The 144,179-nt window shown below is 41.5% G+C and overlaps 1 protein-coding gene across 1 annotated transcript; it reads left to right on the forward strand.

Annotated features, from left to right (window-relative positions):
* Nucleotides 1–1,235: 1,235 nt before the first annotated feature.
* Nucleotides 1,236–112,839, forward strand: zfpm1 (zinc finger protein, FOG family member 1). Its single transcript, XM_056386897.1, has 9 exons — nucleotides 1,236–1,846; nucleotides 48,655–48,801; nucleotides 55,417–55,554; nucleotides 82,198–82,331; nucleotides 102,897–102,999; nucleotides 103,207–103,455; nucleotides 105,105–105,338; nucleotides 105,482–105,724; nucleotides 106,981–112,839. Exons 1-9 carry the CDS (start codon nucleotides 1,807–1,809, stop codon nucleotides 109,671–109,673), a joined length of 3,981 nt encoding a protein of 1,326 aa, XP_056242872.1. The 5' UTR covers nucleotides 1,236–1,806; the 3' UTR covers nucleotides 109,674–112,839.
* The last annotated feature ends 31,340 nt before the right edge of the window (nucleotides 112,840–144,179 follow it).

Here is a 144,179-nt window from a genome sequence, read left to right on the forward strand (position 1 = left end):
GATTTGTTTTTTTTTCACATTCTCAGCTCTCTGTGAGGCGCTCTCATGATTTGACCAATGGCCACTAGGTGGCACCAGTGAATTTAGTTGGTGATAAGCCAAGTCCAGCTCCTCTCTCTGTTCGTGTTGAGGCTAGTAGGATATTTGGAAAAGCAAGTGTATGACCAAGGGGTTGCTGGTTGAATTCCCTGGATGGAATGAGATTCTGCAGGAACCAATGAATTAAACCTGAATTACAGTTCACTGTCCAAGTAGTTTCTTACTGTACAATGAAAATGTGAAATTTTCCGTAGTGTGCTGCTATATCTAAGTGATGGAAATATATAAACATGAAACCAATTTAAAACTGTCTTACCTTGTAAATCTTAGAAATGAAAGGCAAATTCACCCTCAACATGCATCATAATCTAATACTGCTACTGTACTTTGTAATGCAATAATCTCAATCTGAGTCATCCATGCAGGAAACCAAAGCAGCCTGTAGTCAGCCCAAAAGGAAATCCCAGCTAATCTCATGTCTGTATCATTGTTAAAGGATTGAAGTACAGTACAATGAAATCACTCAACAAGACCATGTATTACACACTCATAAAATAAGAATTTTGAACAACATATGATGTCAATTTAATTGAGGGGGGCACACTGCTCAGGTAGGTTGCAAGAGAACAATCGTTTGGTTGAGGCCCAATCTTTTGAGTTTCATTAGTGCCAAGAACTTAATGATTTTATTAGCCTTCCATTAGAGGACCAAATTGTCCCTATTTATTTGGGGTACAACAAAAAACAAAACAAAACAAACAAAAAAAAACAAACAAAAAATTTAGCCTGACTTTTTTTTTTAAGGAAGCAAACTATTGGAAAAATAATTAGCCTACAATACGTTACATATTAAATGTTTCTCCTTTTTGAATTATTTTTTATTATATGTTGTATTTTTTAACATGACAAAATGGTGATTCTTAGGGCAGATATATCATTAAGGAATAAAATAAATCAATGAATACTTATTTGACTCACCAGAGTTTATGTATTATTGATTCACTTATCTATATGTTTTAGACTACTTTTATATAATATTTGCCCAATCACGCAGTTGAAATATGAAGTATAATATGTATTTTTTATTTTTTATTTTGACAGATTAAAAAAATGCTTGCTTTACAAGGGATGGGTGTGAACCAATAGGAGATGAGTCCGGTGTCATACGTCAGACGTACGAGGCGCGTCTGCACCTAGTAAGCAGAGTTGACTGTAGCGCTGGAGCTCCATCGAAAGTGGCTCCCTGGTTCAGAGACAGTGCAGGCGGCCGAGGGGGCGGACCGGCGAGAGGAAACTTGACAGAGAACAACAGCAGTCACTCCGCTGACCTCCACTAAACTGTTGTTAATCATCAGCGTTGATATTTCTGAAGACAGTCAACTGTGCTCGAATACAAACGCGCTAGGGGGAGCGGCGGAGGAGCGCCCGGCGAAGGAATAACGTTAGCAGGAAAACGGAGAGAGAAAAGTGAGGTGAAGGCACGTTTGAGGAGAAGAAGAAGAAGAGGAGGCGGGTAGCGACAAGTAAACGGACTCAGCCACAGATAGGACCCAGCCACAGGTAGACACACGTTAGCTGTCGTGGCAAGAAGAATCAAAGTGCAGGCGGGTCATGCGGATTTCTCCGGTCGCTGCTCGGAGCGCCGCGTCGAAGCAGTAAAAGGTGGGGTGAGAGGAGAAGAAGAAGAAAACAGAAGAACCAGACCGCTTCTCTGCCGCTCCGTCAGTCCGTCCAAAGCGGGCTCCCGACCAGAGGGGAAGAGCCACCATGTCCCGGAGAAAACAGAGCAAACCCCGGCAGATAAAACGTAAGCATGAAACAAGTTCATTACTTGATGTTGTTGTGTTGTTGTGAGCATGTAGCTCGTGTGCGGTGTGCCACGCGCACCCAGAGAAGAAGCCGCACGTTCAGAGCGGCGCTTCTGTTGAATTGTGCGTTCACCATAAAGTTAATAACTAGTATGAAACCTAACCGACTGTTACCACAGTAGTTTTACGACGCCGCTTTTATGTTTAAACATCGTTTAAACACAAGCCAGACCTACACACGAGACTCTGTTGCGCACTTGATAATATCATCCAATTGAACCTCACAAATTAAATAGATTTCAGCTCCAGTATTTTCTCAAAATTAAGCAGTAATGTAGCCTCGGTTTGCACTTTTTCTTTCTTGTTTCAAAATTATTAAAGCGTCACTTTGGCATCCACTCTATCAAGACTGTGCAAGAATATTAGAAAAGTTTTCATTCAGCCTTGTACCCTGCAAAGAATGCTTTTGTCCATTGGCAGCTAAAAACTGTAGCCGTGGCTTCCTGTTTAATTCTGTTGTGGAAACGTCAGTGTTCTCTGAAAAAGCCGATGTGAACAGAGATAAAGCAGCGATCCGATGTGAGCTCAGATAAAGATTAAAATTGGATCCTTTTTATTTGTTTTCTGTCTGAGCCAGCGCCGAGGCCGCCGTTGCATTTTTCCCTCTGGCTTTTCACTTCTCTTTTCCAGAGATGGGGCGTCAGATAGGCCGCCTGGCTGATCTCTTCTGCTGATAGCTGCTTACAATTGGATCTTTTTTTTCATCTATCCTTTTAACTCAATAATGCATCTTAGGAGCCGCTTGACAGGCCTTTTTCTTGGTCTGGCGCTTGGCTGGTCTCCGTGCTTGACGAGTTGTTCCTGTTTATAAAACGTGTGAACGCTTATCGCAGGTGACTGATGTTCAAAGTTTATATAAAAGCATATTAATGATGTTGTGATTAACCCGTGCCTGTGCTTTTGAGGCCTGTTTCACACGCTGATGAGAAGTCTCAGTCTGAATTTAATGTAATTATAGTGGAGATTAGAGATTAAAGAAAAAGTGTGGATGTAGGCCTACAGTATCTGTTTGGAAGCCACAGCTGGAATGGAAACCATGACATCAGCAGAATAGTTTGTTTGGTAAGTTATCACATTGAGCAAATAATAATATCTTGTCATCAGTGATTGTGTCATCGTGTTCCGAGAAACCCAGTGTCTAACAGCAACATTTGGAAATCTAGGCTCTATGGTATCATATTGTTTCAATACAGTTGTATATAATATAAGGATATAATATTAGGTTGATGCTTGAGTTGACATTTCTGAACAAATAACCACATTTAGTGCCTGCTTCTGTTGACAGCAGGTGTGTTTACGCTTTGATTTTTAAATCTCAAAAGATAAACCAAGGAAAGAATCACTTTCTGTGAAATTTTAAAATGAATACATCTAATGGCAGAGATCACCTTTTCTGTCATGGTGGAATGCAAACCTCACCTGTGAGTAGTGTTTATTTGTGTTACGCATCATTAAGTTGCGGTGCTATCTGCAAACTAAGGGTTAAAAACGAATTTTTATCATTTTAAAAATATTTTTTTTCCCTAAGTCAGATTTTGAAGAAGTGAAACTTCACAATAACATTATAAAAAAAAAATCATACATGATCAACAAAGTCTTGATTAAGGCTTTTGGAGGTGACAGACATATAATTAACAATAATTCAGTGAAAATAAAAGTTTTGGTTTATTGTCTGGTTCTCTGTATGCTGGTGTTTGTACTATATGTACAGAAGAAGACACATCACTCTGTAACAGAATGAAGAGTTGTCTCGGCTGTCTCTTTCTGCTTCTCAAAAACTCCATCAGAGTGGTAGATCTCACTTGACATAAATGTTCTCAGTCACTTGTCTCAATTCAGTATCAGGTAGTTAGCTAGCAGGTAGCTCAGTAGATGTTGAGTGTTTTCACACACGTGGTGATTATTGTTGTTTAAGCTCTCAAGTGACACCTCCAGGATCCAGAGCTGTGAAGCAGTCTGTTCTGTCAGTCTGTGAAACTGACATTAATGTTAGCTTAAAAAGCTGAAGTGCAAAACTGTCAACAGTATCATTAGGGTGTGTCAGGCCATTATCAAACATTGTCAGATGTGAGTTAGTTTAGTTTATGTCATAAAACTGCACACACACACACACACGGTGCACTTTATTATTACCATAACTGGTCAACCATTTAGTTGATACTAACATATATAGTGTAAATCCACTTTTAAACATCATGATCATGGAATATTATTGAGTAATGATAAGTATAGTTTATAGTTTTCTATAGAAAAAAAACAAGTTTACTTCGTCTGACACAACCACATACTTGGAGTTTGGTTTTTCAGCCCTGTAATCAGTAATATTAACTAACTAACCTGGACTAACATATGTGCTCTTAGTTGCACTGTTTCAGATGATGATGAGGTGTTGATGCACGACTAGTGAACATAGTTAAAGAATGTTGGCTGCTGACTTCCTTGGTACCACTGTACTCATTGACGGGATGTGTGGTGATCAGGTGTCTCTGCTGGGTTATCATTCATGAAGTTCTCTGGTGTGCTACTACAAGTAGCCTATATACATATGGTTTGTCACTTCCTGTTTTTTCATATCTGTTTCCATAGAGAGGCCTATCAGCTGTGAACTCCCAGCAGGCACCTACAGTAAAGCCAGCAGCGAGGCCTGGAGATGTATTCCAGACCCTGAGGCTGATAAACCCAGACTAGACTTAGCGTGTATGAGAGAGTGTGTGTACATGTGTGCGTCTCAGGGGTGTCATGGCCGTCTTTATCAGTGCTTCTGGTCCACCATGCTTCCCTGTACACCAGGTCCCGGCTGCTGTTGAGGCCAGCCAGGCTCTCAGCCCCGTGACTCTCTTGTGATTTGGCAGACATTTTGATAGGAAAGAGTGAGAGTGATAAGGACTTTGTTTGGCTGGGATGTGTGGAGGTTCAGCAGAGGTGGGGGCTAGTGGTGCTACCACTACCACTGCCACTACTACTACTATAACCACTAATGCAGTGTGTCCACCATGTTGTTTTTAGCGTGCTGCTTGCTGGGTGGGAATCCAGAACCGGTTCCAATTAAGAACCAGTTGAATAACCATTGGAAACATATTCCTCTGAGCTTCCCCCTTTTATTCCTTCTTTTATCGATGCCAGCATTGTTTTCTTAGACGGGCGACCATATACACTCACTACGCAAGTTGTATAGGGTCCCCCAAATGAGACTTCCTGACTCCCCCTCGTGCCAAAGCGGGTATCTGTGTTTACAACTTTGATGAGAAGATGAAGTGGAATGGTCCTTCTGTTCACCAAAAGAGAAAAATATAGTGTGTAGTGTCCTCTCTGAGCTTGATGTCAGCAAATAACAGTAACGTTAAGTTGATGTGCATCTCTCTCTAGTCTCTGTCTGGAAAAGATAACCATGCGTCCATATGCGCATACATACTGTATGACAGACAATATATAGTTTTTAAAATATAAGAATATATGGCTTTGTAAAAGAACAAAATGATCTAGTCTCTCTGTCAAGGTTTAGTTACAGCTCTGGACTGAAAGCAATGGACTGACATTGACTATTGATTAAATACTGAATTTAAAATGTTGATATACAGGTCAATATGGATGCACATCTCTCAGTAAATGAATGGGGCCTGATGCAGCTGATAAAATAAATAGTAAAACTGCAGTCATAGCCTGTAGGCTTATGGTTATGGACAAAGCTCTGTGTTAAATTGTACTATTGTCTTATATTATGATTCTATAGAAAATATTTTATTGAATAAATATTGTTTGTTTACACCCGTTAGTTTTTAAAGAGGACCGTAGTGGGAGCACTGGGGTGTGACTGTGGCAAAAACCTGTGTAGGCTGGCTTTTCTTCCGCACAGAGAATTGATCAGGAATTGGTAAACAAGCAGAATCGATAATGGCATCGGTATCAATAAAATGTCATCAATTCCCATCCTTGATGACAAATTCCAACCAGGTCAGTGTTGTTGGGTTGAGTTTCATTATCACAGCAGGACACCTCTAACGTCCTTTTTGAAAAGGAGTCATGTGATGAAGCTAAAGCCAAGTGATGGATGTTTGTTTATTGTAATAATTAGTTGCTCTCGTCTGTGCTGTGTGTTTGGAGCAGTAACTAAGTCTGTTTTGGGTTGATGCAAACTCAGCTCTTCTTGCAGCTGCATCACAGTTAAAACCTTCCTTTGTACAAACCCCTGTAACACAGTGAACACCTGTGAAGCAGGTGTCAGATTTTATATAATGCTGTGAATCTTAATCTTTTAGCTGTTTGACATGAAAATTGATTTGACATGTTTCATTTGAATATAAGCCACCCAAAATAGTCTGAAACAGAGACTGTATTTTTTCTCTCACTTTATTTGCATACTTGGTGTATGCATGCTTACATTCTGGGTAAGAGCCCATGAGGTTAGAAACAGACAGGTAACTCAGTATTTATTGAAGGCTGTTTATTTTGTTTTGTTTTTGAACTATTTTGGATTCAACACTATAGATCACCAAAGCTGAAATTATGCTTCTGGAGAACAAGCTAGATGAGCTGTCATATTCACCACTAAAATTTCAATAATGTTTTGTGTGAACCTGCGTGTCAAGCAAGCTGATTGGTTGAAGAAAGTGTCAGAATTGCTGTGAGAATAAAAGAAAAAGCTACAGGAAGCATTGGTCTCCGTTAAAGGAGGAGCTGTGAGTAAAATACATGTTAGTTCTCATTTGGATTTTTGAGAACGTGGTAGCTTGTGATAGAGAGGAGGCTACAGGTGCTTCCTTCAATAACCTCCAGTAGGTAAACAAATGATAAGGGCTGCGTGTTTACCAAAACGTGTCTCTGACAAATATCAGCATGGAATGTCTGATCAGAACGGTTTATTCTTTGATCCAAAAGTTACAGACTTCAATAACAATCTAGCTAATTTTAGACAATGTGAGTTTGGCAACATTCTTGTACAGTGTCACGTATCCTTTTAATATTAGTCCAAACTTAGGTATGTCATGAAAAATGAAAAATCTCTACCTTGTGCCCCACCTTCAGTGACGTAGGTTGGTGGTGTGTAGCTTTACCCCTGATCCTCTGAACTGAAATAACTTTTTTTTTTAAAGCCACCAGAAAAGCAACAGTTGATGACAGCAACAACAACAACAACAACAACAACAACAACGATCCCCCCCACAACAGAGCGGTACATTAACACCACACCACAGCATGGATCTTTTTCAACACCCCCTCAGCCCCCACCCCACCCCACACACAGACAACAAATGTGGATTAAGTCCAGGGCTTTCTGGAGGCCCATAGCAGAGGAGGAGAAGGGGGTGTTTGTGTAGCTGATAGATATTTGTCTGTGTCTCTTTGTGCGTCATCCTCCCCAACGGTTGGTGATCTTTCAGCCTGATAAGGCTCCTCTCCTTGATTGGGAGATAGGAGGCAGGCAGGCAGCCCACTGAGGCTGGATCCCTGGGCTTATATTTTGGCGGTTGAGATGGGAGACGTGATAAAACTTGGCGGCGATTGCTCCTGCTGATATCGCAGAAAGCAAGAGAGGGAGAGAGAGAGAGAGAGGGGAGAGGCTGGGCAGATGGAAGGAGAGATGGAGGATGGAGGGCACATTGTAATTACATCTGGCAGTTGCATGCCATTTTGCCAGCGTTGTCATGTTGTTGTTGGTGGTTTTGTTTGCGATTGGCTGGGGGTGGATCTCTAGATAATTAAAAGAAGAGAAAAGCAGAGAGAGAGCAGGAAAAATGTGCTGTGATAAGAGGGAGGAGAAGAGGAGGAGTGGAGGTAGATAGTGGGAAGAAAGAGATAGAGAAAGAGTGAAAAAGTGTGTGGAATACATAACTGGTAGATGAATGTGTTGTGGTGTGTTTTTAATGGCAGCCCAGCCAGCTCTGCTGCTCCCCCACCCCTCTGTGAAAGATGTTAAGGGCTGATAAGGAGGCCTGCTGATGGTTGATAGATAACACCTTGCAGATCGTCACTGCTGATTGTGTATGTATGTGTGTGTGTGTCTGTGTCTGTGTCTGTGTCGTTGTGTGTGTGTGTGTGTGTGTGTCTGTCTGTGTGTGAGTGAGAGTGTGAGAAAGCCTGGTTCCTATGACATCAGTGCTAGAGCTCAGAGGTCAGCATGAATAATACGCTGCCTCCCACAGCTTAAAGCAAACCAGGACGCCTGCAGGGGCCAGACAAGGAAATCACCACACTAACCTCATCCTCCTTTTCTTCTGTGTTTTCTCTTTTTAGAAAACAGTGGTTGAACTTCTTTAAAGCTTACAGAAGAGATGTTTTTAGATTCTTAAACTTGAGATAGGTTTCAGCTGAGTGTGTTGCAGCTGTGTGAAAGGAATGTGTTGCTGTGTTGTTTTTTTATCAGATGTCTGACCAGGCTCGGGTCACGTGATTGTTATATGGACGCGCAGTTGAGAGATTAATTCATTCTTTGTGAGCCAAAGTGAAATAAAACACACAAGCATGTCTAAATTCCAAGGACCCGCACACACAAACACACACCCAGAAGACTCGCACAGCGCCTTGGTGGCTTTCCCTTGTTTTTTTTTTTTTTTTTTTTTTTCTCCTTCTTTGTTCTGCTTTTAGCTTGATGTGAACTTTCGATAAGCCGCGGGGCCTGATCTCCGGTGCAGATAGAGATCGCCAAGTGTGATTAGAGTTCTTATCAGGCTGGAGCAGGCCGGAGCTGAGGCTCCACTGCAATAACAACAGGCCCAGGCAGGAGCAGCCGGGGTTCGGACCCTGGCAATCAGTTACAGCCCTAATGGGATTAATGTTGTTGTATAATTAGATGATAGGTGTGAATGCATTTCTTTTCTCCCTCAATCTTTTTCACACTCATTCAGACCCCTCCTCCTTTCCTCCCCTCATCTCTCCTCTCTCTCTCCTCCCTAACAAGCATTGTCATTGATTAATTTAATTAAAATTAATACCACGTATTACTCATTCCAGATTCTGTGTAAGATAGTGCAGACATGTTGCGAAATTTTGGTGTTCATCGATGATTATCTCCAGGGTGATTTTTAAATTTTTTTTTTTTTTTATATTCTTTTCTGTTAAGGGCGTGAAACTTGAAGAGCGTACTGTAAGTGGGAGGGGAAAAAGAAAGAGGAAAGTAGCAGCATCAGCAGAATGACTCGCACAGGGTTGATTCTACTGAGAGATATTAAACTGGCTAGATGGTGACTGATTTGGTATCGGACGCAAACGATTCTCATGCTCACAATCAGATAGCTTGACGTGAGAGCTGCATATGACTGCAATCAGTCATACCCACATCTGTATGCAAATATTATATCTGCATGGGGTCAAGTTCTATAAGGTGCAGGTGACACAACCTGCACCTTATTGAACTTGACTTCTTGAATTTTTTCACAATTAGCTCATAAAAGCAGCGATTTTTCAAGAAGGTGTTAGTGTCTTTGCATCAGTGTGTGTTTGCAAGGAGAGGGTGTGTGTGTGTGTGCGAAGTCTGATACACCAAAGGGGGAAGCTGGCAGGGTTACAGAGGAAACACTATTTGTGTTCAGTGTGTGGATGAGTTATTACCCTTTCCTGCTATTTACCCAGGGGACAGCCTTGTGGTGAATTATGCCTCCCCAACTCAGCACTGTTGTAAACGGTTTCACCCTTGACCTTGGTGCCGACGGCTTCATAGATGAGGGAGGAGAGAAAACATTACCTCGACCAACAGTAGCGTAATCTACGTCCGAGCTGCTCGCTCTAGCAGTAATTACCACTCTGCCAGCTCTTCCCAGGGAGCTTTGTGAGGGCTTAACTCACGGCTGACGTGCTCTCTATTTGAGGCGGTGGCTGTTTAACCTGAGTGACCAAAGAATTCATGCATTCTCCTCCAGCTGCCGTCCAGCTGAGGCATGGAAACACAGGTTTGATGATGCATGTGATGATCATCTTTCAAGGTTATCATCAATACTTGTCAGTGATGTCCAAATGATTTCAGAAATACATGGGCATGTCAAGCAGACCAAATGGAGGTCAGGTGTTTGGAGTGTGTGTAGTTGCTGGTTGTAGACGTTGCATGTGTGGGATAGCTGTGGGCCACGTGGCTCTGATCTCTGGTCAGAGTGACTCTGGACAATCGAAGGGTGTGTGTGTGTGTGCGTGCGTGTGTGTGCGTGCGTGTGCGTGTGCGTGTGTGTGTTTGCGTGTGTGTGTGTGTGTGTGTGTAAAAATGAGAGAGATGGCCAGTGTTATGACAAGGCCCCCCCAGCGGCAGTGATAAGACAGACCATTTACTCCTACTGTGCTGAGCGCTCTGTTCCAGGGTGTTAAGGCAACCTGGGCAAACAACACCACCTGACCTGCTTTTACAGCCACACACACTCACACTCACACACACGCACACGCACATTTTGCGACTGACAATAAATGCAACTGTAGCTTGGAGCTGCTGAGCTTGTTCACAGATATTAAACTGAACAAACAGTTGGGAGGTCAAGAGTCAAAGGTCATGGCACCCTGACAAGATGGAACAATACTCCAGCGTCCCTAAAGAGATCATGAAGCTTAATACACACACATGCATTCAGATTCATTCACACTGACCTTTGAACCTGTGTGCACCTGCTCCTGTGCAGTCAGCCCTCAAGTGAAGAAAAGCCTCCTGATCTCAAACTGCCGGGTGAAAACCTTTAACTGAGTATGTTTGTAGTGAGAAGTTTGAGAAGCTGAAACCAGCAAATATTTGGCTTTTTGCCTTGAAAAATAATAATTTAATCATCAAAACAGTTGCAGCTTAATTTTCTTTCAGTCGACGAATCGACAAGCTGTTGCAGCTCTACAGGCTTTTATACAGGAGTCTGCAATAATGGATTGTGATATAACCATCTCAGTTATGTTCATGTGCATAGCTACCTGAGGAAATGTAACATATTGTCTAACATAGTGAAAATACAGTAAACATACAGCAAACAAAAATAAAGATACTTGAAATATTGGTAAAAAAAAAAGAAGAAAATATTGGTTAAAAAAAAGTACACCTCTTATTTTGAAAAACTGGACATGAAGTGTTATTTTTTGGTTTGTATGTTTTCATTTACATGCAGGCTGAAAACTGATGTAATTGTATTATTTATGTATGCTGTTTGCATTAATTCACAGTATTAACTTGCTGTGATCTGAAGTTTATCTAAACACCATAATGTTTCTGGGATACAAGTGAAATTATTTGATCAGCTATACTGGAAGCAAGATGTGTCCAGCTAAAGAAAAAAAACTTCATATGATCATATGGTGCAGACATGTTTAGTTAATGTTGTGTTCTCAGAAGCTCAATGCACAAGCAGGAATGTTGTAAGGAAAGGATCAATACAATGAAGACGCAGAGAAAGTAATTCAACTGCTGCTTTCATTTAATCACTAGTGAAGCAAATTTGAAATGAACTTTACCGGCCAAGTATGTTGACACATACAAGGGATTGTACTCTCAGTGTGTTTACATGCAGTGCAGGGAGCAGATGTACAGACAGTGGCAAGAAAAAGTCAGTGAACTGTTGGGAATCATCTGTTATTTTGTATCGATCAGTAATGAAATGTCATCTGATCTTCATCTAAGTCACAAGTAGCTGAAGCTAATAACACACAAACAGTTGGAACACAGCCATTAAACATTCACTGTTCCGGTGGGAAAAGTAAATGAACCCTTGGGTTTAATAACTGGTCGAACTTCCAGTAGCTGCTGATCAGACCTGCTCAAGGTTCAGGATCATTCTTCCTTTTAGAACTGCGTCAGCTCAGACTTATTCTCAGGATGTCTCATGTGAGTGACTCACTGTGACTCAATCCCCAGCATCTCTAATGAATTAAAGTCTGGGCTCTGACTGGACCACTCCAGAAGGTGGATTGTCTTTGTCTGTCATTCTGTAGCAGATTTACTTTGACGTTTAGCGTCAGTGTTCTGCTGCATCACCGGCTTCTCCTCAGCTTCATCTGTCCATATAACATTTTCCCAGCAGCGTTATGGAGAGTCAAGCTGCTCTTTGGTAGACTTCAGGTTTGTGTTCCAGGAAGTGGGTTTAGTGAAAACTTTAACTCTCACTGCTGCTGCTGTGTTTGTGTTTTTTAAAAGATTCTCACACATTAATATTTCCGGCTCCCTGGGGTTAAAATCGAGGCTCTGCTTTATTTACCTGTCACCATGGTGATGGTGTATTGTACCATCAGAGCTCTATTGATGATGGCTTTTTTCCTTTGCTACACATGCACTCAAATCAGAATGAAGATACTCGTAATGACAAAATGAAAACTGAGATTTCAAGTGTCTGAATATTTGTGTCAATGTGATACTTCAGTTTTTCCTTTTTAATGAATTGCGAAAATGTCTAAAGTTCTGTTTTCACTTTATTATGACGTATTGAGAGTAGAATGAGGGAAACATGAACATAACAACATGTGAAAAATGTGCAGGGGTCTGAAGACTTTTTGAATGCCCTGTAGATACAGTTCAGTTTATTACCACAGGAACATATACTGTATACACACAGTATGAACAGATTTTTTTTCATGTGCATATATTGAGAATTTGTATGTACAGACTGTATAGACTTATGTGACAATGAAAGTCAAAAAGAAAAGTCCCGTTATTAAATCAAGAATGATTTTTACCATTATGGACATTCAGCCACAAATACAGTTAATAATATAATAACCATAGTGAGGTATGGGGAAGTGTGGATTGTGGAAATCCAGCTTGTACTAGCATGACACACAAAAGTAAACTGTGCGCACTGTCTCTGGTGATTCAGGACTCAGGAGCTTGTTGGCCTAAAAGTCGGCCATTAGAGTTAGCATCTAATACTGGTTTGAAGCATCTACGTGAGAGGAGTAGTCGACCAGAAGCATGTTCACGTATTGATTGACAGCTGTGAGCTCCCGCCCCTGACTTCTCGTGCTGGTTAGACGGTTGCTCAGAAACTTTAAAAGGGAATATCTCTGCCCTGCTGCCAGGCAGGTGACAGAAGCCTCTGACAGCACCTCTTCACATTAAGATGTTTTTGCAGCATATTTCAAGTAAAAAGGTTCCAAAAAATGACAAACTGTAGCTTAAATTTAATTTAATGCCACAGATAAATGATGTTGTTCCTGTCATGTTTATTTTCAGAGTTTTGTCAGGAGTTGTGTTGTTGCCAGGACAGAAAAGACGTATTTAATTTTTTCAGATGGTTAAGCAACAAGGTTGGATATAATTAAAGGCAGAGAAGACGAGAGAAACAAAGGTGAACGGCCACCATACAGTATGTGCAGTGATGTGCAGGAGATGAGGATGAAGAGAAGAGTACAGTGAGGGGATGAGGAAGCAGACGAGGGCTAGAAGGAGGAAATGGGGGAGGACAGGAGCCGAGGGGGTCGTATGGGTGAGTCGGCGTCCGAGACAATGCAAGGAGAAAGAGGAGATGCTGGAGGAGCCTCCTGGGAGTCACCTTAACAGAGGAGGTCTAGACCAGTGGCTCCTCTCACTGTCTGTGTGAACACACACACACACACACACACACACACACACACACACACACACACACACACACACACACACACAAACAATCTGCTTCCATAAAAACAGCATTGTCCCTTCAGATGAACATGGTCAGGGATCAGGATTCTCAGTGAAAGGTTCTGTGGCATGAAGCGGCCGTCATTAGTCTTCAGCTCGTCGACATCACTGACGACCTGAGCAGGAAAACAAATATCAGGTCTCTGAAACTCACTCCGCTGCATCATGAAACTGCACCTTTTTCTAGAAGCACCTGAGCCAGTTGTTGTTGCAGTTCCTCTTGTTGCCAACAGAGGATGATAAAACTCATCAATAACTTGTTTGTCATCTTAAATTTACTGTTTAAACATTTGATTACATTTAGGAGTGTACTGCCGATTGGGGGCTGTGCTGGTGAGCAACGAGTAACGTATCACTCCTCTTCTCTCTCTCTCTCTCTCTCTCTCTCTGTCTCACTCTCCCTCTCCCTGTCTCTCAGTATCACTCGCTCTCTCACGTCTCACTGTGTACATTATGAGTCATGTGAGCCAGTAGTGTTGCAGTGATCCGGGCCTTTGGATTGCTTTGTGCTTGTGTAAACCGTGGTGCTCTGGCTCCCTGACTGATAAGTGAGCTGCCAATCAAATGACTGTGTGTGTGTGTGTATGGGGGGGTGGGAATTGTGGCAGTTGTGTGTGTGTGTGTGTGTGTGTGTGTGTGTGTGTGTGTGTGTGTGTCCGGCCTATAATATGCTCACAGACTGTATGGTACATGCCCCAGGTGAAAAGAATATTTACAATAAAGATCATCCTCACTATTTTAATTATACCTCATATACCTCCAGCATTGTGTCATCTTTATTTTAAGTGTGAAAGCTTTAGAACCATTTGAAACAGTGAGGGCTTGTGGTTGTGAAACACATAAGCATCAGACAATATCAAACATTGGTTCCCAACTCGGGGGATGTGAACCAATAAGGGGTCACAGGAAATGACAAAAAAAAAAAATCTGCTTTAGAAATTCATTATTTTCAGAATTTTTAGAACTTTTGTTGTTTTAGAATATTTGGTACTTTCTCTCTTTCAGCCTCTAAGACTGCTTGCATCTCAAAGCTTTTTGTTCCATTTAAGTAACTGTATAAATTTCCATTAAACAATGATGAAAATTATGAAAAATGTACATCAGTTCCGAGTGACATAAGTAAATGTAAAGATATTCGCTTTCCATTGATATAAAATAGATAAATGCAGCATCTTCATATTTTTCGAAGCTTGAAAAGGGGAATGTAAACAATTAGTTGATCGTCACAGTTGTTACTGATTTACTAACTTATCGATTATTCATCTTATCATTCCAGTTTTAGTGTACAAGACAAAAAGGGTGGGAACCACTAATGGAGCAACGTCTGCGATGTGGAGATTAAATGTTTTATAGTCGTGTACATGCACATTGCAGTATGTCAGATTTTGATATAGTATATACACATAGTTACCTGCCAATGCTAATAATTAAATGCACATTTTTATTGCAGAATGAAGTGAAATATTTTTAATAAACCCAGTCCTGGGCTCTCTTATTCTGGTGGTCAGTTTACGAGTCATAAGGAGTTCGACTCAGCCTGTGGAACCAGATGTGCACATGTGTTTTTTGATAAAAGAAGAGAGGATCTGACACAAACCTGCTACGTGTTTTATTATGGGAAATGTAGGATCCAGGGTTATTGGAGCCTGGCTTGTACTGGTCTTAACACTGGGATATCTGTGGCTTTGCAGCTTGAAATGTGACCGTTCTCTTGTGAGTCCCCCAACTTTATAGAAGTGCCACATAAAACCCTGCTGGAAACAGATTAATTTTGCAGGCTTAAATGTTGCAGCATAATATGGCCAAATTTAAAAATAGTAGGCTACATTTTACAGTAGCTACAACCAGATTGTTGGTATCTGCAGTGAAAGTCCTTATCAAACTCTTTTCAGAATAAATCAGCACTGCTTAATTTTCATCCTGTCTTTATATGTTTTGGTTCAGACTGTTGGGAAAAACACATTTGTGCAACATCTTGACACAATGGTTTCATCTTCTGTCTCGATGGAGACACAGATAAAGCCTGAGTGATCGATATAACTAACTTTATGTAATCTCTCTGATTAATGAAGCCCTGTTGTAACATCATTTATTATGGGCGTGTTGATCTAATATAACTTAACAGCCCAGAGAGGCAGGAAGTGAGACCGTAAACACTTCTGCAGTGTGTAGACCCAACAGCAGAGCACAACACAATGTCACTGCCACGTTTTTTCAATGTTGTTATAATATTTAGTCCTTTTCCATCTCTCTTTTAAATAATCTTCTCTCCCTTTCCTCTTGACCCTCCACCTCTATCTCTACCCTTCCGCCTCCACTCCTCTATCACCTCTTCTTTTCTTCTACCCATCTATAGCCCCCCCCCCGTCCTCCCCCCGTCCTCCCCCCTGTCTCCAGCCAGACCCCTAGCCTTGGCTAACCAGGTCTTGGCAGTATGATAATGTGGAAAGTTGAACTGGCCCCATTACAGCGAGGCTGATGGTAGGGCTGATAAGGCTGTTGATAATGGGTGCAGATAGCGCTGGCACAGCGGTCCAATAGCCTAGCCCTGCCCCCACCCCCCCAACCCCCCCCCCCCCCCCCCCATTATCATTCCTGCCCACCGATGGGCTCCCAGAACGCTATCTCCTCTCCATTTCCACTCCTGCGACAGATAAGAATGGAAATACTGACTTCATAGCTGACTGATTAAAGTGTCTGCCTTTCTTGATAATACACAGATAAATTATGTTTTTTTTCTTCCTCTTCTTCTTTTTCTCTCCCTCTCTCTATCTAGAAAAGGGTGGGGCGCAGCAGAAAGAAGAAAAACCCTCTCCTCTTTTCATTTCTCTTTTCTTTTGTGGAGGTTTTTTTTTTTTTTTTGGAGGAGGGAGATGATGTGCAGAAAGGAAGGGGGGGGGCATAGAGATTCTGTAGTGGTCATACAATTGGAGGAAGAGTATAGAGATGTGGAAGTGTATTATATTTGCAGATCCTGTTGCCAATATAGATGTGTGAAAATGGCGCGGGCACAAAGATGACTGGAGAATGGCCATCAGCACCAGCCAGAGTGTAAGAAAACTTGTATTACTGGCTTTTCGAGTCATTATAAAGGCAACAAGCGTTGCTGGAGGAGGTGGGGTGGGGGGAGAGGGACACAGAGATGGGGAGATAGAGAGAGAGTAGGGGCAGACAGGCCCATTTGCAGCCCAGTGAACTTCCACTGCAGCTACAGCTGTTTCCAGGTTGACTTTTTATCACTGATCGCTCCAGTTTGATACCAGGAAAGATCCCTGATGGATATGCTCCCTGCATCCAAATCCTCTAACCCATTTGCTTTTTACCCCCTCAACCCCCCCCCAACACACACACACACACACACACACACACACACACACACACACACACAACACACACACACACACACACACACACCACGAGCAACCACTATCTCCCTCCCCTCTCTTATCTTTAGCTCTCCAGCTCTCTGTCTGTCCAACTGAACTTCTTTCCTCCTCCTTCCTCCTCCTCCTCACCTCTGTCTCCATGAGGAGAAATTCCCCATCTGCACTATCACTCCTCAGCCCTTGATCAGGACGGTGGTGGTGATGACGGTGTCTGCCGTCTGTCACTAGCCGGGTTTTCCATTCAAGCTGATGGATGTGAGTTGTGACATATTGCATTGGAAGACATTAAGGTCAATTCAGATTAGGTTTCCATCATGTTGGGGGGGGCGTGGGGGTGTTTAAATCCGGACTGTACACACACTGATGTCATTAAAGAACACTCATTTTAATCAAATGTGGAATCAAATTAAACGAACTGTAATTATTGCTGCAAGATAAATGCTTCACATAAGAAATGACACCCAACAGGTAACAGCAGCAGAAACACTGGTATTATTATTTTTGTTCTGTGCTGCTCACATTTTACATATAAATGAACCCCCCCCCCCCCCCCCCCCCCCCGCGCGCTCCTGCACCACCTTCTGAGACAATGGCAGCCAGATGCAGCTTTGTAGCTGTTTGTGACCTCTGACTTTGATGTGGAGGGCAGGATGGGTTTATGGGAATGAACACAGAAAAATGTAATGTTTCCTGTTGAGTCGCAGGTGGTGAGAGATAGAGGAGTGTGACATGCAACATATGTCCCTCAGTGGAGTAAAACTGCAGTTGTACTTTCAGTTATATGGTACATGTCTCAACCACACTACATACCGTGCTAGGCCACTAGTAGCATTGCAGTATACAGGTTTATTATCATTATTATAATCGTTATACAGTTGTTATAATGATATATTAACTATAATATTTAGCCTCACCTCATTTATAAAGTTGGACCTAACCTAGCACCCCTGCACAGTAGACAGTTACAGTGAAGAGCTGGCTCGATTTTTAAATGACAACTCGCAGTCAATTTCAGTTTTTTCCTTCTGGACCAAGGTTCATACTCCTTTGTTCTAGCAGCCATCACTCATATGAATAAGTTGTAGTAACACTGCATAGAAGCAATGTTTAGTTCATTCATTCATTCATTCATTTTTATTTACCTTGGGCACATGGTGTTGTCTGTGTTAAATGTCTACGTGTAAGATCGGTGACTCTTTTTTACTGCAAACCAACCCTCTTACCTACAGGTACAAATACAGTCACCCAACCTAATATTTACTATAATATTTAGCCTCCCTTCATTCATATAAATGTGTGCACAAAAACTGATTATTATAAGTAAGGTGGGATTTAGTGCAACCTTCAGATGCACTCATTGACATCAGGTGTGAACACAGTGTAAAACTAAAAGCATGTCAGTCAGTAATAGGAGTAAAGGCTGCAATTTACAAAAAAAACCCAATAAAAACAACCTTTATTCATATTCCAGTGAGGTCAAAAACCTCTCTGTGATTCAGGCAAAGATTCAATGACTCTCAAACCTAATGTTCGGACCATGATCCGGTTGGATTGTAGTTAATTTTATTATTTTTGATGCTGCCAAAAAAAAAGCACAACAGCCAATGCCAATTAAAGTGAACCATCTACATGTGTCTTGATTATTAAAACGTACTAAAACATGATCCAGTAAATCAGCTGAGCAGGGACATAAACCTGCCAGTGCAGGTGAACATCACACAGAGCGTTTCAATTAAAAGAAACAATGATTTTTTAAATGTTAGCAATCGAGTTTCCAAAACGTCACATTAATTCATTATGTTACAGCGTTGTCTTTGTTTGTTTATTTTTTTAGTATATTAGAAGTCAGCTTGTCACAGAGTCATCCAGCAGCTGGGTCAGTCAGTCATCCCTGCACTGAGCCAGTCAGATGTTGTGTTCTCCAGCAGGGAGCAGTGGGATGGAACAACATGCTGTTTGTCCAGGCCACACTAGCTGACCTTGATAGATTAGACCCAGAGAGGCTTTTCTGTCTGACACAGAGCAATGATAAGTCTGTGTGTGAAATAGTTTTTCCTCTTCTCAGAAATATGGCTGCAGTGTAGGCTGGGACAAGATTGTGTGTCTACGTGTGTCTGTGTCTGTATGTGTGTGTGTGTGTGTGTGTGTGTGTGTCAGTCTGACTCTACCAACCAATCTTCCTGTCTGTGTCTGTTAATAAGCAACTCCCCTCCCACCTCACCAGATCAGTTATCTAAATATATTTTCTTTTCTAGCCCACAGTCTGCTTTGCTTATACTGTATGTGACCAGTTCTATCTTGTCAACAGCGTGTGCGCTCCTGCTGCTGCATTAATACACATTAACCAGAATAAGGATGCAGAAAATCAGCATGGTTGCGGGGTTAATTTGACACCAAAACCTGACTTTACTTTTTAAGGGCAGTGCTCTATTTTTTTTTTTTTTTTGTCCTTTGAGTCCACAAAGAACAGGGAGTAGAAAGCTGAAAAAGAAAGAAAGAAAGAGAGAGAGAGAGAGAGAGAGAGAGAGAGAAAAAACTGAAACTGTGATAAAAAGCCCAGATAAGAGAATGACTGTGTTGTGTAGGAGTTGATATCAATGTTATCTATCTGTCTTTTTTTCACTCTGTGAGCCCTTCTGTTGTTTTTTAGCCCTTATCTTGCTGCACCAAAATGCCAGGAACAAAAGGGGGAGAGAGAAAGAAATTACAGTGTGGATTATTCATGGGGGTTGGCTGATAAAATGTTGATGCTGAAATTAAGACCAATACATGGAGGCACTTTTTTTGCTCTGCAAGTGTTTTTCATAATGATATTTGTTTGTTTTTTTTCATGTGTGTGTGTAAAGGTTTTTGCATTGTGTACAAGCTGTGCATTGATAAGTTCTTGCTGTTGCTTGCTATTAACAGATTAGACCTCATTTAACTCTTTATGCCCTCCCTGACACCAATTCATTACATGTACACCCTCTGTCTCCGAAAACACACAGACACACACACACACACACAAACACACACACACACGCGCACACACATTCTGGTGGGCCCAGATAAGCTCAGTTCTCAATCTGTCACTAATAGAGAGGCGCAAACCAGCAGCGGACAGGTTTGAGTTTTCACAATGACGGACTGAAACGTCGACAGCGGTGGCGGGAATGGCGGTGGTGATTGGCTGCTTTGTGGCATGGAGCCGTCTGGTGGCGTCCCATCAGAAGACATGGAGACAGGCGGGTCAGCAGCTTGACCCCAATTTACATCTGAATCCCTAATTGCTCCTGTGCTCAATACAATAGCTGTGAATTCCCAGCTGACTGACTCAGTGTGCCTGTGTGTGCGGACTCAGTGGTTCAGTTGTACAGTGGCAGTTGCTACAAGCACATGGATGCAGGTTGTAGTGGAAACTCTTGAGTTGACTTCTGGTGTAGCTTTGGGTATTTGTGTGGGGACCTGTGTTGAAGCTGGGCCAGTAAATCTCCCACAAGGGGCGACTATATAGTCATGGCCTTGGTGTTATAGGCTACGTACACACTAAGATGTTAACATTAATACGTTAATCATTTTGAAATGAAAACAATCTCTGTCTAGACAACTGTTTTAGCGCCGTATCAGAAAAAATTTTCGTCCATGCTAATACATCTGAAAATGTATACATGCATGACCATTCACGTACACTGGACATGCATGAGGCGGTGTAAACAGGAAGCAGATGATCTACTCTGCAGTTGGTTAGTTGCACAATATTCTACGAATGAGGGATATACACAACATGCAAAAAAAGTCATATTGAAATTATTTTGACAGATATTGTGATTTCACTTTGAATAGATATTTTTCTTTTCATTCACTGAAAAAAAATAAATAAAAAAAGAACATGATTCGCAGGCTGGGGCGTCTCTGGGGCACAACAACGCTGATGGTGCTAACAATGCACAACAATATGACACATTAAGCCTTTATCAAAAAGAAATGCAGCTCATGTGATTTGGATATTGCAGTTGGTCATATTGCGATTTTGATTATATTTTGTTTAATTGTGCAGCCCTACTGAAAACACATACATGCACGACCATTCATGTGCACTGGACATGAGTGAGCTGGTGTAAACAGGAAGCAGATTGTATACTCTGCAGTTGATTAGTTGCGCAAAATACCATGAATGCATCCAGGGAAACTGAATATAGCAATATAGCTAGATTAGTCAACAGTTTCCCTCCTGTTTCCACTGTTTGTGCTAAGCTAAGCTAAAGACATCCTAGACTCCTGTGTGTATTGGACCTACAGTGGTGACTGGTCTGATTCAAATGCTGGACTCTTCACAATTCAAACACTGTTTTCATGTGAGCCCACCTGGTGAAGCTTCAATTCCAAACCTCTCTGCTCATTTGTATGAACAGTGCTTGATATTTAATAGTAATTCTATATGATAATGGCTCCCACCCTTTTCTTTTTTTCAGCATGATGGTGTACACCTGTAGAAACAGGCTGGAGAAATCCATAAGTGAAATGATGGAAGACTATAGGAAGATTAACAAAATGAAATAAAGTATGATAAACCTTTAATTTAATGTCTTTGGAAAGACGTTTTATTAGGTTATATTTCTTATTTTTTAAGGTTAGATTTTATTAGGTTATTCCAGCTGAGATTAGGATCTCTTACAGAAAGAGGGATTTTATTAAGCGGTAAACTGTCTGAGCGAGAAAGAGAGAGAGAGAAAAAAATGATCCTTGTGTTTCACTCTTGAACCTGGCTTTAACTAGAGGTCACCTGGCTTTCTAACCTCTGTGCCCTTAATCCTGCTGCTAGCTCAGGTTAGCAGCAAGTAGTGTGTGTGTGTGTATGTAATTAGCATGAATTAGTTTGAACTTGTGCTACACAACCTCACATAACATCAGGTTTCCCAGGTTGCGAGCCTGTGCTCCCACAGAGGACTGCAGAGGTAGGATAAGGACATATTGGACATGGGCTGTAATTTCCTTCAGCTCATCACCGTTTCCTTGCCCTTACCTCTTTGTGCCTCTTGCCCCCCTCCCTCTGCGTTCCCACCACCAGCGAGTCTTCTTGTCTGTGTATTAGTATTAGCAGCAGCAGCAGTGTCCCCTGAAGTAAAACAATCTGCTGTAATCTATCAGCGTGTTATCGGCCCTATCTGAGAGCTGAGAAAGCCGGGGCCGGGGCTGTGGCGCCGCTCTCCAGAGCTGATAAAGTTTCAGAGTTCAGCGATGATGAATGTTAAGAAACTACACCCTCGTTACCGACGATGTGGACTTGGCAAGGCGGAGCGATAGTGAGGGGTGTGTGGAGGTGGAAAACGGAGAAAAGGGGAGGAAGAGGAGGGTGGCAGTGTTGATGGGGAGGGGAGTCAGACAGGAAAAAGAGGTCTTTTGGCATCAGCTGGAGGGTCAGGCCCTGCTGAGTGTTTCTTTCTTTTTTTTTTTTATTCTTCAAACACACAAACCAGGTCTCTTGGTTTCTCTGCTCCTGGATCAGAACTGACTTTCTTCTTTTTTCTTTGTCAGGCATGATGTTTTAACCTTTTCAGCTCTGTCTTCCCTGTTACAGTCACCCCTAGTTTTTCTTCCCTATTTAAAATACCCCATTTATATTGTCTATCTGCCTGTTTCAGAGCTTCACTGAAGATATAGGGTGCATAGATTAAGTAAACTAATTAGATGTATTGTTCATGACATGAAAATATTCTTAGTTTTGTTCATGGTTTTATTGCCTAACTGCCACAAATTCAGCTTGACTTTGGGATCTCCACTTGAATATAGTTAATTTGTGAAGCTTCACACCATGTATTATAGGTGAAATGATTACTCAATTAATTGATTAGTTTATCAACAGAAAATCAATCAGCAACTGATTTGATTATCCATGAATTATTTAAGGCATTTTTCAAGCTAAAAGGTCAGATATGTATCAGTTCTAGCTTCTCAAATGTAATCAGATTTAGGTTTTGGAAATCTTAAAAAATTTTACAGTTTGTTTTATACTTTAGAGATCAAATCCTCAATGGATGAATTATACCTACTTGTAGTGTCTCTAAATTGGTTAAGAACATTAAATGGTTCATTGGATTCTCTACGTTTATTATTCAATTTGAAAAACATTCGAGGCCACAGACATAGTTTTAATATTTTACCCGTAAGTACACACACCAGATGATTCAGTCAAGACTAGGGGTCTAACAATTCTGAAACCGAGAGCGAAACCTCGATTCAGATAGCCATGATCTCGTGTCTCGATAACAGAAGATATGAGATCATTACAAAAGGCTAACGTTGTTGTTATTTGTATACAGGTGGAGGGGCGAGTGAATATTTTTCATACATTCTCCATTGCCATGTAGATGCTGGTCCATATTAATATTACTGTGCTCTGGGATTTTGACAACTTCAATCATCAACAGAATGTAAAATGTAACACCTTTTGTATTATTCAGTACCTTAATTGTCATGGAAGTGTTTTGCAGTATTTCCTTTAATTACTAAAAAGAAATCATAAATTCTCCTAAAAATGGCGGACCCCTGGACCCCCCCCCCCCCCCCCCCAATGCTTCAGGGTTACCTACCTGCTGGCCTGACTGTGTCGTGTTGATATCAAAGTTCTCTCAAACTCTGCGGTCCATCTGTCTCCCTGCAGCCGCCCGACCGTTAGGCCTCAAAGTCCCTCCGATTATGATGCAGGAGATAAGACAGGCGGTTCACAAAGCAATGGTACAAATAACTGATAAAGCATTAGGTAGTTAGTCGACTAATGATTAGTGGGCCAGTTCAAGTGTGCCATATCTTTTACACTCATGCTATTTTTAAATCCATGGGAGGTGTTTTTATTTTTTTTTTTTAAGTGGTGCACATTTGAAGAAACCACGCGCTGTTGGCTTGTGTGACTCAAACCGGATGGTTGCCAGTTTGAGTGGATGCGAGTAGAAGAAGAGTCATCTCGTCTGAAAACAACCTTCTTAATGACTGTATCTTTAATGTCAGGCTGAAGGTCCATCATCAAATGTCACACATGAAAACCAAGAGCTGACAAAGTAACAAAATTCAGTCGATTTCGTTCAAACTTTCTTTAAGTGGACACGATGAATTGTCATACAACATACTTTTCAGTGCAGGGACTCATGTCTAGCACTTACTGAAAGCAAGCAACAGCAACGGACTGCACCAGCTGGACATATGTAAACTGAAGGTTACAAACATCTTAAAGTTATGACTTATGCACCACTTAGACTTAAACCCTGTATATGTTGTGCCTGGGTATAACTTTTACATCTGGTAAAAACCATACTAGTATCCACGGTAATAATAACAGGAAAAATATTGACCACACAACCAGGAGGAAAAACAACGATGGCAGCGCATCTTGTTCACAGAATAAATAACAAAAGGGCATAAAGCTGAGAAAGTGTCATCCATGATCGGACAAACCCACTGTACGTCTGATCAGACAATCAGCTGATGGAGAGGTTTCACTGTAGCAGACAAGCTGTATTTGAGCTAATGGAGGAGCTCTCCCCTCTACAGCACGGGACAGAAACGTCTGCTGTCCTCCGCCCTGCAGCTGCTGATTGCGCTTCACATTATGCAAACGGAGCGTTTCAAAGTACCGTTGGCGATATGATCAATGTACATCGGACACCTGCATGTCGGGCTATTAAAAGAGTAAAATTCATTTTCCTTTTCTTTTTGGGTTTCCTTTTTTTGGTTTGCTGTTCTTTATCCATATCCAGCTTTTTTAGAAGAAGTAGAAGTTAGAGTGAAGTTTGTTGCTTAGCAACAATCACCACTTTGCGTGTATTCATGTGAACACACATCATAAGACCAGGCGCAGCTACAACCGCGGTCAGTCAGGTTTGCTGCAATCGGTGTAAATTCACAAAGTCGGGCGTAGCTAATAAGAGTTGGGATCTACTTTTTTATGCCCAGCTGGTGCACTGTGCTCCAGTGTCAGGAATGCAATGGACATTCGAAACATTAATACTTGATAGACGGATCATTTTATTGTTGGTTTTGGTCTTTTCATTTGGTTTGTTGACAATGAAAAATACAGAATATCACCAGACTTCAAACAGATCATCTTTTCTTGACACCTGATGTTGTTGACACAGTGTAAGACTGCGGTTGTAATGGGCAGTACCCAGTATCAATGAATAGGAAAAAAAACACATGTAGCTTTGTCAGCTTCCCTGTACAAAACACTTTTTTTCTTTTTCTGACAGCAGTCTCTTTTTGTATATATCATCATCTCGTATATCCAATCTTTGACTCTCACACACGCAGACACACAAAGAGAAAGTGATGCGGTTCTCTGGTTCTTAAGTGCACAAAAGGAGACTAAAAATTTGCGAAAGAGAGAATAGGGGGGGAACCATTGTGATTGTGACAAAGTTCATGAGCGTATAATAGCAGTTAATGCGTGGCAGGGCACAGGCAGCTTTGTTCGCCAAAGTGCCAAGCTCTTAATAGAATCTGATAGATAGACGCCTGTCTCCTCAGGCCTGTTACGGGGGTGTTGGGGTGGGTTCCACTCAACAAGCCAACAGTCTCTCTCCCCCTCTCTCTCTCTCACTCCTCTCCTTGTCTTACTGTCATTCTATGAAGGAATAATTTGTCAATAATTGGCCGTGTCATTCTCGTCAAGACGGTTTGATAAAGCGGCGGCTCTTCGGGGGTCGGGCTGGAGAATATCTCAAAAAATGGGGGAAAGCAGGGAGAAGGCAGCATGTGGCAGCAGATCTGAGGCAGCGATAGGGCCATTAACCGCTTTAGAAGTATTTTAGCTGAATTCACACAAAGCAAAAATAGATAAATAAATAATGAAAAAGGAAAAAGTGGAACGTCAACTGTCAGGGAAGTGATACAGACTTTAAGAAATCATTTGGGAGGGTAAAAGATAAAAGATTATCCCTCTTTTCTGCCAACTTATTGCCTCCTCAGCCATTGCTGAAGCTAATTCGCTTACTCAAGCAATCATGCGGACATACTGTGTCCCTGTGTGTGTGTGTGTGTGTGTGCGCGTGTGTGTGCGCGTGTGCACATGTGCGTGCGTGTGTGCGTATATACCAAAGCCACATTGCCTTCAAAGTGCTGCTGGGAAGTGCTTATACCAGCAACAGTATGTTTAAACTTGTGTGTGCGTGTGTGTGTGTGTGTGTGTGTGTGTGTGTGTGTGTGTGTGTGTGTGTGTGTGTGTGTGTGTGTGTGTGTGTGTGTGTGTGGTGTATGTTGCATGTGTGAATCTGATCTTGCCTCCATCCACATCACTCAGCGGTGTATGGCATCCATTATCTGCTCCATTGTAAGGGGCAGGAATTTTCCAGAGATCTCCCAGAATGCTTATTATCTCTAAAATATCTCTGGATGGCTGACACTCATCTGATTGGCTAAATCTTCCTCAGTAGGCACATTCCTCTGAACCCCCCAAACCCCAATGACTGCAATGTCAGGAGACCCGTCCCTATTCTGGAGCTTAGGCCTGTGTGAGAAATAATATGGGAATTGTAACCAAACTAATCCGGTCATCCCCAGAGAAACAAAATGTGGAAAAAGATATTTCATACGCTGCACTATATATATCTATATAGTGTGTGTATGTATATAGATAGATATATCTATATACTATCTATATCTATATAGATATATATATCTGTATAGATATAGATGTATGTGTGTATGTGTATAGTATATGGCATCAGAAAATTAAAGGGGGTAAGTTCACCCACAGTATCACAAAAAACTAATAAAACTAAAACTGCCCGTGCAGATTTGGTTTTACTTATTTGTTTTCACATAAAAATGGAAAGCGGCATTGAAAGTTTTAATATTAAAAATTACATTTAAACAAAAAATTTCAGCAGCAACATTAAACAGCACCATAGTTATGCTGTTTAATCTCCAGAAGATGTTACATACAGACTATGTTTTTCATTGGACTGTAATTCCAATTAAAATAGAACTGACACATTACTCCAGGTATTCAATATTTCATTTCCAAAAGAGAGACGGATAAATATAGAATTGTAAAGGTCAAACTGATGGGTGAAGATGTCCCAATTTGAAGTTCCTAGAATGAGGCAAATTTCAGAAATAATGGGTCCTACATTTCCCATAATGCATCTCTTCAACAGACTCTACCTTCCTGGGAAACACCTACATGCTTTAAACTCCTCACCCCTCGTTTGTAATGCGTCAGGCGTTTTGATATAAATGTGTAGTTTTTAAGACCTGAGCTTCTGACATCACCATGACATCATCAGGGTTCATTTCTCAGCTCCACCAAAGCCACAAAAACTTTATACAACTGTTTTTAAATTCTGAATACGTACTGTTTTTTGGTTAGTTTTTATTAAAAAAAAAAAAAAAAAACTATTTTACATCATTCTATCCATGTGCTGCACTACCACTACCTCGGGACAAAGCACATGCAAGAGAGAAAGAACAAAGCCTTATGGGAAATTTGCTCCAATTTGCCAATGCTCCAAATTCTACAGCTATGTGTTTTCCCTCTTTGTTTACTTGTGCTTTGGTGTTTTGTAGCACTTCTGGATTTACAAAGTTTCCCTGTTTGTGCTTTCTCTTTTGTCAACCCTGTCTCCTGCAAATATTCTATCCCACTGGTTTTATGCAATGGCAACAGTAAATACATTTTGTAAGAAACTTACTCTTTTGCTAAATTATGTTTAGAGGTTTTTGTTTTTTATAAAGCTACATTTATCAAATGCAGCAGAGCCAGAAGGAGCTGGTTGGTGGTTGTGGGTGGACGGCAGGTGTACAACGTGCACGTCTGTCACACCAGACCGTAGTTACGTTTACGGAACAAAAGCCCTTTGGTTAAGGTTAGTGAAAGATTGTGGTTTTTGTTATAAGTAAATAAACTTGCAAAGTCACTTGTAACAGTTTCTGTATTAAACCAGACCTCAGTCTTTTCCTGACTGTAACAAAGTGCTGTGAGAATCTAAACCAAAAACAAGTTTCATAGAGCTGATGTCACTACGAGTGAGTGTTGTTTTACAAGTCACATATTTTGTCTTTTCAGATACGTTCAGTATCAACATATTTGCAACTTAACTTAACATATCCTCATTATGCATATAGAAAACATAATCTAGTTTCAGTTACATTTCCTATATAACAGGTGTTGTTGTATTACACAGAGACAAAGATTGCACCAAGTATTTTAAACCAGCTGCATTTATTGTTGCAGCGTTAAGCACCATGTGGAACAGAACATGGATTTAATGTTGTTCACTATTTTCGTTGTGAAGTCAGTTGATACAGGTGGTGGGTATGTGTTATAGTTAGAACAGATAACAGCTATAATGTCTATAAATAGTTTGGCGTGGAGCTACATAAGGACATCCTGTAGTGCTCTAATCCACCAGTGGAGGGAAAAGGGAGATTTCCCTTTTTAGTATAGGGAAGGAGTGCACCCCCTCTCATCCCTTCCCCTCCAAATGCTATCAGTTACGGGATCTGACCGATAACAGTTGGCCAGGTTCTGCTTAGCTTTTTTTTTTTGGCTGCCTGGCCTCAGCAAACCCACAATGACCTTTCAGTCAACTGGTCCCGCTTTGCATACCTACTCGCCATTTCCCTGGTATGCAAATGGAGGGAGATACAGAGCAGGCTTCCTAGGAGTGGGGAAGGCCTCGCTCTGAGCCCTGAGCACAGTGGACGGTGGAGAAGAGGAAGATATTGACTGAGAGCACTATCAGAAGAGGTGATAATTAACTCGGTTGTGAAACTTGACATTGAAATTTGAGAGGTATGCGGGTTTTAGAGTCACTATATGTATCATTTGCACAAGCAATGATGGAGCTGTATTTTCTCATAACTTAAATACATTAAATAAGGTCACAGTATGCAACCCAGACTGGATTTAAAATCTAAAGTCATGTTTTACATCCTGTCTCTCTTACCAATCGGGAGTGTGTCCTTGAGGCCTAATGAACATGTTCAGTGCATTTCCTCTTTCACAACATTTCCTCCTCCAAGTTGGACGAATTTGACACCTGCATTGTTCACTTCCATTTTTTATATTAGGACCGTGCATCACATCAGCTGTGTAAGAAACATTGTACCTACTCTTAAAAACATTGGTCCGTAGCACAACATGTAAAAAACAGCCATATATAAATGTCAGAGTGGCCTCTGTAGACTGTGGTGTCAGTTCATTTCGATAGTCAGTGTTTCATCATATTCACACCTGAATGTATCTCACACTATCTTCACAGTGACTGTGTGCTTTTCCATTGAGGGGGAATTTGTCAGCGGACATCGATCAAGAACTCACTCAGTTTCTCATTTGCAGTTTCTGTGATCAGGAAGTTCGTCCTCCTGCCCGCCACTCTAAAACCACAGCGCAGTGTTTTAAAGTGAGGAGGAGGTAACCCTGGAATCCAGCATTCATTATTCATCAACAGATAGCGCTTCCACAGCACAGTCCCCCCACAACGTAAAGGGCCATGGTGGGCAAAAGCTGAGTGGGTATGGGAGAGGGTAACGTTAATGTTCCCTCTCCTCAGAGAGGAGGGAGACATCTATCGCTCTCATCCCGACGCTTTTATTTCACTTTCAGCTCATCTTAAATTTCAATTATTCATCACAAAAAGCCAAGCCAAGCCTTTTCACAATGACTGTTTGACACTGACGGGCCCCTCCTCTCAGCACACACACACACACACACACACACACACACACACACACACACACACACACACACACACACACATATACACACACACACACACACACACCTCAGAGGACCATGTGGAGGACTATTATTAATCATGCTGCTATCAGATCCTCACATCTTCGGCACTATTTGCTGTTTAATCACTAAAATAATACCAAGGGGAGGGCGGTGGTGCTGGGTTGGGGGTGTTGGGTTGCCATGGTGACCAAATGGAAAAGGTCAGTCGTAGTTTATCTTATCAGTGATAGGGAATGGTTACTAATTACAGATAGGTACTACCAGAGCTTGGTCCACCGGGCCCTGCCTTAAAACACTATCAGCAATCCACACCGGCCCGATATTAAAATTATCTCTCAAGTCACCCACACACACACACACACACACACACACACACACCACACACACACACACACACACACACAAACACAGGCTAAGCTCCATGACTCTAAAGCCCCAGAAGACAGCAGACCAGTAAGGGCAAGGACAGGCCAGGCTAAGGTGCTGTCATCATGGGTGCCACCTAATGACGAGATACTGAGTCCTTCATGAGTTGATCTAGTTGACAGAGAGACATTCTCCTACTGGATGATGCAGGTTCAACTCTTTAGCAGGTAGAACTGCCTTTGAGCAGCTGTGGATCTCATCCTGTCTGGTAGGAGACGAGGAAGTGTCCTTGTTTTCTCTAATGGTGCGTTCAAGGGTGCTCTGATGTTGAGCTTTCAGAGTCAGTTGCTCAAAAGCATCACAGCAGCTCCACTGTCAGAGATGTTTTCACAATCGTTCCATGTGTGTGACTGGAAACACAGGTGCCTGAAATGTTCACTATGATGATTTAGAGCAAAAACAATTAATGGGTTAATATATTTGTCAATCAACAGAAAATTATTCAATAATAATTTTAATAATGCTTTTATCCAATTCCTGTTTTCCTCGGTTTCATATCATTGTAAAACATTTTATTCTCAGCTCTGAGAAATTCCAAAGGTGCTATACAAATACAAATCTCTGAGGTTCAAAGACTAAGTTATTATTGTAAAAAATAAATAGATAGTGAAACTTATCATTATGTTTTTAGGTCACCACAAGTAGATTTAGCTTAGGCATAAAGAAATAAACACAAACTAATCTTCCTGAAAGGTTGTGTGTTTTTAAACACGTGTGAAACAAAAAAGTTATTGAGTTTGTTTAAGTTTGTCAGTCCTGGTCTCAAATCAGATTAAGTTCTGATAGTTCCCTCCTGTTATAGTGACAGCCTGTGTTTTTTTTCAGTAGCCTGTCTCTATAATAAACCTCTCCCATGAATAATTGCTCTGGTCCAAAGATTGTTTACATGGCAGGTGGGGAAGTTATTTACACAAGCAGCGAGGCATGTATCAGCCATTTATAAATACGACCTCTGTGACCTGCTGACAGGTGTAACTACATTACACACCACATACATTTGTGTGTGTTTCACATTAAAACAAAAGCCAGTGGTGTGGGCTTCTTTGATACCAGCTCACTGCTCATTGAAATCCTACTTCCTGTGGTTTTTGCACAGTTCAGTCCTTTTCTGCTTATTGCTGGTTTTATTTTCTCTTTTGCTGTTTTGTATTTGCATTGTGGTCGTTTAAATGTTTTCACTTCTTGTCACTTCACTTGTGTTTTATTTTATTGTACCAGACGCATCTCCAGACCAATCTGCATTTGTAAATGGATCTTGAACGTTTCAGTTCAGTAAACGCATCGTTCTCATCAACAAACTTCTTTAAAGAAAATGTGCCGTCCAGTTTGTTCAATACTGATGTGATAACAGATTCAACAGGCTTCTCCACATCAGCGGCCGCCATCTTGATTATTACCAATAATGCTTCAGCACCTCAGTCTTCACATTCAACCTGCCCCATTTTAGATAAATGGTTGTGATTGGCCCGACCTGTCTCCGGACGGATGGGGTGGGTCGGGATGGACCCATCTGTGAGAGTCAGTACACATGAGCTCACTGATTGGTCTGATTTCTAGGCTACAAATGGACAAGAGAAAATCATCATGTCATGACTGTAATAAGTTGAAGTGCTCGTACTGCTCTCTGTTGGATATGGTTGAATTCTGGGGTTAATGATCATAAACTGTTTTAAATCCTAAGTCTTTAAGCAGTAATATTTTGGAACAGGATGTTTGCGAATAACTTGAACAACTTTGGCTCCAGTCTGACTATAAAGGAAGAAAACTTTGAATTGAGGTGAGCTCCTGGTGGAAGATGGGACATAGTTGATAAATCTGTGTGAGGATTTGCTGCTTTTTTCTGTTTCATATCATTTTGAACTAAATATCTTTAACATTTGGACTTTTTATCTTCTATTTATCATCAGTCAGATGACCTGATAATGAGAACAATCAGTAGCTGCAGCCTGAAGTGCAGTACAACACCATGTGACCCCTTTTTGAAAAACCTTTCCTTGCTGTCATATTGAACTGAGACATGAAGCAGAGCTGAACTTTTGTACACTGGGCAAAGCAAGACATTTCAGTATTTCAGGAAAGGTGTGTTTTTCAAAGTGTGCTCTCCTGATTACAGATGATTTGAATACTGGATGTCAGCTCTGATAGATTCATCAAATATGGATGTGACAGTTGCAGCTCTGGTGTGTGTGCACGCGTATTTGCATGTGTGCTTTTATGAGTAGAAGTGAGGAAGAGAATATTTCTCTGTGTGTGTGCCTGCCTGTCTGTTTGTTTGTGTGTGTGTGTGTGTGTGTGTGTGTGTGTGTGTGTGTGTGTGTGTGTGTGTGTGTGTGTGTGATCTTGTCTCTGCACCCTTCCATTTATCATCTTTGACATTTGGCTGTACTCCCCCTCTATCTGACCATCATCTGAGGAAAGCACATTTTTCCCATCAGAAATCCCGTTGTGACTTTTTGCGTTGGGGGGGGGGGGGGGGCTGCTGATACTTCCTTTGGCGAGGCAGAGAGATACATAGATGTGAGCGAGCACATCTTTTCTTGGCTCTGCTCCTTCTGTGTGTGTGTGTGTGTGTGTGTGTGTTTTTCTCCATCAGTGTGTAAAAGTAATCGTGTATTTCTGGGATTGCATACTTGTGCGTGCGTTTGTTCGATCAGTAGAGTAATTATGGATATGTCTTTTACACACACGCACACACACACTCTTAACATGGATGTTATCTGGGCAGTGAGGGCTCCAGTGATGCCCTGCCTCTTGAAAATACCCCCTTTCTTTGCTGCTGCCAGCCATGCAGTGGGTTATATTTAACCAGATATCTGCTTTACATCCCCTCTCCATGCTCCACGGGGCTATCGCTGCAACACTGCTGCCACCATCTCACTTTATTTTTATTTTTATTTTAAGCCTTGTGACAGGAGGCGGAGATAACAGATGCAAAGCCAAGTTGTGAGTGGCGTACCCCCCTCTTCTCTATTTGTGCTCTCTCTCCAACAAAAAGACCCTCCGCCCCCTCCGCCCCCCCACCACCATCGTTCCATATCTCTTCCCTTGTTTTTTCTTTTGCTTTGCTTGTCTGTCTCTTTATCTTTATCATTTCTCTGCCCTTTTATCCCCCCCCCCCTTGGTATTTCTCTTTACTTCTCACAGAGGGTTTCCTGGTAGACCCTTCCTCTTCTTGGCAGTGGGAGAGGCAGCTGTTCAGTAGGCAGCCAAAGATCACACAGATGTGGCGTGATCAGTGCCACATCTGTGCTTATTTATACATCCACCTCGTGACAATTTTGGAAACCAGATATGAAGTAGACAAAGTCTCATTGTGATAAAAATATTAGAAAATATAATTGCTGGTAAGCATGTACTAGAGAGAGACCAATAATAAGCTCAGATATTAGCTTCTTTCAGCACTGAAATATCCAGAAAAAGTGTCACTGTTACATAGTTTTACCATCAGTGTCTTTAGTAATTATGATGGAAACAAACGAGGAAGTCAGGTGACACTGTGTAAAGACAAAAGTCCGTGTTGGGTGGAGATCGGGGTGGAGGTAGGTGGCAAGGTTATTATTGTTAATTAAAACTAACCAAATAATGAAAACTAGACATGACAAAACATTTTCGTTAACTGAAAATAAAACTGATGAGAGATCTATTTGCTATATAAACTATTATAACCTTGGTGGACGGGATGACGGAACACAGGATACGTGATGGTCGTCATTGGTTCTTGAAACCGTTGCACAACCTAAACTGCCTGTTTGCTATCGTAACCATGGCGATGAAGGCCCTCTAACCGTAACAAAGGCCTTATTGTTACCAAAACATGATTGTTCGCTAAAGTAGTTTTTGTGCTTAAACCAAACTTTGTTGTTGTTGTTTTAATATTTTATTTGGCGTTTTCCAACAAAACACACAAGAGAATAAGAGAAAAAAGAACAGACACAAAGCCCCTCTGGAAAAAAGGCCAGAATACATAAAGCATATTACAATAATATTAGTAAATTATACATGCATACCAAATAAGCTGAGAAGGAAAAACCCACCGCTACTCAAAATGTCCAGCAGAGAATTCAGGAGCCTGAGAGACACAGAGTCTGTTGGTTGTACAAAGTCAGAGTAAGTGTGGGAGACTCTGTGTTTCTTAGGACATAGACCTGTACAGATACATGTTAGAGACCCTGCCCTCTAATCCAGTCCACAAATGGCCCCTAAATATTCACAAACTTATAGTAACAGTTTGACATAGAGTATCTTATCTCTTCCAAGTATAAACAGGAAATCATATCATTGAGCCATTTTTTTTATAACAAGGAGGGATGAAGAGTCCCCCTCCCTCAAAACTCTCATGTAGTGGTTCAACAGCCCAGTGTAGCTTTAAACTGGCTCTAACCAAGTAGTCTTTGTGCCTAAAGCTAACCAAACCATGCCAGAGCCGTAGGATTAACTGTGTGTTTATTAAAGTAACCATGATGATGAGGGTCCAGTATGCTGCCATTGGTACATACAGTATGGTTGTTCAGGACTTGGTGGGAGTAGGTTCAGTTGGGTTTGGTCATAAAGACTCTGGTGCAGGTTGAGTTCATTTCTCTAACGTGTTAAGTCTGAATTTAATATTAGTATGTGGTTAGCCTAGCTTGACATAAAGGCTGGAAACAAGGGGGAAATGGTCACCTGGTTCTTATCAAATTTCCAAAATACAAATAACACCAGCAGAATTCGACTAATATGATAGATAAAATGTGTTAATAGGTGAACTTTGATTTGACTTTGCTGTAGTTGTTACCACGTCCTGAATCCAGCTCCACAACAAACACACAACTCTTGGAGCTCACTCTTGGAAGGAACACAGATCATTTTATTTCCCAAAATGTCGAACTATTCCTTTAATACAAGGTGATTGTGATGCCTTCTCAAGTATACTGTAATAAACAACCTACAGTTATATATTCATCCTGTTTATGTGTAACTTCTCTCTCTCTCTAATTCTGTGTCTGAGGGTTTCAAGCATCCACAGCAGCTTCTCTACTCAGATGTGTCTTTGCAGTTGTATTATTGTGAATGTAACATTGATCGTACTTGTTAATTGCAACTCACACATGAGATGTAGACAGTAATGATGACGAAGAGAGCAGATTAAGAAACATTTTTAAACCCATGACGGCGGAGACGTTTAGTTTAATACTTAAAGAGCACTCCTGAAATCCATTATGGGAACAATTAGTTATGTTGAGGAAAGAGGAGAGGATAGGTTTTGGCAAATCAGACCTTTAAGATGATTTATATCCTTTAATTAACGGAATAAAATGTAATTACAAAAGATATCTGTGAGGAAAAAGTATATTTAGAATGAATTTTCTCAAAAGTGTTTGTGTGTGAGATAACTTGGTTTGAGTTACAGTGTAGTCAGGCAAATAGCATATGAACTAAGAACATAAACAGCAGTAATGGTCAACTTATCAAACCATTCAGAATCACTGTCTTATTATAAAATCATTGAATGCCCTCGCACTCTGCCACAGTAGTAGCATGTCAGCCATCAGTTTAAACGATTTTGTTATTGTACCATATGATGATACAGTTATTGGAGTCTACAGTAATCTAGAATCATGGGTTCTTGACAGGGGGAAGTCACCTGCAGGTGTCACACAGGCTGTTTGATACATATAAATTTGAGTCTTTTCGTGCAACGAAATGCTTCTCAAACATCATTTGACCCCGGACAGGTCACCTGTCAATCAAAGATCTGACTTACTTTCACACATATGGGCAATCTAGTGTCACCAATGAACCTAAACTGCATGTGTTTGGACTGTGGAGGGGAACTGCAGTACCTGGACAGCACCAAAACACGCAAAAACTCCACACACTGTAAATATAACAATTAAAATTGCATCTTATCTGTAATAATGAAGATGGATGAATCTGTTTTAGGCAGATGCCCCTAATGCATTCCCTCTGTGCATAAAACACATAAGTCGTCTTACGTGAACTCTGGACAGTGGCTGGAGAATCAGGTCCGTTCACATGACTGTGTAGAGTGTGCAGGAGGCAGGACATCAAGCAAAACGTAGACTGGATATCGCAGTGTTTTGTTTACATCACAAATAAACATCCTTGAATTTGTCTGATTTTGGTGTCTGTCTTCAGTGACAGGAGTTTCCGAAGCTTGTTTTCTTAGACATTTTTGTTGGTGCTTTCGTGTAAATGACCCTTCTCCTTCACACTCAGAGGGTTGTATTGTTCCGGTTTCGCACTAGTCACATAATAGAAACGTCATCAACACGCCCACTCTCTCTCTGTGAATTCTCTGGGCAGTGACCAGCTGTATTCACACATGGGCTCCATCGACTGACTTCATAGGGATCTGGTGGGGTGAAGTCCATTCAACGTCCGGTTCGACTGATTTGGACATTTGTGTTCTCACATACAGCTCCTCCAGGAAATGTCTAGATAAGTTCAGGGTTGTGGTGCATGTGTGAAAGCAACGATACAGAATCACACACAGACCATCCCCAGGGCGGTTCTTGTTACATTATTAGTTGTGTTTTTGTCTCTGTTTGCCAGAGCTGTTTTCCCGCCCTCCCTTAGTGTGTTTAGTCTCTGGGACAAGCAGAAACATCTGCGTGTGTGTGTGTGTGTTGGTTCCTGCTGTGTAGCTGTACAGTTTACATGAGGTTTCAGGGTTGACACTTGGATAAAAAGCAAAAGCAAAGGCCACAGAGGGTGATCAGGAGGCGGAGGCGGAGGAGGAGGAGGATGAAGTAGCTAAACAAGACTGGGCCAAAAGTTAGTATGTGGCTCCACCGTGTATTATCATCGTAGTCAAGAACTATAGAATTAGCCAGAGCTGCTGGAAAAGTCACTAAATGTCACCAGATGATGTAATAAGCTAATTAGCTGTTTTTTGCCCTTTATCACATTGCTTCTCTCCTACTCTCTGTGCTCACATATACAGTATTTTTATAACAATCACCTTCAAGCCATTTCCAAGCTGCTGATGTGCACTGAAAGACCAATCCTGCGATCATGGGCCAATTTCTACAGAAAGAAGCTAAGGTTTTGTTCAAAAAATTGCTAAATATGTTGCTAGGGGCTTCTTAGAAAAGGGGCCAATGGGGAAACTCAGAGACTCGGCTGGCCGACCAATGGTATAACTTCAACAGTCAGTCAGTCACTGATGAGAGAGAGAGAGAGAGAGAGAGAGAGAGAGAGAGAGAGAGAGAGTGAGAGAGAGAGAGAGAGAGAGAGAGAGAGAGAGAGAGAGAGAGAGAGAGAGAGAGAGAGAGAGAGAGAGAGAGAGAGAGAGAGAGAGAGAGAAGAGAGAGAGAGAGAGAGAGAGAGAGAGAGAGAGAGAGAGAGAGAGAGAGAGAGAGAGAGAGAGAGAGAGAGAGAGAGAGAGAGAGAGAGAGAGAGAGAGAGAGAGAGAGAGAGAGAGAGAGAGAGAGAGAGAGAGAGAGAGAGAGAGAGAGAGAGAGAGAGAGTATTTGAACAGACAACAAACGGATCAGAAAGCCACGTGGATGCTTGATCAGTTGAAGATCTTAGTTTTCACCAGTGTTATTTTTCTCTTCAGCGTTGCAGTGACATGAACACAGAGCTGGTTCATATCAAAAGATGTGGTGTGAGAGGGTAAGCGAGGGAGGACCACAGCGGAGGGAGTCTCTCTCCTTCCTCCTGCATACCGTTATAATCTCTCATCTGCCTCCCGTCTTTATTCAAGGTTGAGATCAAGGGACAGGGATTGCAATCAGACTTATTATATCACACACACACAACAGGCAAACACTAGTCACACTAAAAGTCAAATGCATGAGAACGGATTCTCCCACATCGTGCAGCTACACACAGAGAAATGTCTCTCATGTTGCTAATTGGGCCGTACGACGTCTCCTGTAGTTTTCATCTCTCTCTGCCTGTTCTCTGTTAGTGTGATGCATTATATCAGCAGATGACATAGTACCTTGTTATTAACCAACCACAGATGCAGTTTAGATCATTTGAGATGTTGGTCTTATTTTGAAAGAGCTGGACATGGCTCTTTATTTACTCACTGTTCTGAGCTACATGGCTAAAAAGAGCAACAACACACAAACAGAAGCAGCCTTGTTTTTAGCTGGACTTTATCTTCCATAAACCCTGAGGCAGGACTGTTTTTTTTACAACCCACAGAGAGGCTTGAAAATCAATCTTGAATATATACAAAGTTAGAGTAAGTGTGTGTTTTTATATGGACGTCACACTTGTGCTGCTGGGCAAGAACCGGAGTGACAGTCGTACTGGTGCCAAAGAGCGTCTGCGGTGCAGACCTTGTGAATGAATCCCATCAATAAATTTCACAGCCAAAACCATGTCGGCAATGACCTCATTTCACCAAACTGTGTGTGTGTGTGTGTGTGTGTGTGTGTGTGTGTGTGTGTGTTTGTCTGTATGTAAAAGTGTGTGAAAATTCTCACCATTTTACCCAAGGCCGAGTCTCTTATATCGAGGGAGAGGAGCAGAGATATGGAAAGAAACACTGTCACTGATGTGATTTGAGGATGGAACGATGATGGGGTAGATTCACATATTTCATGACCTTGTATGTGTGTGTGTGTGTGTGTGTGTGTGTGTGTGTGTGTGCATAAACTGGTTAGCTCTTGGTGACCTTCCCTTGACCTCTCCATGGAAAAAAAGGTTATGTTAACTTTTAAATTCTGCAGTGTGAGATTATGCTGATAATTCTCTGTGTGCGTGCACCATTGTTCTGTGCGTGTGTTGGTTCCCACTGGTTCACGGTCTTTCCACAGTATCACAGGCGTTCACTACAGTTTTTAGAAGAGTCGTAGCATTGTTCAACAGTGGGAACCCTGCTGCTGTGTGTGTGTGTGTGTGTGTGTGTGTGTGTGTGTGTGTGTGTGTGTGTGTGTGTGAGAGAGAGAGTGAGTGTATCAACCGCGTATCCTTTCTCCACTTGCGGCCTTGTTGGGTTCTGGGGGGGGGGGGGGGGTTTGGTGTAGATAGGAAGGGATTCAATAAGTAGTTGAATCCACCCCTCCTCCCCCTGTGGATCTTAGGACGGTGGGAAAGTTCAAATCTGCTGCTATTTTCTATCTTTTATCAGCCGGGCTTATCGGCTGGCTTTCTCGTCTGCATGCCTGGCTTCAATAGTCCAGGGTCTCAGTTTGGGCTGCATGGTAACTGCTCTCTATCTCCCTCCCTATGAAACACCTCCCCTCTTTCTTTCTTTTCTTTCTTTCTTTTTTAACCACCTGTTGTTGCATTAAAAAAACAATATTTAGTATCAGCAGCTCAGCTTTCGTTTGCCAAGAGAGCTAAGAGAGTAACAAATTACATTTCCCTTTATCATATAAACACTTTGCAGGGTGTGAAGCTCATACCATGTCTGAAATTATTTTATCTGTATCCATGGCCTTGAGTTTCTCAGCCCTGAGGTTGGAACCCTTTGTAGAGGGTCACTGGATGTGCAGATGGAGTCATAGATATTGATGTGTGGTATTTGGGGGTGTCCTAGTGGCTGAGGATAGTGTGCTACTGCTGACCATTCCTCTTCTGTCATTTCCTGCCTGACTGAGATATACTGGAGCAGAAATAGATGTCCTGAACTGTCCACTTCCTGGGTGAACCACATGTTCCTGGGCAGATGGTCTTAGTCTAACGAGTTCATTAAACATGCAGGCTAATGTGAATCATGGGGAACTGGTGCCGGGAAACAGGAAAGTGAAGAGTTTGAACAGTTTGAATTTACATCCGCAACATGTAATTCTTTCTTTTGAGAAATATGTGTCTGGAACATACACACTCCGTCTTTGCCGTACTCTCTTATCATAACGCACACATGTTCACTTTTCTGTAGATTTTTCAGAGGAACGCAGCGTTTTCGCCGTATTTAAACTAGTCTGCTGTTCCTCTGTGATGTATGTGGGAGTGAGGCATCCTCGAGGGAAATGAAACAGTCTGTTGGGGTGAGTGCGTCTGAAGTGCTGCCAGAGAAGAAACAGTTGTGAAACAGAATGCCAGAGAGAGACGTGATCAAAGACATCACGAGATGTCTCCGCACCGCGTGTCAAGCAGGAGACGGATGAGACAGTGAAATAATGCTAAGTAAAGTAGTCCTTATCAGCCTATAACAAACATTTCTTTTCTAATATACAGTACTTAACACAGAGTGTGTCATTTTACATCAGCGCACTCTGTTGAACAAACTATTTAACAACGCGTTCTAAATTACTGTAAACTTGTAATTTCTAATACACAGGTGTCCGTACTGTCTAAGATAATGATGCCTTTTGACTCTGATCGCCAACAGTCATTTGTCCATCTACCATTTAAATATACATTAATATTACAGGGCTGGAGTGCAGAATTCAGCCTGCTAAAAAAATAAATACTGACTTCATTAACTGGATTTGGGTATCGGCCATTTTGAGAATCATTGACATTAATTGCAGTTCATAAAATAAAAGTAACAGATTTTATAAACTCTTTAGATTTACTCTAACTCATACATTTGAATTTGTGTTGTATGTGTGTGTGTGTTGTCTAATTATTTTTATTAGAAATTGATTTGATCATTTGATTATTTGTAGAATAACAGAAGTGTTGATCATCAGCCATCACAACTAAACAGAGATCAAGACGTGAAAAACAAAACAACAGAAACACTAGAAAGGTAGAACATCCTCACAGTTTAAGATTTTGAGAATGTTAGGGCTCCAAATGTGTATTCATCCACCACTGAAAGTAGTCCCCTACAAATGCATTTTTTCTTCCTGTTAATCCACGGTGTCCAGCTGTTTTAGGAAATTACTGAACGATTTTTAGAAAATTAGATTATTAATTATTTTTGTTATTGATAATAATAGAAATAAAGACCAACACCAGCCTTATATGCCAAATAAATAACTGATGATATGAACGCTAATTTCAACTAATCAGAGAGTTCTTCATAGGAACCTCTTCCCTCACCTCAGAACGCTTTGACAGAGATGTGTGTATGTGGTCCGGTGTATGTGTGAGTGTGTACAGTGTTCGTCGGGCTGCAGCTACAACATGTCAGAACCGCTATCAGCACCGAAGCAACACGGTGTTCCAACATGGAAAGCAACAGCAGGGAGATTTATTTCAGTGGGCTCGGCCCGGTGAATAGTCCTCCTGAGAGGCGCTGGACTATCAGATAGGCCTGCTGTGAGGAGGCTGCTGATCCTCTCCTCCAGGGCAAATTTTTCTCTCTGGGGGCATGAAGGATACCCCGCTACTGGACCATCCATCATGGCTGGCGCTGATACACAAAGCACTGGGTATCTGGGGCACTATAGGGGGCGGGATTGCTGCTGTTTCTTTACTTGCCCTCCTCATGCCTGAGAAGCAAGTATCTCCTCCTTAGAGGAGGAGGAGGAGGAGGAGGAGGGGGGAACTCATTGTTACCCCTGCATGGTGTCAAGTCTCTCTCATTCTGTTTCGATTACACTCCATCCCTCCATCCAGTGGCCTCCCTCTATCACTTTCTATCTCCCCCACTCTGTCTCCATGTCTCTCTCCGAGGGTTCAGCCAGTGTCCCACCCCACTGTCTCCCCAGGACCTTTATCAGGGAGACGGCTGTGCTCATTAAGGAGTTAATTTTCTCACTCCTATCTTTGATTAGTATAGTCAACCTAAAGTACTGTGAATTCTTTAAATTTTCTTCCTTGTTATCAAAAAGGGAGAGAGAGAAAAAAAGATGGGAATAGGGGGGATATTTAATCGTTTAAGTAGTCTTTCTGGGGAACTAGATTTCTCTCTCTCTGTCTCCCTCTCCCTCTTTTTTTTCTCTTCCCAGCAATGTAAAGAAATCTAGCTGAAAGCCAGCCTAGCTCAGTAATTCAGTTTTTAAAGCGTGAGGATGGAGGGAAGGGGAAGGGGAAGGAGGGAGGAGGTGGTGGTGGTGGTGGTGGTGGTGGCGGCGGGATAGGGAGGGAAGAGAGAAGGAAAGAAAAAAAATGACTTGATGAAATTCCGCTATCAGCTCTGAACCAATATGCAAAATATCTCGCTGGAAATCAAATAGCTATTATGTTTTCATTTCCACGTCGGCGTATTTGCTTAATGAAGAGGAGACAGATCAGACCGGCAGAGAGAGTCTGCAGGAGCCGATAACCGCCAACGGCTCCCAGCTATCCGCACAGAGTGACGCTCCCAGTCACTACGCTTTTTCACCGAAAAAAAAAAGAAAAGAAAAAGGGATGGAGGGGAGGGAGAGAAAGAGAACGAGAGAGGGAGGGAAGGTAATGGACTATAAGGGATAGAGAGAGAGGGAGCGCCAGTGATATTGAAAGGGGATGGAGGAGAAGAAAAGAAGTGGTGGTGGTGGTGGGGATGGGGATAAGAGGGGATGAGGAACGGAGAGATAATGACGGAGAGGAGGAAGCGAGAATATAAAGGAGAGACTGCAGGTTAGAAAGGAGAGAGATGAGGGATGAGAGAAGAGTCGGAGACTGCATTTTTTTTTTATTATTTTGTGGTTGAGAGGTGAACAGAGCTGAAAAAACCGTCTGAAAGTCTCAAAATTCCTCGAATTCTTTTGAAGTTGAGGCCTTTAAACATCTTTAATACAAACAATTCAAGAAATGACTTTTCACAGCTCTGACATGTTGCAGTTTGTTAGTTTAATGCTCAGTGTGTCGAGCCTCAGCTGTGTTCTACATGTAGCCTACACTGTGTTCATGCATTTCAGGTCCTTTGATGTTCGGTGTCCTGTGTTCAAGTGCATCAGCTCAGTGTGATCAGTCACTGTCACCAGTCTTGCAGTTTGTATTTCGCTGCTGGCTGTGATGGACATTTTCTACCTTTTTTTTGTGCTTTTCTTTTTTTCTTTTTTATTTCTGCGTTTTTATTTCTTCACACAGCTGGCGAGCGCTTTTTTATTTCCTGTGGCCAAACCTGCTGTGGCGTGGAATTAAAATGATCCTCTGTGACGCAGAGAATTACCTGGACACTTTTCTGCACAGCTGCAAATAATAAGAAACTATTCATGTAGTCTTTATATATATTTTATATATATAAACGCAGTATTTGTTACAGTATTTGTTGGACACACCTACAGTGAACAGACACATTCATGTATCTATCATTTGTTATGTTTGCAGTATATTATGCTTAATACAGTAGCTTGGGTGCTGGTATATTTTAAAGTGCTGAGTGCAGCGCAATCTTAATTTAACACGTGTAATATATAAAATAGGGCTACAATGAAAGGTTGTTTGTATTATCAGTTAATCTGACTATTATTGCTATTAATCAGTTCATCTTTGCGTCTGTTAAATGTCAGATAAGGGTGCAAAGTCTCCGTCACACTTTGCCACTGCGCAAAGAGATGTCTTCAGATTGTTTGTTCAAACCACCAAGCTTAGCCTGATGAGTAATACGACAAAGAAAAGCAGCAAATGGAACAAGGTAACGTTAGTGATTAATTATTGAAAAAGCTGCTGATTTCTGATTTTCTGTTTTCAACAAATCGATTTATCGATGAATTGTTTCAGTTCTAATATGAAACCAACCGTCAAGCACAGTTATATTTCCTCAAATGATGACACTTAGACATTTATGCAGATGCAAGGTTGATGTCATTGGACGAGCGCCCGGCGGCCAATAACTATTCTAAAATATACGGTCGCTCTACTTTCCTCTTATGAAAGCTCTCAGCCTTTAAATGTGAGAAGCTGCTGCTTTTTTCTGGCTTCTATTGCTGTGAATAAAATATGGTTTGAGTTTTCAACTGTTACAGGACAAAGTAAGTCGTTTGAAGACGTCACCTCTGGCTCCGGGAACTGAAATAAGATTTAAGCCCAGATATTTTAATGAATTCTGACAGTTGCTGCTCAGTGTAGTTAAGCACGTTACGTTCATCTGACATTTGATTTGGTGAGAAAATGAGTATCTTATATGAACCAAGGCCACATTTTGAAACCGATGCATCAGACAAATGAGTTTGAGAACATGTCAGAGACGTTGCAGAGGACTGACGGAGGTTGATACGGATCTTAACCATCAGGCCCCACCCTCACTACCAAACACCACTATGTGTCAACCCCCACTGCTCTGCGACTACTTTATCATCATCATATTAGATGTGAAGATGTGCAGGATGGTCAATAAGTCCCAGGGATTTCAGATGTGTCGAAAAAAAAAAAAATCTATTTCTTTACTTGAGTTTGTCATCCCCGGACTAATCAATGGGCGGCCGTTAGCAGCTCAGATCCCAAAGGCTGAGGAGAAAAAGCTGATTTTTATTGAAGCTGAATATAATGGGTCGATATCATGGGCTGTGTGGATGGTTCCTCTTGTAGGGAACGGTGGCCATGGAGCTGTGATAAGAGCCCATGCAGCGTCGAGCGAGATGTTGTTTAAAGTGCAAAGTTGATTAAAAGTATTTCCTCAGTGGTGGGTAATTCTCTTCACTCTGATCAATAAGTGGCTCCTCTCCAGTGCATGACTCTGTGTCAGGTACCTCAGCTTCTCTCTCTCTCTCCGCCTCACACGTTCTCTTCTCCTTCCCATTCTCTCCTCCTTTCTTTCTCTAAATATCCTCTTTTTATGTTTCTCTTCACAAGTCTGTGATTTTCTGATACAAGTACTCCTCTCTCTCCCTCCCCTCTCTCTCCCCCTCTCCTTCTCTTGCTTTCAGGTCTAATGTATTTTTTGTGCGGCGGGTTATTAGCGTGAGAGCGGCGAGGCTTGCGTGTGTTTAATCAGGCTTGTTGAGCATGCAGGTTTGATGTGTGTTGTCTCTGTGTTTAATCAGCGAGCTGCTCGCTGCAGGTTTGATGTGGACGGAGAGTTAATAAAGCAGTATCTTTGGTGCCTTCATCAGCTGCAGCACTTTGTTCTGCCTCTCCTCACACCTCCAAGACAGACAGCTGCAGTCTCTGCGCTGGAGCGTCAGCAGCGCTGTGCTAACACATCTGTCTTGCTCTCATCTTGGTGGTGGGCAGGATTTTTCCTCAGTCGTTTTATTTTAAGATCAGGCCTCTTTTTTTCAAAATTGTGTTTGTGTAAAACACCTCCTGTTTCTTTAAAACGTTAACAGACTGTGTAACAGCAAAGGTCAAGTCCTTGAGATGGACACCTTCACATCCTGGCCTTGCTCCTCAGTTTGGTCACTCCTAGGTCTGAGTGTTCACTCTTCATCCATTTTGAAAACGAACAGAAATATGTCAGTGAAAACCACTCACAACCTCACAACTGTGACGTTTGAACCAGAGAAATATTAAAAATATAACCTCAAGAATTTATTGATTATTCAAATAGTTATTGCTTATTTTTCTGTGGCTGGATTCATTCATTATTCATCTGTTCATTTTTGCTTCTTCTGACATAAAATAAAGCAGTTTACACTGTCACTTCATTGTAGAAATATCAATGACAGCGGCTGGTTATTGTTAACAAAATTACATTTGAACATTCATACTTTTGATGTGTGATCAGATTTATATTCCTGGAATCCAAATTTATATCTAAACTAAATCAGGAATACTATCAAGAATATTATAATATCTGTTTTATTAAGGCCCATATTTGAAACATCAGGGGCCTTTTGTTGAAAAAAGATGTTTCGGTTCTTTAAATTGTGATCAACATGTTTTGTGTTGGCTGTTACTTCAAATGACACCAGCCCTGGTTTTATATAAACTGAATGCATGAATGTTAACAAAACAGTCAAGCTGATGACTCCACCCTGGTTTATATAAACTTCAGATGTGCATTTATCCTTCATTGTTAAATTTCATACAGAAGACCTATATTAAGTGATCAATAAAAAATCACTTTATATATTGAAAATTGTTATTTGTTGCTGCTTTATTCTGGAGTCACACTTGATTAAGCTTTTTTTTTATTTTTTGTGGCATGAATAAAACTCGACAAACCGCGCTTTTCAGCATAAGAGTCTTTGTCCAGTTGAGCTTCGCTCTTTACTTCACTACAGCGTCTTTTGTTTCGTCAGATCTCCTGTTAACCTCGAATCATTTGTGTCCACGTACATCGTCAGTGTAGCTACTGGTGAAGGCAAGACGAGTTCTCCACAGAGGCATGGAAATACATTACAAATAGAACATTAAGATGACATTAAAATAGCATTTAAATTGAAGGAGCAGTTTGTTCTGGAAACATTGAATTATCAGGTTGATGCTGTTTGCTTGCTCTCCGTCTGGAAATCGCTCTGTGAAGGTTTTTACACCGTAGAGAAAATTCATCAAGTTCCTCTGTGTCCAGGAATGGCTCTGAAATATTTCCTGAATCTCATTTTTCAACGTTTCACTTAAACTTTTATATTTGCCCGAGAACCATTTAGGAAAAATAAATAAATGTGAGCTTCAGGCTCTGCTCATGAACAGTTTAGATCCTCCTTTAGTTCAGCGCTGCTTTTGGATAAGTCTCAACTTAATTCATGTCCCTCCTACAGAGATACACATGTGGGCCATGTCTTTTATTATTGCTCCATCTCTTGAATGAGTTCAGTCCAATTTTCCTGTGGATATCACACTGTAACAATTAATAAGGCTTTAACTTTTAAAACTGGCAAATGAAGTAGAATGTGCTGCACTTATCACACAGGCCCAGCTATCCTTTCTGCCAACTATCCGAGACAGGACGAGGAGGGGAACGAGAGAATATTTCTCCTTGGATAAAAGAGGGGAGAAAGTGGAGCTGAAACTTTTCCGCACAATTTGATGTCTGAAAGCAGTGATGCAGTGATTGATTCATTAAACCAGAGCCGTAATGAGGAAAGAAATCATAATTCAAACTTACATTTTAAAGAGGAAATATAATTGCAATTTTATACAGAGAAGTCCCTTTGTACAATTATGATTAAAGGAAAATTAATTGTATGAAAATGTCCTTATAGATACTGAAAATTAGATCTAGCAAAGCTCAAGCGACATAGACCTAATTCTAAAATTATTGTGTACAGGATCGATCTTTTTTTTTTTTTTTTTTTTTTTTCTCCTCTACTCATTTTTTTTTTTTTTTTTTTTTTTTCTTTATGAAGGTCCAAATCTAGCTGTGTTAATTTTATCTGAAATTAGAGTGAACCATGCAGGCGTGGAAGTTGAAATTAGCCTAAAGATGTTTCATTTACAAAGACAGAAACACTTTCTCAGTCGGCGATTGTTTCCCAGCATTATCTCTGCTTGCTTTTAATTGCTTTGGAAGTGAAATTAACAGAATTAGAAAAATTGCCTCTCCCTTTTTCTACAAGCTTCTTTATTCACGGGTATTGTTGTGTGCTTTGTATAGATTATAGACTCCTTTTGTTCCAGTATTGTAAATATATACGCCCCTAGTCACGGCTTTAGCTCTGAAACAATCCCCCTGTTCGTTCGACACAACCTAATGGAAATTAATTTACAACCTGTCTGGATTGGGGGAGAAAGGTGGGAAATGAAATCTCTGTATTAATTTCACTCCGACTTAGTTATTCAAAAACAATATGCCCACCCTCCTTGACTTTCCAGTACACCATCATTATGTATGTTGAGTTGTTTTCACCCTCGGCAGTCTGCAGCACATTAACCATTTCTGCTTCACTCTGGCGATCTCTAATCCTCTTAAAAGAAATGGTTACCTCGAATTATTAATTCTGTCATGGTATCCTCTCGGGAGCTGAGAATTACGCGTGTCATCTGATGCACATGAACATAATAGAAACTGCCTTTTTATAATCAGCAAGCCTTGCAACACTAATAACTAGAAATCAGCCTCTAGATGCAAGAAACAGCCAGTAAATATTACATTAAATTTCAAGGTTCAGACTGTTAAAGCACCCTGATGTATTCATATTATAGAAGGAGTATCATTAATGAAGCAGTTAAAAAAAAAGTCGCATTAAATTCATATTAACTGACTCCATTTTTTGGATGTAATCTTCAAACAGGCTAAAATAGATCAAAAGTACTGTATAATTACTATGGTCAGCAGGGATTATGAAACTGTAATTGATATAGATCAGCCCTGCACTAATCACTCTTTTAGCTACAATTTTAGGTATACTGTAATTTGGCTTTAAGGTCCCCCTTGGCTTCTTGCTATTAATCTTCTGGATTAGATTGTTCAGCATGTCCAATTCTCGAAACCCTTTTTTGAATGCGTCCAGTTAAAAAAAAAATAATAAAAAAAAAGGATGAGTGTGTTTGGGGTATTTTTCTCCCTTACAGAACATACTGCACATACATAATCATAAGTAGCTTGTTTAACAATCTAACTTCCTTTTATTTTTCACCTCTCCTGCTCCGGTCTGTTTGGACTTGAGGCTCAAGGGAAGACAATTAAACTCAAATCCTTCTCCTCCTGCAGACCTGAAGTCTGATATTATTCTGTGAAACTTATTAGTCTCTGTCCACAGACACAGATCTCTGGAGTTCTCTACTTGATGAAGCTTTTATTTTTGTGATACCCATTTATGTGCATTTGGTGATGAGACCACCTGACCTAATTAGCAAACAAAAAAGTGATGTGTTTTTTATTCTTTACTTGAATAAATTCATTTTTTCTAATAATAAAGTGTCTTCATCCGTCAGCATCAGGATCAGCGGTCCAGATGTTTCAGGTCTCTCCCACAGGAGGGAGAATGTAGTGGATTTGACCGATATGGATTCAGATTCAGGTCTTCAGCTTTCCTCCTCTTCTTCACGCAGGTTCCCTTGGGGATCTAGACGGTGTCGAGGACAACACCCTCGACAACCTCAGCCTATCAGGGGAGGAGGGCGGAGTCTCGGACCCAGATGATTCAGTAGAGGGTGACAGCTCCAGCCCCCCGCCGTACACACCACTGTACAATGAAGGTGAGAAGAATAATATATCATATACAGTATGTATGTGTGTACATATACTGTGTGTATGTGTATGTATGTATGTATGTATGTATGTGTGTGTGTATATATATATATATACATACATATACATATATATATATATATATACACACACATACATACATACACACACACACACATGAAAATGTGCCTGTTAGTAGGAGCTGATTGGTTGGCCTGCATTAATCCTGGCTGCATCTACATGGGATTGTTACAACAACAAAAAAGGCTGGATTCACAAATGATTATGTGACATTATTTTTTATGGCGTTCATCTGTGTTCATTTTTTCATCACATCAAGTAAGTTCTCGAGAACAGCTCCACCAAAAATAAGCTCTGTGTGTGTATATACGTACGTATGTATGTATGTATGTATGTATATGTGTGTGTATATATATATATATATATATATATATATATATATATATATGATATAGCATGGTTTAGTGTTATGACACAGAAGTGGATAGTTTGCAAACCTTCCATTTATATATAGTCACTAGCTGTGTCCCAGTTCAGGGGCCACACCCTTTAGGGGACTTGGTCTTTTTTTTTTTCCATTGCCGGCGCGCAATGAATCTTGGGATAGGTTGCGCCACGAAGGATCCACCCGTTGGAATCTTCGTTGCCAAGGAAGAGAAGGCCGCATTTGAAGGGGCCTTCGTAATGGGTCAGTCTAGTCACGCTACTGTGACGCAATCAGTCTTCAAATGCAGCCTCCGAAGGATGACGACTATATCACTAAGCTTCAGATCTTTTCACTGGAACTTCTTCCTACCAAACAAATAGTCCCCTATAAACTGTCGACAGTGCTTGAGTGAAGTGACTGAAATAACTTTCTTTTATTCTTTTAAACTATAATCATCTGGATGTTCTACCATCTCTGTGTTTTTTGTGTTTGTAATATTACACAGCAGCACACTGGCTGTAATGATATCCATTCTCTGACAATATGCCTCAACCTGCTTATTGCAACTGTTATGGTAAAATAATCCAGATGTCTAGTTCACTGGCAGTTGTTGGTGGTTATTACCAGATTTATCTGCCTGTTATCTGGCAGGAGACAGTTAACGTCACCCAGAGACAACACCAAAAAAAAAAAAAAGAGACTGTGGAACCATTATGAGGTTGCAGCTTTCCATTTGTATCACTCTTTTATCTCTGAATAAAAAGAAAGAAGAATTCACAAGGTTCAATCTTGGCTCCAGTGAATCTGCCCCTCATGCACCTCTTATCCCGAGCCTCCCCCCCTGTACCATGTGATAGCAGAGTTTTCAGTCATATTCTTTTGACTTATTCAAGATTTCACTAGCTGTGTTTTTTTAATCTCAAAAATTCCTGCTCTTGTGAAATTTTGGGGCTGGAAGTGATAAGCGTCTGTTGGTTGGCTTGGTTTGATAAACCCATGGAAATCCTGTCAGGTGCTAATCGAGACGAGATTAGAGATTAGCTAGAGGTGTGTGTGTGTGTGTGGGGGGGGGGTGGGGCTGTGTGTGTGTGTGTGGTGAGGAGTGGGTTACGTGTGTATTAGATTGTATAAGAAGAAGAAGATGAGAGAACTCGGGCCGACTGCACACATGTGAAAACCGACTTGGTGTCTTTGTTTCCTTATATATGTGTGTGTGTTTTAGCCTTTTGCTGCCCCCCAACTCCCAACACACATAAACACACACACCCCTCCCCATTATGCTGTTGATTTACTCCCCCCCCCCTCTCTCCCTCTCCCTCTCCCTCTCCCTCTCTCTCTCTCTTCTCGGAGGTTCCTCGGGTTGCCCAGCGCTGCCATTATCAGTTCTCTGTAAATCAGCCATGTTTGACGAACCTGCTCTTTCAACCTAGGATCAATACCAGGTCTTTATCAGGCCAGCGCTGGCTAATAAAGGCAAGGCCTCTTATCCACCATCTGGAGGAGAGAGAGAGAGAGAGAGGGAGAGACTGGTGATAACTGCCCTGATAACTTTAGTGAGAAAAACACAGGACCAAGCACTCTGTTCTCTCCTCCCCTCCCCTCCTCAACCTGAAAAACAGAGCCGGTATATTAATGCTGATACAACGGATCGACACACACACATGCACACACACAACTTTATTGAGGAAGACTTGAGCATCTGCTCAGTACGTCTCTCTGTGTTGTGGCGTCGTTTTTTTCTCTCTCTCTCTCTCTCTCTCTCCCTCTCCCTCTCTTGCTCGCTCTCTCTCTCTCTCTATTCTCAGAATTGCTCTACAGTTGCAGCGACCTGCCGAAACAAGTGAAGTTCCTTTTTTTTCAATCACACTTATACATCACAGGAAACCTGATAAAATCCACTTCTGGACTGATTAGTCAGTATGTCACCTCCTTTTGAACTCTAATTGCCGTGCCCTCGTTTGGACCAATGAGAATGATTTTTGTAAACCGCCATTTTTTTTCATCAGAATCTGATCAGTGCACTGATACAGAGAGTGTGTGTGATGCATAAACAGACAAATGACAGATGTCTTAATCTCTTCTGATTTTCGTTATGATGGACAGTTAAACACAGTTTTGGTGTTGATTTGACTGTGAAGTAATTAAATGAGTAATTGTTTTAAATAATAAAAGAACAGATATTTCAGTCCTCCAGTGTGAGGATGCGCTGCTTTTATCTGTGTTATGTCATTTTAAATTGAACATGTTTGTGTCAGGACTGTGGGTTGGACACTGTTTTCTGTTCTTGCACAAGCTGATGGATTTTAGAATGTGAGGGGCGCTCACCATCTTAACAGAAGTTTTTTGATTTTTTTTACATATTTACATACATTTTCCACATCATGATGTATATCAGTTCTGGAAACTGATTGTTCTTGATGTTGTAACATTCATTCTAAGCATACTGGTCTGTTTCAGTTCCAGTAGCAGCTCTGCTCATTTTTTTTTATCAATAATCATCAATAAGCTGTGACTCAAAGTGTGTTTTATGCTCTTATTTACAGTATTTCCCTCCTGACTTACTGTATATGTGTGACTGCATTGATTGATTGAGGTTAGTCAGTGTGAGGCAGCTTCTCTGCAGGAAGCTGGAAGACTGGATGCTCAACACTTTTTTGGTTTTGTCCACTTCCCTTTCAGCTTCATCCGTGCCACCAAACTGATCAATGTGAAGACTGTGAGCACGCACAGTATGTTGATCCTCGAACGTGCGGGAGCAGATGTGTAGTGAAAAGATACGTAAAGCAGCTTTAAGAAGAGAGAAAGAAGAGGCAGAAATGTATAGTGGGTTATAGAAGTTAGGAGGCGGGATTGTTAGGTGACTTTGCCCTGCAGGTGTGACAGGGGAAGTTCAGCTTATCAGATTGATGGAGACTGTCTTGCTATGGGGGTGGTGGTGGTGGTGGTGGTGGTGGTGGTGGTGGTGGGGGGGGGTGGTGGGGGTGTTGGCTGGCAGAAAAGTGTCTGTCGACTCCTCCTGATACCTGCCTCCCTGTCTGAGATGATATGGGAGATAATATTGATAATATTAAACGCAATAACTGTGTCTCCAGCTCCCCTCCCTCGCTTCAGCCCCTGCAGGATAAAATCAATGTGCCATTCAATGTGATTTATAGCTGAAAATAATGGCACTGTTTAGGCGGGTGGGGGGGTGGGGGGGTGCCTGTCTGTCTGTCTGTGTGTGTGTGTGTGTGGGTCTGCTTGCTTTAGAGTGTGTACAGTATGTTGCCATGTATGAGTGTTTGTGTGTGGATGAGGTTGAAAGGTGGATGTGACGTGAAGATGGATAGTGTGTTTGTGTGTATGCGTGTGTGTTGATTTATTTGACAATGCAGATCCAATCTCTCAACTGTTACATTAATAACGACGGAGTGTGACGGCGTCACGTGGTGATGGGGCGTTTATGGCTACTATTGATCGGGAGCTATTGCTTTTTATCGGAGTGGGAATGCAAGGGTAAACACAGTCTTTGTGCAGACAGCTGAGGTGTTATCGGGTAGGAGCTGAAGATGGGGTGGGATTTGGGGAAGGAGAGAGAGAGAGAGAGAGAGCACACAACGGGATGAGAGAAGATGGAGCAAGTGTGGAGGAAGCGAGGAGAAGGGCAAAAGTTAGGAGGCCTGGGAATCAGACAAAGGACGGAGGGAACGAGGAGAGGAAGGGGATGAACTGCTTTTTAAATACTGAGAGTTACAACAAATGAAACCTGGATTTCTCTTCAACTCTAGATTGTTATAGATATGTTTTTAGTTACATTATTAATGACGTGTGATGTGTTGTCTTTACACATCACAACATTCTGGTAGTGTGTGATGTTTTATTTGATAAAACTGTCCAGTCAGGAGCTTCATATCATTTTTATATTGTATGTTAAATTACATAGGGAAATACATTTATACATTATTTGAAAGCAGTAGCAAGTCCTCCAACCTAAACGATCATCTATGTAGGTGGTTCGTCTCTACACTTGGATACGACCCATTGGAATCTATCAACAACAGGCATACTGGGGCCTTTTTTGTTATGGTAGCAATAATTCAACCCTCTGGAGCGTACAAGCAGCAGGTTTAAAAGACTTTTGTTGTCGTGGTAACAATGATAAAAATGCGGTTAAAGTTGTGGAATGATCAGCGTTTGGTTAGGTTTAGACACGATGACTGCTTGGTTAGGCTTAGATCGTAGTATGCGTTAAAATAAGTACTTCCTTAAGGCTAGAGGACCTTCGTTGTCGTGGTTATGATGCGAGGCTCAGGTTGTGGAACAGTCATGGATAAAAGGAAAAACTGGTTTCAGACAGTAGACAGCGGTCTGTTGTGTGACAGTCCTGTGTTTTCTTTACCCATCAATCCAGCCCAACTTCCTCCTGACGCCGACTTTGTCGCTCTTCATACTTCATCACCTGACTTCCTCCTTTGCTCACGTCACATTTACCACAGCCACTAGAGGTCACCTAACAATAAAACATAACTATGGATCTTAATCTTAGACTCTGTAACGTCACCCACAGGTTTCTGAAGAGCAGTTTTGAAACTCGGAGTGAGCTGCTCCACTGTCACCATCTTGGCAGTGCCTGACTCCGCCCCTCACTTCCAGCTATTCCAAAAATGGACAAAGAGGAGGGGTGTGTGTGGAGACTTTGGTGCATGCTGGTTTGTGGCAAAAATACACTCAGCCACCTGTCTCTCAAAGAGGCCACACCCTCAATTCTACATAACTTTAAGTCTTAATAAAATGTAAACAGGTGAGTTATAGTTATAGGTGTCATAAAGGAAGAAATTAGCTCTAGAGACCAAAACTGTTTTTGTACCAGGCTGTAAACATGTTTATTTCTGCTGTAAAGTTGGACATTTTAACATGGGAGTCTGGGGATTGATTCACTGCTGGAGCCAGACTCTAGTGGTCATTAGAGGAACTGCAGTTTTTGGTACTTCAGTTTTGGCCTCAGTTTTCAGCCTCGGATGTTGGTGCTTGGTCGTAATAAGCTGCTTGCACAGACAGGACAGTCTCTTCAGTACACTTTGATACTGCTAAGAAAGCACCTTCTGATTTTTTAAGATAGTTCCCTTGTCTATTTTTCAACTGAAAAAACCGGGTCATTTTATTTTGCTGTAAATTATCAGTGAGGTTAATGGTGACATGTTTGTGATCTGGTTCCACGCAGTCAGCATTTGAGTCACCCTGACCCTTCTGATGATGATGCAAGACCAGAGAACAAGGAGAGATCCTCAGCTCAGATACCCGGAGGTGCTGTGATGTAACTATTAATCTGATCTAACTAATCAAGAGTCACACTAATAGGGAGGGACCCAGCAGTATGATGAACTGGCTGATAACAGCTGCAGAGGCAAAGGTCAGGGTTCACATATCCTGTGCATGCTGTATAAAAACCCACACACACACACACACACACACACACACACACACACACACACACACACACACACACACACACATCCAGCCATTCAGACTGAAGCACACACGCACAGGTCCAGCCACGTGCATAACCACACATGGATCTCTTTGATCAGCGTGCAGGAGGCTGTGTAATCAGCTTGATCAATGGCAGGGATATCAATGCTGATTAGAGGAACACAGGCAGCCTCAGTCCCTGCTGAAGGTGACAGGCTGAGGGGAGGAGGGGGGAGGAGATGGAAAGATAGAAGAGAGAAAGATGAGGGGGGGGGCACAATGAGACCCACCTACGTTCAGTAAGGAGAACGAAAGAGAAGGATGCTGGGCACAGATGCAGACAAACAGAAAGAGACAAAAGTGAAGGTGTGGAGAGGGAAGAAGGGAAGTTTCTGATCACTCTTTGATTCTCCACAGTTGCAACGAGAATCTAAGGGTCCATCTCGTGCGGCGAGGTGTTGTGTTACACAGCTCGGGGAGTCATTTCACCACTGCCTTTGATCAACAGACAGGAACAGCCACTGCCCACACACACACACACCCACACACCCACACACACACACACACGCACACACACACACACACACACACACACACACAGTCCCATTTACACGCATTTAGACACACAAGTTTTCAGTGGTTTTGAAAGCTAATACTGTAATAAGTTTTGAACTGAAGCTGCCAGAAGTCAATAGTATGTTTAAATGTGTTTGTGTTGTGTATCCAGAGCCCAAGACGCAGGACTCTCGAGGAGGCACCAATAACGAAGACGAGGACGGGGAAGAGCGAGGTCCAACACACAGCGGTGGGGAGGAGGAAGATGATGGGGAGGAAGAGGAGGAGGTGTTACAGTGGAGGGGTCCAGGTATGTCTGCTCACATCATATGGACTGTGATTCATTTGATTGTTGGAATGTACCCATACAAATATATAAAAACTGAACAGGGACAGTAAACTGTCATTCTTGGTCTGTAATGAATCCAACTCTTTTCTTTAGTTACATACACAATAATTATACAGAGCTTTTTAGTCAATGATTTGCATGGAGTTTTAACACAGGAAGCACTGATGATGAAATCATGGAAGAAGGGTCATATTCAGTGTCAACCAAAAGAAAACAAAACTTTCACAGCATTTAATGGCAGAATGATATTTGAAAAAGTCTTGTTTGCTTCAAATGCAATAGTAAATATTGGGACTTACCTCCACCCTGCCCTAAAGTAATGTTACGGATAAATGGACCTCATAGAAGGGCTTCAATTCAATCAGTAAAGAAATGCACATTATCCATTAAACCAACCAAGCATGAGACAATATGCCTCTTACAACTCACAACTCGTAGTGATGGCAGCTGTTACCCACATTCAGATGTTATGAATGGTTCATTCATCTTGCTGCCGGCACCAGTTGACTTCCGTACATTATTAAGTAAGACAAAAAAGAAGCAGGATGAGTATGAACTGAAAATGGGATTAAAGTAAGACTAATCGCAAGAGCAGCTACATGTTCTCTGTCTTCACTACAAGTAACTGTGGATGATGGTGGTCAGTGGTCATGGGTTAACAGGGCTGCTCATCAAGCCTTAACACTGGTCTGACACCAGGCGAATCTTATCCTGATAAATACCAGTTACTGGACGCATGTTATTGAGTTGGGTTGAAGTTAGTTTGGACTTGTGTCAGTAGCTCTATTTGTTGTTGTTTTTTATTTGCAGTAATCATAAATGAAATCAAAGTGTTGTAGGCGTTGCATTGCAATGGCCTCTATAAACAAATGAAATCATTGTCAATTTTATTAGTATCTGCTACCTGTATTAGGTTTGGGTCGATTTTTGGTTTTGCCGGTGTGGTCTGGTGTAGGAGCGTAAACCGGTTTGATTTTATGTGAACCTGCTGAACTGACATTTTTTCATTATGACAGGTTCTGGCAAATGTAAAAGTAGTGGCAACAGCGTCATGGTGCTAAATCCAACTTGTTTTGTATTAGTAATAAGGACTATAAAAATGTCATTAACATAATGTTATGTTTGTTTATAAACGGAGAAACGGTGTCACTAGCGTCTGGCTTCGAATTAACTGACGACGCGAGTCTAGCGACATGAACAAGAACAAAGTTCAGTATTGGCGGTTGGTGAACCGGCTTAGAGGTTTTTTACTGCCACCAAGTGAACTGTATTTGCTACATTCAGTCTCATGTTCCACTCAGGAACATCTGCAGAGTGAAGTGTGACACCTAGAGTTAATTTGGTAAACCAGTGTGGACCGGTGTTTGGCTTAAGTCAAACTTATTTAAAGCTATGACCTGAATGCTGTTCCTACTGTGACAAGTCCGCGACAGAATTCCACCAAGCAGTGGAAGAGTACACTGTATACATGAAATATACTTTGCTTAGGCAGCAGCGACATAGACAAAGATTTCAACGAAGCTCATAGTTTTTCAGAGCTCTGATCCAACTGGTGGATATCTCTCTGTGAGTAAGCAAGTTTGCAGTCCACACTCAGTCACAACACAAAACAAGTCAAAAACTAAAGATGAAAAGCTGAAAGGCTGAGAGGCCGCACAAAACACTAATAAGAGTCTTTAATAGTGATCAAATAAAATTATGATAGATTTTAGGTAAACTTAATCCAAATCCTGACACATTTGGACAGTTGGTCCAGGTGCGTGGGGTTTGGGGCATGGCTGAGGGCAGTGCCTGTTTCCTTTTGACATCACAAAGTTCCAGAATTCCTGACGGCTGGTTTTAAGGCTCAGTTTCTGAATACAGGCTGTGTGCATTTCTCTGTGGACTGAGGCTTTGATACTTTCACAGTATTAATATACAACCTAGACCTGCTTTATAATCAAACACATGGACATCTACCTTTAGACTAAATGGACCTTTAATATGCTCTCAGGTGGATCTCACCAGCTCTGTATGGCTGTGTTTGTGTGTCTGTGTGTTCTTGTGTGCATCTTGAAGGTGCTCTTACACGTTGCCTCTTCCAAGTGTCTTTCAGGGTCCATTGTGTCCTACTGTTCCCCTGTAAGAAATGTAAATATGACAGGCCGGGGAAAATTTATTCAAGTCGTAACAAACACACACACACACGCGGCTAAGAGGAGATAACAAGTAAATCGCCATAATTTTATTATTTATTTCCTCTCTTATCGAGGTTTGTTTGGTTATTTATTTCTCTCTGTCTGTTGTCTTCAATGAGTTAAACAATGCAAGAAGATTACCGCACTATCTCGCATTATTTCCTTTTCAAGCTGTGCACGTTTTATGTACGTCTATGCATGTGTGTCTATACAGTATCAAGTGTGCGTGTGTTTACGAGTGTGTGTGTGTGTGTGTGCACATGTATTTTAATTCCTCTGGTGGGGAAGAGAGGATGTGTTCATTATCGTCCTGTCCCAGCCTTGTCCCTTTAACAGTAATTGGAGCGATATTAATTGCTGTGCGGTGGCTGGTTGATGGTAGCACTATGATGCGCACTGATAGGGTCCATCGTCTTTTTTTTTTTTTTTTTTCTTCCTCTCCTCCTCACAAACTAACTGCCGGGTGAGTGAGGCAGGGGAATGGAGGAGGAGGGGGGGGGGGGGGGGAGTAAGGGAGAGAGATAGCCCCTCTATCAGCTCCGGAGCAGGCGCTGTCTTTATCAGGAGCACGATTGGCAAAAAGGAAACTTTGACCGGTCTGAATTTTTCTCTTATCGTCAAGCCTCCCCTTCCTCCCTCCCTCCCTCCCTCCCTGCCTCCCTCCCTCCATCCATCCACCTTCTCCTCCTCTGGTCTCTCCATCACCACTAACAACCCCACTAACAGCCCCCCCCCTCTCCCTCCTCTCCACCCTCCACCCCTTAACAGCATACATCGCTCCCCTCTTTTCTTCCATCTTTTCATTGTTTCTTCTTTTTTCGTCCCGCCTGTCATGTGGGACTGGAATCACCGCCTAATGTGCACTTGTTCTTACAAAATGTTCACCATGTATCAGACAATTCCCATAAACAGATGAGAGGAAAAGTGTATTGGCTGCTATGGAAATAAACAGGGTTTTATCTCCTGGGAGTGTTGGCATTCCTCTCGTTTCTCACTGTTGTTGCCTCTCAGACACTTGTGCTCCTGGGACCACGAGTTTCAAGCTTTTAATCTTATGGGGTTTTCAGTTTAGTTGCTTTGAGGCCAAATCATGCCTGAAGTCCAGCAGTGTCACTATATCCTTTATGCATAACACCTTGTTTGTGTTGCAAGATATTGAGTTTATATTGTTTGTCTTTGCCTCTTCAGCTCCCATGTGGATTGAAACTATGTTATTTGTTGTTTTGTGACTATTTGGAAGAGTGGGTTATGTGTATATATTTTTTATAATCATTACACAATAAACCTTTTTTTTTTAGTTTAACAGTAAAGAGAAAAACTGACAAAAATTTGGATCAACTGATTATTTTTAATAATAATAATAGAAATGATAGGCATTCTTTAATAACAGGTTTGTAAGCTTTGATGGATGTTAATAGTAGAAACTAATATTTTAATTACCAGTTAATTCCAAATTCTTTTCACGATTATTTGAGAAATGATTTTGTTTTCCAAATGTGAGAGGATACTGCAATATACTCATTACAACTTCTCAGAGCACAGTGTGATTGAAATATATAAACCTGTTTTATCCATCAAACAGATAATCAATTAACGATCATGTATGACAAAAGAAAGGATCAAATCCTCACATTTCAGCAGCTGTAAACAAAGAAACTTGAACCTCAGTAAATGACACTAATCATCAATTGACCTTGTCAGTTCTAGGAGAAGGAAACTGTTCTTGGGCAGCTCAAGAAGAAAAGGGATATTAATGTTTTTCATTATATTTATATAATGAATAAACTCAGAAAAGACAAGAATATTCTCTTTTCTTTTCTACCATGCTGTGAAGTTGATCGACCACTCAACCTCTGTATTCTATTCATAGATTTGCTATTTCCTTGGGTTTAGTCAATTAACACTCAGTTTAAAACAAAGATCATCAAACAGATTTGTAATAGCTGCAGAATTTTGTTTCCTTTTTTTGTATCAAAAGTTACTGAGTGTGTTTTTCCAAGTTTCTTCAAGTTTGTTCAGTTAACAAATGAACAGCTCTAAACATGTGTTGCAGTCTTTATTCCTCCCCCTTTTTGTCCTCCTCTCTCTTTCCTCACCCTTTTCTCTTTCCTTCCTCTTCCTCTTCATCTATGTCTTTATACCTCTTTCAGTTTTTTACCTCTATTGGTCTTTATTTCTATCCATCAGTCTATGTCCGTCTTTTCAGCCACTCAGTCCTATGGTTAACTTGGTTAAAATTTACATTTACATTACATTTACTCGTCCAGTAAACCATATTACATGTAGGCACATATTTGCAGTCTTGTATAATAGAAAGTCTAAATTCATTGAATATTAATCTACTAACTATATTTTAAATTCAGACGATTTTATTTCTCCTTTTGAAATAAAATAATTCCAAACTATGAACAATTTAATTTCCTTTTCTGTGCACAGTTTGTCTTCTAACCTTATGATAATAATCTTTTAGTTTATTCAAATAACTTATTCACATAATTCCTTGTCGCAGTCATTACTGTTCAGACAGACTGATATTAACATAAAACAGAGAAAATAACAACAGAACATTTCAATTCATGCTCTCTGCCTGTTTTTTCCTTCTGCTTCAAGATAATAAAATTCATTACTGGACACAAAATTTTTCAATCAACTATTTGACACTGTCTCCTCAGTATGTAATGAGTTGTTTATATGTCAATCTGAATAAATTCCTTAGTCATTGATGATAGTCAAAGCGATTCTTTTTGTTTCTCTCTGTCTTTTATTTTTTTATTTTGCCATTTTCTGCCAACAACGGTTATCAAAGCTTTGACTGTGTGGCTTCCATTGATATGCAAAAAAAAAAAAAAAAAAAAAAAAAAACATTAAAATTAAAAGGACAATAAGCCTAGAATGGCTTAGGCTTCAGCAATTTTCCGTGTCTTTTCTCCACTGTGTATTTCGTCTTAAAACAATCCAGATGACGTCTGTTTGTGTGTCCTCAGTCAGTTTGATGAAGGTGTGGTGGTGGCGGTGACACGGTGTTGAGGAGAAGTCTAGGTGGGAGTCGGTCCCTATCAGGGATGGAATGATATGCTAAAGCCGCCTTTTTAATCTACAGTGTGTCCATACTGCATGATATGCAAAATAAATTATGAAGAGAAGGGAAAAAAGTATCTTTTGAATGACCTTGCAGGCTGGAGGGTTTGATATTTTCTCCCTCGCTGCTTAAAATTCTTGATATGCAAATGGGTGTCACAGTAATCCCTTGTCATTCGCTGGCTGGCTGGCGGTCCCCACACATTCTCTCCTTCCAGTACTGTGTATATCCCCATTGTCAGTGGCCAGAGAGAATCTATCAGGAAATGGTGGAAGTGTTTTATATCCATGGCGATGGATAAAACAACTGAAACATAATTGTGGCCAGTTTATAAATATGAATGAACAGGAAGAGCTTCAGATCCGTAGGACCTCGTAAAAAGGTTCAGTGTTTCAGATCTGATGACCTGATGTTTTCATCATCTTGAAAACATCATGACAGGAAGATGCATGCACCCCATTGACTGTATGTAAAGATGGACGTAGCCTCCCTGACGTCAACCACAGGTTTCTGAGGAGCGATTTTGAAGCTCAGAGTGAGCTGCTCTACTGTCGCCATCTTGGCAGTGCCTGACTCCGCCCCTAACTCCTGGTTAATCCAAAAATGGACAAAGAGGAGTGGGCATGTGTGGGGCTGAGACTTTGGTACAGGACAGTTTGTGGCAAGTACATGCTCACCCTGTCACTCAAAGAGGCCACGCCTTCAATTATACATAACTTCAAGGCTTGATAAAATTTAAACTTCATTTTTCAAGCCCCCGAGGTCGATGCATGATGCACCCTAGGGTGTCCTCCCCCTGTAAGAAAAACAGTCATACATCCACCATTATGCTGAGTTCAGTGTAAAAGTGATTTGAAAGTCAGACAGAAAAAAAATTTTGATAATCAGTTGATCATTCAAGTCGTCTTTCAAGGAAAAATACCCAACTCTCCCCAGTTTCAGCTTCTCAGTTATGAGGATTGGCTTTTTTTTTGTTAGTTTTATATGATAATTATCATTTTTGAGTGTTGGTTCAATTAAATAAATTATTCAAAATTTTAGGAATTTATGAAATAGTAACAAGCATTTGTTTTGACATTATATAGACCAAACAATCAATTGATTAATCAAGAAAGTAATTGGTGCATTAATAGGCACTGAAAATAATCATTAGTTGCAGCCCTGCTCATAACACTAGGCTATGAATCTTTTTGCATTTGTGATTAAATACTAAAAGCTTTTTCCATAAACATAAGCTTTATGAGACTATAAATATAATTTTTTTTAATTTTTGTTTTGTTAGGTGTTGTCCCCCTGAATTTATTTCCATTTAACCGAGGATTTTACAATTGATTCCATTTTTTTTGTTTTTTGTTTTTGCGCAACCTGGTTATTTTCTTGATTAATTGTTTTGTATATAGAATGTCAGAAAATGGTGAAAAATGACCATCATGGTTTCCCAGCTGACGTCTTTAAATCGTTGTTCTTTAATCAGCTCTTATCACTTTAGACAGAAAAGCAGTAAATCCCCACAACTGAGAAACTGGAGCTGAAGAATAATTTCGCTTGACAAATGATTTAAATATTATTATGTTCACCCGGGAGCAGTTTAAACACTGTAACAAGTGTGTTTGCATTACTGGAGCACTGGTGAGTTCTACCCAACCAAAGAAAAGCCCTGGTCCTTTCTCTGTCCAGCCTTCTAGTGTGTGACATCAATGGCAAAGAAGGTCCTCTCCAAGCTGTCCAATCGCACCCTCTGACAACTTGTGTACTCCAGGGGCCCCGGGAAGCCAGCCGAGCAAGGCAAATGTTTTCCTGCTTGCACAGCACTCCTGGCTCCTTATCCCCCCCAGCAGAGTTATTTAAAATACCTCCAATAAAGCATTTTAGTGGCAGTGGTAATAATGGTTATTATTATTTACCAGGGTGTGTGTGTGTGTGTGTGTATGTGTGAGTGGGGGGGGTGCTGGGTTATCATAATAGCAGTTAATTATAATAGAGCATGAAGGTGCACTATATGCATATTAGAACTGCTGAGTCTCATTTATTTGAGTGGAGGGGTGGGAAATGTTGGCAGTGTCACATTTGCAATACTGTGCATGACAACTTCTCCCCCTTTGAAATCATTGTGAGGAGGATAAGGTGCACCTTCATCACTTTGTCCACATGTGATAAGAACCTTTGTTTCTCACTTTGATCCATCTAGTCATGGGTGGCTGGACGTAGCAGCTCAAGGATAAGATGTTTGTGTAAAAGCTTCCAGTTTTCTGCACTGCTGCTGGTGTGCTCATCTCTTTGTGGAGCTGTTCACACAAATCCAGGAACCTCCAAAAGCTAATATTTCTACTTTCCAGAAATACAGGACAATGCTTTTTTATCAATTTTATTTCATTTTTTTAATGATTGTTTTGCAACCAGTTTATTCAGTGGGTTTAAACAGTGTCCATGGTGAATTTTGCTTAGTTTAAACAAACTTTTACACTGAATCGCCATTATTTCAAAACCAAACGAATTAGCTGATTCATTCAACAAACTGAGCAGGTTCTGCCTTTTTGATGAAAAGCTCAGTTATCTGTGGTTGTTGTGTCTCTATGTTTATTATCTATTATCTGGTAAACATGGAGCATCAACAGTTAACTCCCAGCGTTGAGACAAGATGTCATCTCGAGGTTAAAGGGGGTGAACTTTCAACAGAGGGATGAAGGGTGACAGACGGAGGAGGGGGTGGGTGAAGAGAAAGACTAAAGAAACAGGAGAGAAGGCGCCGAAAGAGAGAGAGGAAGACTAAGAGAAGTGGTTTGGAATAAAGAAGCACAATATTGAGTTTAGAGTGCAGAGATAACTAATGAAGGGTGAGAGAGGGGTGAATGTTTAAGGATCAATGAGAGCGAGAAATGAGGGGTTGAGAGATTTTAAGAGGTGCAATTCAGATAGTGAAATTAGAGGTGACGGAATGGGAAGTGAGTGAGGTTAAGAGATAGAAAGATGAGGGAGATATAATATGATGAAATGACAGTTGGGGAATCTTGTTGGCTCAGTGTGAAGGTGCTCAAAGCATCAGAGGTTTGAGTTTGACGTAGGACATTTTTAGTAATTATTACTGCTTCCCTAAAAGAATAATTGCGGTTTATTATAAGATGGGTTTGTTGGGTTTAGGGTGAAATGTGATGCCACCTGAATAAAGTTTTTATCCACTGTTTTTTCAGTCAGTCAGTCAGATGGATTATCATTACATTTTGTGAAAACATGGTCCCCAGCAAGTCCGCACTAATCCTGGGAAATATCTCTGCATCTACTGGAGACATAAGCATAAGATTTAGCATTCATGGTTCCCAGATGATGAATCGTATTGATCCGGTGATCATCTGACTTTATCACAGCCCACCATGAGCTGGATGTTTTTTTTTTTTTGTTTTTTTTTAATTGAAATATTTTGACAATTATCGGCTGGAGTGTGGTGATATTTTGTAACTACAGCCAAGATGATAAACTAAATTAATTACTCTTGTAATTTTGCAATTTTTTGGTTTATTGCCAAATGCTCTAAAAAAAACAAGTGTCTGAAGATTAGATAGATAGATAGATAGATAGATAGATAGATAGATAGATAGATACTGTATTTATCCCTTAGGGCGGGAATCAGCAATCCGCGGCTCTGGAGCGCTTCTGCAGTGGCTCCTTGTAGCTTTGAAAAAAATAAAATAATATGAAAATAAATAACAGCTATTTTTTATTTTATTTAAATGTTTTCTTTTAAAGAGAACACCTCATATTTTGGAGATCGAGGTGATACTGATAATATTTCGTTGACTAAAATATACATCACATCTTACAACGTCTCCATAGCAACGTTTACAGCCTAGCGCCTCTTCCTACCGTCGACAGGTGGCTAATCTTGAGTTTCGGACCCCCACTAAGCTAACCGTGGATAAAGCCAAAAAAAGAAAAATCTCAGAGGAAAAAACTGGCCTGTTCTTATGTTTACTCTTCTTAAAGCTATTAGGCTGCAGCTATTTGTTTTATTTATTTAGAAGTGGGTTACTTTTTATGTTTTTAATCCTTCACAGATAAGAGAAGGACTCAAATAGACCTGCACAGCTCTGTTTTATTTAAAAGTAGGTGTACACATGCCAGTGTTTTTTTTCTCCTATTCATAAGAGTTTGGTGTTTTCCTTTGTTATAACAGGTAAAAGCAGCAATAAAATGTCAACAGCTTTTTTGTAGTGTTATAATTTCATAAATGCAATAAACTATAGTTCTTTTATTTATATTATAACTATATTTAAAACTTTAACCCTGTGTTATCTTCATTTTAAGGGTCGAATAGGTTTTTGCAGCTTCAGATGATTTTTATTTGTGGGACAGGGGCTAAAAATAGTAAAGGTTGCAGACCCCTGACCTGGGGGACATTCATGAGTGTAGAATTATGTAGTTAAAATGTTACACGTTAAACTAAGATGGTGAACTTTTTATTCATTATACCTGCTGAACATCAACATGTTAGCATCATCACTGTGTGTGTTAGGATGCTGAAGGAAAGATCCTGGGCTTAGGAATGGTGAATATACAAGATGCATAATCACTGCTTATGGTGTACTTTCTTTTTGGATTGGTGCTTTTAGAATATGTAATGAATTGCTGGGTGCAGCCTGTGGTATTAATATGTCTGAAAGTTGTGAGGGGGAGGGGTCTTCAGATGATCTTACATGAGACAAACACTTTGTTTGAAGCATGCTAGAATATTAGCTCAAAACTTTGTTTTCCAGCTGTCTGGTCGTCTGACTTCCTTTTAGTGATGCCTCTGTTGTTCCAGATCTTTGCAGTGAAATCTGGGAAATGATGGCCACAACTAGAAAATGAAGAGCCAGGCTCCAACAGGTTTTGACAGTGGGAGGATGAGATGAGACGAGTGGAAAGGCTGTGATCTAGTGTCAGGTGATGATAGGATGCGGGAGAATACGGTTGATGACAAGAGGGTTGTGTTCAGAAATTACATTTGAAAATGAAACTGAATGTCCAGTAGCTAATAAGAAATGCTTTAACAAATACAGAGTACTGTTACACATCAACTGTGAGCTTCTTTAGAGCAGGGCTGACCCACATCCATCCATCTCTCACACACTTAGACATACTGTACTCTCCCTCTCTGTGACCTCCCTCCGTATCTCCAGCCAGCAGACTCCCGTGTCTCAGAAGGAGCGTTTCCCTGCAAGCACCCTGTCAATTCCACCTGTCAATCAAAACGTTAGAGGATGGTGATTGGTTGTCATTTGACCAGAGGCCTTGTCTTGTCAGCGAGGTTGAGACGCCTCAGAATACAGTATGAATTTTGAACTGAACTCAGTGGAAGTTTAACTTTTGTCCCGTGAACACGCAGTAGTAGTTTATATGTTTTGTTTTTAGCTAGCTAAATCACCCCGGGGCTAAACTACCATAGTAACTGATGTTGCAGATTAGCGCTGCAATTGAGGATTATTTTCTGTTAATTTTATAAAAATGGATTGATTAATCCTTTAGCCTATAAAGTGTCAATAAATTGTGAAAAATGTTGAGGTGATTTCTTCAAATATTGCATATTAGTCGATTGATCATTTATAGATTAGTTGTTTAATAATCAATAGTTTCAGGTCTATTATATTTGATTTCAGTGAAAATGAAACACAAAAATGATAATTCCAACTGAAATCGTGACTCATTATCTGCCAAAATAGTTGCAAAATGACTTTATTGTGCATATTGTTCAGCCCTACTCGCTGCTCTGTGTGGTATGACCCGCAAAGCTTCTGCCCAAATGAAAAATAAATACTACTTCATGAACAAAAAGACGTGATGTGTGCAGTGAAAACTTGTCTGTACATAGTTGTAGCCGGAGCTCATAAGAATTATTCGGAGGCAGCATCGGCCTCTGCCTCCATCACCCGCTCTCGATCTACGCCACATATTCTGACTGACGCACACACTCTGTCACACATCTCCTCTCCCATCTCCTCTCTCCAGCCTGTCTGTGATGTGTCACTCCCCTCCTCCATCCCCGATGATTGATAGGTGCGAGGCCCTAATCTAAAGGAACATTTCTCCGTGCTGTCCGGCTGCTATCAGCCGAGCAGCTCCCATACGCCCAGTGTGTGTGAGCCCATGGCAGGCCTGCCGCTGGTGGTGGGACAGGACATTGGCACACTGATTACCGGCCTATCAGATTCCTGGCGTCTCCTGCAGCCACCGCACCACATCCTGCATACCTCGCACTCTCAAATACACAAGTGCACATTTGCCAGGGTGCTCCACTGCATAAATCCACACTCTAACCATTTAGCCACACCGCTGCTATATTTCATTGTAAAGATGCAGCTGCTAAAGGGACTCCTGGTGTTGGGTCTGGAATACAGTTTGAACTCCCAGACGGCAGTGAGAAGCGTTCATCCAGAGAAAGACTCAGAAATACTGCGTTTCATGGTTGTAAACTGGTGCTAATGGCTGATAACAGTGTGTTCTCCTGTTAGCGCTGGCCCACACCACGCTGGGTGTAGCAATCCTCATGCGGATGCTCATATCATTTTATGCTGATACTCTGGCTGATCTAAGTTAGAAATATAATAAACTCACAACAAAACGTGTTACTATATTATATGATAAATGAAAACTATGATATAGATACACAGGTTTATTTTTTAACACGTGCTCACTTTAAAGCAGAATCAGATATGTTCTCAGCTCCTATAGTAATATTATAGGAGAATCATACCGAGCCTGAAATAACAAAGTGAGTTGATGTTTAGTGTTCCAGTACTTGTCGATAGTGTTTCCCAGCAGCACCCCGCTTTCATTTCTTTATTCATTCCTGTCGTATCACACATCTCCTGCTGCATTATTGACCACAAGCATCACGATAGTTACACACTTTTGTTCGTCAGGCTAAATTGATCCGTTGTAGCAATGAAGTAAAACCTCATGTTATAGAGGATCTGTCTCGCTCTTCTGTCCGGCTCTGGATCCTCGCACCATGTGAGAATAAAACACACATCTTGTGCTTTCTGCTTATTTTCCCCATCCTCATAATATCTCATTCTTATCATGTTCTGTCTCTTTCTCTCTGTGTCCTCCACAGTATCTCTCTCTCACCAGTTTCCTTCCTTTATTAGACAACAATCACTTGTTTACCCAAGTCTTGAGGGAGTTTTTGTGTCTTCAGCAGCAAAAGGAGAAAAAAACTCAAACTGTTTTAGCCAAATGTTATTTTGGCTATAAAATCAGCTGTTAACAGCTTGCATTGAAAACACTACATGGATTTATTTCCGCGTTGTCTCTCTATGAGCTTAGACTCCTGAACCCTTTCAGCTTTGCGAACTGACAATACGTATAAATTATTGTAGAAAGTATTAGGTTACAGCAAATTTGCAGAAAAAAGGTAAAATAGCAAAACTTGCTTTGCAGCTCTATAGATAAATTAGATTTCTTTTAGGTGATGCAGAATAGAACAGCCCCCTTTGGTTTGCTTCATTAGGTTCAGCAGCAGGGAGTGTAAACCTGAATATGTGTTGTAGGCATAGATTTTAAATAAAGATGGACATAGAGTCCCTGACGTCACCCATCGGTTTCTAAAGCTTAAAGTGATCTGCTCTACTGTCGCCTTCTTGGCAGTGCTTGACGCCGCCCCTAACTCCCAGCTAATCCAAAAATGGACAAAAAGGAGTGTGTGTGCATGCCAGTTTGTGGCAAGTATACGCTCCCTCCCTCAATTCTACATAACTTTAAGCCTTAATAAAATATAAAAAGTTGTCATGAAGGAGGAAATTAGCCTTAGAGACCAAAAATAGTTTTTGTACCAGGCTGTAAACATGTTTATTTCTGCTGTAAAGTTGGACATTTGAACATGGGAGTCTGTAGGGGATTGACTCACTGTTGGAGCCAGACTCTAGCATTAGAAGAACTGCAGTTTTTAGCACTACTGTACTGGCTTCATTTTTCAGTCCCAGGGGTTGCTGCTCGGTTGTAGGTCAGAAGCTGAATTATAAAATCTTGCCTTCAGTTGTTGCCATTAAACGGACATATTTGTGTATTCTTTCTAGATATGGACACTAAGTACAGAGTAATAAAAAGGATTTCTGTGTTGTACAGCCCTTCTCATGTTCCTTTTGTGTTTTCACTTCACTCGCTGCTCTCTTCTTGCTCTTGTCTGTTTAATTGGTGAACCTCTAAATGACCCTGAGTGTGTCGAGCAAGTCTATCACTCTTAAACTTTTCCACGTCTCCTACCCCAGCCCGCGCTGCCGATACCGGCCTGATTGAAATGTCTTTTTTTTTTTTTTTTTTCACGGGGAGCCAGAAGGAGTTGTTAAAGCAGACATGAATTAATGATTGAATTAATTATTGGAGTCACATACCGTACAATTAATTTTGTGGCTTTGCCTCAGTCTTTTTTCCCTCTCTCCCCGTCTGTGTGTAGAGAATGTCAAGAAACATTTTCTAATTAATTTATGTGTGATTATCAGGGATAGTTTCTGGAAGGTCTCCACTTTCAATTTTTGACAGGCTACAGCCGAGGAGAGAGGGAAGAGATGGAGGTGGGAGTGTGAATAAGGGAGGGCTGTGCTCATGAAGTACGTGCTCTCTCTCTCTCTCTCGCTCTCACTCTCTCACTCTCTCTCACACACACACACACACACACACGCTCATTAAGGTGCACAAACGCGTGCACTCACATTTCCTTTCTCTGTCTGACTCACAGTTTCGCATTAGAATCTCCTCTCCTGGAGTCATGGTTCTGCAGTTAGTGTTGATCTACTTTGAACCTGAGGTTTTTGCCTGTTTTCTTCTAAACATAAAGACAGAGAACACAGAGTTGAATGTTTATGGGTGAGTTTGTCATTGTCCTGGTGCAAAATTGATGGAATTTATAGCATTTTCTTAAAGGATAGGTTCCTATCATTATATAACTAAGCTAAAATCATTCCTTCTCTGACAGTTTAGCATGTCGTATGTACAAGTTCAAGCTAAGCGCTGCAGTCAAATCAAGCATCTTTTGTCCTGGTGATCGTGTGGATCTACATGAAGGAGACGTCCTTCTGTCACAGGTTTGCAACGAAATGCTGGAAAGATAACATGCAAATTTAATACTGAAAAAACTGATGAGCATAGTAGTAACAGTGATCTTTTACAAAAAAGTTCGGCCTGGTCCCCATAACACGCCTGGACCCAGATCTCTGAGTCACGGCCCCACATCTTACTGCCAACATCCGTTCTCTTCGAACAGGTCTGGTTTATCTGCTGATCGTCGGCTTTTCGATTAATCATCTTCTTTCATACAGACTACTGCTACATGCATGAAAAAAACAGTACAGTAGAGCACAGCTTTTAAATCGGCATATAGGTAGATCAACACAGTATCAGCCTGAATGTATGAAGTGAAATGAAATGATGAGTCTGATTAAGCTGCATCTCCAAGGCCCCAAAAGCTCTAGGTTTACTATGTGTCATCGGGTTTATGCTGATTTGTTCTGAAAATGTTTCTCGGGACTGTGCACATGATAGAGGCTTTAACATGTGTCCTGTTTCATTATGACTGTCTTGAAGCTGGTCAGAGATCAAAATCTGGTCTCATTATGTTTTGATTTATGCAGTTTTTTCCTAAATAAATAAGTTTAATCAGATTACCAGAGGGGTAGCACTGTAGTGTAAAAACTGAGTGCACCAAATAGAGAGCGGGATGAATGAGGAGTTAATAGGGGCCCCAAGCTTCCAAGCGAAGGGCCTCAACTACCTCCATTAAAAGCAGGATTAATATGAATACACATTCAGAACTATAGGATTACCAGTTGTAACACATCACCGTACTAACAGTGTTTCCTTCATCTGTCTTGTGACTGGTTGGATAATGACTCTTTCTCACACACATTCACACAGAGGCACATTTTTATCAGCAATACATAAAACTCCCCAGCAGCAGCTGATTGAACTCCAAAATGAAGTTTTTGCTTGTGACTGTTCATATTCCTTGCATTTGTTTGTCAGTCTTCAGTGGGGGGGGTGGGGGGGGGGCTCATCTCATCAACAGTAGCCCTGTCACTTGTTCTCTTTTCACCCCCTTCGTCCTCTGAACAGAAAAAAATGCTTTTTGTCCCCCCCCCCACACACACACATACACACACCTCATTTTATCTTTCTTCGCATATTTGTGAATTTGCATGTTTGCTTCTTGCTCTTTTCTGGTGGTGTATGTATTTTGTAGATAAAAGTTCAGCAGTGCAGTTAAGAGAAATTAGTTGGGTAAACAGTGGTAAATGTCAATGATAAAGTTCTGTTGAAGCTCATCTGATTAGCAGGGCTACGCAGGTGTCTTATCTTGCCTGTGCAACAGAGGGTAAAATGGAAATGATTGCGTGGTCCTGAGCAGTAGATGTCTATCCCAGAAATGTCTATCTGCCGCTGAGCCGAGCCTGCCGGACTCCAGGGACCAAGGGGTGCTGCATGGAAGATCGTGGGGAGGGAGAGAGAGAGAGAAAGAGAAAAGAATGCTCAAACAGGCCTTGCTTGCTTGTTGTTAGATTGTGGCCTTTCATCAGCCGGCGTTATAAATAATGTAGGTGGTCACTAATGTGAAACACTGGGTAGAAATGTGTCAATGCAAATTTGAGACTTTTCAAGACCTTCATCACAACAATGAAACAAAGGTGATAAATTGAGCCATGACTGACTGAACACTGATAGCCAGGATAACAAAGACGGCACCGAATTAATTGTTATGTTTTATGAGGTCCAGATGTTTTATGTAAGCCATCATGGTGCATATAACTAATGTGGATGAACAATGAAACCTGCCATTGCCTTGTGATAAAATAATTTTTGCAACTGTTGGAAATACAAATTAGTATTTTCTAACGCAGCCTTAAATGAGTCTCAAAGATTTGAGGATCCTTCTTATATAAAATGTGATGTATGGTTCAGAAAACACAGATAATAAAGAGAAAGGAAAATGAAAATGATTGCACTAGCTGCATTAGTCAGTATTTTATTATATTGATATTTAATCAATTAACTGTTTGAAATGTGATTATAAGTTATCAGCAAACTCTGCTGCTCTGTTGCGCTCTTTAGCCACTTGTAGCTTATTGTTTTGGTTTTATGGCTTCATATTTATTGTACGGTTTAATGTCACTGCTCTTAATAATTTTTCTTCCATATCTGATGGAGGTAAACAGTTGTGTATACTGACATATTGGCCATAAATTTATATGGTGATGATACACTTGCCAGGGTTGTGTACCGTTTTGTGCGTCATTTTAAGTTCTGCTGACCTCAGTAGACAATCAGTGATGCTTAAATACTCCTACTAATCAACAATCTACTAATATGTATTATTATAATATGTGTACCTCACCTACAGATTATCCTCTGGAATCTGCATAGTTAATCTTTTTTGATCATTCTTAATTTGTGAATGTTATTTGAAAGAAATAATCTGTATCCCATTAAATATGTTTAGGTGCTGCTAAAACCTAAGTGGCTCATTTAAGGTGGTTGTTAGTTTGTCCACGACCTGATGAACCTTCACTTTTTATTACACAACAGTATGTTTGCAGATTGCAGCCAAAACAAGTCAACAAAAAGGTCATTATGACAGCTGAAACATATGTAGCATCAAAACTGCCTGAGAAACAGTGAATGTGTTCAGTGAGGGACAAACTTGGCTTCAAATCCTAAATATTTCTCTGTAGCAATCAGAATGTATTAATGATCATCATGAACATCGTTAGTTATTATCTACTAAGACTTTCACGCTCAAGAAATCCTCAGCCTCATCAGGAGGTTTTGATTAGATTTAAATTCGGTAGGTGTGTGTTGTAGGATCCCATCAGTCATAGCAAGATGTTTTCATAGGCTTTAAGTATACGGATTATTAATTTGAGATTCATTTGAAGAAAAAATACAAACTCGGTTGTGTAATATTGAGTATCGGTACAGTGACAAGAAAAAGTTTGTGAACCCTTAGAAATGGCCTGGTTTTGTGAATTAATTATTAGTTTAGTTTTATTAGTCATAAAATATCTAATCCGAGTCACAAATATAGACAGACAGACAGTGTGCTCAAGCCTCGTGTCTTTATGGAACACAGCCATTAAACATTCACTGTGCTGGTGGGAAAAGTAAGTGAAACCTTGGGTTTAAGAACTGGTCGAACTTCCAGTAGCTGCTGATCAGACCTGTCAATGCTCAGGACCATTCTTGCTTATAGAACGTATTCTCAGGCTGTCTGGTGTGAGCATCTCTTCAACTCAATCCCCAGCATCTCTAATGAATTAAAGTTTGGGCTCTGACTGGGCCACTCCAGAAGGTGGATTTTCTTTTGTCTGAAGTCATTCTGTAGTAGATTTATTTTGATGTTTAGGGTCATTGTTCTGCTGCCTCAGAAGAAACCTTGATAAACTTGAGAATTCATTTTCCCCTTGAAGATGTGGAGCTGTCCAGGTCCAGAGGCAGCAACGCCCCAGATCATGATGCTCCCTCCACCCTGCTTCACCTTTGGGTTGATGCTCTCAACCCTTTCTACACCACAAATAGTGTTGAATGTTCTTCCCAAACAATTCAACCTTAGTTTTGTCAATCCATAAAACATTCCCCAGTCGTGTTGTGGAGAGTCAAGCTGCTCTTTGACCATCTCCAATGTTTCCTTTAAGCATTTATCTGTTTCTCTGAGCATCTTTGTTACATTACTGATCATTCTGCGTCGTGCCTTTAGAGTCATCTTAGCTGACACCCACTTCTAGAGCGAGTAGCCACAGAACTAAATTATCTCCATTTATAGACAGTTTATCAAACTGTGAACTGATCAATATCTAAACTCTTAGAGATGACTTTCTAACCCTTTCAGCTTTTTTGCAAATCAACAACAAATATCTCTTTTGCAAGGCATGGTTCATATCAGCAGATTCTTCTTGTAAATAGTGTTTTTGTTGTTAGTCATAGTGTCTCTAACACCCACATCCAATCTTGTTCCACTGATTGAACTTCAGATTTGCTAATACTACTTCAGGTTTACATACTTTTTTCCAACCCATGAATGGTGTTTTTAACGATTCAATGATTTGTGTATTATACATTAAAATTGATTCAAATTTGTTCATAATTGTTACTTAAATGAAGATCTGATCATATTTTAAGTCACATTTACACATAAATTCAGGGTTCACTTACTGTTTTGCCACTATCTATATTAATCACTCCCCAAGCACATCATATTAAAAAAATGGATCAGTTAGATCACTTAAGTTTGTTGGTACATGGCTGTCCAGGATTTAACATCATGTGTAAACACAGAACACAGAATCCCATATTTACTCACATTAACACAACTACAACATTTGTCCTGCGTTTCCCACAGGGACTAGAGAGAGAGAAGAGAAATGGGAGGTGTTGGGATTTGTCATTCAGCAAAGGTTAAACCCCACCTATTAGTGCGGGGTCGGAGCAGCACGCAGATAAAGATTTCCTGTTGTGTGGTGTCAAAAAATCAATAGCTCTGCCGCGATGTGCTCATTTGATATCAACAATAGTCTTTTTAAAAATCAATTAGGCTGGATAGAGGAGAACATCAGTGTTGGGTTACACCTTTTTTTTCCCTTATTTGACATTGATATCCAATAAGGCTGCTTGTTGACGATGCTCGTTCCTGTTTACTGACAAAGTACTATGACTATATGCAACGCTGTTGATCCACACAATGTTAGACTTCACTTCTAAGAATGAAACAAACCCTCTACGGACTGACTTCACCATGTGGATTTGGTGCAACTTGATGTGTGTTACATCTAAACACAAAGTTTTCTTGTCATGAAGGTGATGAATTACACATAAAAAACTGTTACAAGTTTCCAGATTTCACAGTAACATAATCAAACATTCAACTGCAGCAATGCAAATTAGAGAAAAGAAAATAAATCTTCACATTTGAGAGACTTGAAAGAACAAACATTTATTTATTTTAAACATTTATTTCTGTTGTGTAATATACAGCACAGAATAAGTCCCTCACATACAGTAAATATAACAAAATGAGGAAAAAAAAAAAGAATAGAAAGTGAAAGTGGACCCAGGATACTTCCATGTAGGGTTCCATGTACTGTCACATGTTTTTGTTTTCAAAGAAGCACCCACTGTGAGAAGTGATAACTGGCTCCTTTTAGAAATATATCTCTTCATACGATATCAACCATTGTTTCTAAAAATAAAAAAGAAACTTCTCAAGTGTCTTTTTAAACACTACCAGCCTCCTAACAAGCCAGAAAATCAGCTTTTCGATCTTTGAGTACAGATACAGTTTCAGATTCTTCTCCAAATTGTGAACAGTTTCTACTTAGTATCTTGTATTAATAATATGACATGTCAGTTAAGATAACAGCCCACCTGCAGATTTAATTAATTTTCCTCCCAGATTGACTTTACCCAGCAATGCAACAATTAATCTGCCTGATTAAGTATAGAATAACACTGAATGTCCTTCATATTATTTCCAATAGGCTGCATCATTCTTTTTGTCCGTAGAGTAAATTCTTAGCAAATGGTGGCTTCACTATTGCTTCAGCTTTAAGTGCTGTTTCCTTGATTTTCAGTTTTTTATGTAATATAACTTACTAACTTGGTGTTTCATACGCTACCTTTTGAGCTTTATCTCTTTAAAACATGAAAGATAAACTCATCATTAAGCCATGATGTGGTGTTACATTCTCTGACCTTTGCAGACTTGACCATGTCCAACCAATAACTTCATCAAGGCATCCTTAAACTTTACAAACCCTCAATCTTCAAATCTCTTAAAATATGTTGTATAAACCCAGTTCCTGCCTTAGGCATTTTTCCATTTCTAGTTTAAAACAGCTCATAAATATAAATATTATGAATGTTGAAGTTAAAAACCGCCACACAGAGGTGAAAATTCCTCTATATTCTGTTAAGTTCTGGGACTTCTGGGGTCATCTCACTGAAATTGAGTCTTTTAGTGTTTCTGTTTTATTGTATCCACAGATGAAAGAACAGCTTTTCTGAGTCTAACAACCCTGGTGGGAATAGATCCACTGTATTAACCAATGTCGGACCTCAGTGCTGCAATAACAACAGTTACATCTGTGTGGCATGAATGAAACTTAAACCGATCCGCCACAGCAACATAACCAGTACCTGGTTTTAATGTTGTGACTGTTCCTTTTATATTTGACAATACTAAGTGCTATCTATTTTGTGGTTTTATGTTTCATATTTTACATACATACATCAGCATCGTCTCATTAAAGTAACAATGTTCAAGTTGTAGAATTGAAACTAGCACTAGCATGACACCACTCTGCTCTGCCCACCCCTCCCTGTCCCCGCCCAGCCCTTCAGTAACATCCTCGTCATGGGCTCTGTCTCAGTTCATTCAGGAATCAGGAACTTGCTTGTCTGTAGGTCAACCATAGCGATGTCTTCCAGCACTTAATATTAACTTGAAGAGTAGTATACCAGAAGTGTGTTGCCATGTCGAACTCCAGCCCATGACATGGCCTTCTCTGATTGGGTGCAAGCATCTGCACTGCAGCTGGGCTGTTCAGTGAGTCTGGATCACAGAAGCCTTTGACAGCACCTCTCCGCATGGCGATATGTTGTGTCACATGTTTCAACCAAAATATATGACAAAAATATCCATTGACAGGAGTCACTCATTAGTCTGAGTCAGGAAGAAAACTCCAAACACCCTGTAACAACATCATCAACCCTGTCCTGCTCTGTTCCTAATGGCTGTCTGCCACCTTCAGCTCTGTACTCTACCCCCTCCCCACTAACACACACACACACTCATCTGTTAATTGCGTTAGTCATTTCATTAATGACAGACTGATTGTTTTATTGTGTTGGCTCATCAAAGAGGCCTGGACGCCCCAGTGGCTGCTGAAGCGTCCGTATTGATAAGCTTTTGTGTCTGTGTATATGTGTGTGTAGCCGGTGACAGGGTGTGTATATCGGTGTGATGATGTGTGTGAGCGCAGTGTGTGTTTGGCTGCAATGTGTCAACGTGTCGTCTCGACGACCTGTGTGTGTGTGTGTGTGTGTGTGTGTGTGTGTGTGAGAGAAAGAGAGAGAGATTCAGTGCACGTAGGTGACGCAGGTAACTGGGGAATGTGTTTACGTGCACTGTAGTAACTTGGTTACTGTAAATCCACGTAGACGTGCAGCAGATCAGTCATCAGATTTTTCCTCTACCTCTGGCTCGTTGATTTTAACTGTATAGTGCAGCTACTGTCACAGCAAACAACATGCTCAAATGTTCAGTGGTGGAAACCCACTTATTCAGACTTCTATAGGCCTTTTTCTGACTTCTTTTTTAAAAATATGAGCATGCATCAATCTCTCCTTCCTCTTCCATCCAGCCACTCCACTACTTTCCCCTGTGGTTGATCAGAAATCTACCTGTGGTAATCAGGTTCATTTAATCCCTTCCCCTGATTAAGGAAACAAGGTTTCTTGACTGTTTACACCACATAATAATAAATCATCTTACTGCAGAAAGCTGACTGTAACTTGGTTCCTTAAGTGCATGTAAAAGCAGTCATTGCAAGGTTGTGTGTGTGTGTGTGTGTGTGTGTGTGTGTGTGTGTTGTGTGTGTGTGTGTGTGTGTGAGAGAAAGAGAGAGAGATTCAGTGCACGTAGGTGACGCAGGTAACTGGGGAATGTGTTTACGTGCACTGTAGTAACTTGGTTACTGTAAATCCACGTAGACGTGCAGCAGATCAGTCATCAGATTTTTCCTCTACCTCTGGCTCGTTGATTTTAACTGTATAGTGCAGCTACTGTCACAGCAAACAACATGCTCAAATGTTCAGTGGTGGAAACCCACTTATTCAGACTTCTATAGGCCTTTTTCTGACTTCTTTTTTAAAAATATGAGCATGCATCAATCTCTCCTTCCTCTTCCATCCAGCCACTCCACTACTTTCCCCTGTGGTTGATCAGAAATCTACCTGTGGTAATCAGGTTCATTTAATCCCTTCCCCTGATTAAGGAAACAAGGTTTCTTGACTGTTTACACCACATAATAATAAATCATCTTACTGCAGAAAGCTGACTGTAACTTGGTTCCTTAAGTGCATGTAAAAGCAGTCATTGCAAGGTTGTGTGTGTGTGTGTGTGTGTGTGTGTGTGTGTGTGTGTGTGTGTGTGTGTGTGTGTGTGTGTGTGTCAGTGTCAGTGTCAGAGCTAAATCAGTGAGGCTGTGTGGATACTGTGGAGCTGGTTGATATTGATAACAAGCCCATCCAGCCTTGTGTTCTTTGGAATGACAGAAAGAATGATGTGTGTGTGTGTGTGTGTGTGTGTGTGTGTGTGTGTGTGTGTGTGATGGGGGTGGTATCATACAGTGCAGTAATGGTAGTAGCAGCAGCCAGTGCAGCCATATCGATAAGGAGCACTGGGTTATTATGCAGGTCTGTGGTGGGCAGGAGGGGTAATTAACAGGGATTAGGATTGTTGGAGGCCTCATGTTACCCCAGCGAACACAGTTAACCTGCTGGGATTAGCAAACTGTACTCATTAGCAGAGGTGCACTGATAGCACTTTCTCTCCACCAATATGAGAAGGCAGTGTTTTATTAAACAGCTCCCTGACAGCTACTTACTCCACAGTTACTGATGCTGCCCATAATGAACCAGTTTCACTCCATCACTTGCATAAAGGTACATTTCTTATATTTCTTAATCAGATCATCAGTAGTAATAATGTTACTGTGGAGAGAATTAAGCTTGATAATGTAAAAAAAAAAAAGAGTCTGCAGTCATGCTAGCGGCTCTGTGCAGCTGTTGCACAGTGGTACCTTGACCTTAATGCTAATGTTAGCATGCTAACATGCTTACAATGACACACTGAGCAAGTAGGTTTACCATGTTCACCGAGTTAGTTTAGCGTTAGCATGCTAATATGCCAATTAGCAATAAATACAAAGCACATCTTAGGTTGGAATTTTTTTTAGTAGTATTTATTTTTGTCATGAAACAAATTATTATTATTATAATTATTATTATTAGACTATGTGTCTAATATTTTGGTTGAAGACTAATATAAAATTTGAACTAATAGATGAAAAGTGAGGGAATCAGATTCAAAGATGTCATTACACCACATCTAAGAGTTGTTGAGACACAGTATTAACACACATATAGCCTATTCCTGATCTATGACTCAGTGGTGACTTCAGATTTGTTGTCGTGGTAACGTTACAGTTGGCAGGCAGGTGAGTTTTACAAAGGTAGCAGACAGATTCTCCTTTATCTATGAGCTGACTGTCGCTGGTGTTGAACGCTTCCCTACATTATTTCTCAGCTGGTTTTGTGTCATTATAATCTGAGTGACAGAGGAGTGCAACACATGACCTGATGCACTTGTACACTGTAAATCTGGAATGTGGAATATTTTTTCTCACAAACACAAATTGACAGGATAACTTGTCAGTTTTAATGACACATTGACAGTATCCAAGTCCCCCATTTGTCTACTCATGTCAAAGGGCATGTAAGTCCAGCTTTATCTTCTAATCAGAGTAAAAGTAACTTTGATTTGGACTGGTATTGATCTGGATCACATCCAACACTGTACATTTCATTATCCGCGCCATGCATTAAGTGGACACACTTTCTTCTCTTTCACTTATTAGGTGTGTTTCCAAAAGTGGAAAAACTAAAAGTAAGAAAAATAAACAGAAATAGTGCAAAGAAAGGGTTTAAAGGCATGGCTTAGTAGGAAAAGTTGTCATAGCAAAGAAAGAAATAAGAAATAGACTTTAATTGAATACATCATCTAAGCATATTTGTCATGCGGCCACTCACCATTAAATACCTTCACTCCATTACCAAGACCAGAATTTAAAGAATATAAAGAACAGTGTATTACATGACCACAGTGTGACCAGTTCCAGTTCAGACTGGGCCACTTCTCTGTTGTGATGGTCGACGCAAACAAGCCCCAGCATCTTACAGTAGTTGGGAGGCAGTCACTAAAATGCCATGATGTCTTATGCCATGACTTTTAGTTCTAGGGCTCAAAATGTAATCTAGTCATGTTTATGTTAACTGATAGAAACATTTTCAGAAATGCACTTGAAACTTGGCTCATTAACTATAATGAAGGGTTTTACTTTTAGGCCTGTTTATGTATCAAACACTTCAGAAGACTCCATGAAAACAATTTGTATACTCAGGTCGACCATGCCGCAACAACAAAGGACCCGTTTGATTCACCTGAAGTTGTGCGTCTGATGCAACAAGTCATGAAAGGATCTCTGAGGTCAATGTTTCACAATGAGGGTCAATGGAGCTGGTCAGGCTGATAAGAGTCCCGCGTGGTGAGGCTTAGCCAATGGCACGGAGGCAGACTGGACATTGATGGAGTGGAGAGATAAGGAGGGTCACAGTGGCCAAACTGGGGCCCCATAGGGCGATAGGAGATTGGATACTGGTTGGTCAGACGCTGGACTTCAGACTCTGCAGCCAGCAGGTTAGACTGTCTGAGGAATCACGTTTGGGCTGATGCTTGACCTCGGACTGAAATGTGACACCAACAGAATCTTGACAGCGATCATGTGTTAGGAGGCGGGACCCCGACAACCTAAACAACAACAACCTTTTTTAACTTGGTGTATTTTAGCAATAAAAGTGCAATGAGTTTTTATTTGTGAAATCAAACTCCACCCAAAACCATTCAATTAAAAATTCAGCCCAACCTGAGACAACAATAGGTCAGCTCGGCTCACATTACACCTGGCTTCAGTGTCACGCTCTCATGTTCACCGGGGCAAGAGAATGAAAACCTGGGGCTGCTTACAGTGCGACATACCCCAGGACTGGCAGACAAGGTGTGCCGGCACCTGTTTCTCTGAGTGTACATACTTCAGTGTTGATCCTAATTAAACAGAAACTATCAGGTCAGCTTTTTTCCATAAAACATGATCACTGTGTGACCTGTGTGTTATTCATTATACTGAGCAGAGTGTGAACATGCCACTTCCTGTGTGAACGTGCCGCAACAGCGAAACAATATTTTCAACCGCTCGATTTTTGTAAAATAAGGTCTGCTTTTCACCTCCCTTCACCACCATCCCTCTGACTTTCTTCCCTCAAACCACACTCCTTCCTGCTCCCTCCAGCCCGCCGTAACCCCCTCCCCAGCCCCATCACGACCACAACCAACCCCCCGTCCCCCCCACCCCCCATTCCCAACCCCCACCCCCCCCACCGGCTGTGGGAAAGCCATTTTATCAGCGTCTGTCCGTTGTTCTCTGGTGGGGATAGATACAGAGAAGATAGATGAGTGTTTTGACATGGAGAGTGTTAGACAAACACTCTTATCAGGCCCGCCACTTTAGACCGACCCCCCGAAACAGTTGCCTGAACCGTGGACAAGATGAGAAGGGGTGGGGAGTGGGAGGAGAGGAGGTGAGATTTTTGTATGTTTTGATCAAAGTGAGAGGTAGTTGGTCATAACACGTAAAGCTTTTCCAGAGGCAGGCCCTGAGGCCGCTCGTGTCACTGAAGCAGTTGACATTAATCCCATTAGTCAGTCAGTCAGTCAGTCAGTCAGTCGGTGGAGTTTCCCTCTGCAACACTCATTAGCGCTGCTCCTCAGATTTGCAGAAACTTCTCTAAAGTGCAGACCAGCTGCTCCTCCTGCACTCCGAGCTGTCTTAAGTTTTTAAATAAATGGATCAGTCCCCTCCGTGCCTCCTGGCTATCTGGCTCTATCTGGGCTGCAGCAGGCTCAGACCACAGCCGCCGTCACTGCCATCCTTATGCAGTTATCACTTTGAGGAAGTACACAAGAAGTTTCCCTGTTTGAACCAGTCAGTGCTCAGCTTGTATCAAACTCCCCCTGCTGTTGGCCGTCTGATAGCTCTCACTCCACGGCCTGTGCTGCTGCGAGGGTTCAGGTCAAGTTCAAGCCACATGATGCTTCTGCTGATTGTTTTTGAAATGTTTTTTAGCCTGGTCACATGGTCTCTGCTGAATGTTGTGGGCCAGTTGGACTTTTTGAAGGCTGAAGCTGATATTTTGATACGTGTTTCTACCAATCTTCACTATCTTTTATATGTTTAATATAAATCTAAACTACTCATCAAAGTTTTTCTAGCAAAATCTGATCAGTATAAGTGAAATTAAAACTTACGAGATATGAAGGCTAACTTTCGAAACAGTTTCTTCATCATCATATTTATCAATGCCTGGATGATAGCAGCTGTTTAATGATAAGGTCATTATCACTGTGGCACATTAACATGTTGGTACATTTGTGCAATCTGGCTCATTTCAGCCTCCCTAATGGTAACTGCTCCTCTCTCCTCTCCTCCCCCCTCACAGATGACCTGGAGTTAAGTGACGAAGGCAGCGACAGCAGGGTGGTGGCCAGCAGAGACCTCCACCCAGACACAACGTGGGGACCTTACCCAGGAATCCTCCAATCAGAGGGCAGCACAGATGATCAGGAGACAGAGGTAAGAATTCTGATGCGATCGCTGTCCAATAACAACTGCCAAAGATTCAGTTACAGTTATTGTAACTGTTTATTTATTCTCATAGAGGAGCTCTTAAACCCACATGATGCACAGTCACATCAGTGCATCATAAACGTGATTAAAAAATACCTGTTGCAAAAAATCAAGAGATGAAAATTTAGCAGTTGTCATGAAGGCTCAAACTCAGTACAACAGCAGCCAGCACAAACTATATAATGTGTAGTCTGTCCATGTGTGATGCTGATCTATAAGGTCTAGATTAAGTTAGTTTTATTAAAACTAGAGCCATGTTTTGATTAATTGTTTGAAAATTAATTGATCGGAATTTATTTTTATGATCTATTATTGACTTGTTCTTTATTTTAAAAAAATAAAAATAAATAACATCACAAATTGCACAAAATATGCTGAGAGATTATCTTGCTCTGGACGGGAGTTCAATAAGTCAAGCAGCTGAAAATGAAGCAACAATTTATTAAAACAAAATATCAAACATTTTCTTCCGGCTTCTCAAATGTGATGATTTACTGGTTTCGTTATTTTATATCATTGTACGTTGAATATCTTTGGGTTTTCCGTTGGTTGACAGAAGATGGAACATGGACATGTCTTCCTGGGCTCTGGGGAATTTATTGGTATTTTATGTGCAAAATAAATTATTTGATTTGAAAAATAGTTGGCAGATTAATTGATAATGAAAATATTTGTTAAATGCAGCCCTGTTTCTGACTGCTCCATATTATAACAGAACAAATATTAGCTTTTTGGCAATTAATTAGACAGGAATCTTTTTTTTTTTTTTAATTTATTTTTTTTTATAAACAATCAATGAATCAAAAACATATTGAAGATTTTGGACAGTGAATATAATGGTGACATGCAGCCCTGAAGTCAATGTCAGGCCTGTCCAACTTTATAGTAAAGAGGCTTTATAATAGTAAATCTTCTTGTATATTGTAACACTGAGGCGAGAGCAAGTCATGTTGTTTAACTGAAGCGTTTTCATTTTGTAAAGGCCAAAGGTCAGAGGTCGGATGGTCAGTTAACAGAGAGACAATGAATAAACACCTTATCACACATGAGTGTTGGACAGTTGTTGGGAATGAAAACAGCTGTGTGTGTCTTTATGTGTGTGTGTTCCTTGGGAACAGTGTGTGGGACCGGATGAAGCCCTATCAGAGGCTGGGTTCGTGCATCATGTGCAAGTCCATCTAATCATATGATACTGATGCTGGGAGAGGCTTCCTGGCACGCAGCACAAACACACACACACACACACTCACATGCTGGGTCATTCACACTCACATGCTGGGTCATTCACACACACACATTCCTGCTTCATTTTTGTAACTGACCACCTTGCTTTACCTGGCTTCCTCGTCTTATTTCAGGTTATTTTCCATGTTTTTTGGCTCAAGGTGCCAAAAACTGAGCTAAATGAATAATAATCCAGCTCAGTCCAGTTTAACAAGTCCACATCTGGGTCCAAACCAGCTCATATCCGGTTAACGAAAACTCCACCCAGTTCAAATAAAGCCTGATGGAGTTTATACAACACAATCAGGCCTTTCCCCATCAGTCCTCTCCTCTCCTCTCCTCTCCTCTCCTGTTCCATACTCTCCCCTCTTCTCCTCCTCTCCTCCCAGCCCTCCCCAGACGTCCGCCTGCCTTTTATCTCCACATGGCGCCATCCTCCTGGACAACAAACCCCAGTGATTGATTCCTGCTTGATAGGCTCTCATTTCTAAGATTTCGTTTATTATCAGTGAGGTTCTGAGTGTACAGATAGATGTGTGTGTGTGTGCGCGTGTGTGTGTGTGTGCGCGCGCGTGTGTGCGCACGAGCACTCAATCGCACACAAACTCACTCACCAATCACCTTTTGTTCTTCCCCTCCCTTCTGCAGCCCATACTGTCCTCTTCCTCCTCTAAACTGTAAAGTCCATTTTCGTTCTTTTGAGGGCTTTGCATTCATATGGAAAGCATCCCGTTCTGACTCTTAATACCCATTTTCTCTCTTCTTCCTCATTTTCTGCCCCCCCTCCTCATTCCCTCCTATCTGTGGACTGAAGGACTGAGGAGACGGACCTTCAGTATCTACTGCAGATAGTGGCTGTAATCTCACATTCCTCCTGTGTTTCTCCCCCTGTCACTCCACATCCTCCCCCTCCTCTATCCATCCCTCCATCCCTCTATGCCTCCCTCCCTTGCGGGTCAGCAGGGGTCAGGGCTATCCTCCTGCTGGAGAGGAGAAATCTGCTCATCTCCTGCTGCTCGACTAAAGCTTGAGCCATCACACTGCATTCCTACAGTGGATTAGAGTGGATGTAAAGTGTAAACTCCCATCACATCCCTTTTATTTGACAACAAGAATAATATTTCATGTTAAAGAGCACTGTTTGCATGGAGTAAAGACAACTATTATCATTTAAATCCAAAAAGAGGTAAAGGGGTGAAAGACAAACATTCAGCTGCACAGTTTCCCACCTGGAGGCCGTCCTGTACAACCACAGTCAGTCTGACCTTTTTATAGTTCATAGTAAAACCTGCAACATTTATGTATTTTAATGATTCTAGTTCAGTATGTAAATATATATCACAATATAAATTGTAAATGCACATTGAAATAGATGAAACTCACTTAAAGTTTCTCTCAAGACATGTTTTAAAGTCTGTAAAAATACTCTGCTGTCTGGCTGATGCTATTACTTCCTGATTGAGAAATGTGGATCAGGCCTTGAGCCCCTGCTAACTCTCTCTCTCTCTCTCTCTCTCTCTCTCTCTGTGTACTGACAAGTTTTGAAGTTTATTTAGCCCCGCCCCCTGTCCCCACAAGTTGCCAGGATTGGTTCCTTAGGTTTGTGACGTATGAAACCCTGGCTGTCTGAATCTGTGTTTATGAGACTCATTGGTTCAGTGCAGTTCAAGGAGGAGACACTCAGTCATGGGGTTGATGATTTCTCTCATCATATGTCCTGTATTATGTAAAAACATCATATGGATGTTAACGAGGTTAAACACTGGATTTTCATCAGAGGGTCTTTAATAAAAGCCCAAAGAGCCGCAAACATTTTCAGATGCCATGTTAATAATTTTCTCTATTTTCAATTGATTAGCAATAAAAAACACACACCTGTCTTACAAACAGGGCCTGGCAATGAACCGGAAAGGTATCAGAACCCACATTTAAAATCTCTCACCGAATGGATCCTGCTCAAAAAAAGGGAACCTAATGTTCGGTCATAAGTCTCCGCACTGTACGACTGACGTTAGTCCGTGTTCACTCAAAGTAAAACTGGTGATGTGGACGACAGGAGCACAAACACCGAGCCTCAATCTGAGCAGCTTCTACCTAAAGAGAAGCCACGTCCGTCGTTTGGTCATTCCGGCTTCAGTGGAAACGACACCAAACAAAAAGAAGTCAGATGCCACCAGATTGTTTGTCACTTGGAACACGGTCACATTGCCGAATGTGAAGAGTGCATGACTCAAAAAAAAGAAAGACCAACAAGCTCCGTAGTGATCGTTAATTAATTGTTATCAAGGTAAATAATTGTGATATTGATTTAAAGTCATATACAGCAGCCCTCCTTGATACAGAGAGGGTTTGAATAGGTAGGGAGGATGGGTGAATCCTGAGTCCCTCCTTATTTCTCTGGAGTTGTTTTCTAAGTCATTGTGGTGCAGACGCAGTACAGTGGGATGCAGTGTGTGAAGTATGTAGAGGTAACAGTTAGTGATATACACAACGTTTGTTTGAACTTCTCCTGCGACTGTTGGACTTTGTCTCCTGACAAAGAGAGGAAACATAAATGTGTCATGTCAGTTCTCCCTCATGGTAAACCTCTTCAGATAAATTTTAATGTAAGTAAAAGAGTTATAGAATTTTTTTTTTTTTTTTTTTTTTAATCCGGTATTTGAAGTGTGTCTAAACGCTTTTGACATCACATCACATTTACTTCCTCTTGAGCCTTAACTACACAGGTCTGTGACTAGCCTATCAATCTATCAGGCTGTTTCTGAACCTGCACCCTGAAGCTGTTATCATCACTGTTGCTGTAGATAAAGCCGTTTTCTCTGGAAACAAACTATGGCCTCAAATATTATCATCAAGTTGAATGAACACTTGTTTGATGCTACTTGACAAACATCAGATGTCACGTTGCATGTACTGTGTTACAGATCTACTGGACTGCTCTACATATTCATTTGAAAACCAGTGAGGACAGACTCTTCCAAAGTATCATCTAAAGTGATTGCAAATAGTTTTTATTGATGTTTTCAACTGGTTAAACGTACTGTAAGGGTAGATGTAATATAGCATGCACTATAACAGCCTCAGTAAATCCTCCTCTCTGAACTCTGCTGGAGGGATGGACACCATTGTTCCAGCAGATATTTCCTCATCAGTTTGATGCCGGTGGTGGAGAGCACTGATATGTCAGTCCAGAATCAGTATCAGTTTGCTTTTATTCAGGGTTTTCTTCAACTTTTTTGGCTCATCTGCATCTTATTTTAGAAAATCTTCTATTTATTTCCAGAAGGTAGAGGGGGGCTTAACTCTATCACGCTCTATCCCTCCATTTCATATTGATCATATACAACGGATATGAAATATGCAAAAATTAATGAGCACAATATAATTTAACATAAACACAGCCACATCGGCAAGACTTGCAGCAAAGATAAAAGTTTTTATACTGTCAGTGTCCATTTGTATCTTATTTAATAAGAATCATTTTCTTTTGGCTGGACACTGTTCTTCCTTTGTCAACCTTCCTCTATTTGACATGCTGTCACCATCTGCTCACTTCTATACCTGTGCATTTGTTTCCCAGCTGTATCTCCTTACTTTTCTTCTGTCTCACGCCACCTGTCCTCCTCAGTCCTCGCACCCCCCCATCTCAGGAGCCCGTCCCCTCCCAGCTTTGTCCTCGTTCTCTCAACTTCTCTCTGAACAAATTTGGTTCTTGATAAGGTATCGGTTTAATACAAGACCCACTGAACGACACAACGAGACTGGCAAGCATTTTGGCCAGGCCACACATACACATGTACACTGACACAGCAAAAAGAAAGTGAGTTTTTATTATTTGATCTGAAACAATATACCGCAACATTACATGTCATGGACGATGTCGCAGCCTGTGTGTGTTTGTGTGTGTTATGTGGTCGGTGGTGAGTTTGTGAGGAATCGGGGTGGGGCAGAGAGAATGAGAGAGAGGCTCGGAGAGGCAGATGAGATCCAGTCCTTGCTCTCCCTCCAACAGATCTCCTTCATTAGATTAGCAGCGTGTTAACTGGCCTGTGTCATATGGAAATCCTGTCATTTGCATCTCTTGAGAAAGAGGCGTAAAACCATTTATCTATTTAAATATATTCTGGCTGATATGGCTGTTGGACTTTAGAACAGGGTATAATAATGTTTACTGATCAACTGATCAGCTGGCTGCTGATTCCTCACAGTTTTTGGTTGAGTGAACAACCAAGTCTTCGTCTGTGAGGCTCCCGTGGCAACCCAGGAGCGAGCACGCCACTGCTGCTATTCTGATTGGATCGTACATAACAAATCTGATATTATATCTCCTCTCCTTCTGATTGGATCCTGCTTTAATTAACTGATAGTGCAAGTGCATGTTATTGGACTGAATTTGCAGATTTGTTGTAAAATTTCAGCTCAGATGTAGGATGAAGTGAGAGCGGAAGAGTGATGATGCTAAAGTATGTGCAGACCGAGAGTTTGTTGCATCTGTTGCATCTCTCAAAGGACATGTGTCCTGAGTGAAGTCTTCGCACTGTACCACTGGAGAAACTCCACTTACAACATTGTCCCTATTGTTCTCCCTCTTTCAGCTGCACCCAGCAGCTCACCCCACCCCAATCCTGTCTTTCGTGGAAAGGCAGCCTGAAGGCACGATCCTAGAAGGAGCAGAGTAGGGGAGTTCAAAGCGTTATCACGCGCCAAACGTCTTTTCATCATGTTTTAGAAACAAGCGTTCGCACTAATCCCCCAATAATCTCTCCAGGAGAACTGGGGCGATAAGGCGCGCCACCCACGGCTTTTCAAACACTTTTTGGGTAGTCTCTTCTCACTCTCTATCTCTCCTCCTCTCTGCCTCCTTTACTCTCCTCTCTCCACTTACTCCTTCCCTCACTCCCCTGGAAGGACGAGTGAAGGTGATCATCGTCTCCTCCGTAGTCTCTCTCCCTTTTTCTTTTTTTTTTTCTTTTGCATTGACTCTGAGCTGGTTTGTTTACAACCGGATTCTGATCTTTATATTTTATCTGGATACATCAACAGTGTTTCTCTGCCTCTCTGTTTCTCTCCCTCCTCCGCCCATCAAATTAGAATATTAATTAAAATGGTGCTCCTACAGAAGATGACAAATTGATGATTAGGGAGAGTGTTGAGACACCTTCTGTGATGCCCCCCAGAAGAACACGATACATGAGGAACCTTCTTAAAAAGGAAAGGAAGAGAGCGAGAACAAGAGTTTCTACCTTTAAAGACACATTGTCTAAGATCTTATACTCTGTTGCTGTTTTTGATTATTTCAAGATCAAAATCCCTCTTCTGTCTTCCTCAGGCCTGTATATAGATGAAGTTGAAGTGATTCGGGGCGACCTAACCTCTCTCATCATATCGAACCACATTCATTTTTCATGGCTCGTGGGTTGTGGTAGTTAGCAGAGCAATAGGTGTTTGAAAATCATTTGGCAAAAGCCTTGTTTACGTTGGTAAAAGAGACACCAGTGAATTCATTCCTCGCCTTTCTTCCACCTTCTGTTTTAACTACACAGGTGAGGAACTAAAGTTGAAGCATACTGACGACTTAAAGGTTCCATATAGTCTGAAGGTAGATGTCCATGTGTTGTTTGATTATAGATCAGGTCTAGGTTCTATATTAATACTGTGAAAGTATCAAAGCCTCAGTCCACAGAGAAATGCACACAGCCTGTGTTCAGAAACTGAGCCTTAAAACCAGCCGTCAGGACTTCTGGAACTTTGTGACGTCACAACAAAGCAGTCACCGCTCTCAGCTACACCCCATGCGCTGCACTCCTGGACCCGGTTTCTCTGAGTGTTCACCTGAAATCTGCTATATTTTCATTAGATAACTCAGAGAAGTGTGAGCCAATCAGAAGAGAGGTTCAGAGCCTCCTCTCTTCTGAGAGAGGAGATGTAAAACTACACTGAGATGGCTTTTGGTTCTTAAAACCACAAATATATCTTCTTATGGATCAACACTTCAAATAAAACACAGAGAAGAGAAAATATGGAGCTTTAACACCTGCTGCACCCTAACCTGTGGGTTGTACAGTGTCAAGAACCATGTAAATGGTAAACGGACTGCATTTTTACTGCGCTTTTCTAGTCATATCAACCACTCAAAGCACTTTACACTACAAGCCACATTCACCCATTCACACACACATGTATTTTCTTTTCTGTCACACACACACACACACACACACACACACACACACACACACACATACGCAGATGATACATCTGGGGCAATTCGGGGTTCGGTATCTTACCCAAGGACACTTTGACATGCGGACTGTCGTGAATCGAACCTGGCACTACCTGCTGTAATCTGCTGACTATGATAATGTCACAGAGATTTTTCAGACATGTTGACACGTCACAGCAGGAAAAACTCAGATGTAATTATTGAAATTATTCTGAATTTCATTTTTGCTGCTTCAGTTTCAGGGTCCTGGTTTTGTTGACTCCCTGGGAAACTTGAGTAGCCGTCGTTAATGTTATTATGAAACCAGTTAAAATATCTGCGAAGAGAAAAAGGCTATTGCTCAGGGTTGTGCTCATTAGCTCAGTGGTCTTTCAGCATTCATTGCTGGCTGATTGAGTGAATGCAAGTTTAAAGTAAAGAGTCTTGTACAACTGCACATCGTGGTATCCAGCTTCACATCAGACTCCATATTCACTCATTCATTCCATCGGCTCAAATCCATGAAAGATTTGATGACAATGCATCCTGTTATTAAAGCTAATGATGCTCCACTGCTATTTCAACAACATGTTGCCTCACAGTGTTGACCCTGCACATCTGGGCCTTAAGGAGAGGCGGCTTTTATCTGTGGGGATTGAATCAGTGTGCTCCATATAGGCTACCTCTGCTCTCACCTGTCGTCTGACTTGCCCACATCATGACAGTAGCTCTCTGTCTCTTAGTCTGTCTATCTGGCCCTGACAGAAGAGCCTATCACCCTGAGAGAGGAAGAGAGAGGAGGAATGATTAGAGAGAGAGAGAGAGAGAGGAGAGAAAACCGCCATGAAAGATAAAATACTGATAGACAGAAATTCAGCCAGCTAGGCCAGGAAGGAAGAGGAATAAGAGACCTGAGAAAGGAGGGAAGGGTACATCGACTGAAACAAAACATGAGACAAAAAGAAATATGAGAGAAAAAGAGAACTGCAAGAGAGGTGAGGCAAACATGGAGGAGGAGGGCTGGAGGAGACAAAGGGAGGAGGTGTTCATCACTCAGTGGCAATGACTGGTTGGTATCTGCATCTCCCTGTCATCTGCAGCGGCTTCTGCAGGGTGGAGGAGGAAGGGAAGAGGAGGAGGAAGTGTAAGGGAGGAGAAGAGGAGAGGGAAAACCTCTATCCTCTCTATCTCTGAGCCTCATCTCCGGCAGTTCAGGAGCCTGCTTTCCAAGAGTGCCTCATTTTCAAATCTCTTATCTCGACCCCCGTTTTAAGTATTGCAGTTTTATATTTTTACATGTCATTTGCATGCAGCTCATCAAACCTGGCTCCCTCTATTTTTTTTTTTTTTTTTCTTCCTTCGTGTTCGTCTTCTCGGAGGTGTGCACTGATATGAGCAGCTGTGCATGAGCACGCCTGCATGAGGGAATGGGGATTCACTCCACCACTGAGCCACAGACATGTACTGTACTGACGATATTTGTACCTTGTGAGTGGAATATACAGTGTAATATCTTGTGTCTGTGGTGAATGTTAGAGAAATGCTTTGCGTGTGTGTGTGTGTGCGTGTGTGTGTGCGTGTGCGCGTGCGTGCGCGCGTGTTTGAGAGGCGGATGAGAGCAGGTTTCTGATTTTTATCTGCCTTCCTTTTCTTTGTATTTTTGGAGGATTCACACAGTGACCTCTTTGTTTGGGACAGTGAGTACAACCCTCCAACCCCCTGGATTGGGGAAGAAACCATTTCCTGTAGCCGAGAGATAGAATGAGAGACGGAGAGAGAGAAAAGAGAGATAGATAGGATGGAGAAGGAGGGGCGGGCAGACAGAAGGGCAGGAATGAGAGTTGGAGAGAGGAAGAGAACTGGAGATTAAGGAAGAAAGAAAGAGGTGTACAAAAGGACGGACGGGGTGCAGGGGGAGAGAGAGTGAAAGGGGAGAACGGAGGAAGAGGGTGAATTGGATGATTGAGTGAATGATTTTGGGAGGAATGAATGGACGGTGGTTGAAAAGGTCAGGAGAGGAGCAGCTAGAGGAGCACCGAACGTTTGAAACACTTCATGCCAGAGAGGATTGATAGAATAAAACTCACCTTTTTTCACTTGCTTTACAAATATTATTGCATTTTTTAAATAGATAACACTTCTTAGACGTGTTTGATAATGTTGGACCAAACCCTTCTGGCTGCTACTGATATTCATTTATTGACCCTGACAGTTGTGGCTGTGTTATGTCAGTGCTAAGGAGGCTTTTTTTTTTTTTTTTTTTTTTTACTATTGATGAATCTTAATATTTAATTGGATTAATCATTTATTCATTATTTACTGGTTAATTATGCCACAACATTTCTGAAAGTCTGACACCACAATTTTCTCAAAGACCAAGGTGCTTGAAACAGGTTTCATTTGACACAGAAGGAAAAGCAGCAGATTTTCACGTGTGAGAGGCTCAAATTACCTTGATAGTGTGAGTGTAATGTCATGTAAAGAAATACTGTATATCTGTGTCTGTGCTGGTGAATATGTTGTCTGCAGTAACATATTACACTTCAGACTGTAATCTCCAAACTGAACATGCTGTTGAAGCCTCTCCAAAACGGTTTCAACTAAAATGTTCTATTATAATTGTAAACGTACGCTTTATTGCAGGACTGCTGTATTAGACTGCATTCGTTTAAGCTACAGTAGGTGTACTTAATAAACTGGCAACTGAGTGTATGTTGCGGTCATTTTAAGAAAGGCTGTTCCATAATTTGTTTAACAGGAAACACTGAATACTGAAACTATCCAATACTGCTCAGATTCATAATTTTCTTTTCTTATTCTTTGATCAGATCAGATCAGAATTAAGTTGATTTCAGACTGTAGTAGTATTGTTTCGGAAAGGTTCTTGTCTAGTTATGTGTGTTAAGACAACATGTAACATTTGAGAAGTGTTTCTTCTTAGAGTTTTTAGACAAGAAAATATTTTTATGAACATCAAGAAAAATATACTTTTTGTCTGACTTTTATTCTCCCAATACAAATACTTCAATTAGAATATATGCTGATACTGATCCAATACTGTGTTTTCCAGAAATTTAAATCTGTACACCTCACTGTGTGGAACTCATTGAAAACATTTTATGTTTCTAAGGTAACTGAAAACTGAACATCACAGTGCCATTGACCATCTCCCCACAGACAGTGTAGTGTTGTTAAATGTATGCAAAGCCTGCACTAACATGGATTATTGACTTGCACACTTTACATTTGATGACCATTAGACTCGTTCAGGCCATTACAGAGCAGTGTAAACCATATTAGAGCGTGTGAAACAGTATACACCATTGAGACATAGATGTGTTAGATGTACCAGTTGTGATTTGCATATACAAACACGCTTATTCCCCAGTGGTAGCAGTAAAACTGTGGCCGTTGACAGCTGTACAGAGAAATCTTAATCTGCTCATCTGCAGGGTGGTGGTGGGGGTGGTGGGGGTGGTGGTGGTGGTGGTGGGGACTATTTATTTTCTCTATTTCCCCTTTAATAGATGTGTACGTGTGTGTATACGTGTATGTACTGTATGTAAATGCATATATATATTTGGGGTTACTTAAGGGAAAGTTCTCTGCTTCCCGTTTCACGTCCCCATCACCATCATCACCATCATCATCATCATCATCATCATCAGTGCTGTTTGGCTCCCCAGAGAGAGAGAGAGGGAGGGAGGGAGGGAGGGAGGGAGGGAGGGGGGGATGTGAGGAGCCATTCTGATACTGAGAGAGGGAATGGAGGAAGAAAATGAAGAAATGAAATCAGCCTGGCATCATTTGCATTCAAGTTTTATCGGCGTAGGAGGAGGGCGTTTTTGGCCTGATAAGGAGAGGGCGTCGCAGGCTGCGCTGGAGGTGGAGGGCTGTTGGTGGGGAGAGAGGTGTGTGTGTGTGTCTGTGTGGATATGTGTGTGCGTGTGTGCAAGTGTGTGTATGAATGTAATATGTGAATTGACTTTGTTAGAAAGAGGTGGCTCTGGAGTTCAGTTGGTGTGTGTTTGCACCGACACACACACACACACACACACACACACACACACATATGTGAATGTTACAGCAGCTATAGTGAGGACAGGGCGTTGGGGGTGGAAATGGTGTGTGTGGTGGTGGGGGTGTGGGAGTGGGGGGTTAATATCAGACCAAATAATTAGATTCGCTATCGTCTCAGCGGCAGCAGTGCGGGTATCAGGCAGATTAAAGCCGGGCTCGGGGCTGGTTAATATTCATGAGGGGACCAGGGTCCGGGCGAGGGGCTTAGACTGTAGCTCAAAGACTCTCCTCCGGCTGATGGGGCTTAAGGCGATGCTCTCCACCAAGATGGAGCTCTGCCAGGGAGGCCTGACAACCCACTGATAGATGGAGGGCTACGTGGATAGTTAGGGTGAGGAAAGAGGAAGAGAAGGTGACAAGATACAGCAAGGTGTGCTGGCAGGTCACACACCTTCATCTACCTGGATCTCTGGATCTTTATTTCATCCTGTTGTTTTTACGAAATGACAGCTACCTGACAACATGTCCTTGTCTCCGTCTGGTCCTCTCTCTTTCTTTTACTTGTCCTCCTCTCCAAACAGTCACTGTTCACTTCATGTCTCTTCACACTTGTAGTCTCGTTGTAGACTCTTTTTGTAAAGAGGAAAAACACATGAATCATGGGGGAAAAGATATATGTTATCAGCTAAGTGGACATCTGTGATGAAATAATGACTTTGCTGACAGAGCAGCGTCCTTCTTTACATTCAAACGCGTTTTCAACTAGTGTTGAAGCCATCTATGAAACACTTGTGAGTTTGTTATAAATTATACAAGATATTAGACATGACCAAATCAGTATCGCATTTATATAATATCAGTAGGACACCAAGAATGCATGTGTGAGGAAAGAACAACAGATTCAGGATAGCAAAACCTCAAACTCATCACCTGCAGAGTTTCTAAAAAAGACAGCAGATGAACACAGTTGATAGAAGAGTTACCAACATTTTTATTCATCAATAAATCAAAGAGGAACTCTTTAGATTAAAGAGACACTTACATCTTTTATGACAAGAAGCAGCGCTTAGAGCAACACTACATATGAGTGTACTGTTGTCACAAATGGCTGGGTGTTGTATGAACATCAGCAGCAGACACAGCTAATGCATGAAACATCATGCTTGAGTTTAGCTTTGTTGCTGTATGATAATGCATTCTCACAGTTATAGTCTTACTTATCTTATGATAGTCAGACTGTCAAACTTTTCAGAGCAGCCCGGGTCGACTCTCTGTGGGTCCAGACGTGTTCCTGCGGTTACCAGCGGCCAATTGTGTCAATGAGATCGGCGTCAGACCAAGAGACGTGAAAAGGGTTTGATACCATCCAGCGGCCTCTCCCCTCTCCTTAACTCCCCCACACATCTCTGGCATTTGCATTCTCTACCGCCCTGGTTAATTACACACACTCACACACATGCACACAGGCACACACTCAAAGTGTGATCTGGCCCTATGCCTTTCTTATTCTCATTATCCCATGTGAATCTGTGTTTTGTGTGTGTGTGTGTGTGTGTGTGTGTTTGTGACTGTGAAGTGTTTAAAGTAACACGTTTTCCTGTTTCAAGTTGACATTGCAAATTATCTGCTATTGTAACTGGTGTTTGTTGTGTTGCAATTTAGTTCAGTGAGTTAAATCCTTGACTTCAGCTTTGTGGAAGTAAAAGCAGCAGAATCTGCAGCTGCAGCAACAATTGATCAGTATCTCCTTTAAATTCAGCTGTGGTCATGTTGAGGACATGCTGACAAAGTGACTGATAGATTTCCAAGAGATCTCACAGTTTTCACAAAGCCTGCATATGTGGTCGCATATATTTGCATGCTGCTGTAGCTCCTGCAGTTTCCTGAATCCCAACGAGTCCACAGACAGGGCCCCTAAATAAAAACATTTTCCTGCAGCATCTGATTCTGATCTTCAACTGGCTGAAGGGGGCGGAAGTGAAATTGATTTCTTAAAAAAAATGTTATTTGTTATTTTCAGGATGAAAATACCATTAAAAAGCATTTAGCTATTTATAAAACTATTTATCAATAACTACCCCAGTGATGCTGTATATTATTTCTTTTGTCCTACAGGACAGTAGAAATCTGACTTTACCATTCATTAAAACATGTTGACGTAGCTAAGAGGAAACTCCATCAGGGAGATGTGGACAATATTGACTTTTAATGAGGGTGTGATTCATTCTCAGCTAAGAGAAGATGGGAGAGTACCATACTCTTAAGTATTATTATGATAAGTAATTACCTAATATTTTAGATCTTTGAAGAACGAGTCGGTGGTGTGTTTTTTCTTTTTTTTTCTTGTTGTGTGTGTGTGTGTGTGTGTTCCACTTGTGTGCTACTGAGCTTTCCCCATTGCCCTATCATGGTGAATTCCAAAGCCGTGGCCGTGATGAATTAGTCTGAAACAAATTAGCAGTACTTACAGCTCAGACGGCTCCAGCGTTGGGTTACAAATTAAAACAAAAGCAGCCGTATCTCCACATCAGCGCTAGTTCTCCATGAAATACAATACGCTCTGCCTCAATCTTCAGTATACAACAGACTGAGAGGCTTCCTTCCTTCTGTTCTATCCTTCTCTCTTCTCACTGTCTTCCCAAGCCATCCCACAGACAGTGACCATCTTCCTCAGGTATTTCAAGATCCAGCTCTGGCTGTGAAGTAGACACTAGTGAAGTAAATGTTTTCACCTTATGGAGGGGCAGGATGCAGGTTAGGGATACAACATGTGGATCAAAATTCTTTTTTTTATCTACACCAGTGATGTTTTAAAGGAGTTATCTCTAAGTTTTGTTATTGCTACATAGCCAGCATAAGCCTTATCAGCTGTTTACCAGCCTAGTTTAACAGTCTAGAAAAAACATGAGTTCAACATCAAACTTCACCTTTACTCACCAACAGCTGTCGCCAGAGGTGGAAAGCAATGCCAATGTTAACTCTTGTCTCTATCGTGTATTTTCTTCTACTTAAGTTAGCATGCTAACCAGCTAGCCCCGGTCTTAGCTTTGACACTGAGGTTATACTTGATGGCTTTAGGATCATACGAACAGACAAATTCAAAAACTCAGGGAAAGTTTGTGGTAGTGTTGTGTTCATGTACATTAACTGGTGTACTTGCATCAAGATACATGAGAAGAACTGTACTCCAGACCTGGAGTTGCTTGCCCTGTCCAAATCTCTGGTCAGGTCCTGAAAAACTTCTACTGAAGTTAGCATGCTACATAGCTAGCCCAGGCCCATCTTTTACTTTCTGATAGCAACTCACTGTAGCTGCCAATTTGCCCTGAAGATGTAGCACTGCTCAGAGGATCTATTATGACCTCTCGCCTTGTAAACACAACGATGGCCGAAGTTCTTGTCAAGCAACAATCACCACCGCCCAAGAAACCACGTTCAGCAGCAGCGAAAACTTACAAACAGCCACTTTAACTTGTAATGACATTTGATGGAAAGTTTGGACATTTGAGGACAATACTAATGGTTCTGCATGTTTTAGCATTTATTCCTATCCTTTTGGCTTGTGACCCTTTATAGCCCTGTCACATCTTTTGTCACTCCATGAGCTATGACCAGTTAACTAGAGAGTAAATGTATTTATTATTCATTGTCTTGAGTGTCCCACATTGGGCCCACATCTGTCCAACTGACTAGAAATAGCTTACACCTTACATCAGTGATGAATGATTTAAAAAGTCCACATTACAATATCATGGAATGATGTCAAATTTGAGTTTGGTCTACATCACTCAAGTAAATTTCGAGTCTACTAATAGATTGTCTACTAATGAATGGAAGTGAATGGAAACCAATTGCTGCCTGAAAAACACCATTTAAAGTACATACAAAAATTTTGAATGCTATTGTATGCCACAGGAGTCGCAAACTTACAGTTCTGTACCAGTATTTAATGCCAATGAAAATTTTCTAAACATTTTCCTTTAATAAAATGAAAGTAGAGGATTGTATGTACTCTTCGCTGTGTATTGTAGTTCTCTAATGAAGGAAATTTAGGGAAGAACTGACTGGGAGCGGAACCAGGATTTTGGCAGTTTATTACAGATGGAAAGAATGGAGGTCAGATACATGTGCAATGAGAATACTTATCAGTCTAGGTAATCCTTTTTTGGCCAAATGCACGAAATGTGCCAGTTTATATGAAACACACTTCCTGTTCTGGGCTCTCGCTGGCTTTCCATGACATCATACTGTCCACTGCTTAGTTTTAATCACAGAGAGAGCCATTGATAGATCATGGTATCACTCACTTGAAGTTTTATTTTTACACTGATCAGCCTGTCTTTAAATGCAGCATTACTGATAACACAAAGGAAAAATAATCACTGTAAAATTACAATAAAAAGCAATAACGGAGATTAGATTTTGATGACCAAGTACCGATTAGCTTTTTATGATTTGAAAAAGGCTCTCACTCGTCATGCCATTCCTTAATTCTGAGAATTCTGTGTCCAGACAGGGAATATTCAGTGTTTTAGATATAAACTTAGTTGACGTTTGTAAAACAGAACTTTTTAAAAATGCACTATTCAGGAATGAATAAAGGAAGGTGTCCTGACTTTGAAATGAATAAGAAGTCATGTAAAGTAACACCAGGGAACGATGGGAGCCTGATATGGGTGAAATTGCACAAGTGCTAACTTTGACGTCATGGTCGTTGCAGTTCATTCTGTCTTTAATAGTAAAAGTTTACCATGGCTGAAACATTATGAGGAACTGGATGGGTTGTGCTTGGATTATTCTCATCATCATATTGATTGTGATTGTGTTGTTGGAGCACTGTCAACTGAATCCAACCATCCTTATCATGCCTGATGTAAAATGCAGTCCAAAGAAGAAAAGAGGTAGATAAGGGGAGTGTGTTGCAGACTCAGACAGCGCCCGTACAAACCTCCACTACCCTCAATTGTTCTTTCAAACGTCTGTTAATTGAAATTAACTGGACTTGCTACATGCTAAATGTCTTAAGGAGGCATTGTCCAGGGAGGTGTGTCTTTGCTTTGACTGAGTATTGGTAGGATGTGTCTGGCCCGGACACTGACGTTAGCCCTGATGGCTTTAGGGTCAAAAGAACAGACACAATGAAAAACTCAGGGAAAGTTTGTGGCAGTGGGGTGTGCATGTACATGAACTCCAACTGGTGTACTTTCATCATGGAACAGAGGAAGATCTGTATCCCAGACCAGGGGTTGCTCACCTTGTCCAAATCCCAGGTCAGGTCCTGAAAAACTGTGCCCTGGAACTAACACCCATCCTTCACTCTCTCTTTCTCAAATAATTCTGTACTTCAACAATTCCAGTTATATGGATATTGTAATCCCTATTCCTAAAAAAAACACACGCATCAGAGCTAAACCGTTTATTGTAGGCCTGTAGCTCTTACCCTTGTTATGTGAAATGCTTTGAGAAGCTGGTCCAAAACATCATCCTTCCAAATGTTTTACCGTTCTCGGATCCCCTCCAATTTGCATATCAGCGAAGGAAAGGCACAGATAATGCAGTGGCCTGTCTGCTACAACACCTAGACATCCCCGGAAACTATGCAAGACTTCTCTTTATTGATTTTAGCTCCGCCTTTAACACAATCCAGAGCCATCAGGTAATCAAGAAGCTACAGCGCCTACAAGTTACATCACAACTAATCCACTGGATCCATAACGTCCTCTCCAACAGACCACGAGCAGTAAGGAGTGATGATTCCCTGTCCGCCGCAATTATTCTCAATACCAGCACCCCACAGGGGTCTCTACTCAGTCCATTTCTCTACAGCCTAAGTCTATCCACCATTACTCTCTACTTCAGACATGCAGATGACACAGCCATTCTTGCACTGCTCAATAACAACAACACTCTCTGTGCCAATCAACATCCCATTTTAACACATGGGGCAACAATAACATTCTCCACCATAACTACCACTGGTCCACCCCCCAGTATCTCCATCACTGGAGAGAAGCTAGAAGGTACCCTGGCATTACACTGAACAGTAGCCTCAGCTTCAATCGGCATACCATCGACATTTACAGCCGTTGTCAACAGAGACTTGCAGTCATTTGTGAACTAAAGCACCTACCCATCCCCTTTTTCTTCTTCTCCTTCTCCATAGCACTATTGATCCAGTTCTTCTCTATGGTGCCATCTGTTTTCTTACATATGCTTACAGTCACAAGTAAAAACAAACTCTTAACACTAACTTATTTAGCCAGCAAACTCATTATTCCCACCCGCAACGTATCGGAGTGTGTCACCTCATCCCTGATCCTTAAAGCACTCCCAATCACACATGACCCAGACCACCAACTCTACCAGAATTTCCCCCTTCCTTCAGGCCATGTGCAGAAAGGTTCATTTTAGCAAGAGCTAAAGCTTTAAAATAAGTATCACCCTCCTAAGTTATAAGAATTCCAGCCTGTGGTGTGTAGAGTATCAATCCATGTCTTTTGTGTGAACCTTGTAATCAAGTGTTCCCACAAACTCTATCAGTCCATCTATCTAAACTACGTACTTCTGAATGCAACATAAAAACCCTTTGTCAAGCAGGATACACCATCATGTGAGCTTTGACCCTGATGGACTGCTCAGTCAGTCTTGGTGTGAGGACTCCAGTGCTGAGGGAATGCTGCCTCCTGGTGGAGACTGAACAATACTGCATCACAGACCCACTGAACATAACTGAGCTGCCCTCACATTCTGGGTTTGATAGAAAAGAGATTAAGCCATTGCACAGGCATGGATGAATTTAAAGTTTTTTAAATGTTGATTACATTGTATTTTATATCAATTATATGGTTTCTACTACACATAAATCAGACTAGCTGAGCTATACCTTAGAGTTTCCTGTTTCTCTCTCTTCTTACCTGGTGCAACCTTTACCACAGCAGTGTTGGCATACTCAGTGTGTCTGTTGAAAATAATGAACATCCTGTATGCCGACACAGAATGTGAATTCAGCATTAGCTTTATTTACACATCCCCCTGTATTCATGATGCTCCTTGCTACAAGGGGGCAGTGACAGAGTGTGGCACTGAAAAAGTGTATGTGTGTGTGTGTGTGTGTGTGTGTGTGTGTGTGTGTGTGTGTGTGTGTGTGTGTGTGTGTGTGTGTGTGTGTGTGTGTGTGTGTATGGAGACATGGAGACATGGAGACATGGGATAAGTCTGTGTCCTGGGAGTGATTGTCAGAGGGAATGCTCCTGGAGCCTCATATGGACAAAGAGCAGATTGTACTCAGTTTGTGTCTGTGTGTTTTATGTGTTCTTCTCCCTCCCTCTCCTCTCTCTCTCTCTCTCTCTCTCTCTCTCTCTCTCTCTCTCTCTCTCTCTCTCTCTCTCTCTCTCTCTCTCTCTCATACCTACACTGGATGCTGACTCTCCACTCTTTGTCCAGTGTATCCACTGTGGATCTTATTATGGCAGCTGTTTGAATAGCAGCCTGTCGACCTCATCAGATCTTCTTTCTCTTCCTTTTCTTCTCTCACTCTCCCCCCGGGTCTCTCTTCCTCTTTTATTCCTCTTCTCTTTCTTTTCCTTTATTTTCAATGTGGCTTTGTTCAGCCCGTGCTCCACTCATTTCCTCATTTCCATCTTGGGTTGTAATCATCCTCTGCTCGCTGGCCGCCTTTTTATAAACAGTGTTTACCTCTGGCCACACACTGGACAGGACCATGGGACCGTGTATTCCCAATTGACAGCAATTAAAGCTTCGATTCGTATGCCTTCACACTGGCTACAGCCGTGGCCAGACACATTATGTCCGTCCGTCCATCCCATTCTTATGAACAAGATATCTCAAGAGAGCCTTGAGGGAATGTCTTCAAATTTGCTACACACGTCCACTTGGACTCAAGGATGAACTGAATCAAATTTGGTGGTCAAAGGTCAAGGTCACTGTGGCCTCACAAAACTTGTTTTTGACTCAAGAATTCATTCCCTAATTATGACACAATTTAACATAAAACAGGATAATATGATGAAATGATGGCTATTAATATCCACAAAGTCAAAGGTCAACTTAGTTGTGGCGCCATAATGTTCTGCAAACACTGTATCTTAGGAACAGACGAGGAGGTTGTGGCCATATTTCCTGCAACTTGACTAGCATGCAGCCGTGAGGCGGTGATTCATGTTCTGCAGACTATAAAGCAAACGAGTCAAAGAAGAGAACAAACACTTGAAAGTAACAATGGCATGTCTCTGAAGAGCATCTCTCTGACTTAAGTTAAGTTGTCTCATTTGAAACAATGTTGGGGATGTAAAGGAAGGGTGAGAGAAACCTGAGAACCTTTAGGATGGGAGTTAAGAATTGATTTAGATTTTTTGATTGATTTATTTGCACACATAAAACATAACAAATGCATTGTATATTTTTTATTGAAGTAGATGTGCAGGTGAGGTAAGGAACCAATTTAGGGCTTGTGTTCAACCTCACCTCATATATATAAAAATGTAGATCATATGAAATAAAGAAGAAGTGAGTGATAGTGGTCTGGGATGCTGGCACTACACTCTATGTAGAGCTTTCACAAATTGTTAGCACTATGAAATTGTCAGTGAGTATGAACATGTAATTTATGAATGATTATATTAGACTCTTGTCCTTTTGTGCACTTTTATCATTTTAATAAGGATAATATCTTGCAGTAAAATAATTCAGATACAGTGTACAGCAGAATACCATTTGTTCATAGCTCATTTGTTTGATTTTAGGCATTGGTGAATTTTAAATGGTTAATATATCTAATATCAAGAAACAACGTCATCACAGTGTCTATTATATTTTCCAATTTACACTGATATAAAAGAGAGAAAACCAGCAAATCCTCATTCGAGAAGCTGGAGCCAAAACATTTGTAACATTTCTGCTGTTAACAGTGAAAGTAAAAACTGCAGTAGTCTGTTTTTACACACATTTGTGTTGAGTTACACCCTCAGCTTTAATATATGCTGTGTCTGACCAATGAAAAGCTTGTGTTCACTCCTCATCTCCTTCTCTCTCTCTGTGTTTGTGTGCAGAACTCTAAGTTGACTCTTGTGTGTGAAGATCCGAACTGTTGGATTAGTCGACTCCCTCTGACCTCTGACCCCTCAGCTGCCAACTGTACCATCTACAGCCAAGGTGAGTTTTTCATGTGACACCAGTGTGGCTCTTTGTGATGTGCAGTGTATTTGTGTTTGAGGTTGTTTCAGGTTGAGCATATTTAAAACTTGTATGATTAAGAAAAGTTCTATGTCACCATATCTTTCCAAACTAAAGATGACTTTTATTTGTTTTCCTAGATAAAGAAAAAGTTCTGTTTTGTGACCAGAGTCTGTTTGGTTTCAGGTGATGAGTTGTTCTGTAAGGTGACCGGAGAGCTTGCAGCTGGTGAAAGGCTCTTGGCCTCCCTGTCACCTCCTCCAGGCTCCTCCTCCTCCCCGCGGGCCCAGCTCTCTCCTCCGCTCAGCCTCGTCACCCAGAAGCAGCCTGCGGTGAAGGAGGAGCCTCCGTACCCGGCAGCGTTGCGCTCAGACATTCAGCTCCTCCCACAGCAAGCTGGCATGGCCGCCATCTTGGCTACTGCTGTGGTCAATAGTGAGTGTTGTGTTTAAGGCATGAAAATAGTGTTTCTGTTTATTGGAATTTGAGTTGATTTTTAGTTTGTACAATTAAGTGTATATTTTCAAGTAGATTCAATTTTGGTTGACAGAGTTGTTGATTGGAGTCTAATGGTTTTTAATTGAAATAATCTTTATGGTGTAAAGTTTGTTAGAAATGCAGGGAAGATCATTCTTAAAGATTATCTATTTAAAGGTCCATATAGTCTAAAGGTAGATGTCAATGTGTTGTTTGATTATAAATCAGGTCTAGGTTCTATATTAACACTGTGAAAGTATCAAAGCCTCAGTCCACAGAGAAATGCTCACAGCCTGTATTCAGAAACTGAGCCTTAAAACCAGCCGTCAGGACTTCTGTAACTTTGTGATGTCACAACAAAGCAGTCACCACTCTCAGCTATGCCCCAAGCCCCGCCCACCTGGACCCACCATCCAACCATGCAGGATTCGATTTCTCTGAGTGTTTACCTAAAATCTGCTATATTCATATTGGATCACTCAGAAAACAGTCAGCCAATCAGAAGAGAGAATCAGAGCCTCCTCTCTTCTGATTGGCTCACTGACCTGTTGCTACTAGAGCTCCAGAGAGAAGCCTGAGAGAGGAGATGTAAAACTACATTGAGATGGTTTTTAGTTCTTAAAACCACAAATATATCTTCTTAAGGATCAACACTTCAAATAAAACACAGAGAAAGTATAAAATATGGAGCTTAAATATGTACAACAAAATTAGATATATGGCCTGTAGTATCACATCCAGTACAGTGTTCCTTTCAATTATGCTGTACATATTTTTTATCTTTTCTGCCTTTACAGCTTTTATCCAGCCTTGTTTCTCTAAACACTGTTATATCGACTGGTACCAGTTGTCTTAAGCTTGTAATGTTTTCTTTGACCACAAGATGGCACTGCAGCTCTTTAACATAGGGCAGAGCATTTCTCCTCAAAGTTTTCTATCAGCTTGGTCGTGTGCTAATTCTGTGGCTGATGCCCATAAACACAAACGCAAACACTGTAACTATTGGTAATCAATCCATATGAATACACATTCCCAGATGGGAAAAAATAACTCTAAATGGTGAGATGTATAATAATTATTGCCTTTGTGTCCTGTTGCCTTGGATACTCATCGCAATTGTGTGTGTGTATGTGTGTGTGTGTGTGTGTGTGTGTGTGTGTGTGTGTGTGTGTGTGTGGCGAACATGAATGCTTACTCAATCTATTAGAGATGTTGAGCAACTTCTGAAAACACATTTAGACTAGTAAAGACAATTAGATTAAAATTTGATGAAATTTTGCACCTGCGGTAGTCAAAGTTGAGCATCCACACTTTGCCAAACTGTCTCTAATTCTGATCAGTAGTGATTTTTATCAAGTTACTTGAAACACAATAGGGTAAGCACACCTGAATCCTTAAAACATTTCCCTTTTATTTATGTGCACGTGTGTGATCACTTAAAGGAAATATCTAAATGATTAGTTTGTGTAAACCCCAGCTTCCCCCTTTTTTGTCTTTGGTTTACCACAGTGTTTTTTTTACATCTTCATCAAGTTGCTCAACCCATACTGCTTTGTTGTGTTTCTGTTCAGTCGACTAACACACTTTGTGTGTCTGCTGGTTATCAGAGGACATTTTCCCCTGCAAGGACTGTGGGATCTGGTACCGTAGTGAGAGGAACCTGCAGGCCCACCTCATGTACTACTGCGCCAGCCGTCAGAAGCAGCCGGCCGCAGCCTCGTCCCCACCACAGGACAAACCCAAGGAGTCCTACCCCAATGAGCGCATCTGCCCCTTCCCGCAGTGCAACAAGAGCTGCCCCAGCGCCAGCTCTCTAGAGATCCACATGCGCACACACAGTGGTGAGAGCAAGATAAATATGTACTGTGGGTGGGAACATTGGGGTCTGATTTGTAGATACATGACCACAGTGGCTTCATCAGCCACTTGATTAGCTCCTCTGGTATAACCACTTCCTTCATTGTCCCTCTCTGTCCTTCCACAGGTGAACGTCCATTTGTCTGTCTCATCTGTCTGTCCGCCTTCACCACTAAAGCAAACTGTGAGCGCCACCTAAAGGTCCACACGGACACACTGAACGGCTTGTGTCACGGCTGTGGCTTCGTCTCCACCACCAGGGACATCCTCTACAGCCATCTGGTCACTAGCCACATGGTTTGCCAGCCCGGCTCTCGCAGTGAGGTCTACTCCCCGGGGCCGGGGCTTCCCAAGCTGCCCCTGTCCACTGGTAGGTCACACCGTCATCTTCACAGATGATATTCAACATCAAGACTGCTGTTCAAGTCTCATCAACGGGCTGCCCCATTCCCATTTTTACAGTATCAGTCTGGACCAGACATATTGTTCAGAATGCTGCCATTTAAGTCAATTCAAATGTAAGATACTGAGTCAGGCAGTCCTATTTTAGCCCATGACTAAGTTTAGAAATCGGCAGTTTCTTTTTCTGCCAGATTGGTTGTGGTTTGACGTGCAGTTTGAGGGAGAGTCATGGCACCCGATTAATCACCTCAAAGATGAACGATCTGGCTCCAGGATGATTGGATGGATATCTGGCATGTCAGAAATTTTGGATGGCAGTTTGATTTCCCCCCTGGCTGCTGACAAAAGATCCGTCATGAACTTCAGAGTTTGTTTTAATATTATAAAGTGCTCTCCAGGTAAATGCAAGGGGCTCCTGAAGTTGAAATGGTTTATTTATATTAATTTAGACAAAGGGAAGCTACTGGGCCAAGGATATAGTTTGAATGCCTTTATTGTTAGGGCATATTACAGTAAAATATGTAACAAAAAAATCCAAAAGAAAAGGGAGTAAAACACAGACAGCTTTCAACCACCAACTTCCTCCGGGCGTGGTTGGAAAGAGACGTAAACCAGAGAGGACTGTGGTGATTCCTTATATAGACAGCTCTCACCAGCATATCATACAGTATATTACATGTAGGCTATGTTGACAATTAATAAAATATATTTGAAATAAATGTATGCCAACCATATTTAAACAATAGTTATTATTATTGTAATTATTAGTATATGTTAATGTTGTTTTAAAATGTTCCCCTCTGTTTTCTTTTCATATTATTGAAGTTGTATTTTACATGTTGGGCATGAACTGTAGTTTGTTCTCCAGTATTATATCACAGCAGTCTCTGTCTGCGTCTTCCATCTTTATGCTCACAATACTTTTTGTCAACACTGAGGACCCAGCCAACTTATCTGAGTAAACTTTATTGGAATAGTCACTGAACAAATCCAACAGGGGCTCCATGCTCAGGTTCAGTGTGAGCTGCACATTGTGGATAGGGTGGGGTACTGAAGCCTGGTGTTAAACGGGCCCTCGGGCTACATTTTTAAAGGCTGTAGTATCGGTAAGCTCCGACGCTATTGGTTCTGCTCTCAGTACAGCTGATTGTTATGGGTGTTGTTTCAGGTCACAGGTGTCTGCTCAGCTTTATAGTTCACTAACCTTGGCTCTCTTTTTGCCAGGTCTCAGTCCAGGAGACTCCGGTGTGGTGCTGAAGTGTCAAGTGTGCGGTCACAACTCGGACTCCCCTGCCCAGCTTCAGCAGCACGTACGAACCCACCTGGAGGTGAGGGTCCCAGCCGAAAGGAGCTCCACCCCCCGTCAAATGACCCCATCGTTAGTTGACGGTCCCCAGCTCCAGCTCTCTCCGCACGAGAGGGAGCCCCTCGCCTGTGTCCCGAAGCCAGACTCGTCCAGCCCGGGCGCAAACGGCGGCTCAGCCACACCCCGAGACTACAGTCCTCCTGATGCCCCCACCACCGACCTGAAGATCAAAGAGGAGCCGCATTCAGACTCTGAGATAGAGGAGCAGAAAATGGAGATTAAGGAGGACGGAGAGGAGGAGGAGGAGGAGGAGGAGGAAGAGGAGGAGGAGGAGATTGGTGGAGAGGAGGGAGATCAAGAGGCAAGAAGGAAGACAAAGGAGGCACAAACTTCCACATCATCCAGACAGTCATCAGACTCTTCAAAGAGTCCAGCCACCACAACTGTAAAGGCAGAACCGACTAGTCCCACCCCTGGTTCTAGCCCCGCCCATGTGGGCGGGACAGAGTCAGTTCTTCCAGGAGGAGCGATGTTCCTGCCCCAGTACATGTTTAACCCTGAAGCAGCCATTTTGCCTCAGGCCTCAGAGATACTGGCTAAAATGTCAGAGATGGTCCACAGCCGTCTGAAGCAGGGTCAGACGGTTCCTCAGAACAACCCAGCAGCCTTCTTCCCCGCTGGACCGACTGCACCCGCAGCCGCAGCCACCCCGCCTCACAAAGGAGCCACCTGCTTCGAGTGCGACATCACCTTCAACAACATCAACAACTTCTATGCACATAAGAGGCTGTACTGCTCCAGCAGGCACCAAGCAGACGGTGCAACCTCAGCTTCAGGCCCTGGATCGACGAGGGACGCAGCCCCAGCCACGGCGCCCTCCACTGGGGCACCTGGCTCGTCTGCTTCTCCTCAGGGTGGAGCGGCGAGTAGAGCAGCCTCTGCCTCCCCCGCTGACTCTGACTCTCCTGCTGGGGGTGGAGCAACAGACTCCAGGAGAGTGGTGGAGGCGAGGACAGAAACCCCGGTGGGGAGGGAGGGAATATCATCGTCTTCTGAAGGGGAAGGCGGAGGTGCAAGTGTGGGAGGAGGGGGTGGAGGGGGAAGGGCGAGCGAAGGTAGCCAGAGTCCTGCAAGTGGTTCTGCCGAGGACCTAGAGGATGATCCCAACAGAACCTTCTGCGAGGCCTGCAACATCCGCTTCAGCCGTCACGACAACTACACTGTTCACAAACGCTTCTACTGCGCGTCACGCCATGACCCATCCAACCAACGGGCCGTACACATGGCCAAGGCAACCACCACAGCAGCCTTCCTCCCCCAGCCCATACGCACACGCAAGCGGAAGAAGATGTACGAGATCCACATGGCCAGAACTGAAGCCTTAGCCAACGCTGCTGCTGCAGCCGCCGCAGCCGCCGCCGCCACTGCTGCCGCCTCCGCCCCATCTCCCTCTGTTCTCGGCTTGGCAGTGAAGCAAGAGGTTTCTCCCAACGCGGCGGGAGGCTCCAGCCCTGAAGGAGACGGCCCCATCGACCTGAGCAAGAGGCCCCGTCTGAGAGACGTTCCCCGGCACAGCAGTAACAGTATTCTCCCGGCCCTGCCGCTTACAGACTATCACAAGTGCACCGCCTGCAGCATCAGCTTCAACAGCATCGAGAACTACCTGGCTCATAAAACCTACTATTGCCCCGCCACCACACTCCAGCCCCACACCATGGAGCAGCTTCACAGGCTCAAGAGATCAGCCTCTACCTCTCCCAAGAGCAGGCCCCAGCAGGAGCGCCCGGACCTCCTGCACCCTGTGGAGGCGAAAGCTCTCCCTGCTGAGTGGGCTGCCCAGACTCGAGGCGCATCGCCCAGTCCTCATCCCTCTGCCTTACCCGCCTCTGATGCCACATCTCCCCCCCATACCACCACCACACTCGCAGCCACCCCGGGAGCTGGAGCCAAAGGCACGGGTGCTGGTTCCCCTCAGGTGGTCTGCCCGTACTGCCCCAACAGGCCTATCGCCTGTGACCTGATGGAGCACTTCAGGACGACCCACAGCCTTGTCGTAAGCATTCAGCCGCCCCAGGAGGCCCCGCCCCAGCCAGGCAGCGCTGTCAGCCGCAGCCCCAGCCTTAGTCCCAGAGACGGAGCTGCTGCCACCACCTCCACGAGCCCAAACAGCCAGCCCCGACCGCTGTCCCAAGTCCACAGAGACAGCATCAACGGGCAGGCCAGGAGTGGAACCTCTTCTCCTGCCTCCCCTGTGGTAAACGGCAGCCCTTCACCTCGGGTTGGATCACCTTCAGCCGGCTCACCTCTGCCTGTGTCACCCCCAAGGGCTCCCTCTATGACTTTGTCACCTGTGCCTGAGGTCCTAGGGGAGACGGTGGGATCGTCACACCATCCAGACAAGGTCGCCGCGACTGTGGCCTCCAATCCCGTCCCCACGCCGCAGCCCGCCCCTGCCCCCGTCCCTGGTCCTAAAACCACAGTGATCTCCCCGGTCCAGAACGGTAACTCTCGCTTCTGTCGGCTGTGCAACATCAAGTTCAGCAGCCTCTCCACGTTCATAGCTCATAAGAAATACTACTGCTCTTCCCACAGTGCCGAACACGTCAAGTGAGCTGAGTAATCACCTTCCTCCTCTTACTCTTCCCCTTCTTTTATCTTTCTGACTGGAGGCTTCTCCTTTACTAAGTTCCGAGAAGCTCCGATGTCCCTTTTGTGCCAGAGCGGCGCTCCACTGGCACAACTATGAATGACAATGAATGACTGTTACTCACCTGGCAGGACCTGATGCCCAGCTGCTCCAGAGCAGGTGGTGTTACCAACATACAGTGACTGATATTCCTCCTTACATGGGTCAAAGTTTGTAGTACACTAAGAGCTGAGCTGGATGCTACCTGTCCACACTGGCGTGCCCTCGTCCCCTAGATCAACGTCTGTTTTCATACCCAGTTCAACATCCACCACTCCCGGGCCTCTCAGTATGTTGCATTGTGGGACGTTAAAATATGTATTTCAGCAAACCTCTTTTCTCTCTCTCTGTTGGACTGAGTTTATAATGGTAGTAATTAGATTCTGACTGTTGGAGGCGTTTCTGACTGATGATCACGCAGCGGCGACGGCGCTGATTATAACGAATCTACCGTCTTTTCCTGAGCCCTCGATGCTCCAGAGCTGAGCGCAGGAGGCGTCGTTCCTCTCACGTGGAAAAGACTTGATCATTGTTAATTTTTTTATTATCTGTGCATAGTGTATGATGTCTGAAAAAAAGAATTCTATAATGCTTTTGGTTTCAACACTGGCTCTTTTTTGCTTACTAGAGAAGCTAAAGTGTTTTTAGCTGAAAAACAGATGTGTTATCACAATGTTACTAATTACTGAAGGATGATATTTCAAAAAAAATGGACAGTTTTTTTTCCTTTTTCTTTCATACACACAAATTTTTATTTTCTCTTTAAAATGCAAGGGAGAAAAAAAATGTGAAATATTTATCTTTTAGTCCTCACTGATTTCATGTCAACAGAAAACTACCTACCTAGTGTCTGAGAGTATTTGTATTTTTTATTTGTATATTTTTCATACTGTTGGAAGGAACCGTTTGGATCTGGCTGTGTTGAAGTGTATTTTCTATATGTAGATATGTAATATCTTCTCACAGTAATCACTCGGATCACACTGAACTTTGTTATCACGTTAGCATTTTGTTGTTCTGTTTAGTTGTAGTCTTTAATTGATGGTGAGGTCTGAAAACCAGCGGCTTCTTTATTTTTATCCCCTCCTCCTGTACCTGATCGCTGATTAGCAACACGATTAGATCAGAGCGGCTTCACTTACAGCTTCACACGTCAGAAACATGAAGCTGCTGATACTGTTGCATTCACACCCCACATTTTAGGGTAAACAAAATACACACTTTCAATCAGAAGTCTATCCTTAGTTTAACCTCCATACAATGCAAAGTAATGACCTTTAAGGACACACAAGCTTTACATTCTTTTGTTGCAAACTGCCATTTCAGATGTATATGAAGTGATACACAAAACATTTCAAGGCTTTGGTATCCAACACGCATCTTAAAAGATGTTGTCTTTCTGTTTAATGATTGTATTTCTGTCCGGCGATGAAGGCGTAGCAGGGAATAGTCACATCTCACTCAGTAGAGTAAGCACGTGTAATAACCACTCGTTGTGGCCCATGGTGTGTGTGGTAGAGAGGCTGTCCTCTTCCTCTTTCACTTTGTTGTTCTCTCACTCATGCACACACACTCACACTCACAAACACACACACACACACACACACACACACCCACATATACAGTTTACGCCACATTTTCCCATGCTGCTTTTGGAGTTGCAATACAGTGTTAGCTAGAACTGTGAAATCATTTATTTCTCCAACAGTGATGGAAAAATGTAAAATGTAAAGCTCTTCATTTTTAAAGGCCCAGACTTTATTTTGAATTGAAAATTGAAGCCAGTATTGCAAATTTGTTACAAATTTGGTCATTTTCCTCCCACAAATTCTCAAGAATGAACATTTCCCTCAGGATTTGACTCTTTGTTAAAGTGCACAGCATTGGGATCTTCATGAGACACTAAAACTCCAAACTTATTAAATAGTATTAGCCGTGAAATCAGCTGTGAAAGTTTAACTGCAGATTCTGAGGCCTATCCTCTCACACTGAAGGGATTGCTGTGATCAGCAGTGGAAGACACGGACCAGCTGCTCCTAGGCATTTCTGATAAGATGATAATATCAGCCTAACTGTACCTACAACCTACAACCTACAACCACAGGACAGATCTGAACCCGTCTCTTCAGCAGGAGCACTGAAGGACCCACACATGCCCCGAATCATAGTCCTCACACCTCTTGTCAGGAGTGGTTGGGAGGAACATAATTCCACCTGTTAAAGCTGTATCAGTTGACATATATATATTTATATATATATATATATTTATATATATATATGTATTGGGGGGATTTTCATAATTCCAGGTGCTTCAGTGCTACTCTGCCTAACAAACCCGAGATATGGACAGTTGCGTTCTCTCTCTGCAGTTTCCATCCTCCAGTGCATAAGTGATCACATTATTTTATCAAAGGTATCTGCTGTACAGTTCTGACACCACCTGTCCCCATTTGACATGTCATCAGAAACTCCTCACTAACTGATTAATGCTCCATTCCCCCAAACTGGAAACTAAATGTAAAAGTACAGGATTTCTTAACAGAATTTAAAACTCCTGGTAGATTTTCTGCTCTTCTGTGGTTTGGAGCAGCGATGTACCAGACTCATCTTACTGCTAAGTGTTTACAATTGTGCTGGTCCATCTCTCCCGGCTCTTAAACGGAGAGAGAAGCAGGAGAAAAGTCACATCAACTTGTCACAAATTGAGTGCTGGAAAATCCCCCTTCGAACTTCTCCCTGTTTTATTGCACTGTTGTATAAAAATGTGCTGAATGTTTTAGTTTCTAGTTTTCTTTGTAATGTATTTATGTTATACAGCACTTTTCCCCATCCAAAATGCATCGTTGTTCTACCTTGAAGGACGTTGTTGTACCTTGAAGAACTTTCTGAATTTTAACCCTCGCTAAAACTTTTTATTCCTTTTTAGTTTTAAATATGTTTTGTTGATGATTTCTCAGATGATGTCCACAATGGAGGAAAATCTCATTGAGTGTCAAAACTTTTATTTCCATATTTTTTAATTTCATTTCAGTTCCACTACACTCTTGTCCAAACTATGCATGGGAAATAAAAAAGTTCTGAGAGACACTGATGGAGAGCGTGTGACTCTACTTCTTTTCTATTGGCTTCAATATTTTCCTACGCACGACATCTCATCATCTACCTGAGTGGGAGTCCTTGACTTTTGGAGCTGTTTGATTCACCGCTGCACATATGTAGTCACTTGTAAATCACTTCCTTTGGTAACAAAGTTTCCATCTGCTGTTTCTGTTTGATACCGGCTCATGAAGGAAAGGCCGAGTGAATCATCAGCTCTCCTTTTAAAATAATGTGCATGAGTAATAGCTCTGCTGGAAAAAGGTTTCTGATCCCATTCAGAGCTCCAAGGCTGCGTCAATCAATGGCAAAGTGCGCCGACGAAAACTCTGGAACATTTAGGTTTCACACAGACCAAATGAACTGATTCGTTATTTTCATCTGCCTTTCTCATCCTGCGTTTAACCCTTTCAATTACAGGTTGTATATTAGCTGCTCCCTGTTGTATTCAGTTGCATTCAGATGAGACAGCTGTGAAATCCAGCACTATCACTGTTTGTATCTAAGCAGAGCCGCAGTGACCACACTCTCTTTATATCCTAACTCTGAGTCCACTGATGACCCTTACCTGACATCATATGTAGATTCACACTGATGTGAGGTGTCACACAGAGAGAGCCCTTCTCCTTGCCCTCAGATATGTGGATAATGATTGATTCAACACTGAGCCGAGCGCTGAGCGCGGCCTCCGCTCAGGTAAACGGTTGGAGCGCAGAGATTTTAACACCTACAGCTTCCTGAGTGGAGCAGCTTCTGGTCTGGTTTGTCGTCTTCAGGTGGGTCACAGCAAAAACTCAAACAGTCTCCGAAATTAGTCCGGACCAAGAAAGTTACCAGAATGAAGTCATATATTTGTAATAATGCTACTGTTGTGATCATATCATAATGTTCAGTCTTTTTTCCATCTCTCCATTTGTCGCTATAGCGTCCTGCATTTTCTACCGAGCTGTTCTGCTTCCTCTTCCGAAGACCTCCACGAGCTACAGGTGGATAAAAACGCTTAACCCAGACCAGTGGAGGAATGTAGAAATACCCATAATCCCATGTGTGTGCTCCACTGCAGATATTTCAAGGTACAGTGACCAGATGTCCAGGTTTGTCAAACATTGTCCCGGTTTAGAGCTGGGTGACAAATATCTGTTAAACACTAAAAATGTCCCGGTTTCCATGACAATTAAAATGATAATAATGTTATAAACAATAAAAACAATAATGTTTTCAGCGCTTACATAAATATTTATCATGTTCCGTCCCACTTATTGTTCCCTATAACCCCATATAAAAAAATAAACAGCACCATTCAACACTGAATATGTGTGTCAATCAAACCACACACCTGTTGTTGTCAAGGCTGTTGCTAGCCTACCAGTCATAGGTAGGGCTGGGTGGCTCCTTCTGAGCTGCCACTATGCTAACAGTTAGCTGTCATGCTGCAGGGTCCGTCTCCTCTGAAGAGCTGCACGAGACTTTCTCCTTCCTTTATGAGGTACCTGGTAACGAAAAGGCTGCGTTCACGGCGTCCATGGTGTTGAAGGTACTGAAATAATTGTCCCCCATCCTGATGAAAATATTTATTTCATTTGTACGAATCTGACCCGTGCTACAGAATGTTTCACGATGATTATTGAAAGTGTTTTCTGTTATATATGTGACGGATTACACGGATGAAATGAAGCGTCAGGGTTACTGTACAGAAGCATATGTCAACCTGGACTGAGCTCAAGACTGAACCTGGATCTCCAGTTCTTTCTATTACTTTGCTCTGGTGGAGAGAAAAAAAATCAGGGCAACTGGCTGAAACATTTTCACCTTGTGTGGATGAATCATTATCTTCATTTATACCACCTATAGTTAATATGTGTGCCTACTCCCTGGCTTCGCTACATTGTCTAATGGTTCAGTACATACATGAACAAATCTTTTATTCCAAACTCTCATGTTGAACTGACCGTACTGAATCATAATCTTCACTGGATGAACAGAGAGCGCTTCACTGGTGACTACAGTGCCTCTGTCTGCTCATCTCTGACACACAGTCTGTTCAAAGCTTAAGAATATGAAAGTCACGTACTGTGCTGTACATAGGCAGTGGCTAAGCTGCTAAGCCACTGGCATCAATGACTTTGCTTTGGTCAGAAGTGCCTGCAGTAAATGTAACATAAGTAACATATGTAATTTCCATATTGTAACCAACAGCACGAGTTTGAGTACATCGCATCATCAGTCTTGTTTTACAGGGTCCAGCAGAGTTGCTGTTAAAGCTGAGTGCAAAGACGTTGCAACGCTTACATACTGAACTAAAGGCGCTGCTGTCTGTACATCACTGAATTGTCCAAATTGCTCCAGTGCAACCTCAGCTCCTCTTTTCAATTTTCAAGTTTGACTTATTTAAAGGTCCATATAGTATAAAGGTAGATGTCTATGTGTTGTTTGATTATAAAGCAGGTCTAGGTTCTATATTAATACTGTGAAAGTATCAAAGCCTCAGTCCACAGAGAAATGCACACAACCTGTATTCAGAAACTGAGCCTTAAAACCAGCCGTCAGGACTTCTGTAACTTTGTGATGTCACAACAAAGCAGTCACCGCTCTCATCCATGCCCCAAGCCCCGCCCACCTGGACCCACCATCCAACCTTGCAGGATTTGGTTTCTTTGAGTGTTTACTTGAAATCTGCTATATTTTTATTGGATCACTCAGAAAATAGTGAGCCAATCAGAAGAGAGGCTGAGAGCCTCCTCTCTTCTGATTGGCTCACTGACCTGTTGTTACTCGAGCTCCAAAGAGAAGCCTGAGAGAGGAGATGTAAAACTACATTGAGATGGTTTTTGGTTCTTAAAACCACAAATATATCTTCAAATAAAACACAGAAGAGGGAAATATGAAACAAATTAACAAGTTAATATTTTCCTTAAATCTGATCTCTCAACATCCCTTCTGCATATAGGAGTAGAACTGTAGTTGTGAAATATAATTCCCTTTCAGTTTAATCAAATTCAATTTTGTGTGATAAATTTAAAATTAAAATGGCCAATTGTTACTCAGTTGTTCCTTATGGTCTTGTTTTCCTCCACTGTGCCTGCAATTGTATTTTATCTGAACCTGATTCATACAGCTAGATTACTTTATAAATTATAAATATGAATATAAAACACAGCTCATATGAGAGCTTTCAGTGTGGCTCCCCTCTCTCTCTGCTGTGCTGAGTTCAGTGTTTCCTTGTGGGCAGTGAGGAGGTCGGATGCCAAACCAACACTGTACATATTCTACATTCAAATGATCCATTCAAGTGAGTTGGCTGAGTGAAATGAATTTTTATGAATTTTATGAATTGTGAATAAAATGTTTCCCTGAATCATTTTATGTGGCTTTTGTCAACGAGGACGATGTTTCTGTGAATGAGCCTGTCCTTCAGAGATGAATTGGTGACGTGTTTCCTGTCTGTCTGTTGACGGCTGTGGACTCCAGTAAGAGCTCAGAGGGCCTGTGAAAGAAACCACGTTTCCTCCCTGAGAGAATCAAAGTCGCAGGAAGAAGCTGAATACAAGTCGGTTTGTTTTTGGAGTGGTCAGTTTTGACAGTGGCACTTAATGTCATTGAACAGCTGCAGCCTTGAAATACCCACCTGGCTGCAGGTATGTACTCCAGTAAGGGTACAGTAAGTCAATATGTGAGATTATGTCTATGGTTTTCATGCACACTGAGGCCTTTTCAGGCTCTATGACTTCTCTCCAAGGGGGGGAGCAGTTATCTGAACACACTGTTCTCTGCACGTCTCTCCTGTGGTGCGAGGGGAAGGAACATGAAGTCAGGAGCAGCCACAGTCATACATTACTACTTTAAATACTGTTCCTGCAGTTCTAAAGGATAAACCAAGAAGCTTCATCAATCATACACACACACACACTCACACACACACAACATCTGAAAGCACAATGTCATCAACCAAATTTGTCTGATGACTCTCGATGACAAACGTGGTGAAAAAAAGTGACAGAGGAGCCAATACCAGCTGTCCACAGTGGAGGAATCACGTCTGTTAATGTGAGCAGTGTGTGTGTGTGTGTGTGTGTGTGTGTGTGTGTGTTGCAGCTACTCCCTGATATGCCACAAAAGAGTTTTTAGTTTTAGTTGTTCATTTTTGTTCAAGTCAAATAAAGTGTCAATGTAAACATTATAATTATTTTATTTCTAAAAAGACCAAAAAAAGTAAAAGACTGGAGCCAAGAGGCTGCTACACAAACCTGAGCTGAGCTGATCTGTGTGGATAAGCTAAATAAAAACTAGATATGTTCAAAAACAAGGTCTGATGTTTGAGGCAGACAGGACGCCTAGAATAACAGCTGAAAGAAGAAAACCATGCACAGAGAGTTAGATCAACATCAGTGAGGGGTAATTTAATCCTCAATGGAGAATGAACTTTAAATAGATCAGAATACTATTTCATTTTATTGTCTCATGTGGGTTTTTGATTTTTTATTGCAGCAGCTTGGTTTGGTTTTGATGTTGCATACTGTTATTACCATCTTTAGTAGTTAGTTAAGAAACTGTTCTTATGCTGCTGATGCTGAATGAGGGAATCTGTTGCCTCATGTCGACTCATTCCTCAGGGATATTCATCGTAGTATATAATAGTATATTGTAGCCTGTTATTTAGCTGCTGCTGTGGTTTTTCAGGCCTGTTGGTTGGTCTTTGAAATGCATGTGGTAGGAGGCTAACCAGAGTTTTATTGTGGTGTTATGTCATAACTTTAACGCTAAAATACACAAATTAATCTCTCTCTCTCTGTTGCTCGCTCACCCATGACGAGGAGACGTGTGTGTGTGTGTGTGTGGGAAACCTATGAAATAAAGTCCTGCCGGCGCCACTGCCCTCGACCTTGTGCTAATTTCAACAATCTCATCACCACCAATAGAAACAGTCCAAGTTTCTTTTTAATTCTAATAAATGGAACCATCCAGACTCCAGCATGGACACACCTTTGGTGGAGGATTGTAAAAACTCACATGAAATTCATTCGCTCTCCTTCCAATCCTTCACAAATATTCAGGGGAAATTTATCAGCTGTGAAAATGTTGTTACATGTAGTGATACACTTTCTATAAAAAGATTCCAATTCTCCTACACCTTTCAAATTTCCTTCAAGCCTCTGCACAGTGAGCCTGAGCCGGCTGGTAGTCATGGTGCTAGGGCAGCATACAGTAATAATCCCTCTTGGTCTGAAGCTATCAGAGGCCCTGATGACTCCAAATGGAAATGACTGAGTGCCTCTCCACTGTTCTTCCATACAGAACTTAATGAAAAGGGACTTTTATCTCTGTATCTCTCTCTCTGCTCTTTTCTCTGCTCTCCTGTGCTGCACTCAACGAGGCTTATTAGGGACGCAGTGTGTGGACAGGTTTAGGATATGCCCTGCCTACTGTTCAGGAAGAAAACGGCAGATAGCAGATAGTTGTGGTGATTGTTTCCTGATTAATTCATCCTCAGTGGAAGTGTGCCGAATGGAAAGAAAAAAAATGAAGGGGGACCTCTATCATTGTCGGATATGGCCTATGAATGAGAAATACATTTTAATAAGTCTCTATCAGACAAACGCTATGCAGACAGAGACACTTCCATACTTGATTAGAGAGCTGGATTCAGAATTGATTCAGATTCATCCTTTTTCTTTAAGCCTCAGGCTGAGATAAAAGTTTCGCCTCGCATAAAAGAAAATCCTGGAAATGCTCAGTGCTCCATAAACAGTAGCTGTTACTTAAAGGGGTTTGTATTGGGAAAAGTAACTTAAAGGAGCAATTTTGTTCTCGCTACATATATTACTCCATTACAAGTTCATTCAAATATCTGCTTGAGTTAAAGTACCGGAGAACTTGCTTTTAAAAAACTGTAGAATAAAAAAAGCTTGTGTGACACGCAGACCATAAAAACACAATCAATAAAAGGAGCCATTGTCATTTTCATATTTCTTTCTTTAGGCAGTGATGAAGTTTGGTTGTGGTAAAAACAGCAAAGATTAAAAATGACAGGAATCTTTCTTTATTTCTAAAATTGTAAATAGACTTTAGATGAAGAATCTTCTGCCTCGTCTTTATCTAACGTCGCCATCGTTAGGACACTGACAGGTTCAAACTCAGCTGTTAGATAATGAGTGACAGAGTAGGAATTGGCTGTGATTGGTGTTTCTCCCGTGAGGAGCACAGTGTGTGGTCTACGTTTTAGAAAATAAAAGAACATTTATTCCACTGACTAAAAGTTCTGCTTCAAATTAAGAGTACTTCATTGAAATGTAGTGGAGTCACAATATTTGTCCACTACACCCGACCATTTAAAATCCCTCCCTAGGTGGAAACAGCATCCAACAGTGGCACGACCACTGGAGGTTTGTCCACGTTTCCCTGATGTTCTAAGTGCTGTGGCTCAGGAGGCAGAACAGATCGTCGGCTTATCAGAAGGTTGGTAGTTCGATCCCAGGCTCCTCCGGGCCGTGTGTTGAAGTGTCCTTGGGCAAGACACTGAACCCTAAACCTCCTCTGATGGCTGTTCCATCAGTGTATGAATGTGTGAGTGAATAGGTGAATGTGACATGTATCGTAAAGCACTTTAGAAAAGCTCTAAATAAGTGCAGTCCATTTACAACAGCTGTGAATGAGGAAGTAGCGTCAGCGCTACTGCGACACGGCGTTTAACAGCAGCCGGGAATAATGAAGGGAGAGAGAGGGCCCGAGTGTGCAGCTGAGAAGAGACAAATCATTATGAAGGAGAGGGAAGCAGACCCCAGACCCTTCTCACCACACAACTGATGAGTGCACACCCACACACTTTCCCCTTCACTCCAATACATCATCTGAGTCCACTCAGTCGTTTATGACCAGGACTGGGAATAAAGACGGAGCAGAACAATCCAATAAAATCATAAGTCATCTCCAACTACTTTGCTGTGTACTTAACATCTGCTGCCACAGCCTCCTCAAGTGCTGCTGTCAATACCTGTTATCTGTGATAATGTCGCTCTGCACAGAATAATGGAGACTCTTGTATTTACAAGTAACTCAGACTCAATTCAAATTATGCAAATGTTTCACCACAGAAAGAAAACATGAGCTTCAGCAGATTCTTTCGAAAGTTTGCTCATCTGTTAACTATTTCTACTTGTTCTGGAATAAACCATAGTCTTTCATCCACTGTGCTTTAATGAGAATCAGAACCCAGCAAGATGAAGCAGCTTTTAGTTTCCTCTGCTCCTCACCTGTGGAACAACACACAGCTTCCTCATTACCGGACGTCTGCTGAAACTATCAGCTCATTTCAGTCAGGGCTCCAAACGTCACTATTTACTGCAGCTCACCGAGAAATCACATACATAACATCTTTTTTACTCTTTGTAAATTTGTTTGATGCTTGTGTAACCATTCAGTGGTTGGCTGCTGCTCCTGCCTCCCTCAGCTCCTTCCCCGTCCGTCTCTTTGAAGAGTGTAATGTGCAACACTCAGTATGAAGCTATTTGCCTCCGAGTGAGGATCAAATAACACGACTAGCCTTCACCGGAAGGATCATAAAGCTCCACGTGAGCAGGGAAGCAGCAGAGAGGAACATCACCATGAAGGCAATAATAGAAATGCAACTACATGCAAAAGGCTGCTGTTTTAATAAATTGCTCTGCATGTTGCCTCATCATTAATATTAGATTATAATTGCTTATGCCCGACCAGGGAGGAGAACATTTTGGATCAGGGTCATGATTCCTGCACACAGGCTGAAATTCAAGTTGTAAAGCTATAAAAGGGTGAAGTTATAGAGGATCTTCACAGAAGCTTTGACGCCCTACATCAGCTTCTTTGAGTGACTGCTGTCCAGCATCACAAACCCAGGGTGAGTTACACCAACAAGAAAACCTGGTTCACAGCTGAGCTCAGCCAGTTAAGGTTGCAGAGGAAGAAGCGTTCAGGAGTGGGACCAGGTGACGGGTTTACAGAGTCGCCCCGACCTCTGTGGTAATGAAGTCAAAGCCATCGCTGACCCTCTCCTGGATCCCCTGCAGTTCAGCTCAGAGCCAACAGGTCTGCTGTCAACATGGCTCTACACTTCAGATTCCAGGATGGATCATACAGGTTCTACTGCAGAACAAGCTCTCCCAGCTGAACTGGATCGACCCAAGGCTGCATCCTATCTCCATCTTCTCCCTGTACGCCACCAGCTACACCTCCAGGCTTCAGTCCATCAAGCTCCTGAAGTTCATGGACAACACCACCCTCATTAAACTCACCTCTGGTGAGGATGAGTCCACCTACAGGTGGTAGACTGACCATCTGGTGACGTAGTGCAGGCAGAACTTAGAGCTCAGCGCTCTAAAGACAGTGGAGATGATTGTGGACTTCAGGAAGAGCCCAGTCCCACCCACCCCCCTAAGCCCATAACCTTGTCTGCCGCCGAGTCGACACTGTGGTAAGTCAGTGTTTCGACTTTGGTTTTGGGGACCGTGGCAGAAACCTCCTTGTACCATTATGTTGCGCTTCTGTTTCCCTGGACTGGAGCGTGGCATAAATTGGGGTCTTGTCTGTTCTTTCTTTTCCTGTGCTTATCATCGTTTGGTAAATTGGTTGTTTGTTTGGCGATTATTCTTTGCCTGTTGAGGGGTAGGAAATCGTTTGAGATGGATTGAGTTTGCTTAAATCCCACTCTTAATAAATTGGATAGACACCTTGAGCATAAGCTTGAACTTCGACCCAAAAGGCCAGACCTACGACTGGATCTTTGACCTTTGACCTTGGACCAAATGAGAGAGTATGTGAAAAGAAAGAATATATTTGCAGCGTGTTTGCTGTTAATGTATTGCATTGTGTGCATTATGTGCGTATTTGTTTTGGTTTCCTGCCGCACGTTTCCGTTCTTGTATCTGTTATGTTTTTTGTGTCTGAATTTGCAGCTTATTTCTCCTAATGGAAGTTTTCTGGGACGTCTCAGGCAGAACTATTTATTGAAAGCTTGATGCACCAAGCAGAAAAAGATGAACAGTACAATGTCAACATGTGGATCACAGTGGAGATAGCTGCACATCTCATGCCTTCTGCCTCACCTCATTCATCCTCATCTGGAACTATATTTGGGCAGTTATGCTTTTTTCCCCCACATCCTTATCTATAAGACCTTTGTTGCCATAGCAATGGAGGATAAAGATTGCTCCAGCAGGACACTATCGGTCATGATTGTGGCTAAACAGTGAACCATTGTATAACACAATGAGGTCTTTATGACCTGCACTCAGGTCTGTACTGGAGTGAGAATGTGAACCCACAAAATAAGAAAGAAACCCTTCACAGAGGACTTCTCTCTCCTGGTCACCATCATCACACAGGAGCTTCAGAAGAGAGTTCAACATCTGGTCCCTCATCAGGACCGACCAGCAGAGGACGGTCTGTCTGCTGCCCCTGAAGAAGTTCAGCCTGACAAAGATTATGATGCATTTCTACAACGCCATCGCTGAGTCCAAGCTCTCCTCCTTCATCAGCGTCCGGTACACTGCTGCCGAGGACGAGGGCAGAGTGCAGCGCGTCATTCACTCTGCCGAGAAAGTGATTGCAATGGGCCGTCCCTCCAGGACCTGTACAGCAGACAGCAGCTAACAAGTCAAACTACAGTACACACACAGACAAGTGGACATATTCTGTCATTCGTGTGGTTTAATCATTGCTTTAAGATTTCCATCCTCTCTCTCTACATCACTTTTTCTCCTTATTTTTTATTTTAAACAGCCTGATTTTAAAAGCACACATTGTATTGACGTTGTAAAGCTTCACTTGCTGTTTGCACAGGTTAACTAGAGTTAATGTCCTCTTAAATCTGCCTGTAAGTTAATCAAGCTAGTACTTCTGTGAAAGGTAGGAGTAAAAGTTTAACCATGGTTTATTCTCCTCATCCTGATTCTTCTTCATTTCCATCTCTTTATCTCGCTGATCTCCAGCTGGCTCATAGAGGGAGAGTTTGTGGAAACAGACTGTCGCTCTGTGAAGGACGACACTGTCAACAGGATTTAGTTAGTGTGAATGATGGAAGAGGAGCAGGAAGACAGGTGTTATGGTGTAAGTGTACATCTTTTTAAATAATTTAAATATATAAATAATACAAAAATATATGAATAAATAACATCATTTTGTCAGCAGCTGCACTGACTGTAATTACACAATATGATAACACATATTTTCCGTAGCTGAAGTGAGCTACTGAAGTTCACTGGACTCACTGTCATGTTGATGAAACCAGTTTGAGACTTTAGCTTTGTGACATGGAGCATTATCCTGCTGGAAGTAAACATTAGCAGATGGTTCTGTGGCCATGAAGGGATGAACATGGTCAGCAACAATACTCAGAGAGACTGTGACACTCAGACCGACTGGACTGTTGACAAAAGGCAGGTTGGTCCATGGATTCAGATTCTGACCCGACCATCTGCTGCCTCAGCACAAATCCAGATCCATCAGACCAGGTCTTCACCTGTCCAGTGTTGGTGAGTGTGTGTCCACTGCAGCCTCAGGTTTCTGTTCTTGGTGACAGGAAGTGGAACCTTCTGCTGTTGTAGGTTGGAGGTGTTGTTCACTCTGAAGCTTTTCTGTTCACCACAGTTGTAAAGAGTGGTTACCTTAGTGACCGTAGTCTTTCTGTCAGCTCCAACCGGTCTGACCATTCTCCTCTGACCTCTGACCTCTCTCACCAACAAGGTGTTTCCTCCACAGAGCTGCTGCTCACTGGAAGCTTTTTGTTTTTGGCTCCATTCAGAGTAAAAACTCTCGAGACTGTCGTGGAGATCAGCAGCTCCAGAAAAACTCAAACCAGCGTCTGACACCAACAATCACGTCACAGTCAAAAGTTACTGAGTCACATTTTTCCTCATCTAGATGTTTGATGTGAACATGAACTGAAGCTCCTCCCCTGTATCTGCAGGACTTTATACACTGCTCTGATTGGATTTATTATTCTTACTGTGTCATGAACAAGAATGAACAAGCAGTGTTTCCAACCTGATGCCTTTGTGACTAGATTTCCCAACTTTTCAGACCCTTTACTGACTTTAGTTAAGTTATATGTTGGGGTGTTTTTGCCTTTATTCAGATAATGAAGCGGCAGATAGACAGGGAAAGAACCACAGGTCAGACTTGAACCCATGGCCTCTGCGGTTAGGACGAAGCCGATGTGGTACGTGCTGTACCAGGTGAGCCAGCGAGGCGCCCGAACCTTAGCTGCTTAACACAGAAGACAGTTGCCAGTGTTGCTCCGCGAGCCTGATGACGAGCTGAGGCCTAAACAAGCACAATCGAGCGCTTAAGTGAGAAATATGCCATTATTTAGCCGCTCTGTTGACTTTTTCATATTCTACACAAACATTGTACACTTTCCTAAATGTATGATTTTACAGATGTTTTTCACATGGGGGAAATACACACTGTGAAGTTCACAACCTGCTCCATCTACTCCTTCCCTGCTCGTTCAGTCTCACTGTCAAATATATATATAACAGTGCGCTCAGTCTCTGTGACACTCAGCTCCTCCAGGTTTTCAAACACTGGCTGGATGAGCTGCAGTCACAACAGGAATCATCAGAAACAGCAGGTGGTGCACACCTCACTGACGGTAGAGGTCACAGCTGAAGGATCCACCGACAGTATTTTAGCATTCAGCACTTAGCCAGACCCAGCAAACACACCTGCTGGTTACGCAACATGGCAGGTGTGTTTGATTTGGGACACCAGCCGTAGTCGCCGCTTCTTCTCTGCTGCAGCTGCTGATGTGGCTCTTTTCATTTGTTGCGTTCTCTCTCTCATCATGTGACCTGTTTTTATTCTGTAACGATTTCCACTTGAAATGTAGCAAAGTAAAATACATTAAATATTTAAGAGTGAAACTGTGAGAGTAAATGAAACTTGTTACTTCCTCCCCTGGTTCTGACAGATGAAAACAGAAACAGTTACAGACAGCTGAGTCTTAGCGCTGGTCTCCTGGAGCTGAGACAATAGCCTGATTATGGGGGGCTGTACACAGCAACATTTAGGAAGGACCACACAGGGTATTAAAGGTAGAGTAATGTAATACACCTCTTGTCAAATTCATTTAATATCTCCTCAGGGTCCACTATCTGTCTGTTCTGTGTGTGTGCTAAAAAAAAATCTGTGTTCCTTATCAGCTCAGACCAGTAATTCCAGCCAATCAGCAACAGGAGGTGTTCATGCTCGTGCACAGGACAGGGGAAGAAGAAGAGAAGAAGGGAGATGGGGAAGATAAGATAAGATAAGACAAACCTTTATTGATCCCACAAAAAATTCACTTGTTACAGCAGCAAAGGAAAAATGAGTGTAACAATAGAATAAAGTAGAAAAATAACTGTCACCGCCTCAGCCGTGAAGACAGGATCTCCACCCTCCTCCAATATCTGGCTGTTGGCGTTGCGGCAAACCTGAATCTCATCCACCTTCATCCACCTCAGTATAAGAACCCTAGTTTTTCCCTGTGCTCACCCTGTGCATCCTCAGCCTCACCTGCCTCCCTGCTGCTGATCCAGAACCAGCACCCAGACATCGGCTCATCTACCTGCCTGCCTGCAAACAGAGAAATAAGTGATAGCATTCACATTAAAAACCAAAATTATATAAATAATCCAAACAAACTCACTAGTTTTTACTCAGTAGTGTTTTGGATGTTTATGTGCATGTTGCTTGTTTGACGTTTTATATTATAAAGTTTGTTTTGCTTTAGCTATGAGAAAGATCCAGCTCTGTATACGGCCTGGCAACGGCCTGGCAACGGCCTGGGAACGACCTGGGAACGGCCTGGGAACGGCCTGGTAACGGCCTGGCAACGGCCTGGGAACAGGCAGTGTTGGCGAGGTGGCTTTGAAAGCAGAGCTGTGCAAGCTACCACTGACTTCACGCTGGAGGAAGTTGAACTAAGGCAAAGCTACACAAGGGGAAATCTAGTTCAGTCAGTCCACTAAAGCTACTAGTGTTCATGTGATATGAAATTATTACAAAAAAGGGCTGAGATTCAGGAGGTTTGTCCATGATGATGTCACTGTGTGACTGAACACTGAGCAGCACCCACTCTTGTTTTTTTACTCATTGTTACAGCTCCCTCAAGCACCGAACATAATAACGGACACACACAACACCAGAATGAAGTTTACTTCAAGTTTGTTGAAAATCACAGATGGCGGAAACTGAACAGAAAACAGATGCCTTGCACCACAAAGGTGGAGCAGGAGGGGGAGAGAGAGAGCTGAAACAGAGGGCCGGCCTAAATAGACTCAGCCCATCAGTCAGCACAGGTGTGTGTCAATCAGGCGATCCATCTGGGGATCAGCGACAGGAAACACGAAAATAAAACTGAATCCAACACTATGTAACAACATGAACCACACAAAGGTCAAGTGTGTGGTGTGGACTGTCTGACAAATGCATTGTCTGGACACATTTTCACAGTGGTCGGGGTGAAAGGAAAAGGGGGCGGGGCTGATCGAAGGGGGTTCAATTACAGTAGGGAAGAAATGGTAAAAAAGTTATCATTCCTTTCCTTTTATGGCTGGTTTGTAGTTTCAGTTGTTAACGACACAAAAATGGCAAAAAAAAAACGTCTACTACTGGCAGACAAACGACTAGTTTTATTACACTTAGTTCTCTACTCTGCAACTTGTCTCATGATCCAGAGATTCAGCATCTCGCCTGTATTTCATGCGTGACACACATTTCCTAGCAAAAATAGACAGGTAACTGTTCATCATATTCACATCATACCAGCAACATCACATAAAACTGACCATTCACTATAGTTTCAGTGTCAAGGCTGAAACTGAATATGACACAGACATGAAACAAAAGAAATCTCTTTATCCATTTTAGCAGCTGCATGTGGAGACTGAGGAGGCCGCACGTCCTGTAGGATAGAATTATATTATGTCAATAATTTAAAAGGTCAAGGACAGTATTTTACCAGTCCGCTCTCTCTCTCTCTCTCTCTCTCTCTCTCTCTCTCTCTCTCTCTCTCTCTCTCTCTCTCTCTCTCGCTCTGTGTGTATTAGTGTGTGTGTCTTGCTCTGAACGAACACACACGTGTGTTTTAACAGATAACAGATACCCAGACCATTCTAGTCTTTAGTGGAGCGGAGGCTTTAGTGACATTATAGTCACAAACATCAGCCCACTTCATGTAGGCTACGGCTACGTCATGAGTTATTTGGAGAAACTGTTTGTTTTGCACTCTGTGCCATTTTGATTTTATTTTACCTTTTCCACCTCAGGCATAAAAACATTTTTTATAATCTTTTAACTTTTTTTGAATTTCCAAAAGCTCTTGAAAAAGTTTCAATATGAACCATGAGTTAAGATTACTTTGTCAAATCTATTAATTCTACTGTTTCCTCACTGAACAATATTACAGCCTTGGTTTAATGAAAGCATGTGATGCTTTTTTTTTTTCATTTGTTTTGACACAGACAGCAGAGCTCCATTATTTCAGATGGACAGAGGGAAAAACAGTTTTTCCTCTCCCCTGCTGCCTCCCTTTGTCTCTTCTGAGTCACTCCCTCAGGGGAGAGGAGAAGCCTCCCAAACATTTCCTCTGGTAAATCTACAGCTTAGATTCTTTTCTGTCTAATAGTTTTTATTAAATGTCTTGCCTTCCACTTTGGGATGTTGCTTATTCTCTCCTTCATACACAGTACAGTTAGTGTCAGGCTGACGTGAAACATGGATATGATTGCATGCATAAGACATGGAGTAAATGCATATTCACACTTACAAGTATTATAACATCCATCCATTGTACCGCCGCCCTGACTCATATACAGTCATTTGCAGATTTTAGGCACTTAAGATGTTTACATTCTCATCCATCATGTAACCCTACCAGAGACTGGTTCCAAACTCATTCTGCAGCAGGACAATGACCCGTGCTGCAGAATGGACCAATGATCTTCTGCGATAAGGAGAACAAAGAGTCTGCAACAGATGGTCTGGCGCCCACAGAGCGCTGATCTCAACATCACGGAGTCAGTCTGCGATCACACAATGAGACTGAAGCAACTGAGACAGTCTGAATCCCGACAGGAACTGTGACCAGTTCTCCAAGAAGCTGGAACAACCGACCTGCCAAGGCCCCTGAAATAACGTGTGCAAATGTACCAGGGAAAATGGTGGTTGTTTAAAATGGAATGGTGTCACATAGATATTGATTTGATTTCATTTTTTTTTTCTGTATGTGAAAAATAAAAACTAAAACTTTTCCACATTAGTGTGCATGCCCCTCTCCAACCTCCACCTTCTACACACACACACACACACACACACTGAATTTCCCACCACAGTAACTGCTCCCCAGCTCTGCCATGAGTTCCTGTGGGTGTTAATAAAAGTTCTCGTGTACCTCTTTGAATTGCAATTGAAACGGATCTATGTTCAAATAATATTTCATCAGTTCTTCTCATGTCTGCATCTATAATCTTTGTGATTTCAGTTGTGGAGTATTTGATGAAACCTGTGGCTACTCATGTCCGGCTGTTCCACTCCTCCAGATCACATCATTACCCATGATGTACGTGCATGTGGACAGATTTCATGCAATATGTGCATGTGCCAACTCTGTCTGTCTTTTGAATTTCCTCCGGTAGGTGCATCACCTCCCATGAATCCCTTGTGCACCCTTGCATCCAGCACCTACACTACACTACTGGCTTCATATTTTCGAGTCTTATCTTTAGTTGAATTGAGTTATACTTAAAAATCATAATAATTAATTTGGTTTCTTTAAGTGTTTATTGTGTGGACCTCCGTTCTTTCTGATGCTTCTAAATGAGCTGGGCATAACACAATGCCAAAGACTGTATATAGAGGTAACTGAGTTATTCATTAATAAATGCTAAATACATTTACTAGCCATAGCAGATTTAATGAAAGTCATAAATTATATCAAGTTCAGTTTGATATGACTGATATGATTGATATACTGTACATCACAGCTGAAGTATTAATTTACTTCTTTCCTAACAGAAACAGATATACTGACATTACACAGTGACCTTGTTGTTTGGCTCAATGTTAATACCATGGAATAATAAGCATGTGATTTAAAATGTCAGCATGGCATTTACCCACTCTGTGATTTCCAGAGTGGAAAAAACAGATCAAAGTATTTATGATAATACATAAATGATTTACAACATGGCACTACAGAGAAAACATATCAAACTACAGCATCTACTGCAGACTGACTCCTTCATCTGTCAAATCTGTCAGCATTAACAAGTCTGTTTTAACAAGACTTGTTAAAGGAGCTTTGACTGACATATTTATAGGATTTGGTTCTCTGTGATAAGAGGTGTAAAGAAAAACAGCTCATATGGAGATGTCTGCAGCTGTAAACGGTCTGACCACGATATCCATGGAAACACATTAATCATCACGCAGCTGCCTCCAAGTTGCCACCAGAAGTTCGCACCAGCCCCTGAACTAAAATAGAGATAATGATAGATAAAGAGGTAGCTTTAACAGAGAGCAGCATGCAGGAGTAGACGGAGTTCGGTGTCAACCTGATTGAATTTAAAACATACTTATGAATGTCACCTAACTAGGTGATGCAGATAGCAGCAGCTCGTTGTCACCACATTAACATCTTTTCACACAGGTCAAGTTCTTTGTTAGAGGCTTAAAATAAATCTGAAATTGTATCCAACTGTTTCACAGAAAATGTGAATGCTTGTTTCCAAGAGACAAGACAGGAGTTTCTAAGTGAGGCAAACACCTGGCTGTCATAGCAACAGTGTGACTGTGAATGGAGTGGTGTCAGGCCAGTGTTGGACCTTCCCTTCATAAGTTACATATTTAAAAACAAGTCCAGAGGAAAGCAGAGGTGGAGGTGGATCTAAAGATGGATGTTGCAAGTCGAGAGAACACAAAGGAATTAATGAATGATATTGAATGATACTAATATTTAGTCCCTAGTATGATTCAAGCTCCAATATTTGAGTGAAGTGAAACTTGTTTGGTCAAATTCTTACTTGAGTTTAAATACTGGAGTACTTTAAGTATTCAAAGGTACATTTTTTATTTCAACGCATCGTTGTATTGTTCCACAGTTACTGAACCTGATGACTCTGAAACAACCTGCTGACTGACTGACTGACTGACTGACTGTAAAAGCCCTAAAATAAAACGCTTGTCGAGTATTTTACACAGACTGTAGAAACTGCCATAAAATCACAACTGAATCAATAAGATGAGCCATTGCCATTTTCATTTCTTTATTTTTTCAGGCAGTGATGAAGTTGTATTGTGGTAAAAACAGCAAATATTTAAAATGACAGAAACTTCCTTTATTTCTAAAATTTCAAACATGGGCTTCAGCAGCTTCTTCACCTTCTCAGGTGAAGAAGCTTCTGCCTCATCTTTATCTAACGTCACCATTATTAAAACACTGACAGGTTCAAACTGAGCTGATCAAACATGCAGCACAACAATATGACTGATAGAGTAAGAGTTGGCTGTGATTGTTTTTTCTCCTGTGATGAGGTCTGGTCCATCACACTTTCAAAATAAAACAAATTTCATTCACTGACTAAAAGTCATAAATTCCTAAAAAAAATAATAAGACTCAAGTAAGTACAAATACTCAAAAATATACTTAAGTACAATACTCAAGGAAATGTACTTTGTTACTGTCCACCCCTGCCAAAAGTGCTGGATCCCACAGTTCCCATAATGAAACTCAGTACTGGCTTTTCTCAGACTCCCCTATATGCCCGAGTCTTTCAGATTTCATACCTCAAGTTTGTAACCAAGGCTTTCCTCTAAAAATATCTTTGACTTTGTTATGAAGTTTTAAACCCAATCCAAAATAACCCTGATGACATCAACAGGATTATTCTCTCAGGATTTAGGAAGTTTCCCTCGGGCCACAGAATCACGTCATACAGCTGTTTGTACAGGGTGAACTGTACTCCTTGTCCTTGTCATGTTTGTCTTGGGAGGGGAGTCTCAGCAGAAAAAGCCACGTCTGAAACACAGTCACACGGCAACAGTGATGATAGGTTGTACACTGGCTGGACAGAAAGATTGAGGGTTGTGAGCAGCAGTGCTAATAATGACAAAACTGGAGGTGTTTTCAGGCTCAAGGTGAAGCAGATTAGCGTTTAAAGCCTCTGTAAAGAGAATGAAAGAAAAACATAAAGTGAAAATGTTTTATCTGGAATAAAGATTTTGTGCTTATTAAGAGGATTTCTGGCTCCTCTTCATAAATGTAGAAGAACAAAAGGAAAAGGGGGAGAGAGACAGAGGAGAAAGAACTTCTTTGTCAGCTCTGAATCATGCTCTGAACTTAGGATGAGCTGTCACACAAACCCAGTCTCACCCACTGGTGTATAATTAACCTTGAAAATATGTGCAGTGTGTATGCCAAAGTCACATTTTGCGTGCAGCTGATACGGGGAGCGCTCCAATAATACCTGTGCTCTGTTCATCTTTGAATGAAGAAGACATTCATATCCTTTCATGTGTTTCTACCTCACACTGCCCGGATATCTACTTCTTAGTTTAATGTCTTTGCCTGTTGTTTTGCTTAGTCCCTCCTGCTGTGTATTTCCATTGGCTGAATAGCTTGTCAATCAGTCTTGCATTAGTGGGCGCAAGTTTATCAGTTGCTCCTGAGAGTTTCTACATGTGACTGAGACTGTAGTTGGGTAGAAACTTATCCTGCACTGCATCGATCGAGTGGGATGAGTAATTCATACTTATTTACGACATGCTGTGACGGCTTTGAAAATAGGGCTGCATGAAATGCAAAAAAAAAAAAAAAATCATATTGTGATTATTTTGGCAGATATTGTGATCGTGAATCAGATGGAATGGTCGTTTTTTCATTTCATTTTCACTGAGGTGATGGGCTGGAGAGTTTGCAGGTTTGCAGGCAAAGACCGGCTGGAGGCTGACACAAGGTCTGCACTGGTGAGCAACTGCAGGAAAACAGCTACTGGACACTAGAGCATTTACACAAGTGGAGAAAGTGGCTGAAAGCTTAGCTACTGAGTTGTAGACTCAACAATCTGGTGACGAGTGGAGAGACAGTGAAGGTACTTCAACTGGAGGCTTGATGAGGTGATTAGCTGCAGGTGTGGAGATGAGCCAGGACCCATGAGAGGGAAGCTGTGCCTACACACATATGTGAACACACAGTGACATATGCTTCTATATCCTGTGGAGTGAAGCTATACTTCACATGCAGTATAATCTATATCTATTCTTGTCCATCATCTTCTATGTGTAGAACCGCAACCGACTGTCACAGTCCTGCACCTTGTGTGCCTCCCCATCCCCGACACAATCCACCATCTTACAGGGATCACTAACAAGACTTTAATGTTGCTTCATTTAACCAATCAGTACGTTTCCTGAAGTCATTATGTAACCACCCCTCTTTGTCTAGGATGTAGGTTCACATATTCCCTGGCTGGGGGCTGGGTTCACAAGTTCAACACATTTGCTCTGAGGGCAGGAGTGTACCCGGACTCTTCTGTGTGTGTGTGTGTGTGTGTGTGTGTGTGTGTGTGTGTGTGTGTGTGTGTGTGTGTGTGTGTGTGTGTGTGTCAGGGGCTACAGCCAATATGAAGCTCTCAGTCTGCCAGGCAGGCAGCAGCCAGATAACATGCCCAGCTGGCACACACAAGTGGATCACACACACACACAGACACACACACACACACACACACACACACACACACACACACACACACACACACACACACACACACACACACATACACTGCCACTCTAGGTGAGTTCTGCCTCTCTCCTCGTAATCACATTGCTTATTTCTTCTCACATGAATAATCCCATGTAAGTGAAAGTGTGGATAAGGGCGACAGCTGCTACCTTGACAGCTGTGAAGGGTTTAATATGAGGTTTGTCATGATCATGTTGATGGAAAAAAATGCATGAAAGAGATACAGTCAAATGCCAAATGGCAAGTGATGGCCTTCAGGGTGTGGACTAAAGGTTGTGAGGTGACAGATATCTGAGGGAATCTTCATCTGTTCACACACTGATGACTGAGTGTGTGTGTGGTCGTATCGGTGTGTGTTAGGAAGGTACAGTCGAGGAAAAAAGACACAGTCAGGGGCAGAAATATAAGACTTGATGGATTATGTGCAGGATGGAGGAATGACAAGACAGAGTGTGTTTTTAGGTGGCCGTGTCCCTGGAGTTAGCTTTATGAGCTGTTGCCATCAAATCTTCTACCAGCAGTGACATTTATATACACTGCTCTTCACATAATCAACATCTGTGATTGCAGTGCTCATTGTCAAATTAGCTGCACAATTCTTGGGGCCATTAATGTGGAACTTTTCATTCACTTCCTGCCTGATTGACTCGCAGCATTAAAACAAAACACAATGAGTGCTGGTGGTTCAGATGGTGACGGCATGTAACATGTACTTGCAACTGAATGCTTGAATCTGGCACAGGAACAAACACTTGAAGCTGCACTAATAAATATAGTATTTATAATAACTCTGGCCAAATGACTGTGCAGTATAGTGTGGAAGGTGTGGTTCATAATAATGAATGCACAAGGTCTTATCATCCACCTCTGCAGTTCCACTCAATTCATTGTTTGGTTTTTGTACCAGCCAGTTTCCTGTTTTTTCTCTGTGTTAACACTCTCATCAATATTGTTTCCATCAGGAGCTTGGACATTTTTTCAGGTCAGCAACAAATGACAGCAAAAGCTTTTTCCGACATTTTTTGAGTTTATTGTGGGTTTCTAGGAGGTTAGAGTGGATGACATCACAGCTAGAGTTCACTTTTCTCTTCACACATAATTTTTTTCCCTGAACCTCGACAAATTTGTTCTCTTTTATACAATGTGACTACTAAAGGTCAGTGACTGAACTATGCCCTTCAAAGTGGAGTACCATCCAAATGCCCCATTCACCCTTATGTAAAATGAGAGCAGAAAATCAGGGGAAAACAGGAAGTGAGGCATTTTTTACAATCACTGCATGTGCCACATTTTTAGCACTACAGACAAATAGTTTATATCACTGTGTTCAGTAGAGTCTCCTCTCTCAGAAAGTATACCTTTATGTGATAATAGTTATGATATTTAACTGCTAAGCCTGAGTTCGAGAGGTATATTTCAACTAAATCCCTGTCCCACTCAGTACAGACTAAGCAATTAAAATCACCATGGCATCCTGGTTCAAATCAGCTGATTATCAACCACTTTACTGACATTTCTGCAAAGTCCAGCCGAACACTGCCTAATACTAAATACAAAACAATGATTTACACACATTTAAACTATTTTTACTGGAAATATGTTTCAGTCCAGTTTAATCAGGAAACATCTGCAGTTTTTTTCAATTCTGACTACAGACAGACAGAATTATATTTTATTAAAATACTGTTAAAATATATTGGCAAATGTATCGTAATCTCACAAGAATTTCTTTGTTATTTAAGAGATTACACTGTTTAATTCATGTTTAATACTGTAAATAAAATTATAAATTGAGATGAAATTACTGACAACTAACAGTAAAAGAAGTATTTGTTCTGTGATTTTACTAAGATTTGTTTTTACAAATATGTGTAATTACAGAAGTTTTCACAACAAAAATGTTGAATAAATGTGTTTTTGTCAATGTAAAACATGTATGTAGCACTGGTAAAAAGTCAAAAGTTTTTATCATTGAAAACAGCTATAATTAATGTAATTTCACAGATGGTGACTTAAAGTCAAAATTGTCAGAGCGAAAACAAAAGTTACATGATGAAGTTGTGATTAACTGTGTGAGAATGCAAGAAATGATAAGAGTCACATCAGCAACTGCAGCAGAGAAGAAGCTGCAGATTGGATCAACATAAATAGCATCAACAGCTACTGCGTTGCCTCGCGTTTCATGTGTCAGCTGCAGCTGCTGAGGTTTTTATGTTCTTTACACATCTCTGCTTTTCCTGCTGCTTTATTCTGCTGTTTGATTTATGACGCTTAGTATTGCTACATAATGGACATCCGCTGTGTCCTGATGTTTCTACTATTGTGTCCCATTTATAGAAGGTCACCTAATAACAGAAACACCTCTGTATAATGTAACACAGCTCCAAACACTACATCCTCCATAAGGATCAAACAGTTGAATCAACAACTGTCTAAAACAATTTGAATAAAAACTGAACATCATAAACTCCACGCAGGAGGATTTACTGCAGGACTGTTGTAGTCGACTACATTAGTTTTAACTAGATGTTCCTAATAAACTGACAACTGAGTGTATATAAGTAGGTGTATGCACAAGCTGCAAAGAGCCTGACTGGAATTAATTGGTTGATTTTGGTGCTGTCCTCACCTGTGACCTGATTCACCTGATAGCCTAACAATGCTCTTTGATTTAACAGTTTAATCTTATGTTATTATTATCACCAAACAAGATGATTTACCCGTCCCCCTTTAAAATGTAACGCAGTAACATGTTTACTCAGAGATATTTTATTTGATCAGTTATCCGTTAAAAAAAACATAATGATACCAATAATCGGAAAATGATTATAACCGATAAACGGTCGATCCCTCATGTTAGCAAAGATAGTGACTCACTGTTTTTGTTAAGATAAAGCGTTTTCAAAGTGGATCAGAGAAGAGAAAGGAGAATATGTCCACTTTAAGGAAAGTTTGCCTAAACTGATGAGACTCTGAAATAAAACAGCTCCAGACTCAGACAGAGGAGCAACAAGTTGCTGATGTTGCAACAGGTGTAACGTTAGTTGAAGAAGATGAGTTAGCTAATGTTAGCAATCTTACCGCTGCCTCAGCCTATAGTGAATGCACCGCGCCTACTACAGCTTCTGGTGTTGCTGCCTCTAATGGTTGTGGTGAACCAGCTGCAGTGTGGGAGGAAAGTGTCAGAGGCGACAGGGACACGCAGCAGAAACCAGACACCTCAAACCAGAGTCAGACTCTCAGCTCAGCATCCAGCAGCAGCAATCAGCACCACCATCTCAGAGCGACTTGACCTGCCATCATTAGTGAAGACCCTGTGTTGTGGCAGGATATAAGCAGAGGATTGATATTGTAAAAAAAAAAAAAGAAAAAAACAAGCCCAATGCAAAAACACGGACATGACCCTGAGTGGGTTTTAAAAAGAAAACGATGAGATAACAATGAAAAATAGAGAGAAAAAAACCAAGAAAGTAGTAAACGGAAGCTGAGGCTGTGTGTGTCCATATCTCGGGGCACTCTCAAAGAAACGAAGACTTGGAGTTTCATATCGTGTTTTATTAGTTGGTGTAATATATCACATCAAATAAACAGTGTCAGCAAACTCCTGCAGAGTCTCAATAGAAGCACTGAAAAGAGAAACTGAAGAAGTAAAAGACTTTCTACAAGAGTAGAGGTCCAGACAGATGTGAGAGAGAGAGACTGCAGAGGGGATGAAACAACCAGAAGAGAGACAACCAGGTCCTTTCTGAAGGAAGAGAGGAAGAGAGGAAACACCCCTCTACCCCAGAAGAACAATTCAACAGGGAGTTCCTCCTGCCACTTGTTGATACAGCACTTAGCAGATGGAGCGCGTCTCTGCTCTGTATGGCTCTTCTGTTCGGTAGATAACATGAAAGAAGCAGTGCAGGATGTGAGACTGCAGGTTAGCTGCAGGAACATGGAGATAAAAACACAGGGTGTTGGTGCTGAGGACTTGGAACCGGCGATAAGAGCTGCAGTGAAATCCTTCTCAGAATGTATTTCTTCACCACCAGAAATGCTGAAAAAAACTGTATATACAAAATCTCCTTGATTTATATCCCACCTTTAGCATCTCACTCGGCTCTGTCACTGTTGCCTCTGTGGAGTTTCTCAGCTCTATAACTCATCAGGACTTACCTGAGGTCTACAATGTGACAGGAGCTGCTGATCTGACCATTATAACAATAGAGAAAAGAGTCAGAGGAACGCTGCACATGGACAACCTGATATCAGCTTTCACAAATTCTAAAAGTGAAAATTAACATTGAAACGTGGTTCGTAATCAGTGTTCTTTGAATTTAATGTGACATAATGTCTCTGTGTAGCGATAACTGGGCCCGTCCTCTAATTCTGTGGATTTCCTGATTCCCCCCAGGGCTCACTCTCTCGTTGTCTAAAGTCCAGGATCTGACCCACAGACAGAGACACAGCAGAACAAAACAGAACCAAGCAATAAAAAGAACAAATCATAACAGGGCAGAGTGGTTCTAAAGAACACTGTAGATCTGAACAGAAGAAAATACAATAGAACAGAAAAGGAGGACAGAACAAACATCACACCAACAAAACAGGAGACTGACAGAACAGAGTGAAGTAGATCAGAACTGAGCAGAGAAGCAGAGCAAAACAAAACCACAGAATCTAGAATAGAACGAAGTAGAAGAGGAATGAAACAGAACCTCAGAAAAGGGGTAGAATTGCCTACAACAGAGTAGAAAAGAAGAGAATAGTAGGACCAGTGGAACAGAACAGGGTAAAGTAGAACATAGTAAAAACAAAATGGATGGAAGAAAACAGAAAAGAACAGACCAGCAAGGCAGAATAAACAGAACAGAACAAAATAGAAAAGTGCAAAAAACAGACAGAATAGAACAGACCAGATTAAAACAACAAGGCAGAAGTGTGGAGAACAGCAAGACAGGAAATAGAAGAGCAGGCTGCACCATAAGGGCCCATGTTAGGAAGTGTGGAGAGAATGGGAGTATAGAGTGGATTTGATGATGACCAGAGAAACTGTACATCACATCAGACTGCACACACTAAATCTGTGCCGACCTTTCCCTCATATAAACAAGAGAGTTTTACATTTCAAATGTTTCTAATTATTCACCGAGACATTTTCCTTTGGGTGTTATCCATCTGCTTTGCAAGTTATTTACCTGCCACTGTCTCTTTGTCTCTGTCTCCCTCTCCCAGTTTCTCTCTCCAGACTATTCCAACACCGAGTGACGTAAGCATCCAGACCTCCATCATCCTCCAGCCACCTCACTGACATCCTCACCTTCACCTCCTCTCCGCTCCCTGAAAGCCATTGTCACTGAACACTACTCAGTTAAACAGTAGTAGAGGGTGAGATAAGGCAATAGATGAGAGTGATGTGTGTGTAGTTTGATTATTGTGAGAGGAGAGAAAATGTCTTTGCCTGTCTCTTCTGTTCAGGGTTTGACTAAGTAAGCCTGACACAGATCACCAATCAAGCAGCAAAGCTGGGAAGAGCCTAAATCAGAAGGTCTCACACACACACACACACACACACACACACACACGTACAGAGAAAGAGAGACAGAGAGAGAGAGAGAGAGAGATAGAGAGAGAGAGTTGTGGACTTGGTACTTGGTGAATGATCATAAGTTTTAGCAAAAATCATGTCCTTAACTTTTGTCTTGAAAGAATGACGGACTATATGTTGTTATGTGTTAAGAATCTTTTTTCTTGCCATGCTGTTTTCTTCTAACTAACTGAAGATCATTTGAAGTTTTTCTCTTTGTGGTTTGTCATTTAGTTCTGTGACTTTGTTAAGTGACAAGAGCTGCCTACAAAATAGTCTTTTTGACTGGCTGTGATTGTGTTAAGCAAAACACAGAGGGGCCTCACCTTGGTCTTAAAAACCAGCCCTGCTTGCATGTACAGTCAGTTGTACTTGACGTAACGCCGGGAACACACTTCCTGCGTTGCGTGAGCGTGGTGGCATGCCGTTGCTGACCTGCTGCAGAGTATCACTGCATGTCTGCTGCATCGCTTCTACTGCCAGCTCTGTCTCTCCACATAGAGTTACTGGAATGTTGGATTTCTTTTCATTATAAATTCATTTTTCTGATTCATTTTTGACAGAAAAAATGACAGTAAATTGTCACTGTCTCCACATGCAACACAACTACCAACAGATGCCAGTGTATCCCTTGTGCCATCCACTGTAATTATACACCAGCACTATTTCATTGACTAATAATTCTAATTCTAATTTCTAATAATTCCAGTTAACTTGTTCTGCACATTGTGGCATGTGCACGTCACATTACATGGGATAGTTTACACTATTCTGGACAACTCACTGTCCTCCATCTGCAATATCATGAAATTCATTACCCTTTTCTCTAAGAGACAGCTGACTAGATTGAAGGAATTCAATTAAATCAATGAAATATACTGTAGGATCTGTTTTTTTTTTTCATCTAGTCTGAATTCACTAGCAATGATATTTCTTTTCCTCTGTCACATCTTCCTTCCTCGCGCAGAGACTGACAGGTGAGGAGCCAGTGTCAGGCTCCATTGGCGTGTTTCCAGTTATAGTAACCCTTAAGCTGAAATCTTTCACTTCACTGCCTTAACATTTTGGCATGGCTAACAGCCAGTTTCTACCTTTAAACCACAAGCTTGTCACTGAACGTTTTCGTAGCGGAACTACTTTGAGTTTAAATTTGCTCTAAAAAAATTGGGGCACCATTTTTTATTGAAGGAACATATATAAAAACCTAATTAATCAGTCTTATGATCAGAGGTAGTTAAGCTCTCATGGATCTCTTTTTTTCAGCCTTAAAAAAAGATACAAGACAACGGCTTGGTGATGAATGAAGATAAATGATATTATATCTAAATGTTTATAAGTAACTGAACGAATGAACACATAATAAAAGTATGAATAAAATGAATATTTGAACAGTAAAATGAACTGATCTCTTAGTTTGGCAGTAGTGAAATGAAGTGTGGGATTCAGATTTACCAGAGAACAGTGGAACACGAGGGGAATGAATAATTTCTCTAGGATATAAAATGAATGAATCAGAGGAACCGTCTGATATCAGCTCTCATCACAGACAGCAGAAATAAATTTTAGCCTAGTTTTACAGCGCTGTCAACTACAACTGGCTCCTATTAGTTGGAGTCCGACTCCCCTCTCAGCTCCTCGGTGATGCAGCACTTTGTGAGACACAGCAGTAGTTGTCAAGCAAAAAGTGTCTGGAAGCAGCGGGGCTGCTCGTCTGACAGCAACGCTCCAGTGGCTGCAGCAGAGTTGAGGCTGATGATGGCTGACAGTGGCAAACAGGCAGAACTTGGCAGATGCTACATTGTCTACTGGTTTCTTTTTCTTTTGCATTTGTAGTCAGATTTTTATCGTCCCTGCTACACTCACTTTTCTTAAAAGGATTCATTAAACAGTCTTGAAAGTAATTTTGTTTGGCCAGATGACAGAAATGTCCAAAAAAATCTCAAAGTGAGACTTACTGAAGTACAAAAATAAAGGTAAAGGAAGTTCACACCCTGCCGTTGTATTAAAGACAGGTAGTATCATCTCTGGCCTATGTGAATCTGTTCGATGTTAGATTGGATCAGCTGGATGGAATGATTTAGTGGCTGAATAACATGCTGCAGGTGGAGATGAACACAAGATGTTAATATGCTCTTCGTTTGATTAAAAGAAACGAGAACACGATGAGTGCTGTCTGAATTTTCAAGGAGCTGCAGAATAATAACCATTATGATTTCTGGGAACAGTCGTGAATAACTGTGCAACTTCCTTACCATCCAGCACTGAGGGTGCACGTGGTTCAGACAAAATATCTGAGGTGTGGTGTGAGCATTATGGTAAACTGGTGAACTGTGTTAAAAAACGTGTTAAAACATGGTCAGATCAGGTGATTTTCATGATGCCATTGTGATGCTAGATGATAATAAGGCTTGTGGTATGGATCACATTACTATAGAGCATCTAAAGAATGGCAGTCACAGGCTTTGTCCTCTGCTTGCCATGTGTTTTACTGGTTCATGATGTTCTCCCTTCACGTCCTGATGGCAGGCACTAACAAAACAGAGGTGATAGAAACTAAATAGCATGGATAATTATATTGTTGTTTCTAGTACTCTCTCTGAAGTGCTGGAAGTAATCCTGCTGACAAGCCTGGAGATGTGTGTTCTTACCACTGATGCTGTGTAACGATGCTCTAAAGGAAATAGTTGCTAAATATGGAAGACAAACTTCAACTGGATGTATGTGATGTACTGATGCGTCCAAGGCCTTTGATAGACTTAATCATGAAAAATAATTTCGGAGATTGTTTGTTCGAGAAGTGAATAGTTAGACTACTAGTCTTTTGGTACGCCCATCTGTCTTTAATTTATCTCATGTTTTTATGTATTTCTTTAATGTTTTTACTGTACAGCACCTTGGAGCCCTGGTTTAAAAAGGTTCTCTATAAGTAAAGTTTTACTTTCTGACTTACTTGCAAGGAAATAAAAAACCCTGGATGTTTTTTCATGGATGATTTGAATGATGAGAGAGGTAGTTTTTAACTATTATTTATATTATAATATTAACTCTATGCTCAGGCACATATGTTGCTTCCCAGGTTTAGTATATATATATATATATATATATATATATATATATATACAGCACACAGCCAATGTATTTGGAGGCTCATTATGGCTCCAGATGGCATAATGCCAATCAATGTTTTGCGTTCTCTGGCGTTCCTACATGTGAGGCTTGGATGAGTCAGAGAGCAGCATTATAGAGGATTTAACCACCCTGAGGAAGAGTGGCACTGTCCAGGCTCAGGCTCAGAAAACACTGGAGAGATAGCCTTCATGTTGTGGGTTTTAGTATTTATTTTTTAAGTGTTTTGTCTCTTGTGAGTCTGAAATGAAGTTTGAATTGAATTAAACTGAACTAAATATTTATATTTAAATTTACCTGGACCTACAATAGGCATACCTACATTCATTGGTCATAAAATGTTATCTGACCTTCATATAAATCAAAAGTATAAAAGCACAAACTATTATAAACCTGCAGGTCTTTATTAAACACACATTAAATACAGTGCTGGTGAGAAATGTAAGTCAACCCCTGGATTAAAAAGGGCTTTTGTTAACTGTGAATCAGAACCGCACACAACCTGTAGACAGGACAAACTGAATGGTGGCATTCAGGTTTAATTGGGAGAGGGGTCCAGAATTTAAACATGATCACAGATTAGAATGAGATTAAATGAATTAAACTGAAACAAAATGTGGACAAATTCAGAATCATCAAAATCAGTCACATAAAAGCACGTTTACATAATGTGTGTCAGGTCCTTTGTGTATGCAGGCGTCTGTTTTTGGACACAGCTGAGGTATTCCAATGTGCTAGAGAGCTTGAGAGGAGGAGGAGGAGGAGGAGGCGAACCTTTGAGGAAGAACAGGGAGTGGGATGGAGGGAAAGACTTTAATACTGATCATTATGTCTGGGTCACCCATTACATAATCATAGGTTTGTGGTTCAATCCCCAGCACCTCCTGTCCATGTGTTGAAGCGTCCTTGGCAACACACTTAACCCCAAATTGCCCCCTATGGTCAGGCAGCTCCAAAGCTATCAGTGTGCGTATATGTGTGTGTGTGTCTGTGTGTGTGTGTGTGTGTGTGTGTGCGTGTGTGTGTGTGTGTGTATGAATGGGTGAATGAAAGGTTAATTATAATGTGCTTTGTCAGTGTGCTTGGGCCATGCTCAGTGCTAATTTAGTAGAGTTGTCAGTCGCAATCGCCCTTTAACTTGACATCTATGACCCAACAACAAAAACCAGGTAAATCCCACAGATTCAGTACTGATACATTACACATTAAATAAAAGGCAGAGACAGGGACTTGAATACAAAGTTTATTATATTAAGCATATAAGTATATTAATGCAACTGATGCAACGAATAAATATATTTAAAAAGTAAAATAATTTATTTTAAATTGGTTCCATTTAAAATACGTTACAATACGCCGACAATAAAAAATTACATATCAAATACACAATAAAAACATTATTTGTTGCATGGGAAAATTAATGCTCACCACACACACATGCTCGTGTCCTATAAACACACACTGCAAAAAAAAAAGGCGTAAATTATGAAAAACGAGTGCAAAATAAATATGTGAACAATTACGTATCTGTCACTGCCATATCCCCACTCGTAAGTGAAGGAGAAAAACTATGAAATTATAAGTTAGAGGTGCATCTTTACAAAAACTGGGACAATTCGTGTCCTGGGAAAGAATATTAATTTTCCAGGACAGTTGCTCAAAAAAAAAAAACCCAAAAAACTCCAGCTTCAATGTAGAGTCAATTTAGACTTAATATAAGACAGCAGTTCAATTTTCTCATCTAACTCTTAAGACAGTGAATGAGCATGTTACCTAAAACTATTTATTTAAAGCATTAGCTTTGAATTTTCAGCTCAAGTCTTATGAAGTGTAAATTTACAATTCACAAAAATGAAACAAAGCAGAACACTGAAGATGTGTTGCATTAGCTGCTTCATTCAGTCTGATTTATCAGCTGACTGGTTTTTCCAGTCATATGCATGTAGGTGTACAGCCCAGCCATTATAACCTGACATCATATCTATGCTAACAGCTCATGCTAAGGCTGTGTGATGCTTCAGCTCATCCTCCCCCCAGTGTGCTATTTGAGATATTGTTGATTTTACTATGATTTAATGTTCACGAATGTTTATTAAGGTGGGATTAGTTCTCGCAGCAGAATCCTGGTTGCTCCCTCAAGGAGCCTTTCCTGCCAAATCTAACTGTCTAACCATTTGCTATGAATTCCTTGATGTGTCTGACTGTGACTCTCCCAGAGAGAAGAATTTTGTTGTTGTATCTAGAAAGTCATTCTGGTAAAATTAGCAAACAAATAGGCAGAGAGTTGTGTCATATTGGATCGGCCAGGTGCTGATAAAGCAACAGATGTGGTGTTGCAGTTGATAAAGAAAAGCAATATTGACACATGCCAGGAAGAAAATACATCAGTGATGATACCTGAATGGTCAACAGGATAAGCAAACCTGCTGCAAATGATTGCAGCAGTCTCTGCAATCATTTTTACTTGTGCCACACACACATACACACACACACACACACACACACACACACGGACTTCAGTGGCTGGACCACACTGCTGAATCTGGAAATATCCAGTAAGATCCCGGACTATTCAGTTCTGTTTAGCTTTCTGGCATGAAGCTTCTTATATTCAGTTTCACATTCAGAGAGGTGATGATTCAGCTGTGTGGTTATTTTGGATGCTGCTGCAGCCTTGTATTTTGTCCACCCCACTTGCCTAAATTGCAACCAACCATCACTAACTACAGCCTGAGGAATGGCCACAGAACAGATCTACTGCCTCTCTTACACGCTTGAATATTTTGTTAATTTGTTACTTATAGTCATTGGACAGTTAAATACACGCAGATCATCCTGACTAACAATAGGACTGCGATGGTGTCTAAAAGCCTGAGAATCATTTTGGACT

This window comes from Seriola aureovittata, chromosome 10 (genome assembly GCF_021018895.1).
Source record: "Seriola aureovittata isolate HTS-2021-v1 ecotype China chromosome 10, ASM2101889v1, whole genome shotgun sequence".
NCBI classification, from domain to species: domain Eukaryota; kingdom Metazoa; phylum Chordata; class Actinopteri; order Carangiformes; family Carangidae; genus Seriola; species Seriola aureovittata.

What these genes read in the sequence shown, in the direction of transcription:
- zfpm1 (XM_056386897.1), top strand. Translation starts at nt 1,807, where the DNA reads ATGTCCCGGAGAAAACAGAGCAAACCCCGGCAGATAAAAC. An exon ending in CAGATGATCAGGAGACAGAG is followed by an intron (nt 82,332 to 102,896) that starts GTAAGAATTCTG and finishes GTTTGTGTGCAG; the next exon opens with AACTCTAAGTTGACTCTTGT. An exon ending in CCACATGCGCACACACAGTG is followed by an intron (nt 105,339 to 105,481) that starts GTGAGAGCAAGA and finishes GTCCTTCCACAG; the next exon opens with GTGAACGTCCATTTGTCTGT.